Here is a 119,991-nt window from a genome sequence, read left to right as displayed (position 1 = left end):
TCATTGACTCCAGCTCTCTGCTCCTTGCAGGACTACCATAAAATCCAAACTTTCTTGGCTTATCTTTGTAGGGTAAGTGCTCCAGTCCCCTTATGAACTTTGTGGCCTGTTGGAACCCTGGGTTCTGAGAATTTCAGCCTTTCAGTGCTGAGAGGCAGTGATCCTCAGAAACACACTGTATTCGATCCAAAACCCTGGGAAAAGCTTCCTAAATTGTGTGATAACACTGAGGTTATTGCTGTGTAATTAAAAGTTATATCACTGGGTGGCATATGTAGAAACATAGAAAATTAGGTTTAGGGGATATAGGTAATAATACGTTACAATATGGAGAATTTTGGGTGTGGATTTATGTCTTCTTCTTTCTCCTTCTTCACAAATCTAGGGGTTTTGTCATTGGGTCAAAAGTTCCTCACTGCAGAACATGAGAAGTTAGTAATTGGGTTGTAAGTAAAAACATGTTACTTAGCATTTCATAATTGGTTAGACTTTAAAAAGCCTTGAAAATTAAAACTCACAGCCATTTTCCACCTTGCCAACTAAAAGGCACACACTGTGCAGCTGTATTACTGATAAGATATAATAAACAACTAAGTCCAAACAAGAATTCTCAATCTCCTGCATCTCCATTCAAACTCTGAGTAAAAGAACTTGAAATACAAAACCAGAAGAAAACTAATAGTGGCCCTCCTCTGGACTTGCCCCAACAGTTCCATGTTTCATCCAGAGCTGGATGCAGGACTCCAGGTGGGGTCTCAGAAGAACAGAGTAGAGGGGCAGAATCCCCTCCCTCACCCTGCTTGGGATGCAGCCCAGGACATTGTTGGCTTTCTGAACTGCAAGTGCACATTGCCTGCTTATTTTGAGTTTCTCATGAACCATCACCCCCAAGTCCTCTGGAGGGCTGCTCTCAATCAATTCTCTGCTCAACATGTACATAAAAGATTGTTTTCCTTCAGTAGCAGTGAGAAGAAGATGCTGAGACATAAACCCTTCATTGACCAGGAAAGGGTCAAGCTGCTAATTCAGTCATCTCTACAGGCAGAACAGGCTGTAACATGGGAGGAAAGGGTTAGGAGGGGACACTCACTTAGCCCACACACTCAGCCAATGTATGACTTTGCTCAAGAGAAGAAAATGGGGCAGGGCCATGCCCTGTCATTGCTCCTTCCTGAGCAAAATGTAGCTTGATGAAAGACTATTTTTTGTTTGACTTTGTACCATTGACTGGGCCATTTGCATCTGTTGGATTAGAAAGAAAGGGATATGCCTTCCTTAAAGGAGGTAACAGCCAAAGGAAAAGAAAGAGATTTTTTTAAAGTGATTAGGAAGTTTTATCAAGCAATCTTGAACAGAATGTAGTGATAATTGAGTGATGTGTATTGTCAGCACTCAGTTACCTCTGAGTGTGCTATCCCAGCTGCTGATGTGAGTTAGCTCAAGCACAGCTCTTCATGAGTGTTACAAAACTGCATCAAAAGACAGATTTAGCTGTCTAGAGTCTGGCCACTTCGCTGAGGACAAAGACTGAGAATAGTTAAGTACTGTTCGACCTAGATAGCTCTGTGCTTGGCCAGTGCTAGAGGATGTGCTGTGCTTTGGCAGCTGGAAACCATGAGTCGGGCTGTATGGTATCACATGTCTTGATCAGATGGGTTTCTGTGCACTGGCACGTGCTGGCCCTGCAAGACTTGGCAGCAAAACAAAACTGGTGCAGGTCTTTAGAACAGGTGACAGTCCAAGGGGGGTTGTTCAATTGTAGCACAAAAAACACTTAGCACAAACTGAGAGAGCTGGTGGGTTTTCCTTTTTGTCATATTCATTTAAACAGTGGAGAATCATCAGTAAGTGGGGGGCAATTCAACTGTTACTTTATTTAAGTTTGTCTAAAGATGAGAGACCAGGTAAGTGCACAAGGGCACATCAGAGCCTAACAGTCAAATGCAATTCAAAGAATTACAAAGGAGCAACTAACAATATTGTCTGAAAGTGAAGAATTAACAGTGGTGGTAAATAAAAACATATGTCTCCTTGTGGTTTATCTTAGCCATGTACTTTCCAATTAAACACTTCAGAGAGGTTTATCCTGCATGTAAAATGGTTTCAGGACCACATATTATGGTCTCTTTATTGTTACGGTGCCTTCTGCAAGTGGCTGCTGCAAGATTATTTAGACCCTTTACAAATCTGAAGGCTTTGTTTTTTTGGATCCTTTTCTTAGGTTATTTTCCATATATATTTTGTATAAGTATTCACAACTATATCTTTAAAGTTACTTTGCCAGTAACAAGACAGAGCCAGTAAGTAGTTTTATCCTAAATCTCACTGCCAGGTTGGGCTCAAAGAATTACAGTAAATGGGTATACATCAAGCTGGCAGCCAGTCACCCCAAGGCTCAGTTTTAGGGTCAGTGCTCTTTAATGTTTTTATAAATGAACTGTACATAGGAGTTGAATGTGCATTAAGGAAGTTTACTGATGATACTAAATTGGGGAAGCTGTGGACTCCCTCTAGGATAGAGGCCTTACAGAGACATCTGGATAGGCTACAGAGCTGTGCAGTCCCCAGCTGATAGAAATTTAACAGGAGCAAGTGCCAGAAATTAAGTTCAGATTGAACATCAGGAAAAGACTTTTCACTGGGAGGATGGTTGGAACAGGCTCCCCAGGACAGTGGTTACAGCACCAAGTCTGTCAGAGTTCAAGGAGCATCTGGAATATGCTCTTAGTCATATGGTTTAGTTTTAGGTAGTCCTGCAAGGAGCAGAGTTGAGCCTTATGGGTTCCTTCCAACTTGAGATATTCTGTGATTCTATGATTTTAACTTATGGAAACACAAGCCTCTTGTAACAGCAGCAACATAATATTTATATGGAAAGGAAAATACTCAAAAATTGAGTAATTTTTCAAGACCTTTGTGAAGACTTCTGTAATTCACATTCAGTGAATCACTGCAAAAAGTAATGTAGTGTAATTCATAGATGGGTAAAATACCCAGCTGGATTTTTATGAAGTACTGAGGCATTTACTTCTCCACGTTTTCTTTAATAAGTGTATTTTTTAAAATTCAGACCCTAGCCTCAAGGCAGCAAAGCACTGATAGCTAAATATAGATACTTGCAGGATTTTAAACCGGAAAGAAAAAGCTTCAACAGGATGTTCGCTAGGGTGCGCTCGAAGCACATGGCTTTTGCTTTTGGGGACAGGACCGTGGCACTGAGCAGCTGTGTCACTGGCCCTGAACAGCCCCCTCTAGTTAAACCTGCTTTTGTCGGAGGCTTAGAGTAAATGGGCAACATCAGCAATTCTGTAATTCTGCAGCTCATTTATCATGAATATTTTTTTTTCTTCAAATACTAAGAAAATAGTAACTTATTTTCTGTAGAAACAAAGGTGTAAGCACAGAAGGCAACATAAAAGTAAGTGATGTGAGAAATCTGAGCTGATGTGGTTGATGTGCTAGGGCATTAAAATGCTGGAATCAGTCTTAATAGTTTGAAAACCTAAGAGTACAATTGCACCTCATTCTGAGCCAAAATGTTTTCAAATGGCTTCCTAGAAAGGTGTGAGAAAATAGCATGTTTTTCTTGTTGAGAAGTATGAGTGAAATGTGTCAGGATGGTTTCTGGGTGACTATCCTGTGGGCTTTAGACTTTCTGAAAAAGTATTTATGGAGGTACATAAATGTCTTTTGGCAACAGATCTCTAAGTATCTCTTTATTTTTAGGGTACCTGTATTTGTGATCATTAAGGGATAATCTCTCTGGGCACTTCAGTGTATCACAGTTTATAAGTGCAATTGTCATAAACAACCCACCAAACCAATGATTTCAAAACTAAATTCTGGCTTCCAACAGAAATTTGCCTTTTTCTGATTTTCATATCCAAGTATGAAGGATTTTGATGTATTCCTATTCACATATACAAATCCATACGTTTTTTCTAAGTGCATATAGAGAGATGTATCTCACGCCTGCTGGTGCCTATGGATATATAGACCACTCACAGCGAGTGACAGAGTTAGCTAAGAGTGGTCCTCGGGCTGTGTGATTCCTGATCAGTTCAAGAGACTGTTTCAGTGCTTAACACGTGCTCTGGGTGCCTGCCTGCCGTTTCTGCATCCCCTTGTGCTGGCAGTCAGAAATCTTTACTGCCCCATTAGTCCACATACTTCTGGGGGGCTGATCGTTCCCACTGAGAAGAGACAGCAAGGCAGAGCTCTCTGCAGATTTTATACCTCTGTCCTCACAGAGTGGAAATGTGGACCTACTCCCTCCTCTGGAAGATGTTAACTCCTTCACCCAAGGCTTAGAAGAAGCAGACTGGTAGTTGTCACCCCTTTGGAGAGAAGAGAAAATAAATGGTATGTTTAGAAAGACGATGAGAAGGTGCTGGTGTTTGCACAGCTGTTTTTCATGGCTTCTACTTTGGTTTCATTGGTAAGTTTGGGGAAATCCAGAGACGGAGTTCCATTCCCATTTGTGCTGGCAGTGTGAAGATGCTCAGTCCTTTTAGCTTCTGGGGAAATGACAGTCCCAGTGCATTTTGGCCTGTCCAGCCGACCAGGTGTGTGGGCAGCCAGGCAGACAGGACACACAGAACTCTGTCACAGCCTTTCCTCAAGCATTTGTTACCCCATCACATCATGGGGTGTGACAGGACTCATTTGACTTGCGGGCTCCAGTGAAAAATTCATACGAGGTACCATCTAGAAACACAGCAGGCAGTACTGAAGCACTGTGCAGAGGAATGCAAAATACCAGTGCTGGTGTATGGCTGTGTTCACAGTAGATGAATGACATCCAAGCTTTGTCCCAAGGTCAAATCAATATATACCCCTAATAATTTAAAATGTACAAATGTGCAGTGTGAATACCTACATGTGGGAAATAATTCCACTGCCTGTCCTGGTGGGGTTTGAGATTGGCACCTGCATTTTGTCTCCAAAGTTACGGAAGTTCTTTTTGCCTATGCTAACTTCTCAAGGGAAAAAATCTCTTAGGCAAGTTTGAGTATCTTCTGACTGCTTCTTGATCTTCGTTGTATTTACTCTCACAAAATACACTAAGAAGTTAAAAGATACTGCATTGGAAAATGAGATCCACAGTGGGTAGGGCTCAGATTTTTAAGCATATTTAGATTTTTTTTTAAATTTGCACCCAGTCAGTGAAAATGAGCCATGGAAGTAAATACATCATCGTTTTTAATGTGTAGTTACCGTCCCACAGGAAATCTGTGACCGACTAGGTACTTGGGCTAACATGCTTTGCTGGTACAAAGCACAGGTCTCTGCTCCCTGAACTTGTACATAGATCTCAATTCTACTGCTGTTTTGACTGATAAATAGAAGAGCTTTTGTGAAGAGCGATCTATGTAAGGAGGAGAACACATTCTGAATTCTGACTACTTTGGGCTAGGTTTATTTGAGACCTTGGTTTCCCCATATACAAAATTTCAATGCTTTATGCTGTTGCATCTCTATTTCCCATCCACTTGGGTTTTAGAGAGGAACTCACATACATGTTTAACATCTCTAAAACCATACTGGGTTTCCTGAAGGAGTATGGGTGGACCAGAAGTGTCTGAGTGTGTCCTCATAAGAGGACAGGCTTCCCTGATACATAATTTATCCAGAGTTGTCAGTCCATCTTGCTGGCCCTTTCCAGCTTTATTTAGATGGTAAAGTATGCATTGATCATAAAAGAAAAAAAAATTCCCAGTTTATGTCAGATTTTGCTCATTTTATGAATAGAGTTTCTCAAAAATTCCTTAGCCTGGTGGACAAGTTCATTGTCTGAAATGTGAGAAAGCTCATTTCAAATCCCTCCTCCACGTTTAGCAAAGCAAGGTATCACTAGCCCGGGCTCCGTGGCTTCTGTGCCAGCGTGCGAGGTGCTGCGATCTTCCCAAAGTGTCTCGTAAGCAGCTCGGCAGGGCCAGCACGCACTCACACGCGTGTGCACGCACACACGCATGGATAGCTTCACTAATATGAGTTAATGGCTAAGAGGCAGGAAGGGTCTCTGCTTAGAGTTCCACAGAAGCAGTTTATTATCTGCACCGTGAGGGAGTCAAGATGCAAACACAAACAATGCAGGGTCCAGGTTCAAGTACAAGAGAGAGGTGAGCAGCAGGGACTAAAGATCTGAGGGCATGGGGGGTGGTACGAAGGCGGGACAGGGGAATGGGAGCCAGTGGGGAAACTCTGGGGGAGTGGTGAGGGGCAAAGGCCAGTGGGGAACCTGGAATGGAGAACCTTCTAGGGCATGGGACGTAGGAGGTAATAAGGGGGCGGGGCGGCCAACAGCCAACCAGGAATGCAGAACTGGGGTCCATTAACATAGCAACTGTTACAATGCTGTTTAAACCCAGAAAAACAAAGCAAGCTACGTCTCTGTGCATAAACCGGAAAGAATTTAGAAGGTTTAAAATATTCCCAGAAACGAGATTAAAACCAAACGAGGTTAGATGTTGATGCCAAAAAATGGATGTATTTTATTGAATAGTAGAGAAACAAAGAGAAGGAAAGAGAAAAAGAAAGAAAGAAAGAAAGAAAGAAAGAAAGAAAGAAAGAAAGAAAGAAAGAAAGAAAGAAAGAAAGAAAGAAAGAAAGAGAAAAAGAAGTCTGTGGAGGGCTGGGGGGGCAGGGAGAGGTGACAGGGGTTAGGTGGAAGCAGATCACCCCTCCGAGGGTCCCAACGATGTCTCGTTGCTCCCCTCCATCTGGTCTGCTTGTGGTGAGGGTCCCCTGTCGCCACCGTGGCCATGCGACCACACGCCGCCACACTCCACCACACGCTGTGCCATGGTGCCACACGCTGCCGCACTCCACCACATGCTGCCACACGCTGTCACACGCTGCGCCATGGTGCCACACACTGTGCCATGGTGCCACACGCTGCCACACGCCACCAGACGCCACCACACACCAGAGAGTACAGAATCCCGTGGATTAATATACGCTTTGGGCCAGGTGGGAACACCCACATCTCTCTTGCAGGGGCCAGCTTGACACACTGTCCCTTGCAACACTGAGGGTCTGTTGCATCATCTCTGGTATTCTGGTGCAGGGTCTGGGGACCCCTTTGAGGGCAGCCCCTGTGGTGGGCCATGTCACCCCTTCTGCTGTGGATAAGCTTCTCCCCCCGCAGTGAGGACCCCTCAGCTGGGCTCCTCTGCACAGTGCAGGATGGGCGGTCGCTGCGCCTCTGACCAGAGGCGTTTCCAACACACACCCAAAGCCTCTCTCCCCCCACCCTTTGGTGCGGGGGTCTGTGGGGGCCTGGCAGTTGATAGCTCTGGGGCTGTGGTCTCCACCTTGGAGGTGTTAAGCTTGCGCTCCGTGACTGTCCCCAGCCCTGAGTTGTTACTTCATCTTATCTTCATCAGTGAGTGGTGTAAGGCCTCAGTCAGGGCCCCATTCAGGGTTCGGTAGTCCTCTCTGCAGCTTTTGTAATACAGTTTTAAAAGTCCTTCATGAAAATATTTAAGTCATAAACTATAATATTTCAGTCTCTGACAGCACACAAAGCATTCTGGGAGATGCTTCTTTTCTCACCCTAACCTAGACGGAAGTCTCTGCTACTAGGGGCTGTCTTACCTGAGAACTCTCTTTGTTTTTTGTACCACAGGCTAACCAGCTACAGCAAGGGGCTGGGTTTAAAACTCTTCACACTCTGAAGTCATTTGTGAATATATTTCATGTAGTTTCCTACAGGGCAGGGCTTTCTCTGGTTGCTGAGTGACAGTGATCTTTGGGAAGGCAGTTGTTTTATGTGTGACTTCTTGGAGGCTCTGGAGTCATCAGAAGGTAAAAAAAAAAATAGAAAAACCACTCTTAACAAACTCCATCCCAAACTTCTCTTACTGGGAAGGCAGCACTCTGGCCCTGGGAGCTGGTGCTTGTCAGGAAGCCCTTTGTAGCCCCCTGTCTTGATCAGACCTCAGGTTCATCCCTGGCCTCACTGGTCCGGCTTTGGTGGGGCTAGAAATAGTTCAGGTTATGAATCCAGCCATTGAAAATATGATCACAGAAACTAAAGATCACAATAACCTGAGGGCACTGCTAATAATATTCTTGGTAAGTGAAATGTAATTATGGTGGGTGGCACAGCAGATTGCCTCAGTAAGGGCTCGCATGGCAGTTGTGTGCTTTGAGTGTGCTGTTCTGTGCCTGCGAGGTCAGGGGTGTTACTCGAGAGTTTTATGGGATGATATAATGGAGTTTGTATATTGGCAGAACTAACTGGATCAGTAAGTAAAGATATTGCATTGCAAGTTGTGAATTAACAATTGCTGCAAAGAGTTGGCTGAGGTTGCTGTCACTTCAAGTAGGCAAATAAAGGAATTACAGCCTAACATGCCTGTTGCTAAAAGCCGTGTTTGGAAATTTGCCTGGATAGGATGTTTAAAAAAAACCCATACAATCCTTATGTACTTCTAAAAGATTATTTACATTAAAATTTTTATAAGGTGCACTAATACAAATGTCATATCTCAGAACATAATACCTGAAGCAGTGAATTCTCTGCCCTCTAAAAGAAAGACAAAATGCCCATGCTGAAGCTTCTGGGCCCTGCCTTGTGCAGCCTAGAGGCTGCAGGTGCACTGGTGAGTTTAACTGGATAGGAAAAAGAAAGTATTTCCTGTTTGATATGAAATGAACTTGAAATGTACTAAAAATGGCAAGCAGCCCATCCAAAACTGCAGAGGAATTTACAGATGTGTGTGATTTCAAATAAATTAATTTTACTCTGGCCAGCATTCAGTCAAGACTACACAAATACTACAAAATTATCCCTAATCTTGTAACTATGGCAAATGTAAGAGAGACACCAACTGAAGTGTCCTCTGGATGTGTATTTTTGCATCATCCTTAATCTGCTCACCTTCAATAGTTGTAACCCAATTAATAACTTGCTAAAAGGATTCTTCAAATAAAATGTTTTCATGTAGCTGCACAGGAAAAAAAAAATAGATACAAGACTCAGGACTTCTGTTTTTTGAAAAACCAGATCTGTTTGCAGGAAAGACTGGTTTTAAAAAATATTACAATTGTATTGGAAATGTAATTTCTTTGAAATTAGGAGGGAAAGGTATATTGTGGTTGCTGTCAGTCTGGGTTTCTCTGGATCTTCTATTTGGTACATTTTTGGGTTAATTTCTTCTTTTTGTATTTTAAAGACCATTTTGTGGAAGCTGCCTGTGAGGGGTGCTATGTGATCACCCCAGAGGATGGAGCTCCTCAATCTGTGTCCTGCTGCCAGCCAAAAACTGTGTTTAAGCATAAAAACAAACCCCCAAGCAAAGGAAAGCTGTGAAAGCCTCACTTTATAAAGCGAAAATTAAAGGATTGTCAGGATTTTACTCCCCAGGAGCAGCCAGAATGGAAATTCTCAGGCAGTTTGTACTCTGTGAGAGTGGAGTGGCAGGAGGGATTCAGCAGCGTGGGATGTAAAAAGCTGGCTGGCAGGGATGAAGTTTTCGGCATGAGCAACCCGGGGGCAGAGAGCAGAGCGGCGGGGGTGGGCGTGGCGTGATAGTCGGGGGAATCCTGACCTTCCCAGGGTGGGGAGTTTGATACAGTATATCCTAATGCTTGGATGTGGAAGGCTCTTGAGATTTTTCTGCCTCATTTTAGCCGTCAAATGCACCATAGATTATTTTGATTTAAACCAGTTTAACAGTATATTTTATCACTGCACGTTTTATTTTCTTTTAATTCTAGACATAACAGCATATCCTTCCTCTTTCATCTCAGCCTTAAAGCTGAAAATATGCATTACCTAGGTTCAAAAGAATGCTCTTTGGTAATATACTCAGCAGTTTACATCCAAAAAATACCCTTCAAAGTAAAAACTGCACAGCTGATGTCCCTGTCCTGCTGTGTTGACACTGGAGCTGGAAGGCACCTTGGCTCTGTCAGGCACCATGCAGATGCTCACTGCTTCCTGTGGTGTCTGAGGATGGGTTTGGAAGTAGATCAAAGTAGAGATTAAAAGTGCAGCTATAACCAGGTAAGACAACAGAAAACTCCCTATTTAGAAGAAAGAACTTCCATCTTGGATTTCTGACATGACTTCTTTTGGAAGCTGGAGTGAGTGATGTCTGATCCTCTTACAGAGGGGCAGTAGGACAGGAGTAGTTCTGTTGCAGCGAATGTTAGAGACAATGGAAGAAAAAAGTTCACCAGCTGAGATTCAGCAATGGCAGGAGCAGTATTTTCTCTTTCTGTCAAAGTCAATGCTTGAGTCCTGGCTCCTATAGAACCCTGAAGAGAAAGCTTTTTCTTCTCCTTTCTGAACAATGAAATAAAACATGTAATTTCATTTCATTCTGGACAAACTGCTCCTCTGGACACAATGAAACATTTTGTTCTCTGGCTCGAGAGGTTCAGTGTGGTCTCAACACTCATCTGCCATGTGAAGTTTATCCTTCAAACTGGCAGAGAGGATTTGTTCTGGGCTTGTGTGTTAATGCCTTTGGCATCCTGACGATGCTCTGGGGTGAACAGGATCTGGGCTAGGCAGCAAGGGACACTGCTCATGCCAGGTGCTCTGCAGGATGGCTGAGCCTCAGCCTTGCTTGGTGGCTGGAGGAACATCCTCAGAGCTTGACGGAACAGGTCCATCCTCACTTGGGAAGAAATGAAGGCTGTCACTACCTTTCTGCCCTTCAGATAAATGCCCCAATTGCTCAGCTGGTAGCAGGGAAGAGTCTGATGTTCAAAGGATATGTTTACCTTGGGGCTAATTTTCAAAAAATTTGGGGATTAAACCCGAGCCTTTTAGCAAAGAGAAAAATAATCTGTGTTTTTTTCTCTGTTGGTTCCCATTCCAGCACCAGCTTGCTTTTTCTTTCCACGCCTTTGTGTGATTTCATTTGTAGGTCATAAGGGTCTTATCCCCTTGCCTTAGTGTCTGCAGCCTGCCAGGGAGCCGCTGGCAGCAGGGCTGATGCAGCTGTACAATCTGCCCTGGAGGGATGGGACTCTTCCCTGGGAATGCAGTGCAGGCACATGATGATTATTTGCAAGCTTTTGGTTCATGTAATGCAAATGCAGCATGGACAAGAAGTAACATTTACCATCCTTTTGCAAAAGTTTTGAACCTAAGAGCTTGCTGAGTCCTGCTTGGGAGGGTTTGCTCATTGTTTATCAAATACTGTTTTTTTAGGCACTGCTGCACAGTCTGTCACCTCTGAAGCACAGGACTGTGTGCCATGGCACCCAAAGGAAAGCAGCAGGAGGGAGGAAGCTCTGCAGTGCTGGTGGCACCTTTCTGGGGGCACCTGGATGCAATGGAGTTGCCTGTGGCCCCCTGCACCATGGTTCTCAGCAAGGCAGAGGCTCTTGCCTGGGGGCAGGGAGGGATTTCTGCATCCTTCCCCGCAGACAGTGCTATGGCAGGATCCACTGTGCAGAAATTAAATATGGATCTCAATGTCCTTAAAACTACAATATGACCCCCCGCTTTTAGTGCTGTGTAATTCCCACTGAGAAAAGCTCTTCCAGGCTGCTGTTTGCTCTCTTTCACACATGCACATGCTCATTCTTCATCTCTTGCTTTGCAGGCATATATTAACCCTTGCTTTCTGAGTGTCTCCTCCATGAAATGTCTCTGGGTTTGATTATTTTCTCCAGGAATATTGGCTTGCACCTTCTCCAGGTTATCCCTCAGTTACTCTTTTTCTGTGCAGGGTTTGTAAACCTTTCAGGCCCCGTTGTATCCTTTCTCTGTGCTCACTTGTGGCTGTAACACCTCCTGGCTCCATACTGGCTCCAAATGCAGCGTGCTATTTCCGATAAAGACTAATGAGAAGACATCAGCTTGACACCAGCTCGGATGTGTGCCAGGACACGTGCTCCCCACTAGGCTGCTCCTTTGCTGTGTGCCCTGAAGGAATGAAGCAGTGACAAGCTGGCGGGTGCTCGCCTGCCAGCCAAGGGTGTGAGGCTGTGCCTTGTGCTCCTGCTGATGAGCGTGGCACAGCTGGCTCAGCTCCGAGCAGCTGGGTGGGCACTCAGGCTGGGCCATCTGCATACCACTGGTGTGAAAAGCTGGATTAGCCCTGATGGACCCCTGAGGAGTGGGGGTTCTCCAACCCCTCCTGACCCAGCCTGAAACCCTGATGCAATGGGTAGACTGCTCTACTGGAACTGTTGGTATCAGAGAGAGCTTTTAGCCTTTGCTGGTGCTTGGAGATTCCAGACTAGCTGTATGAGAGTGTATTTATTTAGTGGCATGGCATCAGCCTGGCCAGGGACACTAATCATTATCACTCAGTGTTTAAAACTTTAAAGTGGAAGAAGTTGTAGTATGGAGAGGGGATAAACTTGGGATTTAAACCTTCTTCCCTGCTCTTCCCTGGCTAAGGTCACTTTGGTTTGTTCAGCCTACAGAAGAGGAGACCGAGGGGAGACCTCATAGCTTCCTGTAGCTTCTTCACAAGGGGAAGCAGAGGGGCAGGCACTGATCTCTTCTCTCCGGTGACCAGTGACAGGGCCTGAGGGAATGGCCTGAAATTGTGTCAGGGAAGGTTTAGGTTGGATATCAGGAAAAGGTTCTTCCCCCAGAGGGTGGTTGGGCACTGGAACAGGCTGCCCAGGGAAGTGGTCACAGCACCAAGCCTGACAGAGTTCAAGAAGCATTTGGACAGCACTTGCAGGCACATGGTGTCATTCTTGAGCTGTCCTATGTGGGGCCAGGAGGTGGATTTGATGATCCCTATGGGTCTCTTCCAACTCAGTATTTTATGATTCTGTGATCCACATGGGCCCTGGGATCTCTGTTCATGTTTAGCTCTGAAACAAGGACATTTCCTTGTGGCCAAGAGTGCTGGAAAATAATCTTTCTGGGCCTAATGTGAGCACCTATCAAAGACTTAATTTCTGTCATTTTGTAAGACAAGGGGTAAGTATAGTAATTGCTGTCTCAGGGCTGGAGCTCCCTTTAGGCTTGCACAAAAATTGAGTAGGTGATAAGAACCAGGGCTGTGGGCAATTTTACATGGGTGAGTCTGTGCATACATATCCATTGCTTCAGAGATGAAGCACTTTTTACTGGATGCGTAAAATATGATAATTCCCCAAATGGCAGATTAGAGCAGGAAGAACACTTATTTAATGTTTTTCTACCCTTATATTTTCACAAGAGCTGGATAAAAACATTGCAGCCAGGAGCTGTTTTGTGCTTGTTGCTGGTGGACGTGCTAGCCTGCTTTGTGTCTGTACAGGCTTCACAGGTCCCACGGTCTTGGATAAGGGTTGGAGTTGCAGTAGCTTTGGGGCCACAAGGGATGGAGGACAGAAATGGGCTGAACAGGAGGAAGGAAAAAGCCACGGGTGCAGAAGCAGAACACAGCAGGACCCACCAGCAGGTGAAGAACAACCATGGGCTTACTTGCAGACCTTGCTGGGGCTGTGGGTCTGGTGGCAGAGGGGTGCCCTCCGCGCTGCCCCACTGCCGGCACTCACGGCTCTGTGTGTCGGCCACTGGCAGCCACGTCGCCCTTGGGCCAGAGCTGCACTCTCACTGGGCACCCTCCAGGTGCTGAAACAGCCCTGCCAGCCACTCCACTTCCCCCCGTGTGCCTCAGCTCCTGCTGAGCCCAGAGCAAACCCAAGAAAAGCTTGCAAAAGCATGGGGTGGGCTCAGCCAGGGTCAGGCGTGGCAGTGGCAGAGGCTGATCTGAGCTTACATCTCTCTCCCTGTGTTGAAAAGACTTTATAAACATCTGGAAAAAGAAAAACAGAAGGAGAAGAAATAAATTTGACACACTTAAAAAAATGAACTATTTAGAAATAGGTTGCAAAATGTATTCATTTAAAAACATAAGAAATACTTTAATAAATGCAAGGCAGTGTTGTAACCGATTAACTTCTGAAAACCTGAGGTAAAAACTGAGCTATACTTATGAGAGTACGATGGAGATTTAAGTGAGACATGAAAGAGATGTGTTCTGACTAATATATTGGATTTGCTGTAATTTTATTAAGTCTGGGGCATACCTGGCACCGTGCCTTCCTTCACTTTACTGCTGCATCATATGAGCACTTGATGCTGTCAGCAGAAGGAAAGGAGCAGGCACCAAGAGTGGATTTTTAAATTCATATTATCACAATTTGGCCCAAGGTAAAGTGATGGCTTAAAGGAGCTAAAATCAAGGCCAAAGCCCATTTTGTTGTAAAGGTCTGTTCTGCAGTCCTCTTAAAAACATCCTTTTAGAGTCTCCTCAACTCATTTCTGGTTGTGCTCAAGCCATTAGAAAAGCCTGTACTGCCACGCTACCTCCCTATGATGACAGAGGGACTCGGTGAGAAAACAAAGAAAAAACTCTAATCGGCATCAAGCTGTAATGAAACTAAATTTTGCCTTAACTGCGTTCAGTTCTTGTGCCGCTGCTGTCACATGCCAGAGGCTTTTGTTCCTAATTGAAAAGGATAGCTCCCCGGGTGCTGGGGAGGCATGTGGCAGCCTTTTATTGCCGTGTGGATTATGTGCCCGCTATAATTCACACACTGCCTGGAGAAATGCGGCAGATTTTATTGATAGGAGGGACCGTCCCTCATCACGTTTTTTTCTGCCTCTCTTGCATTCTTGGTGCAGCTCATTTCCAATTTTATTAACATCTGGGATATGGTAGGAAGGCTTCAGTACAAAAATTAGCAGAGGCCTCAGGAAAAAAAATCCCCAATGCTTGGATTACAGAGATGCACACAAGTATAATTCAGATATTTCAGAGAAGTATAATTGAGGGAAAAAATTCCCCTGAATTTGTTTGACCACAAAAAAGTTAAAGAAATTTCATTTGTCCTCAAAAAGGTTAATTTAGTCTATCAAACCAAGGAGATTAATGGAAGTGCAAAAATGAATATAGTTTAGAAACTAAGTCAGCTTTAGAAAGCAAGATAAGGCTAATGACAAAATAAATCACTTTATAACCATCTACCAAGAGTGGTTCATGACTAATGAGGTACTGGGTGGGTGTCCCTTCCTGAGTTCTGGCCGTGCCCCAGCAAGGGTGGACCAGCAGCTCTCTTGTCCTACCATCACCCACCGAGACTGCATCCTTGCATCCCGCCAGGGCTGCACTGAGCAGGGGGGATGCAGTGCTGGGCATCATCATGGGCTGCAGGGCTGTGAGACCAGCCTGCACTGCTGCCAGCCTCACCAGCACTGATATCAGCAGGACGCTTCAGTAGAGGGGTTCCAGAGTGCAGTTTCCTCTGCTCATTGCTGAGAAGAGCAGCCTTTTCTGAATGATAAAAGTTTCTCTGCATCTGTGTGAACCTGAAGTAGTTGGTGAAGAAGTTGGAGAAAGTTGGCTGACCTGGGGAGCTCCTCCTCAAGCTGCAGCCATGCTGGCAGCGGCCCTTGCCCACACCCCACCCTACAGCCCAGAGAGGGCTTGGATGCCCACATTTTTCAGTCCTAATTTTGGACTGAGCCCCCCCAGGGGACACGTGGTTCAGCAGCAGTGATGGCTGTGTCTGGGCTGGTGGGTGCCAGCAGGCTGGTGTCTGAGCCAGCACTGCCCAGGGGCCTCAAACACTGGCCTGACCTGACCTGACCTGCACCCTGCCGCTGCCTGAGTTGGCACAGGGAGGGGACAACAGGAAAGGAGCCATGTTATTGATAGATGAGCCCCATCCCAGCACTCCTGGGGCTGGGCCAAAGTGCTGTGGGCTGCTTCATTTCTTCATGGTCATGCTGAACCTCGGGAGTTGCCTGGCAGTGCTGAAGGGGCGGTGGGAGATGCTGGCCCACCAGCTGCTGGAGTATCCAGCCATGTCTAGGGTGGTTTTGCTTCAGGCACCAGCCAGTATTGAGGCAGTGATGTGATGCTCCATATCCTTAGGACAACATCCTGAGCTGCTGGCTCCCCTCCCAGCAGAGTGTCTGACCCCTGGGATGGGGAATGCGGAGGCTGGGAGGTGCCTCGGGGCGTTCACTGGCTCTCTGCTTCATATAAATAACCAGACAACACTAGACCTGATCCTCCCCACCCCAGAGACTCTCCCTGGCTTCTTATGCTCCCCTCTCTCAGCTAATGAGTATTTAGACAAAGCAAAACAGTGCTTTTAACAAACTGTCTTGGGCAAAATCTAGCATTAATTCGGTATGCGTTTACAGAGCAATTTACTGTCCTATGGTCAGGGTAAATGGATGGAGGTACAATATGGCAACTGCTCTTCATATTAAGCCATGGGAAATGCTCAATAATACATTTTACTGCCTTTAAATCTGAATGAGTGCTGCTCTGTTTAATTAAGAGCTCTTCTGTGAGGACTGGAGAATTGAAGGAAGGAGGACTTCATTTCTTGCTTCACTTTCCTTGTCAAGTACCTGTTTCAGAGTCCTCTGACATTATTAGAAAGTTTGGGCATTGGATGATATCTTAAATGGATCCTAATATGGGAGGTCACCAGAGGAAATTCAGAAGCTGCCAGAATGGCCATGCCCTTCAGACAAGGGAGTCACTCACAGCTCAGACCTTGGGATGGTTTTCCTCAAGTTCCTGGTGTTGCTTTATAGCTGACGTCTGAAACTCTTTCAGTGCACCCTGTGCTCTAGTTGCAAACACAGGGAGCCCTGGACCAGCTTAAATTACACCAATCAAGATGGTCTGCAGCTCAGCAAGAACTCCTGGCCTTTTTCTGGCACTAAAGGAGCAATGGTGGTGTGCATACGTAGATGTGTATGTAAATGCACATACACATGTGTGTGGTTTATGTGTTATATATATGTATTTACCACAGTAGTGGAGGCAGAGCCTGTCATATGCTCACAGAATGTTCACAAAATAAGCTGAGTTGGAAGGGACTCATAAGGATCATCGAGTCCAACTCCAGGCCCTGCACAGGACACCCCAAGAGCCACACCCTGGGTTCAACTTGTGGAGCAATGACCACTGTCTGTCCCTCATCTTGGCTGCTCCCAAGAGCTGCAGGTTGTCAGCCACGTCTCCAAAGCCTTTGGAAAATGACCTGCTGTGTTTTCTAACAGCAGTAAGTTAAACAAGTGTTCTAAAATCGGTTGAATTTGCGAAACTCCCCACAGTCCTTCTTCTCCCGTGGTTCGGTGAGTCCCTTTCAAGGGATGCCCTGGCTGGTCCCTAAAGGTCTCTGTCACAGTGACAGTGGGTGAAACTAAAATCCTGGCTATCCCCTCCTGAATGGGGCTACAGTCACTACTCATTGATTTCCCTTTCTACAAATCCAGCTTATTGTGGCCTTTCCTGTTGTATCCACTTACACTCAAATGTCCTTTTATTCACAGATTTGTGTGTGTTATTTGGCTGGTCTACACCAAGTGGTCTACAGGCCCAGCAATTTATACACACACAGCTTGTGTCACTTTCACAGATCTATTGCTTTTTTCCTGTCTTGCAGAATTTCATGCTCATTTTTCTGTATGAGACATATTTAAATTGGAAAATAAAAGTGACACATTAATCCTTTCCTTCCTTTGCCTCCCCGATGAGCAAAACTCTTGGAGTAAACTCAAGCCTGTTTCTTAATTTATGGAGAAATGCAGAAGTCTAAATCAAGCTCCGAGAAGATTAGATTACAAACTTGGAGTGGAAAAACTTGAGGGAGACCAATTCTGCAAGCTGCTGAGGGCTTCGAGTTATTGAACCCCCCGAGCTGCTATGGACAGCTCTTCCCTCCCAGGACAAGACAAAAGAAAACTCTTTCCCTGTGGAAAATGCCACATGGTGCAGACTCCAGCACGGGCCCTGCTGTGGATGCCAGCCCGGCACGCTGCCCGTGTGGTGCAGTGCCCGGGTAGTGCGGAGCGTTGTGCAGGAGCGCTGTGCTGGGCAGGTCTGAAAGTTTTGACTTTTGCAGTGACTTTTTTTCACAACCAACTGGCACAAAAGCTGCTGCACATCCAGCGTGGGGCATCCAGCATGAGAGGTAACCCCAGCACACGGTGGTGTCTCAGGAAGCAGCTGGTTGTGGCTTCATTTTACTTTTTCAGCTGGGTCCTGTAACCGTTCCTGAGAGATTGGAGATACCTGAGCAGTGCTGGCGTGTATAAACCTGGTAATCTAACAAGAGAAATAGGCCACGAGTTCAGCAAATGCTTTTCTGCCTCTTCGAGGCACAGCAGTGTGTTTCATCAGAGGAGAACAAGCTGGGAGCAATAGACATAACAGGATTAAAACGATGGCTGCTCTGTCATTTTCCATGCTAACCTGGGTGCCTGAGAATTGCTGAAATATGGTTGAAATGCCGCCGCACTGCATCTTATTTAAAAAAGTGATTTGTTAAAAGAAAATCCACACCAAATAACTGAATCTGCTCCATTAAAATAGTATGTAAACATTGGCCCCACGGTTTAACCATCACACATTTTGATAGCCTTTAGCAACTGAAAGGCAATTCTCTCCCCCCTCTGCATTATTATATAACCTCATCAGAAGATAAACAGCCTCCCTACCCCCAAACATTTTGTAATTTGCATTTAGATTGTTTGGTGCCAATGTTCAGGATAAGATACTTCCTAGCTCTGTCAAACAAAACCTGATTGTCATTTAGCAGAGTGGCAGTCAATTTATGTTTCCATTAACGCAGATCCCAGACAATTATCTGGGGAGGGGAGAGGTAGAAACCTTAACAAATTGCCCTCCTGCCTTCAAGGCTGATTTTCCAGTGGGCAGCTGTAGGGCAAATTCGACATACCCATGAGGGAGAGAAAGGGAATGCCTTTCTGCTATTTCTGGGGAGAGAAGTGTGGGGGCAGCTCCCAGACTTCTGGGCTGTGCAGCATCACACGAGAGCCAAGTGCCTCGTGGAGGCAGCAGTGATGTGGGGCAGGGTCACCGCCCCCTGGCCAGGGATGTGTCAGATTTTGACTCCCAGCCTGATTCAGTGGCAGAGACAGGGATCTCAGTGGGTTTCCTTGGGCGTGTGTCCACTCAGCAGCTGGAGATGCACTGTCAGGCACTGCCCTGTCTCCAGTCCCCTGGGCTGTGCCCGTGCCATCTGTGGGGACCCTGGCCCTTAAGCACTCATTGTGGTCCTCCTTGGCCAGGTGGGATGGCAGAGGACATGCCCTGCTGGCAATGGGATTTCCCTCCACACCTGCCACGCACACCCCACAGCTGCGCTCCTGGGGCTGGCCAGGGGGTTGCACACACTGACAGGACTGACAGGAGCTCTACCAAGCCCTTGTGCAGAGGCAGAACACAAATGTAATATGCTTTCCTTCTCTGACAGTAAGTTGAAGACACTTCTCCCTTCCCTCCTGTCTTAATGACTGCATTTTTCCTGTGCCCCCTTACTTAGCTGTGCTCCCCATCACTCCTGTGCTCCCCATGAGGACTCCATGCATGACAGCAACCTCTCCACCAAGGGCACCCCCCTGTCACTCACCCCTGTCGTTTTCTGGAGAACAGCACTGATGGCATTGACCAACCCAAGGTTTCCCTAGGCAAGGCATTTCCCCCAAGGACTCTTGCCCTTAACTAAAAAGCCAGTGCTCTCCTCTCCAGTGCCCTCTCTGAGAGGGGTGGGCAGTAGCACCAGTGCAGCCCTGCTCCCCAGCAGTGCTCCTTGCTCATGGGCTTTTCTGCACGCACGTGTGTGTGTCACACAGGAGGTCACAAAGCTCATAATCCTGTGTGCAAGACCGTTCCTGTTGCCTTTGCAAAAACACTGTGTTGCATCTTGGCTGGTGCAGAAGAGCCATTTGTGTTGGAAACAGCTTTGAGTGACTCCCTGGCCAAGTCAGCAGGATGCTGGCTGCTTTTTCCTGGGGCTGCTGGGGTCTCCTTAGGGAGCAAAGAAGAGACCCAAGTAGAGGTGGGCTGACCTGCAGCTGAGCTGTACTGTAAACGTGGGGGACTCACACAGGCTGTCTGGCACGTGCTGCAAAGGAACCGCCCTGGTACAAGCTCTTTGGTGTCCTGGCTTGTGGCCCCTTTGCGGCACCTTGGGGCAGGTGGTACTGCTTGGTGACTGAGAAAAATCGAGTGGTTTTCTGAAGGGAGGGGAGACATCCATGCCCCAGTGATTGGAAATACATCTGTGGCCACGTGGAAAGTTATTTTTGCTACACGAAAGGCTGGGGCGCGAAGACACGGCCTTCTCCAGACTGTATCACCTCTTGGCTTCCCTTCCAGTACAGCTCATTTATTTGGTTTGGCATCAACTAACCAAGCCATGTAGCTGCCAGGTTCACCATGTATAAGGAGCTGCTGATGTCAGGAAGAGCTTTTGGCTGCAGGAAAGCCCTGCAGATGTTGTCCAGGTGGTTCTGCTCTCCACGAGCATTTAGGAACAATTTTACGATGATTATTTTTCTTTCAAAACATGGCCTAAATTCCTATCAGGCACTGGAGCAGAAGCATGGGGCAACATGCGGTACGAAGGCTGGGTGAGGTGTGTGGTATGTGCTGGCAGCAGGGGACTGAGAAATGCCAGAGGAACAGGACCTGGCAAAGTGTGGAGGCGACTGGCACTCCAGACCAGCTTGGAAGTAGCTGGCAGGCTCCTCTGTGCAGCGTTTGGCACCACACTTCTTGCCAGGCAGGGCAGCCAGCAAGGCCTAGCCAAGGGAGAGTTGTTGCCTGCCCACATTTAAATTCTAGTTGTTCCCATGTTTCAGAATTTTGAGTCAGGATCCAGCTGTGGCAAAGAGAGACTCATGTCACCTGCCATGCAGATGACCTGGTGCGTTAGCTGTGCCTCGCTCCTCCCTGCCCTATGTGCTCCCAACTGTGCAAAGAATCACCACCCATGGGAGCCTCTCCCAGAGGTGCCTCCCAGCCAAATCAAGGCAAACACAACCAGACTCACTCATGGACTCACGTTCCTTCTCCAGATGCTCTGCACTGTGCTGCTGAATGGGAATCTCAGGCCTTGTCCAAAAATGAGCTCACACCCCTCACCTGAGTTAAGGGGCATTCAGTTGCCCAGGGTACAACCTGCTCCTTCCTGTCTCCCAGTTCCTTGGCTGTGCATTGCCTGGAGGACACATGGACCCTGCTGGCACCACACCCAAGCCTACCCAGGGCAGGAGGAAAGGGTTCTTCCTCTGCCTACAAACCTGCTCAACCCTGTGACCTCAGAGCACCCCTGAAGCCCATTAACACTATTAGAGGCTGCTCTTTTCCTTGCAAATTTTCTGCTTCCACATCCCCTCCTAGCCTCTCTGCCACAGCCTTACCCTTGCCACCTTGCTCCCTCTTCCTGGCCTGTCCCCACTCCCTTTCTCTGGACCTATGCACCTCTTCTCCACAGGTAAGTTGTTAACTTCTCAAGATTTTGAAGAAATCCCAGATGTGCCAAAAGAAGAATCAAAGATTCTGACTCCTGTTCAGACATCTCTTACCCCTAACAGGTTTTTATTTATGTGGGAATAACTAACTACAGGGTTTGCAGAGGAGTCTTCCCTATTTTCTTTGCAAACCTCAGAGCCACTTATGCTGCTTGTTCACCTCGTTGTCTAATAGAGAGAGAAACCTCAGTCATGTTGCCTTAATACTTATTTTATTTAAAGAATCAGAAACACAGTCATTGTAGTTCATTTGTACTCATATCTGCCAACATTTCCTAAACCACGTTAACATTAATGTATAACAAAAACATTTTCTGAGCTGTGCAAAGTTCAAAGGAATTGTTCAATTACTTGAACCCATTTCTAGAAGAACAAACCTGGCATTTTACAAACTGAGGCCACCAGAAGGAATCTTTTCCCCGCCCTGTTGCAGGAGATGGAGATGCCCTCTCCTCCCCCTTTTCCTGGCATGACAGGTAAAAACTAGACCACAGTATGAGTCGAACCTCTCTCAGTCCAGGACTTTCTGACTGGCACTGGGTCATGTTTTTGTATCACTGGGCTGTATCAAGTTCACCTTAATACTTGTGCTCCTGGCATGGAAGTGATTTGTCCAAGAAGATTACTCAGTAACCCAAACTGTGATGATAAGCAATAAAGAGGGCCCAGAAACAGCTGCTATCAAAATAGAACACCTCCCCACCCCCTCCCCCCCATATTTTTCCTAGCAGAAGGTATGACTGGAAGGGTTGTTGACCATTTAAAAAACCATCATCCTCCTTGCAAAATATATTTTAAAGCACTGATTTAATGATATGACATCTGGACATTTTCCTTGATACTCTCACACACCAACTTTTGTCCTCTTAGAGTTAAGCATAAAAAGGTGGAAATCTGGAACCATTTTAGATCTGGCTAAATAGAATAGGCAGCATGCAAGCTGTCATCCTGTTTCGTTTTTCTGACTGTAGTAAATACACCATGGAACAGAATTTTAAGAGCGTTTTAACCACTGTAAGTTGTCAGAAAAAATCTCATCTCTGACAGATCTAACCCAGAAGTTTAATTGGAATCAATAACACACATTTTGGCATTGCTGACTGCCTAACTGTGCAGTTTACTGTTTGAGGTGCAGTGACACCAGTTCTGACCTGGACCAAATAAGTAGAACAGATATGGCTCTAATCTCAAGCAAGTCTTTCCAGAAGACGTTTTTTCGGTCTCTTATTGGTTATAAAAAGGCAATTTCCTCTCAACAGTAACTAAATTTTTAGTGACTGACTCATTACAATCTGGAATATCAACAAATGCGGCAACATCAAGTATAAAAAGAAACACCCTGAAAGTGATGCCTCCTGGTTTGAAAGTGCTATACTTGGCCATGAACTGTGTTTCTGGAATTGGTTTGTTAACATGTGACAGCAAGAAGAACTTATTTTACAAAGTCACAGAGCTGAACTTAAATAGGAATGCTCACTTACATGGGTTTTGAGATGTACTAGTACACACGGCTTGAATGAAAACAAAACTTACACCTTCGCATATGAAATACTGGTAACGCAGTGCTGATGTTCACCCACCGGGCCTCTTCGTTTTAATAAGATCATCTCCAGGTTACAGTGCCTCCGACACGCTTTCAAACACCCACCACATGTGGGCTTTGGCAAACAGCCAGCTGCTGTCAGAGGCAAGGTATGGATACAGCTATGAAAAGCCTTTCAACACGATTCACTCCTCAAGAGCCGACATCTTTTTAAATACTCTCAACAATTGCATTAGGACTTTTTTTTCTCATTCTTTTTCATACAAATAACTGGCTAAACTCACATTTATTGCACCTTTAAGTCCCTGGTAGATGGAAGCTTATATTGCCTGATACAGTTTGTATTGTAGCTTGACGATGTTAAGAAATCCAACAGTCTCCAGAACTGTACATTTCTACAGTAAGAAATCACATTTCCATAACACTAATTACTGCTGTCGCAGACCAGCTCTCATCTCCGTCATGCAATGACAGAGGAAAACTCCATGGTCCCTGTGTGTGATAGAACCTGCAGTGTTCTTCTTATTGCCATGAAAAAGTCAATTAAAATGACTCCTCTGGGAATTACTTCCAATTCTGGAGTCATTATCACTCTCCAGACAGAACGCTGTGCTTCAGCATGGATCTTCAGCCACTCTAAATGTGCAGGAGAGAGCAAGCATGTGTGTGTTGCACAGGCAGCTCCCTCAGGTGTATTTATCGGTGACCATGCAGCTTTTTCTCTTTTCCTCTATGAAGCAAGAACAAGCAGTCTGATCTCAATCTTCAGGTACGTTTCTAATTTTGTATGTTGAATGCAAATCTTGTTGCAGCCTCTCTGTTTAACCAAATCTTTAACGATTAAAAATAGCACCAGATGTATGAAAAAGAGGAAATGTCTGATCTAGTAGGAATATATATAAAGTAGAGCAATTCTTACAGTAAAAAGGTACGTTGTACAAAAAAGCAATGGAAAGTGATACCGAAGGACAAAAAATCCATGCTGCATATAATACGGGCAGAAGACAGGCAAAAGGGATTCTGCTCAAATAACCACAGTTTAATGGTGGAGCCGTACTTCCTCCAGGACCTCCCTGGCAGCAGTGCCAGGACACGGGGTGGTGTGGGACTCTGAGTACTAACACACTCACTGACAAACCTGCGCAGCATATCTTTGAGGTATATAGAAAGCATGACATTAACATTTTGGACTCCTCATTCTTACTTGCACAATGATGCACTGGTCTTTAGCTGAGGTTTTCTCCACCCTCCCCTCTTCTTCCCTTGGTAAAAACAAAATCCCAGTTTAAGAGCTTCCTAGCACACCTCCTTGAACTCTCAAATCCATCTTGCATAGGCCAGTAATAAGAACACTGCAGCTCTGACAAATAAGTTACAGCAATATAACAGCTTTCCTCTTAATTTTTTTTAAAGATATCTTCTCTATAATTTACACAAAAGGTTAACAGCCAGAGTTTCGGTTACTACAGTCCAGATGGGCATCCTTTCAGTCTGTGATTCCAGGTGGAAGGCACTACTTCAACATACCACTGTATGCACTGCACACGGTCTCGGGAGCACAGCGGGGCACTATGTCTCCAGAGCTGCAGACTGAAGGGCCTGGGGGAAGTCTTTGGAAATAAAAATGGCAGTGGTTATCAGTCCAGTTTCTCTTTGCTGTCTCTTCTTGTGCTATGTGGTTTCCCCTGAAAGCTCCTCAGTTGAGAGAGCGGCGATTCGTCCTCAGAAGCTCTCGACAAAGCTCCCTGGGAAGAGGCCCGTCCTGCCGTTCCTCTGCAATGTCCCTTTGTACCAGCCGTCCTCCCGCTTCTTGTGCACAAACACAATGTCACCTTCCTTCAGTTCGATCTCCGCCTCGCTCTGCGGGGGGTATGGGACCACAACGCGGTACCTTTGGAGAAAGAAGTGCAAAGACTTGGTTAGTCTGCACTCGATGGGAGCTGCGGGGCACCAGTACCAGAGATCTTGGGGAAAAAAACTTTTGGAAATATCAGTAAGTTACATTTTCACACACAGTTGTATGCAATGCAGCTACATTTTCTACTACAACTGAGTAAGGTGGAAATTTCTGGACAGCTTGGCTGGAGAATTGACCAGGACGTACTCTGGAGCCAGTCCATGAAAGCAGGAGTGTGTTGTCAAATGGATGGACCACTCATGGTGTCCCTGCTCCCAGCTGTGTGCTGAGCCTGTGCCAGGACTTGGCTGCTTTATCCTATCCTACATCTCTGCTGCAACATGTCTTATTCAGCTCTGCATCTGCTCCATCTGAACATCATAGCATCATACAATGATAGAGCAGTTTGGGCTGGAAGGGACTTTAATGGTAATCTAGTTCAACCCCTCTGCCAGGGACAGGGACATTTTCAACTCAAGCATGTTGCTCAGAGCCTGTGTGTCAACGGCATAAGTCAGCTGGGTGTCATATGCAAACTTCTTGAGGGTGCCACCTACCCATCTATCTCATTGATGAAGATATTGAACAGTACTGGTCCCAGTGTGGACACCTGAGGGACACCACTTGTCACTGATGTCCACTGAGACATTGAGCCATTGACCACTACCCTCTGGATGCAACCATTCAACCAATTCCTTATTGTCCAAATAGTCCACCCACGAAATCCATCCTTCTCCAATTTAGAGAGAGATGTTGTGAGGGACCATGTCAAAGACCTTACAGAAGTCCAGATATATGATACGCTCTCTTCCCTTGTCCACTCATGATGAAAAATGGGGTTTGCAGTGCTCCCACTGCCTGTGACACCAGCAGATGTTAGCTAAAGCAGTTCACATTTTTCTTCGTATAATGTTTCCTGAGAATGTACTTTGGGTCCCTCAAACCTGGAAGGGAAGCTAAAATGGAAAGATATCAAGTGACTTTCAAAGCACTCTCCAAACCAGTGGGGAGCCCCAGTCCTGAACCATTCACAGGGCTCTCTGGGAACTTAGTTTTCAAGTGTCACTTCATTTCAATGAAGTAATGATGTGTATGAGCCTGATACAGCTATTCTGCACTCAGAGCTTATCAGCAGGCATCCTTCTGAGAGAGCACAGACTGGGCCATTTTATATCAACGCACTTGTGTGCAGAGCAGGGAATATATTTCTACTGCACGATTGTTTTTTACCTTCAGCACTTTTGCACTCATCTGGCATTTGGTTAACAGTCAATAACTGTCTTGCTAATTGCAAAGTAATGAATATAGTAAGATAGTTAGAAGTTGCCAATTGATTACCTAAAGCCCATCTCCTGAGAATTAATATATCCACAACTGCTGCCTGGCCACCAATGCCTGAGTCCTGTCTGTAACAAGGTGAGTATTTATTTAACATAATATCCTGCCCCTGGGGACTTTGGCATACCCTGGAGGCTGTGGACCACTCCCTGAGGCCATCCCCAGTGAGACAGTACCAAAGCAAGGGGCTCTCCAGTAGCAGTCACCCATTTTCCTTGCAGACTTTGCTCAGGTGCCTAGTGACTGCAGTTCTGAAACTCGGCACTCCACTTTGACCTGACACTGGAAATATCAGCTTTGATGCTATGTCTGGACATCTCTACAGCCAAACAACCCATTACTTGGAAAAGCATTAAACTCCCTTTGGAGCAGGGGCTCTGTTCTAACACCTGACTATGGCCTTTTTATCTTGACACAGCAACACGGTCGTGGAAAATATATATGTTCAAGTGCCATCAAAAATTTGCAGATCCTCTCTGTACCTTGGTTAATAAATCTAGTTGTCACTTCCCTCCTCTGTGGAAAAGCAAATAACAGGGGTTGAAACGTGTGCTGCTGGCTGGCTGCAGGAAAATGGTCTATCAAGCTATCATCTGTGGAACTGCTACACTTATATTATGAAGCTTTGCCAATTACACTCATTATGCAAATGAATGCACACATTATTTCAAACACTCTGCTGCAGTGTTGATTAATTAAATTATCAGAGTGGAACAATTTCAGCTAGGATGATGCCAAGTTTCAGATCTCACTACTCTTATGCACAATCACAGCACATCGGAGCTCTGCATCAGGAACTCGAGAGGCCTTGAGAAAGAAAAAAGGTTGGACCTCAGTATGAGTTGAGTGCTGTGGAGGTACTCACAGACCATTTTGGCAGGTCAGGAAACAGAAACTCAGAAAAAGGTGGTGTCTTGAGCAGGGTCACTCTAAAGACCCAGCTGGGACTGGCAGCACCTCGTGTCATACCAAAAGCACAGAGCCTTCCTTTTAAAGCCAAACTGCGTCCTCAGAGTGATGAGCTGCTAGTCCCTAAATGGTTCACATGAGGAGGCAGGTGACCACACTCAACAGGAATGCATCCACCATCATAAAAGGGGTTCTACACAGCATCTTCTTAGCAATTTAGAAAAATAAATCTCAGTCACTGCATTACAAAATGAGGCACTTTTTCCCATTCAGGAAACCCTAAATGCTACGGTTTAAATTTAATTAACTACAGTACCTCACAAGATAGCACCGATGAGGTTTTTGATAGAACAACAAAATAACAGCTCCGAAAGACCTTGCAAATCAGTTAAGAGCTCCTCTGTGAGAGATGGAAAAAGATGCGATGCCTTTCCCCACGAGAGGTTTGAAGCAGGGCCTGGGAGAGGCAGCCCGGTGGGGGCTGCAGGGGCAGCAAGCGGGCAGTGTGCTGGCACAGGGAGCTGTGCCGCCCCTCCGCACCTCCAGGTGGCACCTCAGCCTCGCTTATCCTCCGGAACGGAATTGCAAGGACAGCTATTAGCCATATTTTTTTGGCAGAAAAGGTCTCTTCTCCCAGACATCCTCCCTCACTCCGAAAAAGGCAGTCCGGGATACTTCTATTTATAGCTCCCATTTTTATTTCCCTTTCTGTCCCCTTTTCAAGAATATGCTATAAAATTGTAGGTTTTCTTATACCAAACTGTCGCTTGGCATTTTAGATGGATCTCAGTCTTCTCAATTTTGTCTGTGCCACATTACACCTCTAAATTACCAAAATGCTAATTAGCTGGGCAACAATTATGATGACAAATGTGGCAACCACCTCTGACTACTATTAATAATATTTGGTATTTTCTGTTGTAAGTGGTGTAAATCTGCCTTATATAGTTACAATTCTGCCAAATGTTAATCATTTTGGCCCAAATTCTCCACAGTAGTTGGCTGTATCAGGCCAAGGGTCCAACATACAGCCCAGTAGCCTCATCACTTCCAAGAATAACATGAGGGGTTTTGCAGCATGAGCAGGACCCATATGAGCACTTCCACAAACTGCTCTCAGGTCCCATACTTGGGAGCAAAGACTTATCCTGTGGTCTCACTGGTCTGTCAGGGATAGTGTTCCTTCAGAAAATCACCCACTCTCAGCCAGGTTAAATGCATTCAAACCACCCCAAAATGGCACATGTTTAGGCTTGTATGAGCACTGAAAGTAAAATCTCTGCTGATTCATGCTCCAAGCTGTCCTAGCTGTGTGGGACCTCAGAGGTTGCATTTCTCTTCCTTTCTTAGCACTGGGCCCCTCTTTTGTTTTTCTCTTACGGGACAGACTTGATGTTGGACATGCTCAGGGCTGGCTGCCATGGCATCCTTGGATTGAGCACTTCATCCCTGGAGGCCACTGTCCAGGATGCGCAGTGGCCTGGGAAGGGTCTCTGGTGCCCAAGAGATAATACATGAAGAGAGGCTGCAAGTAGTATCAGCAAGGACAGGGGATGGGTTTTGCCCAGACAGGGAAACCCCAAGGAGCTGGAGAGTGGGGTAGAGAAAGGGACGAGGTGGAGGAAGAGGGAGGTGGATGGGAGAAAAACTAGGAGCAGAAGAAGAAATGCGACTGTGTGACTGTGATGAAAACTGGAAGCCCTGATAGAAAGTGTGGGTATGGCTGCTGAGGGGGGAAGCTCTGCTGAGCTGAGTCTGGGAGAGCAAAAAGCCTTGGTGGGAGGGAGCCTGGGGCAGGGACATGGCATCCCAAGAAATAGGAGACTGCATCAGTAGGGGCTGGCACTGGGGCTGAGGGTGGGATGGGCACCCTGGCAGCAATTACCTCACTGAGCTGGGAATAGGTCCATCCTCTGCTGCCAGCGAAGACCTTGCAATCCCACTGTCCCCTGTCTTCATAGCACTTGTTTTCACAGTCAAAAGAAACACCTCTCCCACCCAGCCCTTCATTTGCTACTCCTACTGAAATCTGGAAGGTGCAAATAAGACTCCTAACCTCAAACAAATGTCACATGATTTGAGTTCTGGTTTTGTTTCTTTTAAAGAAGCAAAATGATTAAAAATATCATGTGTGTAGATACATAAAGACATCTACAACCTTGAAATAACCCGAGTGTTTCACACTCATGCATCTGAGATGAAGAAACAGGCAAATAAAACTGCCCATGACTTTACTTCTGCTGCCTTGCAATATAATCTTCCATTATATGACTGCATACTATTTTTCCCATAGGATGCCTGCTTCATTTAGTGCACAAGATGCTACTCTGGATGTGAGTCAAGGTTCTGACATGGGACCCACCCCACCTTTTGCAGAGGTTGGAATATCTCTAGCAAGTGACCATGATGAAATTCACTGAGTAGTGCAGATGTGGAGAAAGTGGCTTCTCTTACTCCTCCAGCTGCAAAGCCTCGTGCCACACTTTCCACAGAGAAAGAGACTCATCTCATGCCCACTGGCTGCGTAGGAGTCTTGTCTGGTCTAAATGACTCATACAGGCCCTCTGTCAGTGTGCAGGCAGGCACTGAACAGTATTGATCAGAACTGATCAGTAATTAAGGGCTGAACTCAGGCCTGGACACTGTAAAAAAAACCCCAAACCACTCATTGAGTAAATATGTGTATCCAGGACACTGATGGAACTAGAGCAACTTAAGAAAATGTGCAGTAAGGCAAATTAGGTCTTCAGGGCTAACCTCCAATGTGATCCCATTTACAGTGCTTGAATTTGGATGCTTACTGCAAGTTCTGTTTCTCAAAGTATTGTGCACTATAGATGCGTGAATCCAGTCCTGTGACTCCAACAGGTCTCTTACGCGTTAGGGGTACACAAATAGTTTTGGAGGGAATGGATAATCAGTGCCAATGGAGCATCTAGCCCAGCTGGCCATTGCTCTTGTTTACCAGTGGAGCTGTGTTTTTTCATCCTTTCACTGGTAAATTGCAGAACCTGCAAAGTACCTCTGCACACTACAAGCCAAAATCTGCTTCTCCATAGTAGGGTGTCTGAATCAGCAGCCTTTGAAGAACAAGTCTCAGTTGGGTCTTTTACCTTTCTGCTGGAAATATCTCAGGATTCAATTTCTGAGATGGTTGATTCTAGTTTCCCAGTCCTAAGGCAGGCATCCCTACTCAGAGAAGCATTTAACCATGTGCATGCATGTCACTGTTCAGTCAGAAATTACTCCTTGGGTCATTTCTCTAGTATCACTTTCCAGGAATGAAAAGAACCCTTCTTCTGCTTTCTTTTTTGGCAAAGAAGACATACGAGCACAGCAAATTGAAGTCAATGGGTGTTAAGCACATGCTTGAATGCTTCCTTGAATTGGGATCTCAATCTCTAATGTGGCAGTGATTTGTAGAAAGATACATGGAAACATGGAAGGATCTATTTTAAGGGTCAAACTTACTGTTCCTATCTTATTCTGCAGCACTGTTGTGGCTATGACTTGGTTGAAGGCTGCACAAAAACCATAGAAACACAGTACAGATATGCCAGTCGTGACAGTAAGTCTGGCCACAGCTGCTTTATCACAATGTAACATGGCAGAGTTAGTGCCAGTTACTATAAAAGAGTCAACAACGCGTGACATGTTTTACTCAGGTTTGCCTCTGGGAACAGTGCCAGGCAGCGAGGGGAACATGACTCACGCACACACACATGCACACTCAACTCTCCTGTTTTGCTTAACGTACAGTCACATTTTCTTGAAGGGGGTGGCAAGGAAAGTATTTTGTTTTGGTGCTGCCAGGCACACAGCACACCCCTCCTGTGAGCTGACACCGTCAGTGGGATGTGGGCAAGGCTCTGGCACAGTGCCTGCCTCACCACAGTGTGTCCCTGTACTGGTCCCGTTTCTCGCACCAGCAGAAACTGGATGGAGCAGTAGGTGGAAAAGAGTGTGTGGGGCACACACAGCCTGACAGGGTATTCACTTGGCAGTCAATCACTGCCACATGAAGTGACAAGGACACCACCTGGGAAATTTCTCTGCCCTGCTGCTTGGACTGCTGGATGCTTTATGGCAGAGAGCAGCTGAAGGAATGTGGTTTTATAAACTGATAGTGGGAACTACACCCAGAAGGCAGAGATGGGCTCTGACTATCCCAGCAAACCAGACAAATATGAAGGCTAAATGACAGGAGAGCTAGGAGTAATTTCCTTCCTAATCCAGTCATCTATAGCCAGGCTTTGGAATATCAAGAAGAATAAAATTGTTTTCCTCTCTATGTACAAAAAAAAAAAAAAAAGAAGACAGACTATAATCATTAATAGCACCTCCAAGAGGGTGAAGCTTGCTTGCTTCACCTTTCTGCCTACTGGCTGCAACACCCAGAAAGGTCTGCACTCTCAGGCAGCAGAATAGGCAATTCATCCCTTAAACAGTGAGTGAGCTGCAAGCAATCAGAGCCCTTTAATGCACCTCTTGGTGCACTGGGTTTGATCAGTAACCTGGATGTGGCGAGTGCTGGAGCTGCAAGCCAACCTCTATAGGAAAAGTAGCGGTGCTCTGCTGCCTGCATGAGCCTCATTTTGAATGCCGTAAATATTAAGGAATGTGCTACTTCTTCCAACCTTTCAGTGCTCTGTTTCTATGTGCACAGATGGGCGTTGGGAGACAGAAAGCCAAGTACAGCTAAGTGTACTGAAATGCTTTGCAGCTTTTTAAAATTTCATCCAGCATCTGAATCTGTTTATCTAACCTTTTTTTCCCTCTCCTCCCTTTTCTTTCTCAGAGAATTGCTCCTACTGTGCGGATGAAATGCATCAAAATGCAAACAAGCAAAATATGGAGCTGAGTGACGTTGAACGCAAGTTGCTCCATTGCCAGATGTGAAAAGAACAAGTGGTTTGAAAACCATAATTTGTTTTAAAAAAAATATAATTTGGTACTTCTGAGAAATTTGATGATTTAATGAGCACAGATGGATGTGGGATGAATTTCTAGCAGACAAGTGTTTAATGTATCTGCTCAGATTATTCCAGGACTAAGCATTATCCTTCCTAGTGCATGAAGGTAATTAATATTTCCCATTATGGACATGAAAAAACCCATATGATCAGTTAAGGAATGCAGATACACCAATGATATGGAAGTTAATTCATAAATCAATTAAAGAATCTTGCCTGCTGTGTATAATTATGGTTACTTCAATTATAGCTTATTTTCAGATATAAGACTCAGGAATCAAAATACGTAAAATCAGAGTAAGTTCCTTATCACCATATACTGCAGCTGGAAGTATTTACTCAGTTTTAGCACTCTAAATCTATTTGCTCCTGAATCCAGCACAGCTAAGAGAATGCAGGTAACCTTTGTCTCTCTGGTTCTATTCTGCCACTTAAAATAGTTGTCAGTTAAATGTTTCCCTACCTGGACCACCCTCAGGTGGACTGAGAAATTTGTAGGGTATGGGACTAGCCCTGGCATATTAAATAATGTGTCTAGAGTTCTCTATAGTAAAGCTTTGAGAGCAGTGTATTAACACCCAGCTCTGGAGACATCAGAGGCTGTACTTCCCGGCTTCTTTTCACGGTTACATTTAACTAAAGGTGCAGCAGCCCACTGATGTAGTTACACTGGTGCTAAATCTGGTTTATATTGATTTAACTTTTCTTATAGCATTAATCTGAACTGATGTAGACCAAATTAAGTGTGCCTAAATAGGGATTGGTTTTTCACTCCTTTTACTAAATTGCTTTTTCATGGATTTTAAGGGCAAGAGACTACTGCGGTAGTCTGCTCTCACTGCCTTCATTACGATGCTGAAGGACTTGCCTGTATTTATTTCTGCTTCAAGTCTAACAGCTGCACCTGAACAAAAGCATCTCTTTTGGAAAAAAGGCCAAATCTAGTGTAAAAATATTCCCATGTCTGTCCTGACTGCAGTCTCCTACAGACTGTTACCATGCCATTCCTACACTCTTTACCAGGTCTGCCAGAGCTCACTGTGTCTCTCATTGCAAGTATATAGTTTAAAATCTTCCATTTTTCTTATGATGGTTCTCTGAGTCCACTTTGCATCAGATTATCCTCTTCTGAAATATACTGTTACTCTGCATTCACATCACCAGAATTAGTGATTGAATTAGTTCTGCAGCAACAGACCTGCCCTACCCATCACCCACATCCCACTTCACTCCTCATTCTGCAACAGGAAAGGTTTTATGTTGACAGTGCAGGTTCAGGACCCCACTCTTGTTGGGCTACACTACATACATTAATAACCATTTTCTAGTGATTTCTGATGTAGAATTAGATTTGATGCCAGTGAATTAATTTTCAATCCACTTAGTATCTGCTGGGTTGGTTGTGTAGTTTGCTCAGCAAGAGGTTTTATGGTAACAAACCAGAAGCCTTAGGAAAGTTTAAATGTATTATGGTGTCGCTGTCAGCTTCTCAACCAAATTCCAGCCTTCATTCAGGAAAACACTGTATAAGTTATGGATTGTCCTGTAATCTCCCTTATTATGCATCATCTACTTCATGATCCCAACTGGATTCAGGGTCAGGTGGCTTGCCCAGTCCATTTCCTTCAGTCTCTTTCATACACTCAGACAAAACTAGTTTCTTTCCAAACTCTGTGATTTTAATGTTATTTCAAAATTGCTTTAAATACCAACTCAAGAGTGTTCCCTGAACGGCTCTTTGAAAATTCTTCAATGCTTTTGTGAAAAACATGTTTTCCTCAATCACCTTTTGAATGTAAAGTATTTCAACAGCACTGTAGCTGTGTATTATCTATTCCCTTCCCAGTTCTCAAACGGCAGTCTTGTAGAAAACATTTATCTGAGCCCAGTGTGACTCTGCACGTGGATTTGAATTGTCTCTTTTCTGCACCCCCCTACCTCTTTTCTGGTCAGTTACCTCTCTCTCCACCTGCTTTTGTGTTTTGGTGTTCCTATTCTTTTCTTTTCAGGTTTGCAAAGTCAGTTACTCCAAGGTACCAAGGTGCAGAGCAGGCTGCTGAAATGAACTCCAGAATCACCAGCACATCCCTCTCTAGAAATGAGCTAAATTTTTGGTAACAGGTCACTGAAGATGGCCATATCTGTAAGTATTCTAAACAAGAAGAATTTTAAACAGTCTTTGGTATTGCAGAACAGGACATGTCCAGATGAGACATACTATATCAAGTCCTTAAGCGAAAATACAGGAATCCCATTTAGAATGTGGCATTTGCCAACAGCATTTACACCATTTGGGCTGAGAAAGCACTGCTGTCCTCCACATTTAGACCAGGGCTCTACAGTGTCATGGACAGGTGCTCTTAAACACTTCTTTAAACCTGCATGGTGTATCAACTGATTTTCAATGGGACAGGGCATGTAAGCCCTGTCTTCCTAAAAGACAGCTGAGCCACCTACAGTCAATCCATAGAACCTCAAAACTGCAACAACCCTTGAGCAAGTTAAACTTTCATCCCTCCTCCAAATGCTCCCTGTGCATGCAGACAACCTCAGGAGAAAAACAGCTTACCTTTCCCGGGGCAAAGGCTTGGGCTCTGGCCGAATAGCTGCCATGGAAGAGAGGGGTGGCCTGGCAGGTGAAGGGATGGAAAAATTCAAATCCAAGGAGCCTGTTTTCCTGTGCAGAGGCTCCAGCCCCATGGCTCCTTGCATTTCACTCTCGATAGGGCATGAGCCAGCTCTGCCGTGACTGGAGAGGGAGGACAGCTCAGGCCCCACTGCCCCTTGCAGAACTCCTTCAATGGCTGTCTGGGGGTCATGTGTGGGGGACACAGATGGTGGGGAGCGTGACTTCTTTTTTGTTGATGCTCCTGCTAGAAGTTTCAACAGCCCGCTCTTCTTCTCCTTCTGCAAAGGAACCAAACAAAACATGGGCAGTGAGGAGACATACCAACTCCCTTTGCTTTTGTTTTGGAAAACCTCAGTGTCGAGAGGCAGGAAACCTCTCAATACGGCCATAGAAATGGATCCAGGTAGAACTTGAGCTTTCTGTAATAAAGATCCTATGAAAATCCCTCCCCATCAAAAAAGGCTTCAACTCAGTAGAGGAAGGACCAAACATACTGCAAAGATTACCCCCATTTTCAAATCTATCCAGGCAGTGATCATGTGCCTTTTGAAAGAAGGAGTGCAGCTACAGCGGTACAGCAAAGCTACAAACTTCCCATGCAGAGAAAATAGCAAGGAGAGCACTGCCTCTCTCTTCAAGGAGAATCCTGTTCCTCAATAGAGATATATCCCACAAGTGAAAAATCAGGACCCATGGCTAAAAACCTCTGCTGGGAAGCACAATGGGCTGAGGAGAGATTTCAGATCCCAGCCCACTGCAAGAGAAGCATTCATTACTGCCTTTTACTACCTGATGCAGATTTACAGTAGGGAGAATGGAGGCACAAGAGTCGGGTTTAACGCCTCTTTCCAGAATGTGCTCCCCTTTACATCCTGCATCACACAGCAATAACTATTCGTGTCTCCCTCCTAGAAGTGGGTCACTTCCCCTCATGTGTTAAGGTAAAGGTATCACCTTGATGTTTGAAGATAGACCACAAAATTCACAATTGGCAATTGCAGTGGCAGTGCATGGGAGGTTTCAAAGTTCTACAACGGTTTCTGACACAGAGAAATGAAAAGATGATAACAGCACCCTTTCAATTAATGGGGGAAAAAAAAGTTTAGCCTGCATTACTGAGGAAACACATCTGACCTTTTGGATTTTATAACAGTGTACGAAATCCTGCTGCACATTTACCTCAAGCACACACAAATACCCAATACTGTCTTTGATCTTGAAAGTTTTTTGGCTAGAGGTTTGTATGTAGAAGCTGGCTATCCTCTGGTACATGCTCTACAATGCTAGGTTAGAGTTGCAACCAGCAATGCTGTGCAGTAAATTTTCCATTTTTAAAAATGATACAAGAAGTTCTGAAAAGGCCTATTAGATTTCTTACTCTTTTGTCAGAAGCACAAGCCATTACTCAAACTATCTTCAGAGACTCAAAGCTGTGAGGTTTAGCTGGATTTGATAATTTGCTCAATAATAGGATCCCAGGGGATAAAATCAAACCCAGAAATGGCAAGACTTATGGAAAAGAAACTATCTCTCTATATTTAAGCAGGAACACTCATTGGAAATATAAGCCAGTAATTTATTTATTCTCTGTAGACAAAATGTCCCATGCAAGGTTTAAAATCATGCTCTTTTATGTTCTGACTGCTGAAGTAATTTCTCAAAGCAGCTTTAAAGAATAGAAAGGATACAATAAAATAAATATAAGCTTTTAAAAGATGCTTGGATTTACTACAGTAAATGTACTAGGAGTATCTGGTATCTCTGCTTCCAAAGTTCTTGTCTGCACTCTTTAACTGCCATGGACCGGTAAGAAAACAGAAATACCTTAGATGTCAAGACACAGAAGAGATAAAAGGAAGCACAGTTGTCACAGATCCAAAGTCCACTGATTTTTGAAGAGCAGAGTCTGAAATGTGCATCCAGATCCTGGTCTCCTGCATACCACTGGTTATGTCTTAAAAGAGTGTTTTGCACTTACAGGATGAAAGGATCCATCCTGTGAAGATGTTCACCCAGGCAGAATCCATGGTAGCTAAGGGAGCCTGGCCATATGGCACCAGCAGGTTAAAAAAAATTAAATAAATTCCCCTGGAAACAACAGGAAAGCAGACCAAATGCCCCTGATAAGTATCTTCTTTCCCTGATGGGAAGGGACTGTATGGAAATTGTGCATTCTGCAATTCACCTGAAACACCAGAAAAAATGCTTCAGTTTTTCTCTTGTTGTCTAATTAAGAAATATTGTTGTTGTCATCATTATATAAAATTTTTGCAAAACTCTTCTTTCCCTGTGGCACACTGAAACAACAGCTCTAATGATCCCAGCATCCTGTGTCAATATGTATTTGAAGGTGTCCAAAGGTCAGTGACAGAATACAATAGCCATTGTGGGGCTCTGGAGAAACGGCTATTGTGCAGCAGTGAGCACTTTGAGCCTCTTTAATTGGCAGCCTTGCAAATGCAAAGTAACCATGTGAACTAAAGCCCTGTATAACGAACAATTAATATTCCTATGTGGTAGCAGCTTTTCTAATTTTTGCTTCTAATTTAAATACCTTGGCAAGCTTTCATTAGAAAAGCCTTGTGGAACTTACACCATTTAAGGCACAGAAGCAAAAATATTTGGAATAAAGGAGGTGCATACACTCACACCCGCCTACACATTAAAAAGCAGATGAGTCTGACAGCCATTCAATTTTGTTTACAAGAACGGCTTCCACTCTTCAGGGTTAGCCCTGGCATAAATTTCTACTCTTAAGCTACTATCACTTAGATAACAGGAAGCTATAATGAACTTGCTGATCTACCCTTTGTTCTACTTTAATAAAAGGAAAAATAAAGAATTGATTTTTAGCCCCCACTGAGCAATTTACTAGACTTCTGAAACTAAGATCTGTGGTCTTGGAAGAGAGAAGATGACTTAATTCAATTGCTAAGCCTAGTCAAAACCTGAGCAGTACCATCCTTCCAGTCACGGCCTTGGGCAAGATTTAAGAGGTGACCTGATACCAACCACTTTGTGTGCGTGCAGATTAGACAATATGTCCAGCTCTTTCTCCCTTTGAGTCTGGCTCTCAGCCTTCTGCTATCGCATGGCCAGATCCTCTGCTGATGCGATCGGAGCATTTCAAGCAAAAGAAGGACTGTCAGGAAGTGATAATTTACTGTGATGTCTCTCATGAGAAACAGATCGGGTTTGAACCTTCTGTGATCAGCAGTTCAACCTAAACCACTTCATGTCTCCTCCCTCTATCTGTAAAATGGGACTAAGTTGAAACTCCTCCTTGTGCTGTGGGAATTTGTTAATGATTCCAGTGTTACAAAACTCTATATTTCCTTGGGAGCAACCAGCTCTTTTTCGGGGCTTTAATATTAAAAAAAAAAGGGAATGGGGTGTTAGTATGCAGTCCCAGTAGTGATTTATTGCAAATGTCCAAGTATTATGAGTTCATTTAATATTTAGTGTAATAGCAGCCATCCTTCACAAGAAATTAATATTTATATGTCTATTCAAGACAGTCCTTCAGCAGTTTCACTGTAAATCAATCAAGCATTAATGGGCATAAATGCTGTAGAGAAATCTACACTGATTGGTTACAGACTCCATTGCTTTTGAAAAGAGATAATAAGTTTACAGGGGACATATCTGATGACTTTCAGAAATTAAGTTTTTGAATTAAAAGAAAGATAGTTCACATTTTTTCCATTCACAGATGGTTGTTTTATTGTTTTCTAGGAAATCTGTAATCTACTGAAACAGCTGTGTAATTATTGAGTTTTCTTTGTCTAGTAGCTACATTTCCAACTGACTGCAAACTGTGTTTGACATCCCTACCTCCTGAATCTGCCAAGGTCAGACCTTCACATCTGTGTTGATGGATGGATTCACAGTGTGGACAGCACTTCTCCCATCTCCTGGTTACTGCCCACATGTTTAACTGAATTTAAATCATCACCTTTGTGTTGCCCAGGTTTTATTCTAGGACATTCAGTGTCAAAACTTCCAAACCATTAATTTCAAAAGGATTCAAAGAAAAGCAAAAGAACAAGATTAGCCCTTACAAATAAATTCCAGGCTGCTTCTAGTTAAGAAAAAAAAATGGACTGGGAATGCAGACAGTATAGACAACTCAGAATTTTTTCTCTGGCAAAGCTTACAGTGGAGGCTCTGTTCCTATGGTGTAGCATGAAGGAATCTCAAAGGAAATCAGTCTCTAGCAGCACAAGGATGGGATGGGCAGCACTTCTGTGACCCTGAAGCATACCCTTAGGGAAGCCAGCACTTGGACAGGTGTAAGTTCCTCTTGTTATGCCACTGCGAGAATGTTTGGAAAAGTGAATACCGTCTGAGCTTAAGAACTCACGAAGGATTAGATCAAAATTAAAGTCTGAGATATGTAAATGTTGAAATATTTTGCTTCACAGTAATTGGGGATGATTTTTCCCCTCATTAATAACTCACTTGAAGATAATAACTAGCTCTTCTTTCAGCTTCAGAGATGAGATGAGCACAGAATGCAGCTACTTCATTGATGACTGAGTGATAATGGAGTCCCCAGTCTGCAAAGCAATAATCATGCCATAATCTAAATACCAATTTCATGTACTGGCTATATTAATATAGATATATTTTTTTTAAACCACCCAAATGCACAGAACATTCTGGTTTAGTTTTCTTCCTCTGCAGCTCCTAATACTTAATTTTCTACCTCTCCAGGTTCATTAAACAAATGAGGAAACCTTACTGCAGCTGATAGAAAAGCTGTCTCCAGTCACTGAAATGAGGTAATTTCTCATGCAACACCAGTTACATCAATAGATAAGAGAGCCAGAGAGAGAAGAAGAGGTTTCATTTAAAAATGAAGAAAAAAGAAACAAAACTGCTTAAATGCCGCCCTGAGCCCTACGAGGGCTCAAATGCCCTCACAAATCAGGAACTCGTCTATCAGTCAGTACCCCCAAACCACCACTTTTTATTGCTTGTTTTACTTGGTCAGTGCTTGTTTGAGTAAATTTAAGTTAATGGCTGGAAAACAGTGCATTTTTATTCTGATTCCATTGTGGCTACTGGTGATTGATGCTTGCATTGTAACAGTAGGTCGTATTTTGGGTTATGTCTCAGGAAAAAAGCTATCTGGGTTTTTTAAATCTGTAAAATTATTTGACTTCAGATTTTGATAATCTTTCAAAAAGCCCTGCCAACCCCCCCCAACCCAATATTGTCTCAAAGGAAAGCTTAAGGTCTGAAATGTCTTTGGATATGTATTTATCATTTGCAACTTGCCACTATTTCTCATGAGGAATCGATGACATGCTGAACAAGACAACAGCAATTACTTACTACACAATTTCTTCTGATTTTAGGGAAAGACTAGTTTAGTATCATATACTGTATGGAAATACTTGCCAAAGATTTAGTTTTCAATGGAGACAACTGTTCCTGGCCACAAGTCTATTATTATAATCTCAGTATACATGTTACATGCCAAGAAATAAAAAGGATTTTAGGATGACAGTATCTTTAGCTTTTAAATTCCAGTGACAGTAACATGCATACAGATGTGCACAAAAATATTAGACTTATTTATTATTAATTTGAAGATAGATACTATTAAAAACAGGGGAAAATAAGTAAAATGTCTTGCTAGACCTGACTGGGAATTTTAAAAGTTTTGAGAACAAAACTGAGAATAAGAAATTAGCGTTCAGGTCCCAATACAGCAAAGCACATAGGCACTTCATCATGTGCTCTTGTTGAACTAAGGCAGATGCAAGGCTCTAGAGACTACAAAAAGAGATAAAGAGGGAATCCAAAAATATATTTCAATATTCAATTTAGATGGAATATTAGATCTTTCAAACACTGGAGCAAAGTTAAAGGCTAGCTCAAAGGGAAAAAAAAAAGCAACTGGAGAGGAAGCAGAGAGTCTCAGCTATCATCAAGCTTCCCAGAGGCTGCCAAATTCAGAAAAGGTAGAAGGTAAAAGGGACTCTAACACGGTTAATGGTGAATGAGGGACAGATGACTTGCTACACTGACACTGTAGCAGTTTTAGTGCTACTTTTTCATGGGAACAGCTGAAACACAGCACAGTGGAAATGAGAACTACTGCTGTGATGAAGTAACTCAAAATTGTGTACAGATAAACTGAAATGCAAGAACACCACCAGAGAAGTGATGAAATCATGGTTCTCATGAAGACTGTGTGACATTTCCACTTATTTCTAAGCACCCACCCTCTCTAGAACTAAGATCAGATGGATGTGTTTTAGTCCTAATTTTAGTTCACCTCTTCCTTCTAAGTGTGAGCAACCTCTTTGGTACTCAAAAGGAAGCAGCAGGCCTGGTATCCTTGTACATTTCACATTCAGCTTCTTTCTTTGCTCAGCACTTCACTGCATTTTGATTATCCTACAACAGGTAAGGGAAGTTCGGCTCAAAGCACTGAGATCTCCCCTCTGCTCCCCTCTCCTGCCCACCACACTCCCTACATAGAGAGGCATCAAGTATACTTTGGGGATGCTCGGAAAGCAGAAAACTGACAGGAAATACTGACCTACAGAATCCCTTCCTGCAGAGAAGGTACTTGGGAAATGGATCAGTTATCTCCCACAGTACAAGAATTAGGGGGAACCTAAATGAGATTATCAGGCAAATGGTTGAAACTAAAAAATAGGAAGCACTTTTTCACACAACACATAATTAAATGGGGACTTCATGCACATAGTATTGTGGAAGCCAAAAGTATGAAGAGGTTCAAAGGGGATTAGACAAATTAATGGAGAACAGACCTAGCAAGGGCTATTAAAATAGTGGTATGAATCCAAACCTTCAGTGCTTCAGTAAATCCCAACAGGTAAATGAAACAGTACTTAGAGCATAGACAGGGTAACTCCACCTCACTATAAAGAGATCGTAAAAACAGTAACATTCTCAGAATTATTGCTACGGTAAAAAATTTAGGTATTTTGGCAAAAGCTTAGGAAACAGGACTAAACCGGGAATGAGCCCTCCCCTGTGCCCTCTCAGCTTTGGGAAATCAGCTGTTCAGAGACTTCCTCAGCTGCAAGGGTCTGAGAGAGGGCAAAAGGCAGCCATCAGGATGCAGTGTCAGCCAAGGAAGAGACACAAAGGGTTGGGAACTGCAATCCCAGAGCACTTTCACAGCCCTGCAACTGCTGTTTGGATTCCTCAACTCCATCTCTGCTGTGCAAACCACAGACTGAGGGCTGCTGCACTCACATTGAACCAAGGAGCCTCACAAGTACCGGTGGCAGGGCTGACAAGGCCCTGTTCTTTCTTGGATACCAGTTTGCTTCCTAACCTGATGTTGCACTGCCTTTGTACATGCCAAGGGCTTCCTTGCAGCAACCACGGGGGTCTCCTACATTATGATACACCTTGTCTTGAAGACCTAACCTAATCTGAAGCCTAGAAATGTTACACCTTTGTTTTAATACAAATCAAGGTGCCTAAATGATTTAGGCAACTATGGAAGACTAACTGTACTTTCTAGAGAATTTATACAAAACATCTGGACAGACCATGAGCGTTCTTGTGAAATTCTAGGTTCATTTATTCAAACTAGAGGATAATCTATCACAGCTTGACCGACAGCACAGGATTCTGAAATGAGAAAAAGATGTACAAATAAATTAACTGCTAGACAAACTGCTTAAGATTAATGTTTCTAAACAAGATGATTTAGACTGACTGGTTAGCTTGCTGTTCCTTGTCTCTCATAAGGAAGTGAAAACGATTTATTGTCCTGGGAAGCACTGGGAGCAACACTCTCATTTTGCAGAAAGCCAGAGCAAGCTCACTCACTGAACACCTGAGTGAAACAGAATCAATGGCAGAAGTCACAATGTGCTTCGACATACTTCAGTCTTATACGTAGTTGGCTCTGGCTCTACCCATTCACAAGGGATAGATTTTGTTTCAGAAGCAAACAGTTAAAGTTGCTTGGCCTTGCTTTGTAATCTTGTTAAATGACAGGCAAATGACACTTGTACTTTTATGGAAAGCAGAAACATGAGGGTAAATGGTTTGGATTAGTGGCCATCTTGTGCCTTATCCCTGATGTATCTATCTATTCCTGCTTGGCTGATCTTGTTCCAGCAGCTGTGCCACCTCAGGCTGTAATTTCAGCACTTCCAACAAACTACATCGTATTGTGCGGGTCTGCACTCAGAGGGAAGATTGCTTGTGGAAAAATTAGGTATCACATGAGGCATATTCTTCTCTCAAAATCAATTCCCCATTGGAAGAGAAAAAAGGTCTGTCTGTGGACAGTGCAAAATTGCCAGAATTTGTGTGTACTAGACACTGGAAGACATTACAGTGAAATAATTCCTTCCAAGGATTAAACAGTTCCTAAAAGATGCATTTAGCTGGAGACTGAGGAGTCAGTTGAGACTGGCAGAATACATCATACCTGCATGGACTGCAGCCTAGAGGCGATCAAAGCAGAAGCTCCTCTTGCTTGTATTTCTGAAAATTATATGGGTTTTGCACTGCTGCTGGGTCAGCCTGGACTGAGTGAGGGACAGGAATGAGAGAGGCCCTGATGGTCCTCAGATGGTCTGACATTTTAGAAGCAGGTCCCTCACACAATCAAAGCCACAAGCATGAAGATATTGCTCTCTCTGAAGGCTGACCTCCAGTTTTGGCAGCTATCACAGCATCAAATCTGAGTGAGCATCCCCCAAATATTTCTGATTTATTTCATGCATTAAAAACATCAGGCCTTGTCCCTACTCCCTCTTACCATCATGACAGTGTATCTCAAACAAAGCAAGTGATACTACTAACATGCTCAAGCTGATGGCTTCTTTTCTAGGCTTAAGAGAAGCTCAGCCTCTCAGCACACAGGGGTGTGCGGGGAGTCACAGCTGCTATTTTTCCACGGGCATCACAGGCCCCGCTAGGATGTCTCTTGCATAGGGACAGAACTGTTGTCCTGCACATTGATGTGTAATCACTGAATATAATCACAAATAATTACTGAAGTGCGTAAGCTTTGCAGGCAAAGCAGCTGAGGTTTCTGCAACCTTCCCTGTCAGCTGTGTGACAGGCATTTTCACTCCTACTATGTTTCCAAGCAGCCCCGTGAATTACTCCTAGGACACACTAAGATGACTGAAATAGTTTTCTCTCATGAAGATCAATTGATCAAGTATACTCTCTAAAAAAATGAAGAAAGAATCCCAGAATAATTTTAAATTATTGCCAAGAAAGTGGCTTTCAGTGTCACAGGAATGACCAGGCATGTAAATGACAATTTCTTTGATAAAGTCACCAAGGAACTGTCACTTTCCAAATGCCACAACACTTGGGTTGTAATTACTAGTGAGCTTTGCAAGCAAAAAGCTTGCTTTCTCAAGTCTTGGCAGCACACGTCATAAGAGCATCCTCTCTTCAGCAAAAACTAATATTTCATCTTTTTTCCTAGTTTTATCTTTTTGCTGCTTAAAAAAATACCCCCTCCCACATTTGCTAAAAATACCTATCTTGGTTTGAATGACAGGTGTCTGCTAAGGAAGGCAGAAGCCTGCCTTGGAATGGCAGATGCAACCCCCTTCCCTCCGAATTATTATAATTTTGAAATCAAGGGGCTTTTAGGCAAAGATGTGGGAAATAGGAATAACAGTTCTTTACTATTATATATCTATATGTGTATAACCAGTCAAACAAACAACAGTAACTATTGGCAGTAACAGCAATCACAAACCCAGTCCCGGCCTTCTCGACTGTCGGGCCCTTTCCCCTCGGGTGCAGTTCCGCCCGCAGCCGGCAGGGGCGCTGGCGGCTCCCGGTGAGCAGGGCAGGTGCGATGGTTCCCCCGCGGCTGCAGGGGGCGCTCCGGAGCGAGCTCGGGGAGCGCGCGGCACCGGTGCCCTGGGATCCCAGGAAGGGATGGAACAAAGGCTTCACAACCCCCTGGGCAGCCGATCCCGGTGTCCGGCCGGACCCTCGGGAACAGCAGGCTGGAACGGCAGAGACGAGCACAAATCCCGGGTGGCAGACGCGATGTATCCAAGCGGGGAACCCCCCCGGAGGTCTGGGCAGGCTGGGAGAGCACGGCTACAACGCAGCAAAGGCTTGAAGCAACAGCGGGGGCAGGGTGGCCACAGCCCGGCTCCTAGCGGGGCAGGGAAGGCGGGCTTTGCGATCCCGGGGCTTCTCTAGCAGAAGGAAAAGCAGCTGAAGAAAGCAGCATCCCTCTCTGTCCAAAGGCTGAGACCTACTGCCCACACACCCAGGTGAAACAAAAAAAGTAGCCAGCTCTTTTGTTTTTCTGAAGTATCTGGCCGTTTGTTCCCATAGCAACACGTATGGGGGAAATTCCTTTAACATGGGGAAAAAAAAAAAAAAAAAGAGAGCTCCTAAAACCCCAACATTATCCTATACTAAAGACGGGTCTTTAGGAATATAAAATTCCTCTTTGTTAAATTAAAGTGCAGAGCAAGAAGGATCAGCAATGAAAAACAGAGCTAACCAAAAAGAACGACTAGGGCATAAGCAGGGAAGGGGAGTCAATAGGACTGTGGGGTTTCGTTCGTTTTGTACTAACCCTGGTTTTACTTTGCTATCCTGTCCCTCCATTCTACCTTCCCTTCATTTGTCTGTTTAGTCCTCTTCTTTTTCCCTGACACATGACCTGCAGGTATGACCATATAATGAAATGCAACTGAGTTACACCGATTTAACTAATTACCGCTTGTCATGTGTGCCACCTAAGCCAATGTTCTCCATTGCCTCATCCTATCCCAACTGTGAGACAAAACACGTTAGCTCAACTGTCAGGCTTAAAGTGATTTGGGTAACCCAAGACGTCTGAGGATATTCTTTATGCCAGAGCTGACAGTAGGGTAATATCAGTGATGCAGCCACTGAGAAGCATCTCATATAGGCTACACACAGAGTCACATCTGTAACCTCAAGTGCTCTCCGAACACAAATTTGTTGCATGTCTGGATTGTGCTATGCAATAAGGCAGTGACATCTGGTTGGTGTTTTCATTTGCAACTACTGCAGAAATAATTACCAATGACAGCACATATACAGCATATTCCTCTTCACTCTGCTAGCTAGTTGACTGATGAAGAAGAGGCCAGTGTGACCTGAAATAAATGGTGAATCCTGACAATCATTGGAAAGAAATGGTCAATTTTAACACGTAAGTTAAAAATGCTTCTGTGGAGATGTTGGGCAAATACATCTCACATCTGAAAATGATGGAAACTATATAAAGATAAAATCACTACTGCACTGGAGCAGAAATGACAGCTTTGTCATTCCATCTCTGAGCCTGCCTACCACAGTTGAAGATGAAAAACCCTTTACACAAGTCAGATAACGGTGCAAGACTGCAGGGGTTGATTGACAGACTGGCAGACTTTCTTATTTTTCATTTTAGCAAAACAGAATAGGCAAACATTAACTTAGAATTGTCCCATCCTGAATTTGATCCTGGTTGATTGGAATGTCTCTGACTATAAAGATAACAGAATTAATAGCCCATTAGTTAAGCAATCACAACTTCTCTTCAAGGTCCTCTACTATGATTACTTTGCTGTATCTGACAATCTTCCCAGAGCAGAGTAGGCAACACGATGATTATCTTGCACAGGTTTGTTTCTTTCAACTTCTTCCTGCTAGAACAGCAACATGTGTGTTTGAGGAGCCCCTTCCAGTCGCCTTCTTTTTAACTCAGCAGTATTCATGCAAGAATTCCAGCTATAGATAACCAGATGCTACCAGTTGCTTTGCAATGTCTTCCAGTTAATGATTTTCTGTCAAACCAAGAGGACATTTCAAGTATGTGCCATCAGGGCTTGTCTCAGTCCCAGTGCTAGTCAATCTTTCCATTAATTACTTGCTGAGTGAGCTACTGAGTGTACTTCTAAAACCAGCAGTGGGTACTGAGCTGATTGAGTCCACAAGCAGTGTTCTGGTTTTACCTGGGATAGAGTTAATTTTCTTCATAGTAGCTTGTATGGTGCTGTATTTTGGATCTGTGACCACACAAGGGTAATAACACACCCTGTTTTAGTTAGCAAGCAGCCCTTGCACACTGTTAAGGCCTTTTCTGCCTCTTGCCCACCCGACCAATAAAGGGGCTGGGGGTGCACAAGGAGCTGGAAAGGGACACAGTGGGGACAGCTGACCCTTAGTGACCAAAGGGATATACCAGACCATATGGTGTCATGCTCAGCAACTGAAAGCCTGGGGAAGAATTAGGAAGTGGGGCACATTCACAGTGATAGTGTGACGGAGCCTGGCTGTCTGAAAGACGGCTGAAGATCTGCCTGTTGATGGGAAATGGTGAGTGAATTCCTTGTTTTGCTTTGCTTGTGTACACAGTTTTTGCTGTAACCATTGAAGTGTCTTTATCTCATTCCATGAATTTTCTCACTTTCATGGATTCTTTCTCCCTTCCCACTGTGGCAGGGAGCGAGTGAGTGGCTGTGTGAGTCTAAGCTGCCTGCCAGGGTTAATCCACAACAGTAGGATTAACCGGGTAGAATTCAGAAGAATTTTCCTAAAATGGAGAAATTATCCCAAATCACCATAATGAAATCTGCAAAGATAAGCATGATATGCAACTTTTAGGAATGAGAAATCAAATGCACAGATGCAAAATGAGGAGTGACTGGCCAGCCAGCAGCTCTCCAAAGGGACATAGAAGTTACACTGGATCACAAACTGGGAGTGAGTCAAGGTGCTGCGGTGAAAAAGAAAAACTTCATCTGTGAACTTACATATAAGTCATAGAAAGTGCTTATTCCATCCTAATTGGCACTAACAAGATCTCAGCACTACTCCACTCTGGGACACTGCTTTTAAGACTCCGTCAAGCTGAAGACTGCCCAGAGGAGAGCTGCAAGTGTAATCAGAGGCCTCGAAAACATTACTGTGAAGAAAGGCTGGGAACTGGGCTCAGTGAGGTTGAAAGAAGAGAATTCTCAAGGACTAAACACATTATTAGTTCTCTAACATGTGAAAGGCTGTCAAGAGAAAGCTGATCAGCAGTTCCATCTGGAGCAAGATATGAAGAAGCAAGACTGAGTTATAACCATAAAAGATTCGTGAGGGATAACGGAATTTTCTGGCCCGAGGAATATGAAAGGACAGGAATGGATCATTCAGGGAAGTTGCAGAATGGTCTTAGTGGAACAATTTCAAGAAAAGTCAGACATCTGTGGTGGGTAGTTGGCATCCACCTGACTTTCTCATGGCTAATGAATGGAAATCCACCCCAGGCTTCAGGGCCACCATCCTTACTACCTCCCCTGTGCCACTGTCTCTGCTGGCCAGTTGTATCTCTCAGCCAGGTTCACTCTAAGTCTGCCAGCCAGGAGTATCTGGCTTAGATATAAAACCTGTCCAGAAAAAATTTTAAAAGTTGGAAAATCAGTTTCCTCTTTTATGTCCTGATCAAAGCCTAGCTTATGCATTTCCCTTGCCACAGCAGGCACCATTGCGTGGATAGGATCTGCCTGCCTGACCTCCTCCCTCTTCTGTCTCAAAACTAAAGATATGAAAAATAACATGATGTTGTACAGGAGGGAATAGAGATCTCTGAGGTCATAAAAAAAGCCAGCTAGTTCCATTTTAAAATATACTAGTTCTGGACTGATCATGAATTGGGACAAAAAACTATAGCACAGGAAATCTACTTTACTGCAAAATAAGTTGGCCATGGACTCATATTAAATTACTTCTTCTCTCCCTGAGGCATCTGGTGATGAAGCCCAACGACAGTCTGCTTCTAGTGTGCTGAATACAGTGAGCGAGGACTAAAGTATAGTATTACAGATTCTGCTGTCTTAACTTACAGTAGCATGTCAGTGAATATGAACCAAACAAAATATATGCAAAAAAAGGGAAAGCAACAGGTTGAGTTCTGCCTTTATAATAAATTGCTTTTTAGAAGGTTGACTGCTTGACAGACTGCATTAATTGATTACAGGCAGCCTGCAGTTGTAGTGTCAGAGAAGTGACTTTTGCATGGTGTACTTTTTGAATTCCTGAGACTGATCTTTTCTCCAGAGGCCAAAATAACAACATTTTTTTTCAGTCCTTCAGAGACGAGTACTGACTCCATGTCTTCACTAGGTCCAAAGGGAATTACTAGATGCTTGAGACATTCAGTCGAAAAAAATAACAACCCAGACTGACTCTAAAGTGGCTTTACCATTTGGCAAAGGAAAGGCCGAGGGCTTGTGAATCTTTATGCTGCTTCTGCAATAAGAATAATAAACAAAAGTGTACAAAATATGATAAATATCCCTTTGCTGTAACTTGGTTATGCCCTCAAGTTACATAACAAAAATAGAAACATGCCACAGGTATTTGTTGATTGTTGTAACATGCTATTCCTACAGTATTGATGTTTGTCAGAAACTGCAATTTCATTTAGTTTACGTAATTCTTCTAGCAGAGCTTGCTGAAAGATTTCTGCACTGATTGTAGATATTTTAAACCACCTAGGAAAAATACCAGTACCCATGTGATGAGAAAAAGAAACACGTGCACTGAAAAGTTGATTAGAGACAATTTTCACAGGAAAGTTCAGGCTTTGTCTCCATAAAAAAACTGCATTGGCACTTGAAATTCTTGTATCTCAGTGAGTAATCTCTGTTGCATCTTCGTGGTTTAAGACTTACTGCCTTGTGAATTCACAGTTGGAAAACCACTGAAGAAAACAAACGAGTCCTGAATGTGTGGGATGCCAAGATGCCACCAACTCTGACACACTGCAAGTTGTTTCACTATTTTCAAGGCATCCAGCTTCCTACTCTCTTTTTCTGCTGGAATGGTTTCATCCTGCATGCCTTCCTTCCTGGGAGTGGTGGGGTAGCATCAGCTCATGCCAGCTCTGTGTGTTACTGCTTCAGGCAGAAAGGAAAACTACAGGGACAGGAACGAACAGAATTCACACTCTGGGTTTTTTAACCCATGCATGGGAATTGGGAACTTAATGTCATGAGGGAATGAGAGATCAAAACATGTTCTTCAGGAACAGGGCAGGGAGAGGGCAGAAGCCATGAGGGGATGCTCAGCTGCAGAGATGTGTGGTCTGGGGTGGGATTGGCCCCTATGATCCTGCAACAGGCGGAATGTGTCAATGTCTCTCACTGATAGCACAAGAGCGCTTACATTTCACCCGACTAATCCAAGGACGTACTTGCCATCCCCACCCACAGCCTGGCCCCATCCAGCCATCTGGTCCTGCATGATTTCTTCTGCAGGCAGGGGAATGCCATGGGAACGCCAGTGCTGGGATGCTCACACGCAGACACACACTCGCACACACATACGCCTCCAGCCTTCTGCTTCCAGTGCTCCCTTGCATGCTCTTTCTTTTGTCAGTTCTACTTTCCTCCTCAAGCCTACTAAGGATTTAGCAAAAGCTCATGGGACCTCTGTGCTATAAAATTAGGTCTCTACAGGTGCCAGGAGAATGCCGTGCCTTGGCATCCAAACAGCTTCATCTCCAGTTAGTAGATAAACTGAGTTTCCTCTTGAAGTTAAAGCACTCTCCATCTTCTCTTCCCCTGGATCCGCTTCCCCTTAAGGCCGCAGAGTGCAGCACAGAACCACTCAAAAGAGTGTTAGAGAAATCCACTGTGGACACTTGAGAAATCCTGTGACAGCACTGTGAGGCAGATAAGCAGAAGCGGGGGGAGAGGAGAGAAAAAAGGAATAGCTTTCGGAGACTGCTTGGCAGCAAAGTCAGCGCTTGAAATATCTGTGGGGAGTTTGAAAGCATTTCCTAACATCAAAAATGTGAAGAAGAAAAAGAAATTTTGATCAATGACTTATTGCCCTTGATCTAAGCAAAAAAATCCTAGCCAGTCAGAAATAACAGAAATCTGTTTTATTGTAAAGCTTAAGTTTTCTATGTTTTGACAGCTGGGGCTCATGCTTTTGGCTGGGTTATTTGCCAGCCTTAAAATATTCATCACTGAGTTGCCAGGTTTTTGTCCTTTCAAAATTAGCTCTAATGATGAAGGAGAAGGTGCTGGAGAGATTTTAAGCAGGAGTTTTCTGCCCTAAAACCGAACTTTGTGGCCTGAATTCACATGACCAGAAAAAGAGCTTTCCACTCCCTGGCCAAGTTTCTGGTGAATCACTTGCTGGTCACTGAGCCAAGATTCACTTTCTGGAGCATGGGAAGTAGTGGCTCATTTGTGATGAAGACAGCCCCCTCGCCTTTGTTGAGAGGAAATGGATTAACAGTATGTATTCTGTGCACAAATCTTGAGAGAACTGAGCTAAAATATTCCAGACTAAAGCATCCTTACCAAGAAACAAACTGGAACACATTACATGGAAAAGTCAAAGCTGATTCTGAAAATGATCAGTGAAATGCTGGTGTTGGTGGCTCCAGGATCAACTCAGATGTCTTACAGAGTACTCAGGAAAATAAGTGTCACAGAACTTATTATTTTTGATGCAAACCTTCAGATTACTGTTCCAGTGTTGCTTCCTCTTAATGCATCCTACACTTATTCTAAGAATTCAAGTCAGGCTCTTCTGGTCTTGTGCAATTTTTTTATTGTTATGTCTTGCACTGTTGTCATTTAATCACTTGGTTGTTATCATTCCATTTCATACCTGTGCAACTTAGTGGGCTTTCTTAGGTGAACATAAGGGAAATATTTTTCCCCAAATTGAAAAATGTTAAATAATTTCATATCTGCTAGGAAGACTAAATTCCTCTTCCAGAAACTCAGGGTCTGTCCTATTGACTTTTTATCTGAAAAGCCTGCTTGCATCAACTCTGTCCTTAGCTTCCTCTACTCATCCCAGGTGACCACCATTTTTGTCACATCATTTTATATCTACAAAGTCCTTGCAAGTGCTCAACACTTCACTTTTGAGACTGATCTTTCATTTTCTGGATAAGGAATTAAAATGTCTTTGGGGATATGAAGTGATAACAAATCCTTTTCACTCAGGGACAAGTTAATATGAGAAGTTGCAATGCAGAGACTAACAGTAAGTAAAAACTGAAATTGCATAACTGTGTAGGATCTGGTTCTTCAGGCAGTTTCAGGTCTACCAAGTGATAGCTTAATCGGACAGCTGTAATACAAACTAAGGTCAAAGAGCATCTCGGAGTTCATGAAGCCAAATTTCTAAAGGGCCTTAGATCTAGTCTTCAACTCTACATAAAGCCAGGGTGGGCGACTAAGTGTGCAGGCAGGAGGCCTGCACTGAGGGATGCTGCCAGGTAGGACTGAGCTGCAATTTAGGAGAAAGTAGAGGAAGGCACTGACAGGAAGAGGGAGTGGTGGAGAGGGAAGTCTCTCTGGTTATGTCTATTCTGGCACAAAGGACAAGGTCAGGATTTAGCAACCAACCTATGTCTGCATCCAGTAACCTTTGTGGTTTGGCTTATATCAATTTCCTGCTCTGCTCTGCACTGGTGCAGCCTCACCTCAAGTCCTGTGGGCAGTTTTGAGCCCACAATATAAGAAACATAGAAAGCTATTAGAGAGCATCCAAAGAAGGGCTATGAAGATGGTGAAGAGCCTTGAGGGGAAGTCATGTGAGGAGCTTCTGAGGTAACTTATCTCATCCTGGAGAAGAGAGGAGACCTCACGCGAGTCTACAACTTCCTCATGAGGGGCAGTGCTCTCATGATCTCTTCTTTCTGATGACCAGGGACAGGACCCGAGGGAACGGCCTGAAGCTGTGCCAGGGAAGGTTTAGGTTGGATATCAGGAGAAGGTTCTTCACCTAGATTGTGGCTGGGCATTTTAACAGGCTGCCCAGGGAAGTGGTCACAGCACCAAGCCTGACAGAGTTCAAGAAGCATTTGGACAATGCTCCCAAGCAAATGGTGTACTTCTTGGAGCTGTCCTGTGCAGGACCAGGAGCCGAACCTGATGATCCTTGTGGGCCCCTTCCAACTCAGGATATTCTATGATTCTATGAACTAGCACTCTCCCAGGACAGCGCAGGAGCATGGTTTGGGCCACACCACTTATCAGGACTGTTCTTGATGAGCAGTCTGGATGTAGCCACCCTATTTTGGGCAGAGAAAAAAGCTTAGAAGCACGGATGCAAGTCATGAAGGGACATTTGCAGGGCCAGAAAACAGGCCTTGGCTTGTTCCGTTTTGCCATATAATTCTCACACCGGCCTCATGCCAAACATACTGTATCATTTGAGGAATGCATTTATTTTGAGCAGTACTGATACTTGAGAAAGTGAGTGACACTGGTGAAAACAGACAGATGTTTACTCATTCAGTCTTCACATGCAAAACTGTTGGTGTGTGTTCAAAGTAATTTTCTGAAGATGTATCTCATCTTAACATCAGGAAACAGCAGCCTAGTGTATGTTCCATTTGTTGTGACTTGTTAATCTAGATCCTCTATATATTCCAGGTTCCTAAATTTAAAGCTGCAAACAGACTTGTTCTCTCAGCACACTTATAAGAAATGTTTAATTTTACATTGCCAATTTTCAAATATTTCAATATACTCTAGCTAGGTAAAACAGTAAGGAATTACTGTAACTCAGTGATGAATTAATGACTTACTTGATAGTGCAAGCTCTTATTTGCCTCTCTGTCAGCTCTTGGGCCAGACATTTTGGAAGGGTTTAATCAAAAGCCTCATCAAAAGCCAAATGAGTGGATTTTAAAGAAAGTTTAATTACAGTGGTCAAGCCACCCAGCATGATTTGCTTGATTTGATTAACATAATGAGGAGCTCATTTAATGAGAAATGCATTAATTCATTCAAACAAGTGGTTTTATCAGTGGTATTAAGCACCAACCCAGATTATGTACAGCAGAAACTATTATAGCAAAAATTGAGCAAGGTCAAAGCAGTAGTCATACTATAATTATAAGCTCTCAGCTGTAATCTACCAGTTGAACTTGAGTAGTATTCACCCTGCCCAAAAAAGCTGCATCCCTATTTTAAACAGCCCCCAAACCATGCAGTTTTGCTCCAATTCCACAGCTGAGATCTCCATCTCCTTCTTTCAGATATTCAGAAGGTTTGGGGACTGGGACTGAATTTTCTGAGTTTCAGATGGCTACACATGCAGATATTAGTAACAAATGACAAAGAGCTCAAAGGAACCCTGCTATGACTACATGCCCTTAAAGGAAACGGATGTTGTCCATTTGCTCTTTGTTTTATCTCTCTCCTGACCGTGTGATGTCTTAGGGATGCTCCCATTCCTAACCTGGCATAGAGTGACTCTGGGGAAAAATTAGTATTTTACTGCTGGGGAAAGAAACTTCTTTCTTGCAAAAAGAAGAAAAATTTGCCTCAAGTGGGAAGTTTTTGAGAAAAAGAAGGAAGAGTCTCCTTCACACTTTCTTCAACTGCCTTCTTCAGATACATTTCACATCCTGTATTTCAACTTCCTCATTTCAGGACCCCTTCCTGTGGGCTTTGCACAGCACCCTTCACCTGCATGCCCCACTGGCACCCCTTCTCTGGTGCTCCCTGCTCTATCTCCCAGCAGCTGCCAATGCTCTTCTCTCTCCTCCGCTGCCCTGACCACCGTTACCTCTTCAACTTCTGCCGTGCTCCCTTACCTGTACTCAGGCCACTTGTTATTCCTGCAGCGTCGGCGCTACCCCTGCGGGAGCCTCCTTTCCTGCTGCTTCCTACTGTGCCCGTACAGCACTGAAATTTCTTTGATTTTCAAGTGCTCTACTTCTCAGCCTGCTTGGCTGCCAGAGTACTTTCCAAGTACTGTTGCACAGTGGACTTAGGCACTATCTATGGCACAGTTTTTCATTAGCTACCATCAGCAGCTGGTAAAGGAGACAGTACTCAACACTGTTCCCTAAACAGGCAGGAGGCTGGTCACGGAGCTGAGATGTGGAGCACAAGCCCAGTTGCAGACGGGATCCTCCGGGCATAGATGCATACCACCAAGCGAAGACTGGCATGGAGGTGGAATTTTACCTCCTGATTAAGTCAGCAGGAATATGATAGGAAGACACTATTATTAGGGTACCTAAATGAATGTAAGTACCAAGGTTCACATGCAGCTTTCGAAGTTTGGATCAAGATCTTCAAGAAATAAGCTGAAGCAGAGAACTAAAGATGTCAAAAAAAAGACCTAAGGATTTATTTGCTATATTAATAGAAAATGAGCAAGAAAATAATTCATGCTGATCTGAAACCATACTCCTTGGGATTATTTCTGCCAGGAAATGTGGATTATTTCCACAAGGAAATGAGTAAAAGTCGGAATTGGAGTCCTTTGATTTTAGAGAAATCTTGGGATCTGCCTATATGTGACTGCTGCACACCAACAGGAACCCGTGATATTGGCATACAAACATTCGCACAGAGGAAAGCATTAACAGTGATGGCTGCACCAAGCACTCAGCAAGGCTATTTCCACAGTGAAATTGATTCCATCTTGGAACAAGCAACACAAACAACCTACATGGACTCACTGCAGAAGCTGCCTCTTGGTGTCATATTTAGTATCCCTAAGTGGAATCTATGTGGGTAATCATAAAACATAAATTCTTAGAAGATCATATCTTAAAACACTTTTCCTCACTATCTCCCAGCCCAGCCTTCAAGCAGACAATCAACATTGCTAAAGTTATAATCTGAAGAAAATTCCCCAAGGACCAATATATCTCACTATACTAGAGTGATAAATGCAAAAATTGCAATTTATCTCCACAGCCCTCAAAAGAATCATGAAAACCAATGGATCCTCATCATGTCCATCCCTGAATGCAAACTACTTCTTCTTATGTACTGTGTGCCCTCTGTACCAAAGTGAACTCACACTGACAATTCCTGCATGAAAGAAAACCATGGTTAATAACATGAAAATGTCTCCTAAACCAGTTAATTCTCTGATCATTCAGCCTTTATCCTCAAGCATATCCTACAAAAGACACTGGAAAGACTAAGCCAGGATTAAAGTTAACAATTTCATGGGACACCAAAAATTGTTGATTCTAACAACAGTGCGAATTTTATGGCACATTACAATTTACATCACATATGACTTGCTAATCTCAGTTTCTCAGGAGATAATTACCTTCCATCCTGTGTTCAGTAGAGCTGAAGATCTTATTACCTCTCCTCTTACTAACTTCCCCTCTGTTCCTTTCATCTCAAAATACCTGACTGATTAATATAATGAAACTGAACTCAGAAAAATTGTTTCTGATCTTTGCTTACCTGGCAGCTTGCTAGCTATGTCCCTCCTTCTGTTTTTTGCTCCTTGATCTTGTCTGATTTTTTCCTAATATGTGTACTGATAACAGATACTGCCTTTCTCCATAGATACTCCCTCTGATTGTTATGACACTTTCCAATTTACCAAAAAACTGCCCAACCAGCCTTCACTTTGAAAATATCAAGCACTGTTACAGGTATGGTCCCAGTTCCAACTCACAGATGCCTTTCTGAATAGTTATATGGTTTTCAGTCTGACATTATCCAAGCTCTCAGTTGCTGCAAAGAAATATTTGGGCTTAGCAAAGAGTAAGAACACAACTTATCTGGCCAAACATCAGTCACTATTTCTAAAAGGAAAGGAAACACTGCTACTTCAGATCTTTCTAAAAGAAAGTGAACTATAACATGGACAAGATTCAGGAATATGTTTTTCAGCTGGGGCAGTTATGTATTACCCAGTCAAGTCATAAATGAAAATTTTTATTGTCACTTCTCTCTGGTACTTCCCAGATAGTGAACTGGTCTTTGGTAATGCCCATTGCAATGATGTTGTATATCATTTGCTTCTCCCCTTCATCCATGGAGTTCAAAAAACTTAATTTTATTTCTTTGCATCCAAATTCAGTAACTTTAAGCTGTAACAGCTTGGCAAAGGTTAACCAGTATCTTAGGACTGTACTTGATATAATTTTGCCTATGGACTTTCAGTATGCAGTATCACATGAATTAAAACACATGGACCTGTCACTTAATGTGTTTTAGGAAGTATTAAATAAGCTAGTACACAAAGCTCTGAAGTAATGTGCAGATCTACCACCTCCTGCCAAATGCTATTCTCTTCCTTGGACTTGCAGAAGTAGCAGGTGTTGCTCTGCTTCCACCACATGCAGTCCTTGATGCACACCTAGGAGTTGTTCTTTGTAGGCAGGCACCTAAATGTCACATCCAGGGCAGAATTTCTACACCCTTCTTCTTTCACCAAAATGCACTAAGAGAAAATCCAAGCCAGGATTAAGGAAAGGATTTTAAAACTTGTATTCCTCATTTTATGGAACTAGGGGTTATCTGTGACCCTGATGACACATGAGACCTGCCACCTCAGTATTACCATGTACAAAGAAGCTGCTTACTCTGTATGTGTCTGTCATCATGGAAAAACTCAGGGAACATATGGAAAGGATTTTTTTCAGGTTCAAAGGAAAAGCAGGCCCCCACATGTCTTCCTCCTACTCAGATACAAACCAGGATCTTGCTCTGCTAGCCAGTACAGAGATAATCTTCAGCATTGATATATGGGAACTGCTGACACAATGTAAACATTTGGTAAAAGCAAAATATTTGGCAAGAACCTAAAAGGCTGGGAGCTTAAAGCAGCTCTCCACACCGGCTTTTCTTAGCAAGGTGTGCCAGGGAACATGTACCCAGCTATCAGTCCCACTGCTGGCTCTTAAGAGATTTGCCCTGCAGTGCCACATCCCAATGAGCACTATCCAACTCCCTTCTCTTTTGGCTGTGCCACTGCAATGAAAGTTTCTTGAAGAAGTGGAGATGTTTCTGGAAGTGCAAAACAGCTCCTACCACTCACAAGCCGATGTTTTACTGTGCCTGAGGCACCTGCTGTGCGGCTGGTGCCACCATCAGCCTCTTCGATGTAGGGAGGCGGATGGATTCTGACTTGGCTATCCTGTTCTGACGGCCAAGAGCCCGCTACAACATCTCACTGCACCACTGCAAATTTGCAGGTCTCAGCGCTGATCATTGGAAGAAACATACAAATTCAGCCCATTCAACCTTATTTCCCATCCGCGAGCAGGTAACGTTGAGAGCAATGTTGAGGATGGTGGGGGGGGAAAGGATGAAGTGTGGAAATAGCGTGAGATGAGGACGCCCAAGCTGTCTGGCGATGGAAACCAGTTTCCGCAGGGCGCCTCCTCAACAGCCCCGTGGGAGGGAGATGTGTCAGGAGCACGGCGCACAGCAGAGGCACGGCGGCCCTTACCTTCTCATTCTTCCTCTCCTCGGGTTTGCCGGCAGGCCCGGGCGTGGCGGGGCCCAGGGGCCCGCCGCTCACGTCCCCGTTGAGGTGCGCGGCGCTGACGTTGGGCGGGGTGATGGCGGCGGCGGCGGAGGTGAGCGGCATGAGGGGCCGGGCCCCCGGGGCGGGCGGCTGGTGGCCGTGCTGCGGGGACACGGCGGGGTGAGGCCGAATGGCTGCGGCGGGCAGGCGGGAGGGCGAGCTGGGCGTCCGCAGAGGCGAGACCGTGGCCGTGGGTCGCTCCGGGGCCGGCACTGCCGGGTGCGCTGCGGGAGGGGGACAGAGCACGGTTAAATTCCCCTCGCACTGCCCTGATAGGCCCTTCAATGGCCACAGCTCAGCTGGTCAGTAACACCAAGCTTGTGGGTTCGATCCCCTTAGGGACCATTCCTTTGAAGACTTGGCGTCGATGATCCTTGTGGGTCCCTTCCAACTCAGAAAATTCTGTGATTCTGTCTGTGAAGGTGCCAAGGGCCTGATGGAGACAAAAGCTCTGAGCCTTAGCCCAGGATATCTCACGCTGCAAGTGTTTTTGGCTAATGCCCCTCCTGGCTGCAAAAGGCCTGTCCGAAGTCACCAAAATTGGTTTGTTCCCCCCAGTGATGCCACTGGGAAATGGCATTCACTATCCCTGCCCATGCCTGGAAATAAATACCTATCCTGATGTCTTTTTAAAATACATTATCTCATTCCAACTGAGCTGTTTTCCACACCCTCCCCAGGCTCCCCTCCTAACGTGATAGGTTTTGGACCAATGCAACATGGGACCTAAGGGGTTAGCCCAGATGATCCATGCTGACCCTGCAGACAGCAATTACAAAGGGAGGTCTCTTGTTTCAGCTCTAACAAAATGATCAACATCACATCACTGTGCTGCAGAGGATAAATTAAGCAGAAATCCACCGGAGGATTTCTGAGCTCAGCCTCCTCTCTGCCAGCAAAGTCCCTAAGGGACTATGCAGTGCCTTTTAGTCTAGCTGCTCCTGCTAAGCAAACCCTGCCTGCAAGCAGTGGGAACCAGGAATTAGAGCTTGTCCATTTAACTGTGACTGTGACACACTGATGAGGTCAGCCCTCCAGGGATTCCGGAGCCTGTTGCATGCTTCAGGTTGCAAAAAAATGTGATAAAGTTCTGGGTCCATTTCCACAATGATGTTGTCTGTGACTTTGTTACCTAAATACAGCTCCACTTCAAGTATGTACAGCCCAGAAGCCGAGTCCATACTCAGACATTCCCTCACATAAATGATTCAATAATAGAACTGGCTGGAAAGTGCCCATTTCATAAATGATTTCAAGGTTTCATAATCTTGTTTAGTTCTGTCTCAGTGCAAAATTTGAACCTCTGAACATTTTTCTGAGCACATCATGCTCACTCACCCCACAATAGCCTCTATTTTGGTCAGGTTACTCATCCGGGATGTGAAAACATAGAATGTGATCATTGCACTGTTCTCTTATGCGAAGAACAGCTCTGGAAAGCCATCAATTCCCTGAGCCAGTACAGCTTCATGGTTGGTCTGGTTGAACTATATCCATTCCTGACAAAAAATTTGAATCCAGCAAATCAGCTTTTCTTTGACCAAGATGCATTTTACTGGAAAATTTCTGATCCACTTTGATCTGTGATTTTCTTACAAATTTGTCTGAAGGACAAACTTTTATGTAGCTGGAGTTCACTCAATCTATAACTACACAAAAGTTCTAGAACAACTTAAAGCACTAGTTTTTATTCCTATGGTTATCAGTGGCAGCCATTAAGCGGGATTAGATTGATAAAGTGCCATTAATCATACTCACGACACCACCTGAGCACTCATGCCAGGAGGGAATTTAATCTTCCAGTCTTATGCCCTATGATCTGACATGATACTGAACGTGATGGGCCAGTCATCATCAGATTAGCATCTCCAAAGTTGATATGATTCTCCCTCACAGTAGCTCCTTGACTCTAGAACATCTTTTTTTACTTGCTTGTATATAGCAAATTAGCTAAACTATCCTTAGCCAGTCTGTAACTTGATACAACTTAACGATGTTGTATGAGGAAGGCCCTAAAAGTTATTATTACTGACACCTTCAAGACTATTTTTACTATTAGTTATCATCTTCCCCTCCTAGGACTACCGAAAACATGCAGTGAAAGTGCAGTTCATTTCCAGAAAGCCAGGCAGGGTACCACTGGTTATCTTGAAGTGATTCCCTCCTCATTTTCCCATTTGGAACCTGAGTGATGAGCAACTGTTGCTATCAGAAATCTAATTTTTTTGGGACGGTTAAGCTTGCAGGATCTAGGTTTTGAACTACTGTTTGTAGGGAGCAATGGCTTTCCTAAATTTAGAGGAAAAGCATACTAATAGAATTGCACTGCATGTACCTGGATGCAGAACCCTGGTTTGATAATCATATTAGGTACATCAACTCTTTCTTGTAGGACTTGGTGTTTCCATACACAAGGGAACATGAGAAACAGTAAAAGAAATGGCCTGAGAAAAATCCGCTCTGAGTGGAGCTCTCACATTCTGTTCTGTAGTTTCATCTGCTTGCTGTTACAATGTATGCCTTTGCTCTGGGATCGCTGGATCTGGACTGTGCTGCATCAAACATGCTATTAATTAGCAATGCTCACTGAAGGCTATTTTTGTTCTACACCACTCATATTTCATTTTGGATGTATTCCTACATTAGTGGCCTTGTAGAAAATTGATTTGTTACTCATGTATATTGCAAGCCAACAGAAATGTGATTTGAATACTGTGCCAGCTTGCCTCTCTTGGAAAGCTTTTCCAAAAGTCAGTGCATTGACCTGTCCTGCAGGGGCTCTGGTCCACAGGACACTGGTGAGGACAGCCATTACGGAGACAATTACTGATAATCATGAAAACTTCCTTTATTTATCCTGGCAAAGGTTTATTTAATTAAAACAACAATCTCATTGATCTTCTGGAAAGGTTGGAAAACTCTCTGCTTAGGAGGCTTTGGAACAGCTCTGTGGTCCCTGGATCACTCTGCCTGCCAACACTTTGGCACTTTAGAGATGTCAGAGTGACCTAGAGGAGCAATCTTAAATCAGGGAAGCTGCTGGAGGTGTAGCACAGTAGCGCTGTGGAAAGAAGGCATGGGGCATGCCAGGCCTGTGGGGCAAAGCAATCTGTCACCTTGGTTTCACGGGAGTCACCTGCCTGTTGACATGGGCACAGGAGGCACCAGGAGCCCCTGAACACTTCCTGAGCACTTCACCCAAAAGGGGCCATTTTTGCCTTTGCACTGTGGGAGCAGGTGACCTTTTGGAAGGGTGTGACTTGAGGGTAAAGCAGCACTTTCTGAAGCAGACAAAAAGAGGATAAATCGATTATTCCCCAGTATGACATGTAAAGCCCTGCACTGTTTGTTGAGCAGAGGAGTCACCACTGTTTGACACTGAGATTCACAGGTATGTGATTATGTTTTCTTCCCTCTGGTCTGCACTGTGTAGGAGGTGAGATTAGATGGTCATAATGGAGCCTTCTGGCTTCAAAAGGTATGAATTCATGACTTACTCTGCAGGGTATTTCTCATTTGTGTTTGCTCTGTTTTGTATCTAAGACCACAGTTTTCAGCAGTCACAGTTCTTACTGATCTGCCTTTGTAAATACAATGGCTCACATCCCTATAAAATATCAGAAACAAAATGTTTTAAATTTTGCTATAAAGTTCCACCACAGGATTTACTTCTACTTTATGCAACATCAGAAGCTGTTTAACATCAGGGAAAGGGGAATAAATTGTACTCTAGAAAATTGTGCGGTACATCAGAAAGGGAACCTAGAAAGAACAGAGGCCCCCTGGTGCAAGAAGCTCTTATTCTCACTTCAAAAAGGTGGCAGCATTTTTCAGATCTTTTGCTTTATCACTAACACGGGGTCCCGTTCTGCCTTATAAATACCTTTCATCCCTGTAGCCCAATGAAATGCTTCTTAATTTCAAGGCATGTATTACTTGCTCTGCAATAAGGGCAGTATTTTTTTATCAGCAAGCCAACCGGACTCAGAACTGTTCATCTCCTCAGTATACAGAGTGCTTGCTTTCACTCAGATAAATTGTATAAATATTTGTAAACACTACAATCTATTTCAGCTGTAGCAACAGAACGATCTGATAAACACAACGTGGTTCCCAGAGATCAATAGAAACCCATAAATATTACAAGCAAAGAAAACACACTCTATCAGCAGTGGACAAACTCCACATTGACTGGGCTGTGACTAAAGCGAGTCAAAGCTGTGGGGACAAGCACATTGTAGAGGATGCCACATCAATCCTGCCAGTGCAGGGCAGGAGGCACGGGGTGAGCACTTACCCATCTGCATGGCGCTGCGGGGCTGGCTGGCTGGCTGCTGAGCCGAGTACCTCAGGCAGTTGTTCAGCTGCGGAGAGGCCGCCTGCAGCTGCGGATGCGTCTGGGGAGCAGTGATGGGAACAACTGGTCTGACAGCCGTGGTGGCATTGCTGTGACCAGCCACAATGGGGTGGATGGCTCCTGGGGCTACTTTTGTTGTTGGAGCTCCTCCAGCTCCACTGTTCCTGGGCTGCCCAGCTCCCACTGGCACCCTGCATGGAGACAAGTGCACAGTGTAAGCATGCTGCAGAGACCCCAATACCCAACCACCGTGCTGATAAGTACCCCCAGTTACCAAGGGGGTTTAACATGATACCCTATCAGCTGTTAAAGTAAACTGAAGTATTGATAGAGATTTATCTTTATAGGATCCATTTATAAGCATGCTGGGGGATATTTTCACCTCTTTATCCTACAGGAAGAAGTGCAGAGTAAAAACAGAAAAGATAACTTTTCTCATCATGTCTTGTATTATGCTACATTTCTGTCTGAATAGTTTCTAGTAAAATCACAAATCTTAATTCAGAGGAAATGAGTATGTCCCAAATGTCATTTTGTGTGCCAAAGGCTATTTCACATGGGGTGATAATTAAAAGAGACTCAGAGATCTTTTCTTTGGACCAAACTTGCATACAGCCCAACAGGGAGAAACAAAGATGAGTAACACCAAATCTGTGTGTGGCTGTTGAAGGGGACGGGGAAGCAGCAGACTTGACTGGGCTTGGCTTGGCTGAACATTCACCCTGTTCATGTAACCAGCCCTAGCTTAGATTTGCTAAGGGAATGCAACAGGGACAGGAATGCAGCTGACCCGAATGCAAAGGAAATCCAAACAGTCATTGACGCCTCTCCCACTTCTCACTTCAACTGCCTGCATAATTTGTATTTCACCTGAGTGGCCAAGTAGACCTCAGAGGGAACGGACAAGGCTTCTTCTCCTATGAATTGAGTTCAGACTACAGCATGTCTTGATCCTCTTACCACTGAGCTAAAAACTCTGACCAGGACAAAAGGACACTGAGGAGGACAGAAGGACATCAATGCACAAACTCTGCTGCTGCTCAGCAGCTCTTTCTCTGAGTTTCTTACTCAAGTTCCTGAATAATTTCCTTCCCCAGCTGTAGATGCCATGAAACAGATGGATCATTTTGTGCTGTTCTCTTCTCCTGGGCTGCTTCTGGGGCCAAGGTCCTCTTCCAGGGAAAGGACAGCACAGGGAATAGGAGGCAGAACAAAGTAAGGTGAAGGAAATTGAAATGAGACAGTGCAAGGGTTTAGAAAGAGAGGAGAGAATAACACAAAAAGTGTAAGAGTCAACTATGGGGTATGGAACTGGGAGAACCTCTGGGTCCCCAAGATTGTGTAGGAACACAGAGAGGAGAAGAGCAGAAAGGAGCATGTTGAACAATCTGGTCTGATTCAGAGGACATGGGTGACAGAAGAAATAACCCTAAGAAAAGAGTGAAAAACCAAAAGAGTGAAATTCGGATGGAAAAAGACCAAAGCACAGGCTGGAGGATATGGTCCAGAAGTGCAAAAGATAGCTATCCCTTCTGCCCAATCCACTCCTTGCTGAAGTCACAGGAGGAAAGACAACACTGTGGTGTCATTCACTTATCTCATGGTGGAAGGTTTGCCTGGATTACATTTTGCTAAATAAATCTGATTTTTTCTTCTATTTTTTTTTTTGATAAGCCTCCAGGTTGGAAAAAGCTGGGAATCCCACCAGATGGAAATCTTGACTGTCTGTCATCTGCTGTGAAGAGCTGGCAGGGTGGCAGGAAGGTTCAGCTGGAGCTGGCTTGGCCATCTGCACTAGATTGAGTTTGCCAGAAAAGCACATCTAATGGTTCACTGAGAGCTGTGTTCAGACAAACATGCACACCAACATGTACAGAAACTATCTGTGACTCCAACAGAGGTAGATAGATGTTGGATGTGGGAAATTTTCTCTGCTGTCCTGTGTCTGTCTGTCCATCTAAAGAGTTCTGTTCTGTTCTTTTTCCGTAATACTCCACTCACACACATGTTTTGGCAGCTTATAAATCTAGTTCAGTGTTACTAAATTCACAACTTCTTTTCCTTGGGTTTTGTAGGGAGTGGCAGAAAAACATGTATGAATCCAATCCTCTGCTTTGCTGTCAAAGGGGAACAAAGTATGTTGAAAGTAGTGCAAATAGGAGATTTTGTTGCTATCAGATTTTTCTTGCTGTTCTCACTGAGGGTGATTTATACAGAAACTTAATTAGCCCACAGGATCATAAATATAATCATAAAGCTGCTTTCAGGTTTTGTGGAAAGCACTTTTGCCCTTTAGCACTTCTCTGTCTTGTTCTAGCTGTGACATGCTGCATTTAATAAAGTCTTGCTGATTCAGATAACCAACCCTTCAGCACAAACTTCCTTACTAATTAAGAGCTGAAGAGGCAAGGAGTGAAGGCAGCCAAGGGGCTCTATAAAATAAGGTAAATACATTTAGGTTGATGAACAGTTAAGAACCAGTGAATTAATGTTTGGGGTTTTCTTACTGAAATGCAATATTAGGACTTTCAGCAGTCTTAGTTACTGCCTTCTGATCTGTTCTTAACTTTTGGTGTTACTCAGAACACATGCTACACACTTGACATAAACTGTAGATGCAACAAAGCTGGATCAATTTTTCAAGATCAACAGTGTCTGAGCTGTGAGGTGCTCTTCTCTGTAGAGGAGTCAAAGATGGTGGAGACAGTGTTCATGTGGGAGGAGAGACTGAGAGCACAGGAGAAGGAATGAGTTCAGTTTGCAAATCCACAATTGCTCTAAAGGAGATAGGGGCATACAAATCCCAGCATTCACCTGCAAGGAACATGTGGGGCAAACAGTCTGTGACACAGAAATGGACTTTCTTCTCAGCTTCTCAGCTTTGATTTGGTGTTGTCCAATACTGAACTCTGACAAATGGCATTCCTCCCCCAAAAATGCCATTCTTTCCTTTTCTCATCTTCTGCAACCGAGGCAGGGGTAGGTAAAATCAGACAATTTACTTAACTCTCCTACCACGTTGGAATTTTAACTGTTCAACCATTAGTCCAGAACCAAACCATTCCAGATCTTTGCTTTAAGAAGAACAAAATCAACATGAGGAGCTACTGAAAAGCAAGACACAAGCATTCCTTATTTTGTTACACGTCCAGTGGTTTTATAACAACAAAATCATTAGCAAACAGATTCTTTACAATAGTAAAACCTGGGCCTATCAGAGGTTATAAATGCCATCATCTAATACAGCTAGTGCAATCTCCTGAGGACATGGATAACTCCAATGCTACAACCTGCAAGTCTCATTACTGAAGTCTGCAGTGCCACCAGAGAATTTCTGGAAGGGGAATGTGATAGCAGAGCTGCATTGCTTTCAGCATCATCCAGAATCCCTCTCAGCCCCAGTACAGGCTGGTGGTCCTCACCTTGAAACAGGTGTCACGTAGTTGCCTGGGAAGACACCAGACATGCCACTCCTCAGAGACGTGCCCTTGAACCAGCCGTCCTGGCACTTCTCAATGACCCGGTACATCTCCCCTTTGCGGAGCTCCAGCTCGTCGTTCTTCTGAGGCTTGTAGGCATACAGGGCTAGGTAGCTGTGGGGAGAGGTCACACAGGGAAAAAGCACAGAGATGGTATCAACCACCACCTGTCCTGCTCCAGCTACAGCCCCACAGAGCAGAAAGTGAGCAGAAGCACTGTTCAGAAGTCGTAGTTAAAAAGGGACATCATTATAGGCTGCTTCACAAACAAGGAAGGGCAGAGACTGAATTCTAAGACAATAAAGATAACTAATCAGAGTAAAAGGTAATTTAGAAGTTGATGAGACATACTTCTCACTCAGGGCACAACCAAAGCCAAACAGTGCCACAAAGCAACACCAAAGTTAAGGACTTAGCAACAGTTTCAGAAAAACATGACAATTACAGAGACAGCCAGAGTAACAAGGGCTCGAGTAAGAGGACTTTGCAAATCCTGACATCTGGAAGAAGTATATATTCATATACTTCAGGGTGGGATCCACCTCTGTTGTGGAGTTTAAGGGGAAATTTTTCTTACAGGTAGGCTGCTTTTCTTGCAGCTTTCTCAATGCTATTTATGCTGGCCAAGTTTAGAAACAACACACAACACACAACAAACTATTTTGATCTGGTACAGTAATTCTTACACTATATTGGTAAAACAAAAGTGAGAAAGGGCCACATTCTGCAAGGGGTTTTTTACTTAAGTAAGTCAAGTGGTAGAATTTGGTTTTGGATGTTTTGCATTCAAGTATAGTAATAAATCTTTAATATAGGGTCCAATATGTAGAACTTTTTATTTATTTAATTACAGCTTTTATTTATTCCCTTTGTTTAGAATCTATTTATCTCTCTTTTGTTCTTCTGTTACTATTTCAGGGATGTGTCTAGTGTTGTGAAATGACTACAGCTTAAAATCCCTACAGATACTCTCTCTGTTTAGAGAGATTCTTGTTGAAAATTAAGAATGATTGCTTGCACTTTGGGAAATAATGGAAAGTCAGGATAGAATAGCAAGAATGCACACACAGAACGACACTTTCTTTGTAAAATACCAGATTTTTTTGGTACTGTCACTTTTCTACAGATGCAAAAAGGGATTTCTGGTAATTTTTGATCAAGGTTGTGCCTTGAGTTTTTATTTATTTGTGATTTACAGGCAGTGAAGATAGATTAAGAGAAATGGGAAAACAGAGAAAGTGCATTTACACTACAAAGTGCAGCAGAATGCTCTTAGGCTTAGGGGTGGGTGAGAGGAGGCTTGCTGCCCACCTTATAGCAATGAACCAGAGGAAAAAATGAAAACTATAACAGCTCTGATTGTATATTTTTAGCCAATAAAAATGATACATGACTTTTTACTTCTGCTCTCCAGGAAATATAATTGAGGAATAAATCCTGTTATTTTTCTTGATTCAGCTGCGTTATTGCACCGTAGATTTCCTAATTTTTGTTCTGAAGGTAGTAAATAAACAGCAGTAATGAGCAGAATATGAAATATTTGGTAACAGCTCCTTGGGGAATCTTAGGCTGATGTGCCTGGCTCTATTTACCATATGCATGGGGTACAAAGACCTAATCAGAAAGTGTATTTCATTAGTCAACAGATGGGAGAAACCACCCTGCACATCCTTTTTTTAGCCTATATAATCAGGTAGTCTTGAGCAGGTCTGTAGCTGTTCACCTGATGGAAAACATGAGGCTACATATGATCTGAAGAACATTAAAATGCATCACCCTGACAAGAAATAAGGTTGCATGCTTCAATGCTAATCCTTCAGCACTGTGCTCTGCAAGGACGTAACAGAAAGTGCCAGACTGCACTCACTCGAGGGAGCAGAAAGTGTGGCTTTGACTGTCCCTTTTGAAATTGCTGCTTACACAGGGCTCAGATTCAGAAGCTATGGGTAAAGCAGAGGATCAGGAACAGAGCATTTTAGATAGACTTAGGCTTTTCCTCCGAGGGGCTACATGTAATAATGTAATTTACAGGTGGAGATGCTGGAAGAAGGTGCAAGGAAAATTACCCTAAGTGGATCACAGGCTCTTGTGCCTTGCAGCTATCTCCAGCTCTCCTATTAGTTTCTTTCTGTTCTCTCCTACTAGCTTCACCCAGCAAATTCCCCCACATCAGCCACCTCTAAGTCTGAATATCCAATATCCCAATGAGCCTAAACATCCTCTAGATAGAGTATCAAAATCCTTGCAGAGACTAAAAGAAGGTGTACAACAGCCCAGCATGGACACCATACCAAAACAGACCAATCTCTGTATGGCTAAAGTGATGAAAGCTTGTGTGCAACAACCATATGGGGTGACCCTGGGACAACACAAGTGATCAGCACTTTCTTTGTGGACTGGTGGTCCCACCACCCGTGTGGGGTAGTGAGGATATCCATCCCTGGGGGTCTCCTCTTTAGCTGCAGAGGCACAGGGTTCTCCAAACCCAGCTACAGGCTCAGCCTGGGTCTGCGGCCCACCCTGTGGCCAGGCATAAGCTCCATTCCTGGCGGAGAGGGGGCTGTGGGAGAGCTGGGGGGATGCCTTCTCTCATCCATGGCTGGAAACAATTTGATTGCAGGCAGCTTCCCTCCCCAGAAACTGTTTCTGGGTTTTTCCTCTGCCAGGAAGTCAGGTCTAGTGGTCCCATTTGCTGAGGATGATTTTGCCTTGAGCCAAAATCTTTGGATTTGGACACATTTCACTGTTCTCTAGATTTTAAGTGTGAAACTTCACCAGATAACTCTGTACAGCCTAGAAGAAAGTGTTAAAACAACAATCTGAAATCTTGCAAAACGTAGTATGTGGGCTATGTGAAACAGTGAGGCTAAGGGTTAGGGTGTGGGACCTAGAAGAACCCAAAATGTTTATTAGAAGTTCCCTAAAAAACAGTCTTAAGTGTGGAGGTGGCTTATGTTCTTGGCCTTGGGTAGCTGCCTGTGACTCTGCTCTTAACATAGAAGCCCCAGGGCTCTGTCTAGAGTTACACCTCCCCACTACTGCTACAGCTTTCAAATAATGCATCCTCTTTGACTGGAACTTGGCTCGCAAATGCAAAATGACAGACCAGATTACAAGGCTGCTTCACAAGGGAGATAACAGGACAAGCACGGGAGAGAGAAGGGGAGGCTTGCTGAGGCATGGAGTCAGGGACATTGCCAGAGAGCTGGAAAATGTCCTGATTCAACAACTAGGTACATCAAATATTTCCAGTTACTACTTCCTAGTCAGGGCAAAGCTTGAAATAAATATGTGCCCCACTATGTGCCACACAGGCTGCACAGGGTGACCACAGGGTAATGATGAGACCTCTCCATGGGGCATTCAGGGATGTGTGGCATCCCTCAGGTATAAAGATCTCAAATAAGTAGCCAAAAAGAAATTTGTTTGGTTCTATTCCGACACCCGTATTGTTCTTAAAGAGGAACTTCTCTATTATTTTTAGGATTTTGTGAATTCAGACCTTATTTTAGCCACATCATAAAACCCAAAAATATGGATGTGCATATGTGTGTGTGTGTATAGTTGTCCTGCTTTTAAAAGGTCTATGTGTTGAGAGGAAAGGGTTCAGTAGTTTAACTAGACAAGTATCAGATAAACCAACCAGGCTAGAAGAGGCTTGCTATAATGAAGTCCACTCTTTTTGTTCTGTAAACCTTCTGTTATTCTATGGACTATTCAATAAGACCATATGCCAAAGATGTGAAGTTCATTCATTGCCTTTGTTCATTTGTTGTTGATGGCACAAAAATGCAACTGGGTCATTTTTTCTGGTTAATGATGAATATATCAGGTGTTTGATTCTGTGGGACTACACCTTTGTAAGAGCTTTAAATGAAGGAAGATTTTCTCTAGCTCAGAGGTATTCAGTTCGCTTCACAGTGATCCATACAGCTGTAATAAATAAAGTCTAAAAGGGCTCACACAGAAAGGGGGAAGTCTTGCCCTCCTCTATTAATTTTTGAATTTCAGCAGGGGCTGCCTCATGTTTGAAATTTCAGTCTCTCTCTTCTCAGAATGCACGTGAGCTGAGATTTGGGCATTCAGGTTTCAAGTACACACACGCACGCACGCACACACAATTGGAAACAAAGAGTACACAGTGACTGAGAGGAGCTGCTTACATATTGAGGGGGAGCTGGACCTTCGGTGGTGTTCCCTGATCTCCAATTATTGCACTTGTCCTGGGACCAGCCACTGTGGCTGTTCCAATCAAAGAGGAATCCTGAAAATACACAAAGAAGAACACACAAGGATTTAAGATGAAGCCCTTCATTTCCTAAATTTCTATGGGGTGAAGGCACAGAGGAAAAAACCACATGTTTTATAAATTCCTAGATTTTCTAACTTCATGATACTGCATTAAAAAAAACGTATTCTAACCTTACACATTCCAAAAATACATTTCTGACACAAAGGATTAGCAGAATTTCCATGTACCTGTCAAAAGAAATTTTAGTTGTATGTTGTATGGAGATCTTAAAAGTTTTACAATGTAAAACTACTTAACTGCTTTGTAAAGTCAGCTCAGCATGTGCATCTCTGCAATAGTACCTTCTCTGATAAAAGTAACCTTTTTCCCTCAAAAACTTGTTTTTAAATTGGTACTCTTTTGGTTAATGGCTGTGGATCTCTGGAGGAGAAGATACTATTCAATTTCCAAAATGCAGTCTCATTTCTATATATTCTTTTTATCATCGGGAATATTCTTCTCCTTCAAAAAAAGGTGACTACCCAACCCAAAACTTTCTCTGGATGGAGAAAGTAGTTCACTCCACTTTTACCTCAGAAAATAAATCTCCACTCTCATATAGACAGCTGGACAGGTCTTCTCCAGCTATTAATGTGAAAGGCAATTCTAAATGTAATCATTCATTTCTCAAAGCCTAATGCTCAGCCAATTTATGTAGGGCAATCTCTTTTTGAGTTGTTTCACCAAAGTCCTCATTCATCTATGTCAAAAATGAATCCTGACTAGAAGTGTCTCCTGAACTAATGCCAAGGCCTGTAGCAACAGATCTTCACTGCAGACAGGGCAGAGCTGGGCTGATGGGACTTGCAGTGGCTTACTTGAGCAAAAAGCTTCTTTAGTAAGTCTAACCATATGCTGTATGCACGTCCATATGCAGAATGGCTCCACAAAGTAGGAACCAATACGCAGAAATTGCAGGTTCAGGCAGAGTGTGTTACACACAGCAAAGATTCTGAGCAGTTCACAGGCCTCCACTACAGCTTTCCTGTTTCAAAATTCTATCTAACAAACAGTAAATACTGATTTTTGGAACACAAACATAGGGACAATTTTTGAACTTAAAAATGACACTGAATTAAACCACGACATGGAGTTAAACCAAGACACACATTGCTACTTAATTACTGGATTTCAAGGTTGCCTCATTCCAAAGAAGCCACATAATTACTAGTGTTCTGTCTTGACAGCGCATTGCTGAGCTATATTGCTTTACTGTGTATGAACACAGTATGATTAGGAAATCGTGCAGCAAAACATGGAGACACTGCACTGTGATTCCATAGCTTTTGGCAAAAAGCAGCAAGATGTCTCATCTCTCACCAACATCTACACTCAATCATGAAGTTGTATTGACAAGTACATCTCCTTTTTCTCATTATTTCCTCTAACTTTCTGGCTGCTTGCTCAAACAAAGAAGGATCCAGGCAGCTCTTGGTCCTATGTGTAAAAAGCATTCTTTCCAGCTCTGTGACTAAGGCTTTATTAATACTGCCTGTCACGTCAGTGAGCTAGTATCAACTTACAGAAAAACACACCAACCCACTAAAAAATTTAGTGATAGCTGGAGAATGATCCCTCATTTGTTGTGTTGAGCTGGTTAATGGGGTTAGGGATTGCAGAAGATGTTGGGCTGAGACACCTGGCAGCTGCCTCATCCAAGAGGTAAGTGAGAAATCAACCGGTTCAAACTTCTTCATGTTGTGCTACCACTGTATGCCTGCTCTGGACTAGAGAAGCTGTCTCTAAGAAAACAGAAAATGCATCAGTCCCCACCCTTCCTTGCTAGGAAAGAAAATTTTGATTTTACCTCATGAAAAAACCAGACCTGAATGAACAGCCTCAGGATGCAACTATAAAGGCAGAGAAGATCACAGCAGGAAAGGATAGGATAGGACAGAATGGAATACAGTAGAATAGAATATTTATGTTGGAAGTGACCTGCAACAAGTATCTAGTCTAACTGCCTGACCACTTCAAGGCTGACCAATTAAGGGCATTGTCCAAATGCCTCTTAAACACTGACAGGCATCAACCACTTTTCTAAGAACCCTGTTCCAGAGTTTGACCACCCTCTCAGTAAAGAAATGCTTCCTAATGTCCAGTCTGAATGTCCTGTGGGGCAGCTTGGAACCATTCCCATGCATCCTCTCAGTGGACACCAGTGAGAAGAGCTCTGCACCTCCCTCTCTGCTTCCTCTCCTCAGGAAGCTGCGGAGAGCAGTAAGGGAACCCCTCAACCTCCTTCTCTCCAAACTAGCCAAACACAGTCAGATGACCACCTTCACCAAGTGTCAGTCCAATATTTTCTTTACACCTCATCTGAAAAAAAGCCCTTTTTGTTATTTGAAACAGCACTGCCCAGTTTCAACTCTAACTGAGCTTTGGTCTTTCATGTCTTCTCCCCGTGCAAATGAACCACAGCTCTGTACTCAGGTTTCCGAGAAACCTGACCTGGCTTCCAGGGGTCATACAGTTTCTGTTTCCTCCCGACCTACACAAGGAGTTCCCTGTTCAGCCAAGCTGGTCTTCTGCTCTGCTTGCTTGACTTACAACAGGGTGAAGTTGGCTGCTCCTGTGCTTCTGAAAGGTGAATCTTAAAGACTGACCAGCACATGTGGACTCTGAAGTCCTTAAAAGCAGATTCCCAGGGCACTCTGCTAAATAACTCCCCAAACAGCATAAAGTTTGCTCTCAGAAGTCCAGGGTAGCAACTCTGCCATCCTTTTTTGTCTTTACAGTGCAGATCTTAAACTCAGCCATTTCATGAATGCTGTAGCCAAGACAGCCACCTACTGTCACATCCCTCATGAGTCCTTCTCTATTCACAAATAGCAAGTCCAGGAGGGCATCTTTCCTAGTTGGCTCACTACGTATGAATGACAAGCAGTTTTTTCCTGTAAACCTCAAGAATTTCCAAGACTTTTCACAGAAGTATGATATTTCCAGTTGACATCTGGGAAGTTGAAGTCTCCCATAAGGACAAGGGCTACTGATCCAGAGAGTTCTCCTAATTGCTTATAGAATGATTCACTGGTGCTTACATCCCAGCTGGGCAGTCAGTAGTAAAACACCCTCTACAATATCTGCTTTGTTTTCCTTTCCTCTAATCTTCACCCAGAAGCTCTTCACCACATTGTCACTAACTCTAAGGGCTGTGCAATCAAACATCTCCCTTACTTATAGTGCCACACCTCCCCCTCACCTGCCCTGCCTGCTTCTGAAGCCTGTAGCCCCTGGTGCCAGCACTCCAAGTCACGGGACTCATTCCACTGCTAGCAATGATACCGAGCTCTGGGAGCTGACCAATGCTTCATCTTTTTGTAAGACACATGCTAACCTTTCCTTAGCTCCTATGATCCTCCCTCTGCACACTGCAGCAAAGTCAGTCTGCAGAGATGCAGCTACCCCAGCCTGGAGTGACCACTGCAGGCACCCTGGGCTAAGCCTGGCTGACTCTGCAGAGAGATGAGTTCAAGCCCAGACAGCAGAGCAGCTGTCAAAGCATCATCTATTTACCTGTTTGCACTGACAATGGGGCCTTCTGTGTCTTCTATATTACTGAAGCATGATCTCAAGTGCTTTCTATCATGCTTGTACTAACATACAGTCCAAGGGATTAAGAAATCATGTAACTGCCATTCACTGTTGCTGGATGACAACTTTGCTTTCTTCCCTTGAATAATCCCAAAGATACCTCCATAGTTCTGGATATATCTATCTACCTGACATTCAGTTGCTTGCTTACATCTGGTGCCAGCCTGGCACCTACAAACCATTCATTTTTGCCACTTTGCACAGCCTAGTATCCTATACATCCAAACTCTAAATCAGTGCCTGCTTCTTGATTGTGCTCTGGTTTTTCTTTAGCTGTTCTCCCCGCAGGCTTTGACATGACTGTGTACTTTCCAGTCTGTCTATGACCCTGCTTTTCATAATCAAGTTTTACTCCACAGGACCTGCTGGCCTTCCACACATTGAATTCAGCTTCTCCGTTCACATCTTGACGTTTACTGTCACACAGGTATTCTGCTCTGCAGCTTCATGTGTCTCTGTGCTCCTTGCTAGATTCTCTTGGTGGCTGCTTGATTGCTACTATGCATCTGAATGTTCACCAGTTTTGCATTTAAGCTACAGTCCATGACACAGTTGGTGAAGGCTTTCTAAGCTGACTCTTTCAAGGTCCTGTTGTTTCTTGTATGTATCACTAATTAGCTCATATTATAAAATACAATATTGCTAGATTATTTTGCAAGATAGTATTTGCAATAAGATTTTGAAGAGACTGTTTTTTGCAAAAGAATAATCTATTTCTTTATTCTTTTGATTATCTGTGTTGGAAGTTTACCTTTCCTACTCTTCATTCACACAATTTTATGTGCATCTCTCCAGTTACCAGTAATACCAATAATCCTCCTGGAGAACACAGCAGGCCTTTCTCTATCACAGCTGGTAGCAGGACTTAGTTTGTTTTGCTTCTTTATTTAGCCCTAGAGCCAGGTTGTACTTTTGCTACTGTGATCTAAGAAACAAGGTACTAAACATGTCCTCCTTTCCTCTTCATCTGCTCAGGGGAATGGGAATCCAAGACAATGCTCTGATTTTCTTGTTCTCTGCTTTGATACCTTTTAGGAAGTCTGTGTGCCACATCCTTGCTTTCTGATGGCATGTCCCCACATAATCCATCTTCCTGTGGCACCAGACACACAAATAGAGCCATGCACAGACATTACACAGGGAGGGCTCAAACACTGCAGCATTTGTGTCTTAATCCTTCCATCTCTGCTACTCAGCATTGCTAAAGCCCTATGGGTAGGAGATGTCTCTGACAGCCAGGATTTTAAGAGGCACATAGGCACGTACTGATAAAAACAAGCACCTTGCAGAGTTTTCTCAGGGAGGCATTAAGTACTTCACTGCCTGATTCCCATAGATTTTATTGCAATTTAAGTAACAGGAGTCACTTCTGAAAATACCATTTGGTGCTCCTCTCTATCCTTATGAGCCTCTAATACCTTTAAACATTTGGCCTTTGAATTTCCAGACGTGATCTGCTGGGTGATCACATGTAGCACACCTCCTGATTAGGAGGCCGTTTACTCTAATGGTGGCATGCAGTTTTCTGAACTAGACACTGCCAACTCTGATCCCATTTAGGCCACTGAACAGCCAAATCCAACTTCTTCATGCTCCTACTTCAATCTGTCATCCTCCAAGCACCACTTACCACTGTTTCAGCTCAACAGCAGCAGCTCTTCTCTTCCTCTGGGCACTACAGACCCAGATGCCAGCCAGCAGGGAAAAGCGGTTGCACAAAGGCATGCTGAAAGCCACCTCCGGATCCTTCTGCACTAATTTCTGCTTCTTTGTGACCATTGGTAACACAGCAGCACCACCTGTACTGTGCAAGGCTAAATCTTGAGTAAAACTTCCAGACTACACACACAGGCACGATGGTGCTGCATGACAGGTATTTCACTCCCAGCTCACGTGTGCCCTCTGTTTTTACCACCAGCTACTCTGGTGTAGTAGGTGATTATGTACCTGTGAACTGGAGAGTAATATGAAGGGACTTTTTGCTTTTTTCCCCCTGTAAATGCAACAGGTTCCTTGTGACCAGTGAAACACAACTCCCCCCCACAGCTCATCTGGGCTGAAACATCTTAAATTCATTCCCTTTCTCTTTTCCCATCCACACCTTTATGAAAGCATAAGAATTACTAGTTCGGGTTTCCAGCATAAATTATGGTTTTTTTCCCTTGCAGATTTACTTCAGATTTTCACCAGTACTTTAAGGCCACATTTGTGGTTTAATTTGAAAAGACATGGTGCCTGTAGGGGTTAGTGAAGTGCCTTGCAAAAGCAAGGGACTCAGTCTTTGAGTGGAATAGAAGTCAAGAAGACAGTGATAAAACTAGGAACAGAGTACAATGAAATTGCAGGTTGCAGTAGCCTTCACTGAGAAATAATTGTTGCTATCAGACGAATGTTCTTATCATCTAGAAAATCACCAACCAGAATTCTCAGTTTTGACTTCAAAGAAAATCCAACCCTCTCTCACCACAGGGCACTTATCACATTCATTAATTCTCAGGAAAAATTCTTTTAATGTCTCAAATGCATATTTACAGCTTACTTTAAATTTCTCTTTAATATTACTTTAAAATAAGAGAAAAACACCCATTCAACTTGCATAAGTTGACATACCGTCCTCTGGAAATATCATGAAAACAGGGTAATGGTCTTTAAGACTCCTGTGACTTGTTTCTCTAATTTGCTGACTCCATAAAACAATGACTGTGGCAATCACTCTGGACCTTAATGTTCCTAGAGATAATGTATTAGCACTTAATGCATGGCAGTGCCACCAAGTATTGATGAAAAGTGTTACATGCAAGATCAAGCAGCCTCATCAAATGCTAATTATCGCAGTGGGGGCTGAAATGGACTTCTCAATTCTAGAGGAAGAATTTTTTTTTTCCTTAACAGTGTGTGTGAAAAACAAACAAATGTGCAGGATAACAGCTGCAGCTGCATAAATAGCTGCATAAATACCCAGTTCCTTCCTGCAAAAACTGGAGCTAAATTTATATGATTTACTGAGGGGTTCTTACAACCTGTAAGTATCTGCTGCTGTGGATGAAGGTGAGGCAGAATATTATGCAGGCTTGTTCTGGCACCAGGTTGGCCCTGATTATTTTTGGTTTGTAATAGACCAAAAACTCTAGACCATGTCTTCTCTCAGTAGCTCATAGAGCTATGCAGAGAGCTGGAGAAGTCAACTAAATTAATTTCCCAAGCTTCCATTTCCACTATCCTGCAGGCTAACGATGTCTGAAAGTTAGAAGAAAAAAACCCCGTAACTTCTTGTCATTTTCTTCCGAAGATTCATCTGACATTACCATCCATAAAAGCACTGATTATTCTGGCTCGCAGCTTCTCAGTTCCCCCAAATGAGGACTAATTAGGCATCGTGTGGATGAGCATCATGAGAATTATATTTTATTCATCCTTGTTTCTCTCAGACTAACCCCTTCAGCACTGAGCACCAGGGTATAGCCCTCCACCACAAGATTTTAAATAGGTTTATAGTAAATAGTTTCTTGCAATTCTGGGATCAAAGAACATGAAAAATCAAATGCAGAGACACAGGAAAGCTTCAAGTGAAAGCCTGACCTCCAAATGATGTTCACTTAATCCCACACTCTTAATTGTCCTTTTGATAACTGTACAACAAACTCATCAGGATCCTGTGCAATGCCTCCTGTAGGAAGTCCCCCTCCAGGGAGAAAATAGCGATAAACAAATAAACAAAACCTCCAAGCAAAAAAAAAGAGGAAAATACACACTTTAGTAATTTCTGCTCAAATGTCATACATGTACACATAGCATGTACCGGATGAAGAGGATTTATGGTATGGGGTAAATACCAAGACAGTGTCTCACTTGCTCTTGAGACTTCCAAACCAGTAGTTGACTGGCAGGTACCATAAAGCCTCAAGATTAGCTGTGTGCAAAAATTATTTCAGTAGCAAAATATTACCCTGAGCAGCATGTGGAAAAAAACAGATTGTTTTTCTTTTACAGGCAATGGGATTTTATGCACACTTGACTAACCCTTCTAAAGCACAAATTTCTTTTCCTAGTTCCTGTAAAAAATTAGGTTTTTTGTGGTTCTTGAAAAATCTTTAAAAATGTATTTGTGATAAGGCATATTAAAGGAAAAAGAGAAGACACTGTCTCTAACCTGGTAGTTCCCTAATGACAATTTTGCTTTGACCTGGATTCCTGGTAGCTTATGTAATCAATCCATAGACTGAGTCAGCTCATGAGTCTCATTTGCAACAGTTTTGACAAATGTAATATATCCCAATATGCAACAGAGTATATTCCGAGATCTATTGGTAGCAAAAAAAAAAAAAGCTGCTTACATTCCTGCCTAAAACTTTCTGTTTAAAAGAAGTTAACTCCTTCCCACCTACAATGCCACCCAACAAGATAAAAGTTATTTAGAACAGGCAATGTCTGGAAGCAATTATAAATAACTATGAGTAGAATTGAAAATGTACAAAGACAATTAATTAGTTTATGTTAGACCTCAGCAAAGGCTCTTATGCATTTTTCATGACATATTTTGATCTAAATGACAGAAAGACAGGTTGGACCAATATTTCTTCTCTTTTGCCACTTTGACTGGTGCAGCCTCCTGAAGTAGCTGCCCTTGGTTTCACCTGTCTCACTCTCATGTCCAGTCAGTTGTCATTCACAGCCAGCAACACAGCAGGTTGGACAGAATTTGGACTCCTAGCCAAAGCTGAAAAATACCTGACTTTGACTTATTTTCTCAGAGCTTGTTTTGCACTTGAAAATTCAAGGTTCATTTTTAGTCTCTGGATTTTAGGTATAATCTGTATGCCTCTCATGGTCAGCACATTTAGGTTATCAGTCAAGGCTCAACCAGAGTTCTGCTATTACATTTTCTCAGCTAAAATTCAGCATTTCTAAATAACTGATAAGGCCACACTTCCAAATGATTTATATAGCAAGACACTTCAAGGAACATTTTTCATTTCAAATACTGTCACTCTTTGGGATTGGAAGCGTGCAAGACATTGTTCTCAGCTTTTCCTGAACATGTGTCCTCTGGTTAGGAGCTTGTACTAATACTTGCAGATACAAATTGACTTCTTGTGCATGGTGATGAGTTGTTCAAAACACACAGAAGTTCCTTCTGTGGGGAGGATCCTTTCCTCCTCACTCAGCTGTTACCCTGGTGTGCACAAAGCCATGCTTCATTATTCATGAGATGCTTTTTCTGTCAAAATCCAGGGGATTTGGAGCAGTACTGACCCATGACCTTTTCAACTAGCAGGGACGAATAATTCATAAGGGGTGAAAATGGAAGCAAGACAAGCCATCTGAGGCCTAGACATGATTACTTTCCAGGGGGACCTTCCCCACTCCCCAAGGAGTCTCAGTTACTGCTCCTCTGCACCCGTAACCTAATTCAGCTTCAGCTCCATTGCAGGCCTGCAGCACTACTTACATCTTCAATAAAAATCTATTTTGCCAGTATGATAGGACATTCTGCATGATGGACAGGCACTATTACCTTTCAGATGGAGATCTTACATTTAATGAGTGATGCTCAGCATGCAGCAAAAAGCATACAAGCAAATTTAGTTGCAGGCAAAATTAAGATTCCAGCATTGCCTCTTTTAAATGAAATGCTTTATATCCTGGCTGTTGTGGAATTCCAGTCACTATTTTATCCAGCTGAGGTGACTTGAAGTTGATTATTCTACCTTTCAAGCATCCCTAAGTTTGCAGTCAGTTAAGATGTTTTTTAAAACCATTATTCATTTCAAAATACATCTTGGCTTTTGGAAAACAGCTGAGGTGGTTCTGCTTAAAGAACAATGAACACATTATGGAAGGCCTGCAGTCTTAGATTATTAAATTAATGATATGCAGAACTGCTTTCAAGACATGTGATTTCATAGTCTGGTCTGCATGTCAGTGCACAATATGTAGAAATCTGTGCCCTCCTGGAGGCTTATAATAATCTAACGACTTATAAAAACATAAAACATGTCATCTCAGTGTGGAAGTCTGGTTTCAATTCACAAGAATTGACAAAAACCACAAGAATAAAGTACTATGCATGAAATAACTTCTAAGGGGTGAAATATATGCTACATTTACTGAAACATGTAAAATTTGCACCTAAATTTTAAGTTCCTGCAGTAACTTAGGCAGAAAGCCCTAGATATCTCTGTTTCTTCTCCTGTCAGCAGACAGGAAGCAGGTGCTCCAGATGTAGGTGCCTCAGGTCTACAAGGAAAACGGATGCTTGTTTTGAGGAGACTCTTTTGCTGGGCACCAGCCGGTTGCCTTGAGGTAGGGGACTGGATGCCATTCAAGAACTCCCATAATTGAATTCTGCTTGTTCAACGGACAGGCTATAAGAAAACTCTGTTGAACTTTTTCAAAATCCCCCTGCAAGCTAAATACCAATCCTGATATGTTCCAGAGAAACTCATACCTACTAAACTGAACAAAATTCCTTTATTTCTTTTTATGAAGAGATCTATTAAATAAACAATGAAAAAGTGCCTGGAAATGTAAAGGATGTGATATAATGACACAATAAACCAAACTGACATTCTTAAAAAAAAGGCATTAATTTGCTAGATACTGAAACTGTAAATTTGTTGTTTCCCCTATAAGGAATAAGCTTTGGCTGAATTTGGTGTTGCAAACCAGCAAGGGCCTGAGATGGTTACAGAGAGAACCACTCGAGGGATGTGACAATGACATGCAGGACAGAGAGGTTCCTCTTCAAGCGAGGAAAGGAAAGGTGAGACATCTTCCTGTACCAGAGCTCACTGGTAAGTTTGGCAGCTACATGCACAGCCTTCCTACCAACCTGCCCATGCTCTCAGCAATACCCCTGAGCACTTCTGAAGCAGAAGTAGGATCAGTTTGCAGATTTGTCAAGATGTCAAACCCTGAGCAAGACATACAGGGCATTTACCTTAGAAATGCCAAATGCATTTTAGAGCAAAAAATCTGAAGACAAGATTCTCACTGCCCTGAATGTCTTGATGTAAGAACTCATGGGGCCAGTTGTTTATGCTACTCTGGCTGGCGTTCAGCCATGTGAATAAAAGAAAAGTGCTGAACTGATGTTCTGTCTAAGGCTGAAGCATCATTAATTGCTTCAGAGCCATGTCATGTCTTAGCAGATGGCAGAGAAGAGACTGAATTTCTGACATTTTTAATTAAAATGTAACCTCTATTATTATGGGATTAATAGTAATATAAATATAGCTGCACTTTACATTTGGTAAGAGACAAATTCTGTATTTTTTGTAGACCTAGCTAAGAAGGCTTAAAAGATGGTGAATTCATGTTGGTAGCTCTTGTGATTTTATTGCTACTCTTACAAGCATTTTTCTGAAGGCTGCTCTTACAGTCAAGAGAACATAGTGAAAACTTCAGCCCCATTTTTTTCCCCTATAGATCCACATTCATTGCAAAGTTTTCAAAGCAAAATGTTTAAATCCCTCAAATTAGAAAGCAAAGTTCCCAAAAGCAGAGATATGTATTCATACATGTAAATGCCACTCTTGAGGTGACAAGGTGCGATGATACTTTTTGACAAAGGGAAGCCTCTTTTTGCTAAGGTTGATCTGAGCCACCAAGACTCTTCTTCCCCTGTCTGGATTTTGGGAAAGACAGTTTTGACCAGCAGTGATAGAGGCATGTGCTCAGCTGCCTTGTCTGCAAACTGGCTCTATGCCCTGAGGCAGAACCACTCCCCAAACCTCTTCCCACCGTGGGCTTCATTACAACCCAGCCTTAGATGAGCTTTTGACCATGGCACCAATTACATGTCTTCCCATCTGCTGCAAAGGACCCAACCAACCTTCCTGTGGGCTGGATTTTGATAATCATAACTTGTCACCGGGAACACCAGGCCCTTCTTGTCCTCTACCACTTGTGTGCAAATGACAAAATTGTTTGAGTAATCAGTGAGGTTTTGCATACCAGTTGTTCTGTTAAAACAGGGGAGAATAATCACAGCACTTTTTGTTTCATGGTCTAACTTTTGTGGTTTACTAGCTCAGAATGAGTTTTCACATGACTCTAACAAAAAAGGGTGTGTGTTGTGTTTCTCTTGACTAGTACAGGAAAAGAAAACCCACTGTCTATCACATCTCTGTAAAGTCCAAATGAGTCACTCTCAGTGCCAAAAACCCGGGTGTCATTTACTTGACAAGTTTGGGACCCTCCCTCATGTGTAGTGCTTGTGCTGCTTCACAGATGTCCCAGTACATCTTGACACCCATGCTGCTTTGTGTGGGGGCCACATCCTCACCTCCACTCTTCTGCTGGGGGCTGAAAGGGGGAAGAGCTTACACCACAGAAACCCTTCCTGGAAAAGGCATGTGGAACACTCAAGGAATCAGTGCTATTACAGTTGGACTGAACTGCCTCTCTGGCCCCTATATGTGGATGGGCAGTGGAGGGAGCTGAGCAGCTGAGGCAGGAGCAGGGGGTACTGCTCCACTGTGGCAGCGTCCCCTCAGTATAGTTTTGGCTGCCCTGCAGCACACATAGCATGCATGCAGCCACCCTGCCTCCCCCAGTGTCCTCGCAAACCTGTGCTGCAGGGGCCTGGGGCTCATGATACGGGTCACTAACGCAGTTCTTGTGCTCGAGGCACGAGCTCTGGTGAGCCCTCGGTCAGAGAGAGTCCAACTGCGTTACTTCTGTGCGTCGCTGAAGCGACTTCGGCATCAGGAAGGGAGCTGCTGGCTGGGCTGGCTCGCTGGCTTCTTTGCAGAGGGAACATGGCAGGAGCCGATGGGATCGGCTCACGTTAGCTCGGAGACAAAGGAAGAGAGAGGCTGCTCTGGTCTGACTCCTAACAGGTTTATTGTTAGAAGTTTCGCAACCCGAACAAGCTGCGGGGCTGGCTTTTTTCAGCAGGGAAATGATGCATGGGAAGACCCTGCCTTGCTTAGGTTATCTTGGCACTAACAAGCAGCACAGAATATGAGTAACTGGTCTACAAAACACCTGTGGGTGCTAATCTGCACACACAGTGTGTAGATGACTGGGCAAGAAAGCTTAGGTAGAAGAGTTTCGGGACTGTGACTATTCTCCCTTCTCTTCTACACCTTCTAACTGCAAATTGCCAGTTGGATTTCCTTATCCATAGAAACAGCGGGCAATTGCAAAGGGTTTCAGTGCTCCTCTGGTGAGTTTTGCTCCTGTTTGTGCCAGGCCCTCAGAAGCAGCCACTTAGAAGCTCTTTTTGGGACCTGTGGGGATGTCTGGGAGGATGCTCTTCTGCATCCTCCTTTGAGAGGGGCAAAGATGGAGAGGGGTGCACCCTCAGCATGTGTGATGGTTTAAAAACTCCTTGGGTTTTTCTGAACAGCAGCTACCTGTTGGGTACAACACTTGTCAAAGTATAGCACATTTGCCCATCCTCCAGTGATCTGTACAGAAATAATTATTCCAAAAATCTTTTTTTATCCCCAGTCTGTGAATTTCATACTGACATTGCTACCCTGCAGAGTACCTTGCAGAGTAACAGATATGTTCAGGGTAATGGGATCACTCAAAATTACTCCTTTCTACAACAGAAACTGGTGTTACTTCTAACAAATTGTAGGATTACTTTTTGTTTTCTAAAATGTTGCAGTATTGTGAATCCAATTTGGCCTTATCCTCCGGCTTCTCTCGCCTGCCCACTGATGAATGCAAGGATGGGAATGGCAGATGCCAAGTACTGTGACATCAGGATGACAGCACTGTGCGACCACTTCACGCGAGGGTGAGCCATTTTGGAAGAGGTGACACAAGGGAGTGCCACCTGCTAAGGATGCCCAAACCCCACCTCCACCCCACCTTACCTGGGCTGGGGCGCTGGAGGAGAGGTGGGTCAGGTCCCCAATCCTGGCAGCTGCCCGTGGGTCGCTGGAGCTGATGAGGACGGGGGCACTGATCTCCATGGAGTGCCGGTTGCTGGCGGCCTGGGAGGACTTGTGTGTCATGCTGAGGGCGGTGAAGGAGTGGCGCTTCTTGGCGTTCTTCTTGCCTTCCACCTGCCGCTGGGCCGCTCCGGCCACCCCCGCGCCGGCCAGCGTGGAGCACGGTGCCAGACCCACCGCCGCTGCTGCTGCCACTGCCACCGTCTCCGTCGCCAGCGGCATGTCACAGCCAGAGGCGGCAGCCGAGCACGTCTTGTCCATCTCCATGAGCTGCTTGGCGGATTCATTCAGCTGCGTGGGGAGGAAAACGGAAAGATAAAAAAAGGAGTTGTAGAGAGTGATAAGGTTCCCTCCACTGCAGAAAAGGAGGCTCAGTGAGGACCTTATCTCTGTCTACAACCACCTGAAAGGATGTTGTAGCACAGTGAGGGTTGGCCTTTTGTCCCAGGTAACAATTGACAGGACAAGAGGGAATGGCCTCATGTTGTGCCAGGGGAGATTTAGATAGGATATTAGGAAAAATTTCTTCACTGAAGGGGTTGTCAAGCACCGGCCCAGGCTGCCCAGGAATGTGGTGGAATCACTGTCCCTGGAAGTATTTCAAAGATTTAAAAGACATGGCACTTCAAGGCCATGATTTAGTGGTGGGCTTGGCAGTGCTGAATTAACAGTTGGACTGGATGGCCTTAGAGGTCTTTTCCAACCTAAATGATTCTATGATTCTATGAATTTATTTGATTTATGAGGTCAGGTGAATTATTTCCATCCACTTGTTAATGCTAGGAAGATCAAAAGAGGCAGAGTAAGCATCCAGAAGAGTTAGGCTAGAACCAGGCACCATAAATTGGTCCACATCAAGCTACAACATTTAAAAACATCATTCCCCAAAATAGCTTGTCCCAGGCTGCTGAGTCAGAGCCTGGGGAAGGAGGTAGGAGCCTCTTCATCAATGTTTTGCTATTTGCTATTGCCTGTGCTTGATGTTTGCCACACATGGTTTTGATCCAAGGGTACAGCTTCCAAATCTTTCCAGTTTCATCTCCCTTCCTCTCACCTAACACAGGTTATCCAAATGCAGATGTAAACTGAAGGCATTTTCCCCAGCTGTTTCACCTAAACTTTGGAAGAGCTTGATGGCCACTGGAAGACTTGCTCAGGTCCAGCTTGAAAAAGTGGTACCATCACTTCTCTTGAAAGTTTTAACACTTGACCTACAGCCCATGAACACCACACTAGGAGGCTCAGGCCAGCTTTCAGCCTGCTGTTCCTCATCCAATCCACACTCACAGATAACCTCGTGTCTACGCAGGCCAGAGGCATGCTGGGTGGCACAACCCTGTCACTGAAGTCTCTTACCTCCCAGCCTTCATAACTCATCCAGGAAAGCTACACCGTACACAGCTGGAGAGATTTTAGGTGCACAGGGATGCTACAGTCACTAATGATACATGAAGTGCACTCTGAATTCAGCAGTGCTTTCTGCACAGCACTCATTGCCAATACATCTTCCCTCGAGGGGTGTTAACAGCTGATGGAAAGTGCCACATTTTGCCAACAGACCTTTATATTAAACTAGGATGTACTGCAATATGTTTGCATTTAATGAATAAAAACAACATATGAAAAAGGGAGCCACAGCTAATGTACACGTGCTTTTGCATTCACTGCTGTTCTGAGACCCACATAAACCAGAGGTGTATGTAATACTATTCTGGACCAAAACTAGGCCATTTTTTTTCTATAACCAACAGAATTTCTTTTATGAATTATGGCAGTATCCAAGAAACAGTTGAGGACAAGGTCTTCCAAGGCTTTAAAAAAAATTTTTAAAAAATTGCTGCTCTAAGCCAAGCCAATTTAGAAACCTAACACAAGTGAAAATAAAAGGGAAAAAGAGAGGGAAGGGAAAGATAACAACAGAAACACGCAGTTAAACAAATGTGTAATTGCATAGTTTTTATAACTCCCAACCACTGTGGCCATGCTGTAAATAAAAGAATGGATATTGCTAGCCTTAAGCCAGTCCTCCTGAGTTTGAAAGCACTTCTGACTCCACAAGGACTCATTCTGTGTAACAGGCAAAAAGCACACTAACACCTAGAAAGTAAACATCAACTTGCAGGATCCTTCTTTCTGTGACAGCTTCCACCAAGTCAACCAAGAGCTTCCAATTAATGATGCTCCACTACTTTTAGAGCTGCTGGGAGTCCTGCAACCATTCAATTAGCAAGTCATTTTCCCAGCTGCACTCTCCAACTTGAGACCACGCTTACAGTCAGTGTAGTGCACTGCACCTGCCAATTTTTGCCGATAACGGCTGATCCTATTTCAGATTCTTCAGAAATGTCCATTATTTCCCACTTCATCATGCTCTAAATTGGTACAACCTAATATTTGCCAGCAGGCTCCAAGTTTCAAGGAAACCAGATGGCTCCCCTCCCTTAAGTAGGTGTTACAGCTCCGCTTACCCCATTGATGGAGATAGTCTAGCTGAATTACTTGAAATATTAAGGAGAAAAGGATAAAGCTATCAAATATGTATTACTCTTCTACAGCAGAGGGTGAGGAAATTTTTGCTAAACAACAGCAAAAAGAAAAAGAATATATTTTTACTCTTCAAGACAGAAAAAAAGAGAGTTAAAAAAAGAAATTTAGAACTTCTGATTTTACAACATGCTACGTGTGGACAATAAAGTGCTCCAGCTCTTGATATCAAGCTCTGAATCTCTTGTAAGAATTAGATTATAAATCTCACTGTCTGGAATCCAGTTTAACACTGAAGCTGTTCTTTTTAAAACAACAGAATCCCTTACTTTTTTGTTCAAAGCAGCACCTAGTTAAAATGTCAATAAGAGAGCAAGCATCTAAACATGAAGAGATAAAAAATAGCCCTGTATTGATATAAACAAAAGTTAATCTCAATATCAGTAGAAGATTAAAGACAGAAAAACACTCCTCCCCAAACAGTCAAGCTAATGAACTTTTGAGAATGTCAGAGGCTTCCTGAAATGCTGGGAAAAAAATATTTTGGTCTGCCAAGATAAAAAATGCTTTATAGCCTTACAACTTTATTTTTGTAGTGAACTGTTTTTAAACAGCTTTGCCCACAGATGCTGGAAAGTACTTCCCAAATAGGCTATGAATACCAGAGAAAAGTCTGCTTACTACTTCGTAAAAGCAAACAGTTCTGCCTCTTCACAAAAAAACTTTGAGAAACCCTTTTTTAAACATAAACACGATTGCAAATTTCTTATTTTAAACTCTGAATATGTAAACAAGCATTGCTTTCTGGTGTCTATCATTTGATCTTCAGGGAGATTTGCTTCCAGATGAGAAACTTAATGGAAAGTTCTGACCCACAGATGGTGTCAGGAATTTGACATTTCTGGATGTCTGTAGCTCTTATGACAATCTCTAATACCGGAACTCAACTTTCTTGCTCAGTTTTGATCCCTTTTCTAGAAAGAACCTATATTGAAATTCTGGTCCTGCTAAGCCCGAAGTGACTTGAGACTTACGCCTTTGAGACTGCAGCAAGACTGATTTTACCTGAAATCCATTCTTTGTAATGGGGATGTCCTAGAAAACTTGACATAGGATTTAGAGGGATAAGACTTGGATTTGAATGCCAAACCAGTCAAACATTTCCAGCAGCTCTGCAGTCCTGTCTAGAAATGCAAAATCTTGCAACAGCAAGCCTTATATTATCTGAGGGACCTTATAATGCAAGAGATGTGATGAGACAGGCTTGTGTTCACAGGGTCTCAGTGACTATGGGCTGTGAGTCCTGCATGCTGAGATAAGGATGCACCAGTCTCAGTTCATGGAACTACTGTGCCTATTTCTCAGGAAGACCTTCCCCAGCTGTGAGGAATTGTACTGGAGACAGCTCCAGTTCATCTGGTTTTGGGAGTGAAGAAAGGTGCGAGTGGAATACCTGTGTGCACAGAGCCTTGTTCACCTCCAAACAACATTTTCCTACAATGGGAGCAGTAATCATGTTCTGTTCATTAAAAATTTGGTGGCCTGGATCAGGAAGCCATACTCCCCGCCCTGCCATAATGCAAGCTGTCCTGACTTTAGCATCCAGGCAGAGAGCCCATGCAATATGAACTAAGGGGGAGGTTTTTTCTTTCTTCTGGCTTTTAGATATGACTATTTTAGATACTCTACTCGAGACTTTACCACATAGGTGACAAATATTAAGCTACGTCACTCAGGACGTCTCCACTGCCGAAATTATTTTTTATTAATCTCTAGATAAATCTCACTTTTTCTGCAGAATGTAATATGGTGACTTTCTCTCAGTCTCTGTTGCACGTGCTTGGACGCACACATATACATGCACACTTATAATTTCTAATACACATGGGTTTAAAAGGGACCACCTGTAAAGGGTTTCAACATATTTCTCTTTTAAGGATGAGTGGGTACAGGAGAGAAACTGTTGTCTGCACTGGCTATCCCCACGTGGGAGCAAATATGTTCTTTATATTCCAATGTGACTTAATGAACTACAGTTTCAATGAACAACATTATGCACCTACTTACATACCCCAGATGGGATGAAGAGTAAAGAAAATCTACTTCTTGTCCAATGTGGGTGATAACTAACTCTATGTTTAGTCCAAATATAAAATTATTACTTTGGAATTTATTGTTGTTATTATTATGGAACAAGAGAGAAACATGGGAAATTTAGGTCAGATTTAAATAATTAATCTTTACGATATCTCCCTTGGCAAATACGACAGTGCATTTACTAATCCATGTTAGTAGCAAAATTATTCTATCCCAGTTTAAACTTCCAAGGGACACTGTGATACACCATGGTCACAACAGCAGCTCCTGGGTTGTGGTGTTTCACTGATAGTGGTGTCTTCTGTAAGATGGAGGACAATTGTGCTATTGAATACTCTTTCTAGTAATTTAGATCTGGGAAAGGGATTAACTTCTGACTGACATCTGCTTTACCAAAGAGAGGACCCTACTATGTGGCTTACAAATATACTTCAGCATGTTCTTGATACTGTGCAGACCAAAGTGTTACTAATGTGTAACTAGAATGTCATTCTTTTCTAAATAAGAAAGGATTGCTTAAATCTCAGTTTTACACACGGGATTCAGTATTTTGATAAACTGAAGCCAATCTGGACCAGAAAGTACACTTTATTAAGAATTTAATTTGCTACAAAATCTCTTTTTTTCTATCTTTATGGAAACTATTAGCTAAAGAATGGTGCTGTTCAAATACAGGTGTAAGATCAGAAGATATAGAGAAGAAATACAGGGATAAGATGTGAACCAGTTTTGAAAGCAAAAAGTTACAAATTCCTACAAACCTCTGCATACCTAACACAAAAGAAAAAATTGGAAAGAAAAAATATTATGCTCAAGTTTTTAGAAAGGAACCACTGAGCAGAACAGAAATTAAAATTATTAATAAAACATCTTCACAATGTCCCCCTGAAAGATTGAAAATACTTGCACCTAGGGACTGCTGATTTTTATACTTTACAGTTCATAAATATTGAGAGGATCATGCACATCCCTATTTTATGCCTTGCGGAGACTTTGGCAACTTGCAGTTCCATATCTGATTTTGTGATTAAAATAATCAGTCTGAATTTATTACTGCGTTTTCACTTCAGAGTAGGTACTTTCAGGAAATACTAAGTTCATATGCCCTCATTAGAATAGTTTGCTATTATTATAATTTATGTTCTGAAGCACAGTGAGGTTATTAAGTAACTAAGGGCATACCTATACAAGATTTTTCTGTCTCTGCTGGGTTCCTGAGAGGACTCCATCTGTAAAAGCATTTTCAGACCCAAAAAGTAGTCTTTCAGAAAGATAAAACAGCTTTTCCTTACTATTATCCCTCCTGGCAAATGCAGCATACAATCTTTCTTCTGCAGTAGCCAAGTAACAAAACAGCCTTTGACTCAAATGGACACTAGGAGGAAGTACATAGTACTTTACCTAATGCTTTACATGTTCTTCGGAAGGTTAGTACAGAGGACACACAGCCATTCCAAGAGCTTACTAATGGGATATTACCAGACAAATTTGTGACAAAGACTCTTTGACCAAGTCATACTGAATGCATCTATAATTTTAATCTTTTATATGTTTTGTTAATTCAGATTTAAAAGTGTTTAGAGAAAGCCTCCAAAGTTCTCCATGGACAGTTTAAATTAATTTGGCAAAACCTACAAAATCCGACCTCAATTATTCATTTAGGCCCCATCTTATGAAGAGTAATTAGCAAGGCACATTTTAAGAGAAAATATTATAGCTAAACCAAAGCATTATTTAATGGTTTTGTGTTAATCTTTAACAATCTACTATTGCCTTTTCTAATTTATTGCCAGGGAGGAACAAGCAAATGTGGAACAGATTTTCTGCAAGTGGTTTATCCATCATGGAAGATAGATTTCTGAAACCCACACTGTGATTGAGAGCAGAGTTATTCCATGCACCCAGAAAATATAAGAAGCACAGTACATGTTTTTGCTTGAACAGATTCAAATGAAATGATAGCTGCAGAAATACTTTCCTAGAACACATCTCAAACTTCAAGTGTGCTATTCCTCCAGTCATAGGTTGAGGCATACATCTCATTCTCTTTTCCAAAAGCCTGCTAAATATGTCAGCATGTTCTCAAGGAACGAAGTCCCTAAAACCCTACAGCAGACAGCCTTCCTAACCAGGGTCATACACATACACAACAATGTATAGTCCGGACAAAGCAAGAAAATAATTTTTGTCTACAACAAGGGTCTTTGAAAGGCAGCAGTACTTAGCAATCTATTTGCCTATCCTACAAGATCTTTCTCATTTAGCAGCAATGTCACTTCTAACGCACTGAGGGGTAGAAGGAATGCAGCATATTAGAACAGCGTGTGCTTGGACGAGCGTGTCATCATGATCTTGCAGAATGAAAATAAATGATGTGTGCAGCAGAAGTAAACACTAAGCCCTGGGTGGTGAACTGGGAATTTTTTTTCTTTCTCCTTTTTTCCAAATAGTTTTAAGAAGGAAAATGGTCTGCAGTGGTGGAGACCAAGTTTGCTGTATCCCAGAGACATGTGCAGTGTGCTGCAAAGTCTGTTCAGGAGCTAAGCACAGCAAGAAACCTTATGAAAACTAATGTCGAAAGAACTGAGAATAAAGAAAATAAAACTAAATGCAATATCATTAAAAATAGATGAACTCACCAAAAGAAGTATGCTTTCTAGATCCCCCTCCACTTCCTGAAACAATGCTAGCTATTTAGCCTTCAGCTCCAAGTATGAGGACTCTCTTGCTCTGATCTGTCATCTCTGAATCTCTGATACGCTGTGTGCCTTCGATATGCCTAAGGATTTCCTTTTTCTTTCTATCTGTCCCCTATGGACACCCTTTTCCATAATGAGACGCTCATGACTGCACCAAAGCTCCTTTGAAAGCAAGAAATGTAACCAAATACAGCTTCACTCAACATCAGAAAGAGTGGGAGAACACAGCCTATTTTTACTTATAAATTATTCAGAAAGCTAAATAAAAAGTGCAGTCATGAATTCATGGGCTTGATCCTAATTCCTTTGAAGTCAGTGGCAAAACTCCAGCTGCCTTCAACGGTGGAAGGACTGGTGCCCATCTGGCACCAATTTCAGTACCAGAAGAGTCCCTGTTGAAGCTTGTGTGGATTTTACTGACAAACTATTTTTTCATCAAAAAATGAAACTCATTGGAACTTAAGTACTTCCCAGGAACTTGCTTGTTTTGACAAGATGTCCATCAGGAAATTGTTTCTCAGATGATGTTTCTCAGCTAAGACAAGAAATTACCAAAGCCACAGTGCTTTAGGAGTTCAACAGGGTACTTGGACTCCTGGCTGAAAGTCCCTGTGTGGGGGAACAGCCATGGGAGACCTGAAGCAACACTGACACTTTCCAAAGAGAAAGCCACCAGCTTTCTGGGTATACTGAGTATCCTTCACTCTTATTCTTGTAAACTGGAAAACCTTAGGGACTCCTGCCCTGAGGCCAGGCACCATGAGGGAAGAGGTTGGTGCTGCAGAAGTGTGAGCAGCCTTATGCTGGGCAGCAACCTCGGCAGGGGACCTGGATGAATCAGGAGGCTTTCAGAAGCAGTTCAGATGATGTCCTCATGCCTCACTGCAACCTGGCAGCTGTATGAGCCCTGTATCATTACAGCCAGTTACTGCAAGGAAGGGAAGCCCTCTGAAGCACCTTTGTGCTGAATCTAGAAACCCCTTCACTTGTGAAAACTTTCAGTGTGCCAGCTGTACCAACAAACTTCAGCAGAGACTAGGAAAGATAGTTGAGATCGTGGAGCAGAGCTGTGTGGATCACAAGTAAACTCTAAGAGTATCTTTAAAAAGAGGCAAGTTTTGTGTTTTCAGAGTTTTCAGGCAACTTTCTACCTCCTTCCTTCCTTAATGTTTAACAAGGCTTCTGGTGCTATTGCGTACTCAAGTGATCAACAATCCCCATAAAATTATGAATTAACTGAAAATTGACAAGTAAATACCATGAACTAGGGGCACACGATGTCTTCAGAGTTAATGCATACATCAAGCCTGGGAATCTTAAAGCAAATGGCTTCCAAATTATGGTGTGAGACCCCAAGTAATTATAAATGGGATTGTGAACCAGGAACATCATGCTCATGTTGGTGCAGAGACCCTTCTCTTCCTGATAGCTGCACCGTGCACACATGCTACCAGACATGACATTGAGCCCTTTTGCTCATTCTCTCAGATTTGTTCCTGGAAATACAGTTCTTGAAAAAGCTGGTTTTGGAATGATCAGGATTGTGTGAAAGAAGCAACTATACCATGTCTTTTTTTAAGGAAAACACTTGCTCCCAGATTAACGGGACAAAAGATGAGGATGAAAGAAAAAAACAAACATATATTTGTTGAAGTCCTTTATAAATTCGATAAAAAAGTGTTCTCGCGGGTAATGAGAAAAATACCTACACCATCACCTCACATCATCAATGTTACCTGCAGAAAGCATGAAGTTGGATAAATCTTTGAAGCTCTTGGAAGCTCTTGGAATTGCAGCACAAGGAGCACATGGGAAAACCAAAGCAATTTTTCGAGTACTGCAAGGCTTTGACTACCCTGAGCAAGCAAGGAGTCTTTGTTGCAGTGATTTACAACTTTGTGTAGAATAAGAAATCTTGTGCAATCGGGGAAAATTAAGTTTTATCAGCTGCAACTGAAGATTACCTGTGGGGAATCATATACAAATAAATGCACTGTACTCTGTCTCTGATAAAGCAGAAATGAAGAATGAAAGCAAATGCCAAGAATACGTTTTGGTTCAATTGCTTGTAAAAGGAACCAAGGTATACACAATTCAAGCAGACATTAGCACTAAAGGGTTGTGATAAACAGCCTTTGCCCTGTGTGTACTATATTTATAGACTTTTTTTACTACATAGAGTTCTGGCTTCTGCTTCCCAGATACAAGACAGAAAAGGACTGCTGGATGTCGTACAGGGCATTTGCAATAGTGTGATGTCCCATGGGTCTGTATAGTTAGATTCTGAGTGCATGGAGCTCCTGCTACAGCTGGCTATAAAGCAGGGTTGCTGGTTGGGTGGAGAGTTCCTGCACCAGCTCCAGGGTCACACTGTGTGTTTCACTGGAAGCAGCCTACACCAATGGATGTCAGCTATCTGTCACAAAACTGCTGTGTCTTTGGAGAGATGCATCCAGCCTTTGGGTTTACTATTTGCCAGCTGGGGTGAAAATACGAGTCAGGACATATTGTGCTGCTGTTTCACCAAACCGTTGGATGACTCCCTAGAGGGGGAGTTCTGAGATGTTTCTCTGAAATGGGAGATGAACTATGTGTGTTTGGAATGGGCAGCAGCAAGAGGATACATGAATCATCTGTGTGACAGGGAGACTGGTCTTCTTATCTATGCACATAGATGAAAAAAAAGGAATTGTGCTGAGAGAGACATGACTTGACAGCCTGAGTTTGTGTCTCATAGTTGCCCTATCCCGTGGTTATTACAGTGCAAACTCTGCTTGGAATTGCCTGCAATTTAAAGCACCTTCTTCCCACATAGATGTGCTGATGCCTGCTACAGCAGCATGGCTCTTTTTCCTCAGTGGGAGCATTAATTTGCATCCTTTTTTACTCTATGCAGTGACCAGCTATTTTAAAATTATTTTTACACAACCTTCTATTACCTTGGAGACCTCTATACTTCTGTCATACTGCTAAAAGGAGGACAATGGATTGGGATGGCATTACAGGGCAGGCTCTGTGGCATGTGACATATTGCACACTTCACAACAGGCACATCTCAGTTTTTTTGGAAGCCTGAACAGTAAGTGAAAGCTAGTCTGTAAAATATGAAAATATGTTTTCTGTGCTATATAATGATGCAATTGGGTTCACAACCCCCTCCCCCCCCACCTTGTGGAAGAAAAATCTGTCAAGAGTGAACTGTGATGAATTCCCTAAACTCTGCAAATTCTTGACTGAAAATGGCAGCATTCAGCTTCACACTCATGGCATGACTCACTGCCCCTCACCTCAAAGAACCATTTATAGACCTCTTTGGAGAACCCAAGATGTTAAAATATGATTGGGGACAAGGCTGAGGTCTGAGTTAGAGGTCTCTTCATTGACTTTCCAACAGCTGCAGTCAAAAGTACATTGAACTCTCTGGCTATCAAACTAGAAAATGTTATTTGTTCAACTTTTTGAGTTTAATTTCTGGATTAGGGTAAAGGGCGCGTACCCAGTGCAGTGGAATCATGCAGTGAAGCAGCTAGTGCCGTTGTCTCTTGTACACTCATCTAGAGCTGGATCAATGTTCTGGTTTCTGTCCAAGCCTGCTCTGCCACAGGTGTCACTGCTAGATAAGAAGTGTGCCATTTCTTCAGCACATATGAGCCTGGAGCAGATCTTTTAGGATGCTCAGGCACATGTGTCACATTACTGCAATAAAGTACAATGATTGCCAGCATTAGTCACTTTTATGACATCCATATGCAAATGCTGTTTATGTTAGTATGCTACAAGTGGAAGGAATTTGGAAAACCACTGCTCTAGGCCATGCTGTTTGAGCTCTGAGATAGCAAAATGAATGGGCTAGCAAAAAATCTGCACAGTAGGAAATCTTTCTGAAAGTGCAGAACACTGGAGGTTTTTTTCCTATTTGCGGATTTACTCAAGCTCAAATATTTTCCTAACACATTCCTTTCTGAAAACAGACTGCCCTGCATTGCACCTACATTCCATAGGCAAAGAGACAACTTGTCCCAAGGAAACGGAAGTTTTACAAACTGTGACCATGTCATGTGATGCAGTCACACAGAGACATTTGTTCATACTTTTATTATTTTTGCCATTAAATGCTGAAAAGCTCCCCCTACACATCAGAATTCCATTGTGAGAAGCATCATGTAAACATAGAGTAACAAGACAGCTCTTGGCCCAAAGAAAGTACAATTTAGGACGAGGACAAGAGACAATGTATAGTTATAGACAAAATATACAATGCAACACTCTTATCCGCAAGATGGACAGAGGATTTTGCACAACATACATCTTATCTAGCCATCCCAGCCAAGAACAATTTTAGAGAAGAATCTGGAGGAGCAATGCTGATGCAGATGTTTGAAGTATCCATCACAACAGTGAAGAACAGAGCACTATGGAAGAAAATTGGGATTTAAAAAACTGACAAAGTGATTGCCATAGCTGGCATTCAGTAGTAAATAAAAGACAGGAGGCAGAAAGAGCAATGAGTAAGCAAAGGCTTGAAAGTAAGGGTGAGTTGTATGGGCTCTAGAGGACAGAAAAATGCTCCAGAGAGAAAGAAAGAAGTAGCAGCAGATGACCACATCAGACTGTCATGAATGAGGCACATCTGCATTTGCTAAGGATGCAAAAAGGATATAGCCATAATCAGGGTATGACCTGGTAAGAGTTTGATCTTTGTGAATGCTCAGCAATCAGATTGGACAAAGACTGGTAGAACTGCCAGCCACATGGATGAATGGAACCATGCATGAGGATGTGATTCCCAATGGCAGTGTCTTTATTACTTGCCATGAAAGTACATTGATCCCTCTTTTACCAGTGACCAAACAGAAAGTAACACACCTGTGTACAGTGTGCACTGAAAATTCAGGTATGTGCTTAGTGACAATTGCTCCATGCAGAGGCAGACCTATGTGTCCCTGTGGTGTGGAGCTGCCTTTGCTTTGACCTTAAACTCAGCCCTCAGAAGTGCTTTTGTGCCTTCAAGGACCCCCATATGACAAAACCTTGTGGTTGAGACAGAGCATGACCCTAAGCAGTAACCAGTGTGGGTTAAACCATGACAGCCCCCCAGGTGCTGTAGGGCAGAGAAGTTCAGTGCCAGTACCAAGAGCTCCCAGATCTTGTCTGGCCCGGGCGATTGCCAACAATTCAGTATCAATCATCTCTCTAGCTCTTCTTCCACTCCCATAGTTCATATATTGAGGGATAGTAAAACCATGCGTCCACCAAATCAATATAACCACACACATCTCTTCCCTGAGCAATGCACCTATGGAAGCAAAAGGCTTTGGCTGGGAACAGGCAAGTCTAAGCACTAGACTGGAGCAAGGAGGGAAGATGCTGGGGACATTATTTCTCAAAGGTAAGACTCGTAGTCCTTCCTCCTGGGCTAGGAAAAGAAAAGAAAAAGGATACAAGAGGAAGTAATGACTGTAAATTCTTCACTATGTTGTTGAGGCTGAAGCAGATCAGAGAAAAGGGATCAAGGAGATGACCATCAGAGAGTGCTCTCCCTCCTTCTGCATGGTTACTTTCTTCTTGAGAAACAGAGCTGCCTCTTCCCTCAGTGCCATCCCTCTAGCCATGTGGTAAGAGGAGAATATCTCCAGCATGAGTCTATCACTGTCTGAATGCTCTGGCACCTCTCCTGCTTTGTCCCAAGGTTTCCAGAAAAATTCTGTTACAGAAAAATTCTATTATAGAAAGCTCTCTCATGAAATTTCCTGTCAATTTGATTCAATTGTGTCTAAACAGATCGGAAGACTTCAAAGTCAGATTTAGAGCAGGACACTCCCTCCAGCCTCACTTAAGCAAAAACTAATATTATTAACCTGGTTTATGGAGTATCTAGTATGCTTTGTCATAAAATTATAACTTAATAAAATAATTAGGTAAGTAGAGGGACAGCCAGGAGGTAGAAGAGGTTGCTTGCACAAAGTCCCACATTCCTCATCTCACCATTTTGGCGTGATGGCTTAGAGCACAGTGCAATGGCAGCAATCACTGCAGGGTAACTGTGGGTGGGGGTTGCTGCCCCTCACAGATGTGTTTTTCTGCAGTGTGAGATGCCACATGGCCTCTTTTTCCATTTTCCCTCTTTCTGCCCTGCATCAGCATGGATATTCATGTGACTAAGCAGCAAATGCCATGATGAAACAGGTATGACTGGAAATTAAAACAATGACTCCAACTTAAATGAATAGCTTTCAACAGGGTGACTTCCCTGATTCATCTCAGCACGCAGAGATATCTGGTAGTCCTGGAACATGGAGGGCAGAAGGAAAGAATTGTCACACATGAGGTAAAAGCAGGACAACCCCTTTGGCAGCAACCCTTGCTTTTGTCAGATTAAAATAATGCCAGTATTACACTCAAAAATGGTGCAGCAGGAGATAAAATAAACAGTGGCTGGTCTGCTTTGCAAAGAAATAAAGTAAGCAAAACCAATGCAATTTCTTCTACAGGATAGACTAAACACAAAAGGATCAGCCTTCAGGAGTCCTGTGTGTTCTAGAGAAAATCTGGAAAAGATAGAGATTCCCAAATTAATTCCAACTATCTTCCCCTGTTTCTGATTTTTGTTTTTAATTTGCAAATTCTTCCTCTAGTCTTTTGAATTTAGTTCTTTCAATGTTCAGCTCTAACACCTAACAAAATGTCAGAGGATTTCAGACTCAAACATCTGGTTTTGGCACCGTTAATGACATTTTTAGGCTAAAAATCAACTTCATCTGTTATTTTTATTATTTGAAGCATGCATTCAGCATACACACACACTCCCAGATCTCTTTGTGCCTAGAATAAAAATAGTTTGACCATTCCAGCATCTGTGACAATAAGAAGTAGAGAAAGAGGTAAAAACGATTTATCACTACATTCTACCAGGAACCTGTTATTCTTGAAACTACTCTTCTTTAAAAGTTCAAAAGGTCAATCTCAGACACATTTATGACTATTTACCATGGTAGAACAATCATAAAATCACTGAATGGTTTGGGTTGGAAAGGACCTTAAAGATCATCTAGTTCCAGCCCCCCTGCCACAGGAGAGGTGCTCCGGCCCTCTGATCAATTTTGTGGCCCTTCTCTGGACTTGTTCCAACAGGTTCACATCTTCCTTATGCTGGGGTCCCTGGAGGGGGGGTCTTGTGAGAGCAGAGGGGGAGGATCACCTTCCTCGCTCCACTGGCCACGCTGCTTTTGATGCAGCCCAGGGTGCGGCTGGATTTCTGGGCTGTGATTGTGCACTGCTGAGTCATGTTGAGCTTCTCACCCACCAGCACTTCCAAGGCTTTTTTTCTCAGGGCTGCTCTCAATCCATTCTCCATGCACCCTGCACCTGTGCTTGGGATTGCCCTGACCCAGGTGCAGGATCTTGCACTTGGCCTTGTTGAACTTCCTGTCCAGGTCCCTCTGGATGGCATTCCTTCCCTCCAGCGTGTTGACCACACTACACAACTTGGTGTCACCGGCAAACTTGCTGAGGGTGCACTCGATCCCACTGTCCATGTCACCAACAAAGGTGTTAAACAGCAGCTGTCCCAATACTGACCTCTAAGGAACACCACTCATCACTGCTCTCCACTTGGACATCAAGATGTTGACTGCCACTCTTTGAATGTGACCGCCCAGACCATTCCTTATCCACTGAGTGGTTTATCTGTCAAATCCATGTCTTTCCATAGTACTTATGCAACATGCTATCCTCTGAAAACAGAGATCAGAGAGGGCTCTAACAAGCACTCCCTGGCAATTCCTTTTTGGTGTCACTCTCATCAGCTGTCCCTCCTGTCCCTCTGATGGAGGGCATCTTACCCACCACTGGCACAGCGAAAGATAACATGTGCTTCCACCTCTTCCAGGTCCTTTCACAGTCTGGGCTTTTAATATTGGACTGACTTTTCTTCATTGCTCCCAGCATCAGTGCTGTGGCAGACACATGGAAACATTCTGCTCTTTGCTCATGGGGCTGTGGCCACCAGCAAAGGGGCAGAGAAGGCAGCCAGTTTGCCAGGGGCATCTTCCAAAACCCTCCTACTGACTCTTCATGTCTATATTTGGATTGAAGATCTCCACTCAGAGTTTTAAGGCACCAGGAAAGCTTCCCAAGAAGGAAGCTAATTAAGATGTGCAACATGCACTAACAAGGACACTAGGAAACAAAATGAAGAATGCCTGTGTGAGAAATAATGAAATCCGGATCCAGAGGTGAAGGGAAGGGCTTCCACAGGGAAGGGGCAGCAGATGCAAAACACAGTAGGCCAGACCCCAGTCAATTTGCACCAGGAAGGATGACAAACAGGATTTTGCAGGGGAAGTTCTGGAAGTTCTTCAGTGGATTGTGGCTAGAGACCAAAGTCTTGTTATCAGATCAAGAGGAGAACACAGTCCATCTTGCTTAGATACCGAGGTACCTAATTTTTGGCATCTAGGAAGTAGCACTTCAGAAATGCCCTGTACAGATATAGAATTGATATACATAACTTTGAAAGACTCAGGAAATGGGCTTATTTGCAAAGGTTGTGTGCTTAAGTTGGTTGTGCTGGAAACCTTTTTTTTGCTATAAATTGCTCCAGAGTTATTTTTACAAAATACGGTCTAGGAACTTCAGATGTTACTCATAATTAGGAGGGGTGGGCGGGAAAGATATTTTTGGATATGACAGCCGGCAAATTTCTGGTTTAACAGGCTCTGAAACAATAAGAGGTGATAACAACTCAGATCTGGTTTTGATGAATAGAAATACTGGTCATAACATATAAATCTGAATAATTTTATGAGTTCATTCAAGTGAAAGTAGGCAAGAGTAAAATCAAGAGAAGACCTGTAACTAAAACTGTCAGTTCTCAAAAGGCAAATTTTCACAACCTACAGCTATGTCTAAATTTACATGCTGGCTCTCACCACAGCTCACACAGATCTCATAATTGTCTGGGCTGGAGGATGACTCAAATATGATAGTACTCCTGTATGTAGTCTGTATGCAGGCTTCCCTTCTGTGGCACCCACCTGAGATGAACTTCAGTGTAAACGTGGTGTTCCCTGATGAAGAAAACAGAAAGCAGCCCTGCTTTGACTTGTCCAGACACAGCCTAAAGGGAGTGAGTGACTCGAAAAGGTCTACAGAGCTGAGTTGCTCAGCTAGTCCAGGGGAAACCTGACATTTATGTCAAAAGGTAACAGTGCAGCTCAGTTTTGTATCCTGAAGATGGAGGAAAGTGTAAGAGAATCTGTATGAATGATCACTTTATGAAGGGTGCTAGAAATCAACAAAGAACTTAAAAGAAATCAGTCAAATTAAAAAAACCAAATTTTCTGCCCAAAGTCATGCTAATTTACATGTTACATAGGAAATTAAATCAAAGAGCATAAGGTTCTTTATTTATAGAAGCAAAAGGGAACATAAGAAATCAAGCTGTTATGCAGAAAAGATGGGCCACAGATTAAAAATAATGTGTATATATAAATAATATATACCTAATAGACAAATAGGTATTTATATATTGTAATATGTTGTATATTTAATTTTCTTCTCACCTTTGACAGCTAATACTCTTAGTTTTCCTGACTAACATCATATTTATTTGAACTTCCATGGATTATTTTACTTTGTATGCATGTAAGAGTACTTTAAATCAATGAGTTTTATTCATGGATTGATATGAAAGTAGGAGGTGGGTAGGTTCTTACTGAGGTCCCTCTTGCAGCCCACAACACAAATTCTGCATGTTTTTGTTTGAATATGAAACATGAGAACTGTATTTTGGACTCCATTCACATAGAAATCTGATACTGAGAAGTATCTTGGAATATTCTACAATATTCTATGCAGGATAAAAACAAGTGGGACCAACTTTTTAGAAGCTATGAAGGTGCAGGAATGAAATTCTTAAAACAATATATCTACAAAACTTGAAAATGCATATCAATAAAGCTTTTCAACAGAAATTGGCTGAACATCTCTTAGAGCTTACATTATTGTCAGCTTACAAGGTTCTTATTCCATTTTATCTGACGTACAAAAGGAGAGAGAACAGAAAAAAATCAATTGTGATGTTAATGGGTATAATTCTTAACTCATTAGTGTTACACCTACTACTACTGGGATGAATTTGCTCCTCTGGGGTTTAGTAAGTCAGCTTTTCTAAAATCATCTACATTAGTTTCCATCTACCCACCTTTCAAAAACTTCCATTTTTATTCGCATTAAATGACACTAGCAAGGCTAAAATGAACCATTTTGACAGTCCTTAAAAAAAGAGATTGCATGTTCTTTTTGAAGAGGACACCGAACAAACATTATTATTTAATGAATGTCTAATGCTTCAGGTGTTTTAGATGGCTCTCATAAAAGATACTGAAAGATTCAGAGCATGCTGCCACCAAGACCACACAAACATAAATGATGGGTCAAACATCAAGGTTGAATTCATTATGAGAGTCCCATACAGACCCATCTGTCCTGCAGCTGAAGGGAGAAACCAAACAGATGAGGGAGAGAGAAAACATAGACAAGAAGTGGACAGGGCAACAATTATTTGTTGAAAATGGTTAAAATAGCTATTAGAGCTAGAACCACACACACTCACACATCTGAGTTTTCAAGAATATTACTGTGATGACTGCCACTGAGGACACCAGCACAGTGGGAAATGGCTGATGGGAATCTGCATATAGAGAAATAAAGGACAGAATCTGCCATCCAGACTGGAACTGTAAACCATCTGCATTCATCTGCAAGCTAACTAAAGGCGACCCTCAGCAAAGTACATAGTTATACAGCTAAGGGCCTCCTTCTGCTGGGAAGATGGGTCTCTGTGACACTACTCAGCAACCACAGCTGGGATCCTGGTAAATGTGCGTGGGTTCCCCTGTACGGGTTAAGCTGTTTTAGGATGACTGTGAGATCCTGTGGTACAGCACAAGACTTAAATGTGATGGTCTGCTCTGCAAAGATAATTTTGGAACAAAAAATCATTGTTTTCTTTAAGAAATGCATTTGGCTTCGGATTTTGATTTATTTTCAATTCTGGTTGAACTCTTTTTAAACAGTGACTTGCAAGAATTATTTTCCCTGGGGAGTCTTCTGGACCTATGCCGCAGGGCACTGAAACCATCGGCTCTGCCCATTCTCCTCCTCCCTCTTTTTCCTAGACCTTCTTTCTACTTTTTTCTTTCTTTTTTGGCTTTGAAGAACAGGAGAAGATCCTCATTACCCTGCTTCACTGCTCTGTAAAAAGAATTTTAAAGCTCCTAATATTACTTAATCACAGCTTTCAGTGCTCCTGCTGCCATAAAACATTATAACAATGGGTTGGCACTTCATCAGTTGTAATTTGCTGATATTACAGTCACAGTAGCACCCAACATAATTGCCTTGCTCTACCACTGACTCATAAGGCTTCTTGATCTTGGTCAATACTTCTTTGCTCTGGGGGCTGCATGCAGAAATTTTGCTCTAACAGCTCTGATTTTTGAATTTCCAGTTCCTGCCCATCTGAGCAGGATGCATCCCTCTAAATATTCAGCACACCATTGCCCTCAAATTTCACTCCCAGACACTTAAATCTATTAGGACACACTTTATTCTTCATTATTCTCAATTTTACACATTGCAGCAGAACACAACTTTCAAACAGAGGTAATAACAGAAGTTATTAAGAATGAAGGGTTAGCTTGAAGATAGTAAAATAAGAGAAATTTTGTCAGGGCTTGGAATTCCTTGCTGGTCCAAAACTCCTCCTAGCAATGATATGACTTCAAACCATACAGATTATTAACAAGATGTTTATTTCAGGTCAGAAGGCACCTTGAGGATCAATTTGATTATGTTGTGGGTTTTTTTCTGTAGACAAATTAGAACACAAATTATTAGCCCAAATGACTTCTACTGAAGATGAAGGACAGCAACAAGGTAAGAAGAAACAATAGTCCAAACTCTTCCTGACAGAACATATTGTTTGTGACTCATGCTGTAAAAGTGATCATTGTGAGCTGTGAATATTTGTTCCTTATCCAACTGTAGCTTTTCTGAGGTTGGGATAGGGATGACACTACAGAGGCAGGAAAAAGCCTCTCTGCAAAAATGCAAGCACCCTTGCAAAACACTTGTAAGGAATAAAGAGTAAGATCCATGCCATGTTACACTCATATGGCTGTACAGACAACCAAACATAATGCTAAGATAGAGACTTTCTAAAACACTGCAGGGACAGTGTTTTAGGCATATTTTGATGTCTGCTGGTTTTTTGTGCCTCTGCCACCACAGTCTGGCTCTAAAAGCTGTCTTCCTGGGCTTCCTTTACAGCAGTAGTGATCCTGGTGAAGAATTTGCTAACCACCCCTCCTATCACCCATTGCAAAACCTTTTTAAGCACCTGCAAAAGCCTTTAGTGCAAGCACCTGTGTGAAGGGTATGGCAGCACATTGCCAGGACAGTGTTACCAAAGGGGGCCGCAACAAGGATTATATCCACTGTTTGTAGCCCAGGCATGCTAAACCCTGAGATCCTCAAAGTGACCGGCTTGTTTTCTAATGCCCTGGCTTGCATAGCAAGGGTAAGAGCTCTTGTCTGGGCCGTGGGAGCAACTGGGGACATCAGAGCCTGCCAAGCTGGAATAGACTCTGTCCAGAGTGCAAGGCTTAGGATGCCATGTGAAATCCCACACACTTCAGCCAATCAACTGACACAAGTGGAAGGCTACTGTGAGAATTAAACTTTGCTTATTCCACACATTTTGCCAAGATTTTGAAAACCACTTAATGGACTTGGACAGATTTGAGGAGTGTTTTTAGATTCAAGTACTACTTCTTTAATGGATTTATTTTATAAACATCAGCACTGAGATTTTCAAAACTTCTTTGGGACTTGACCTGCTGATTCCTTTCAATTTTTAATGCAAAGTAACATCTGAAGCTGGCAACAGCAACGTAACTGTGGAACTCGAATACTTGCATAAGCTCATCTCATATTCAGAACAAGGCCTTCATCCATCATGTGGATGAAATAGGTGGCCGATATTGTAGTCTGGAGGATCACTTCCCTTTGGCTTTACAAACCACTGCACAAATGTTATGTCCATGGCACCCAAGTACCTCATATGAATAGGCCTTTCAAATCTCCAGATTTCAAATTTATACAGATAAAACATATGTGTGTGTGTATACACACGAATATACACATAAGTGTATATAATTGCACTTATTTTACCTACTCTGTGTGTGTCTGGTACGAATGTATATGCACACAGACATTCCTACTACTTGTGTTCTTGTCCCCTGGTGCTGGCTACCTGGCTGTTTGCACCTCTTTAGAATCTGCAAGCATCGCTGTTCTGATTCCACACAGTGCTACCTCCTGCTCCTCCATGGCCACCCAGCATGTCCTAGTGCTTGGAGAACTTCAGCAAGACATTGCTCATGTTCCCTACAGCTGTTCTTCTAAGGTTGTGAGCCCTTCACCCTTCTAGAGCAGTAATTATGGAGAACAGATACCTAGGAGTGGGAGAAGGATCAGGATACTGCACAGTGCATAGGCAGTGCCAGCCTCCACACGAAACTAGAGCTGGGGAAAGATGGTGAGGCGCAATGGTGGCTGGCTGTGCAGAGGTCCCTAGTTCACTCCTTCTGCAGCAAAATTCAGGACAGTAACACTGCACTTTCCTGGGACAAGAAAAAGAAGGGGAAAAGGATGAAATCTGGGAGAAACCCAGCTTTCTCATTTAATCACAATAAACTGAAAATGTCTCACACACTCAGAACAGAAGAAAACTAGTCATTAACTTATGCAAGGCAGCTGGTTTCCCAGTAATGGCTCCTACACATTCTTGTTTTAATATTGTTGTTCTTGTCAACTGTGGGAATGCAATGTATATTAATGACAGTTTATTCCAAATTGGTCATTGTTGGAGTTAATAATTAGGTAGTCAGGCACTAATTATGTCTGTTTTGTCTCCAATCACTGACTAAGAAATCTGGAGCAGTAATTTCGGAGGCAGGCACCAGAGCCACACACAGTAGAGCAGGCTCTGCTGTGGGCACAAGAGATGCTTCACTACAGAGCAACACCAGACAACATCTGGGAGCAGAGTCAGGGTGATACTGCTCCGAGTACTGAGTGCAGAGTGGCAGCACCTCAGAAAAATACACATGCATGTGGTGCTCATCTGCTCTTTGCACCCCTGGTTCACCCATGAAGGAGGAAGGCTCCTCGAAGGCACTGCCTGGCACCTGGACAACAGAGCTGCACCAGCAGGGCCACCACGGGCCACCACTGCTGGCTGCAGCCCTGGTCCCAAGCAGCATCTGGCTGCAAGGGTACCACCAGCAGGAGGACGGGCAGCAGTGGGAAAAGGTGGCACCACAGGTCTGCTCAGAGGAAGTGAAGTCTCAGCATTTACTCTGAAATAAGACTCCTGTGGAAATTACAACAGAAAATGCTTGCGACAAAGATGGGTCTGGCACACATGGAATGAGAGCTCTTGGGCACATGCGTGGAGGTGTCTGAGCCCCTGCTGGGGCAGGGAACACCCACAGCACCCTCTGAAGGTCTGTGCATTCTGACCACAGCTGAAGCTGCACTGCTGCACTCCACCAGCCCAGAACTCACATCTCTCCTCAGATACGTGCAAGGTATCCCAACTGCAATCATGCCCCGCTATGTTCCCTATGCATTGTGGAAATTACACCAAAGGGGAAGCCTTTAGAAGTAGCTCATGGAACATACTTTGCTGATCACTTTAAATTGAATTGGGTGTACTCCCACAGTGCCTTAGCAGACAGCAACCAAAAAATTCCCTTTTTAGTAATTCTGTTTTAATTTATCCTTCTCATATAAGAATACTTGAGGTTATCCTGCCCTCTGAGGCACAAAACCCCACAAGATGTCAAGACCAGCATCTACCACCATGTGTTCTAAACTTACCTCAACATAGAGGATAGGGAAAATGCCAATCTTGTCACCCAGCATTCCTTCTGCCCAGTTGTCATCCACCCTCCTGATGACTGTCAAAATTTCATCCTAAAATCAGAGATACACGAAATACATAATCAGATATTTTCAGTAGAAAGATGCCAGTTTTTAGTTACCCACATGATAGCTGACAGAGTGAGTACACAGAGGAGGTCATAAGCCAGGTAAAAGCGTTTCCTGAATCCTGGGCTAGCAGCATCCCTGGCCCAGCATCTTATCCCAGGCATCCTATTCAAAGTGCACTGAAGCACCCTGCAGACTGATGCAGCTCATGCTGGCTGTCAGCAGCTCCAAGGGTCTGGCCACAGCAGGTGGGAATAACTAATAACTAATAATAGGTAACTCCTGGCTTCATTAAGGGGAGAGAAGAATGTCTGACCCAAGAGGTCACCTATAAATCACAGGTGAAAACTCCTTAGCATGAAGTTGCCCCTGTGCATCCAAGAGTCAATTTGTGATGCTTGTCTGCTCCAGAAGACAATTCAAAGGGAAGCACCAGTACAGCAAAGGTAGTCCTGGAAACACTTCCAGCAAGGAGCATAAGGAATAGTACAAGGTGCTCAGCAACAAGCCTACATTGCTGACACACTGAATGTCAGCTTTTCTTTACAAAAAAATATTATAAGGTAAAATTGCAAAGCAGATAAAAAGCCAAAGATAACATAGTAAAAACCAAATTGCATCCACCTGTTGGATCAGCTTCAGTTCAGATACTAGTTCATTTCCTAAAACCAATGGCATTTCAATATTATATTTAATCTAGAGGACCTTACAAAAATTTCAGCAGATGATGAACTTCTTTGTGATTATAAAACAAGAGATAAAGCAAAGTACAAACCAAATTCATACTGCTCAAATTTTCTCTTGGTATAGTTCCAACCTAGAACGTACAAGTCATTAGGAAAACTCAAGTGTCTAGAACAAAATCCTGAATTTTCCCAGTTTGAACTACTCAGTTTGTCAAAGGATTTCTGCCACCATCCCTGTCTTCTGGGGTCATCATACTAAACTCAGGCTTGAACTAGCATTGCTTTCTAGAGCAGCTGTGGAAAGCAGCCCTCTCAATGGGGCTCTGCCTGGATGCTCAAATCTCCTATGAGAAAAGGAAGGAGTGGGCTGAGAGAAGCTGGGAAGTCAGCTTTGTTCCCTCACGGCATCCAATCTTCCTCTGCTCCTGTGCAGAAATTTACAAAAAAGAAAAAATCTCTTCCTCCAGAAAGCTGAGACAGGGTTCCCTGCCAATCTCACTTTATTTACACTAGTCACTCTGTGAAAATAAGAGCTACAAATGGTCTACCATACTCCAGGTAACAAGATACTGATGTCCAATGGCCAGGCAAGGGCAACTGTTTTTTTGCAGATACTTCTCACATAGAAAAAACCCCACAAATTCCTGATCCAGGATGTTCAGACCATGGATTTGCATTGATAGAAAAATGACCAGAACAGAGATGTGATGTGATGTACTTTGTAGTTTTTGAACATGTGCATTTCGAACACATGCACTCTGAAATAGTTTAAATGTTTCCTTTGAATTATTCATCTGAATGATCCATTAGGGGAAAGCTCATAGAAACGGCTACAAACTGAGTCCTTCAGCTATTTATTACAGCTGGAAGGATGCAAAAAGAATTTGTGCATTTAATTTCCTGAAGAAACAGACAGTGTTCCCTTCCAAAGCCCTGTCTGCACAGACCATTTTTGATCTGTTTAAAGAACTGACAGTAATGCATCTCTGCAAAGCTTCCACATGCTCTTACAAAAGACCAATTAGCATAAATTTAGAATCTAGGTAAAGGGTGTAAACGAGGAAAAAAAATGACTACCTCACTTCAGGGACCTGCTATGAGTGTTCTTATTTTTATATTTGCTCAGTTCTTTCCTTAAAAGAGTTTTTTAAAAACACAAAATGTGATGGGTCTACACTACATGCACATATATAACCTTACATGTGTGTAAGTGCATACATATGGGTATGAATAGAATCATAGATTTTTCAGGTTACAAAGGACCTCTAAGATCATTGAGTCCAACCATTAACCCAGCACTGTATATAAATGTGTATATATATATGTATGTATTTGCATACACACATAAGAAATTAAGAGAAAAAATTTTAAACTGTAAAACCCCAGAAGCTTTCGACCAGATTTTGTTAGAGGCACTGTGCAATCCCATCCCTGGAGCAGGCTGTACAGACACCTGGCAGGAAAGGTTTATCCTGTGTTTACTTTGCTCAAGGATGGGGTGGGGAATGGCTGACCTTTGAAGATCCCTTTCAACTTCACCTTGTATGGATGCATGAAATTTGGAAGCACTTCCATGCACTGAACTTAGTTCGGCTCAGCCACGTCTGGTTGCTGAATATGGTCATATACGAGAAAAGCATCCTGAGATATGCTGACATTCAAAATGAGTATCTTTGTGGGAGAGCAAAGTGCAAATTCCTGAGAATTCCATTACATAATTAGTTTTAAGAAGGGTGTTGAAAATCTCCAGAATTACAGCAAATCCCAAAAAATCTTTTGAAATTTTTTATTATTAGAAAGTTTCTTTGAATTCGCAGCCAACGACATCATTCTATACAGTGAGCTGGTGAAAGCTTCAACATGAACTGTTTTAGAACCTTATATTAGCTGGATAGCTATTATATTTATATTAGCTACTTATAAATTCCTAGAAAGGTTCCCAAAAGGATCATGAATAGCAAAACGCCACAGATCTCTTGGCATACCACTTCAGCTGTCTGAACTTCACTATTTCACATTGACTAAATTGATTTCCAGGCAGCATAAAGGAATCCAAGCCTCAAATCTCATTTCAAAAGCCAATGGTATCCACTGTAGTTTGGACAAAGATATGTCATGCTCCTTTTATGCCTGTTGCTAGAGCCTTTAATTATTTGCTCTCTCCTTCTTTCTCGAGTTTCTCTCTATTCATCAGGGCTGGATCAGCCTTGTGACAGGCATGTGGGACCTGCAGTTCCAGTTTATAATCATTATCAGAGAAGAAGTCAAAGATAGATCACTTAAAAAGCAATCTGATTGACAGAAAAATGAATCCTCTTCCTGAGAAAGCAGCACAAAATTGTGTCCAATAACAGTCATGATTCACAGCCTGATTTTTATTCTAGTCATTAATGGCCATTAACGATGCAATACAGAGCAGCTGTGCCTGCTATTCTGCAGAGATAACTACTCCATCTAGAGCACTGGGGAGATCTCAGCAATGGCAGGATGGCACCACGTGGTGCTTGGTGAGTCCAGCAACGGCACTTGCCAGCTGACACGAGAATCCCTGTCACCAGCTATTGCCAGGATGGTCCCTCTGTGAACAGCAAATGCTGCTGGAACTGAGTGCTCAGGGGCTGCTCCAGAGCTAGTTACAAGTATTGGATGTTGTTGCAGTGGGGATCCTGCAACACGCATATACCGAACCAGGAGTCCCGTGGAAAGGAAATATATATGGACAGACAGATTCTTGCTAGATGTTTCAGAGATGTTTATTTCTCCAGCCGCATGGCCGGGGCTCTGCCCAGGAACTGTTCCAGTCACGGGACCAAGGGTCCTTCTGCCCGCGCAGGGAACACAAACCAACCAATGGGAACGAGGCTGAGCAGGGGCAGGGAAACCCCGTGTCTGTGCCCTCAGGGCCCCTCTCCCAGGGCTACATGGCAGGGGAGGGACCCCAACAGGATGTGCTGGTTCTAAGATTGGAATGGCTCTTGTTAGACACCACTGTGGGCTAGGAACAAAAGTGTTGGAAAATGAAGGAAACACTTGATGTTACTAAAAATGTGATCAGCAATGAAGCATGATGAACAGTTGATGCTACCTGGACAGGTTTGAGACTCATCTACCAGCGTCACTCAGCCTTCTGATGGCCATGGGAAGATGCATGCAAAGGGTGGTCGAACACCAAAACAAACTCGTGGGCTGAAACTGGACTCAGTGTAAGGCTGGGGTAACTACACGGACAACTACACAACTACTTCAGATTTGCACTGCTATACCTGAGAGCAGAATCCTCTTGCACATGGTTTGTACCAGCGTTCATAGCCCAGAGGAGGACAGATTATTTTTTAAAGCAGCGACAGCAGGATCCCAGGTCCATAGTGTGGTACCACATTAGGAGAGATTAGAAAGCTAAGCCAATAAATATATCCCAAGGGCATGCAATTAGGCTCTGTAGGCCACAGCATGATTGCAACCACACTAGGGAACATCATGAGTAAAACTTCTGAAGCTACTGGAGTTAAACTGGTGCAAAGTTGACACAAGGCTGGAACCAGTTGTTACAGAGAAAAAATAACTGCCTGGTTTGGCTAATCACTGCTGAATGCTGAGGGAAAACATAAAATCTGGGTTGTTCTATCATCTTACAGACAATGCAGAGGAGAGAACAGAGGTGAGACCCTATGCCTGTAAGTATGGTTTATTTGGGAGGAGGACTTGAGGGAGCACAAATGGTGTACAAGAATGACAGATGGGAGCTTTGGTTGTTGCACTGGATACTCAAGACAGATTTTTCTCTGCCCCTCCTGATTTTATTCTTACACATACAAAATTATTACATTTGATCTATCTTTGGCCTTTTATTTGGAGAGTGTTGTATCTACAGGAGATGAAAATGGGTAAATGGCAGAAGTACCCTGCAGCACTGCTCATGAAGATCTGTGTAAAGTAGACTTCATTTCCTTGCAACACACCTCTGGAACAACGGAAAATTTTAATTTTAAAAAACATAGCAAAACAAATTAGTAAGAGGAAACACCAAATATCCTTCCTTTGTTTTCTTTTACTGTACCAATAGATATTCTGAGTGCATAGTAACAAGGGGGATGGGAAAAAGCAAAGCCCAGCAAAAGAGCAACAAAACTTAATGATACAGAAGATCCCTGTGTTTGAGTTTCCTTCTTATAGCTTCTCTTTAGAGGAAAACTCTTCTTTATTATATGTTTATAAGTAAAATCCAATCACAAGTGTCTGATAGCCTTAAATGAGTTGCAGGACACAAATAGGTTATATTAGTTTGAATAAAAAGTATGCCAAGGTAACCCCTCTGCCAGAGGAAGGAACAAATAGCATAAATGAGACTGAGACCTGGTCCAGCATCTTCAGATGCAAACTGAGACATTCAAGTGATGCATATTGCTCAAAGTGACAAATCACATCTACAGCACTGCAGTGCTCAGGGCTCTGTGCAGAGGAACTGACTGCATCAGCAGATAATCTATAATCTGGGCTAAACATGAACCTTCATCAGCACAGGTGACAGCTAAAATTAGCATTGAGAAAACTGATGAAAACATGATGGTAAAGTCCCAAGATGAAAAATAGATTATTCACTGTCGGGGAGAACAATAGGCAGGACATAAAAATTGTTACAAGGTGACAGCGTGTGTAGTGGAAGGAGCTAAAGTAGAAAACAGCAGCAGAAGAGAAACCAACCCCCCTTGGGGAAAACACAGTCATCAGGGATAAAAGGATGCCGACAGTAACACAAGGGGTGAAAACAAGGAAAATTGAGAGATTAAGAGTAGAGCTATACGACAGAAAGAAATGCACCATGTGAGAATGACACTGGACAGCCGAGAAAATGAGAACTATCACTATACAAAGGCAGTTATTGTAAAGGAGGTTTTCTAATCTATGGCACCAAATATATCAAATACAAAAGTGTCTAGGAAAGGACCCGCTCTAACAAAAAAGACCACAACTGCCTGCCATACCTATTAAATTTCTTAAGACTGAGCGAGCAAGGAATATTTTAAGTGGACAAAGAAGATTGCATCTCAGAGAAGACACCAGTGTACCTCTGGGCAGGCAGCGATAAAAACAAGGCACCAGAAAATATATATTTACTGATAAGGTCTCAGAGGTAACTTCTGGCTAACTTTCTGTTAGTGCATGGCTGTTACTTCTCACTAAGCAGCCCACTTTCTCGCAGAGATTCACAGCTCCAGGGAGGCTGGCTAGTTGCAGGGTTTGCAGTGTTTGCAATCAAACACTTCACTTGCTATGGAACAAAAGTGCTTACAAATCCTTTGTTAAATAAATATGAGAAAGTATACAGTCTGGGAAATTGCATTCTGCTGAGAAACACTGCATGAGTGAAAAAGATGTTACATTCGGTGAGAAAATTATATGCTGCAAATAATTCATTCAGCTATAATAAGTAGCTTCAAAAGAGGAGGTCAGTAAAATACTGGTGAAGGATATTTTTATCATCTATTTCATATTCATTTTCAGCATAACTGTTATTACTTTATGTGATACTATAACAGCCGCAGACAGCTGAAATAAAACAGAAAATGGTAATTAACAGGTTCTCCATGGCATTCGCTGCCATAAATTAACAATAGGGGATATACTTTATTTTACTGTGGGTTTCTTGATATCCATGAAACCCATCTAAGGTCAACACAAATTGCTAGGGAAGGGAGGGGGAGGCAAAAAGCAGGTGGGGAGGTGGGGGTGAAAGGGAAAACATGACATTTTAAATCCAAAGGAAATTACTCAGTTTTCAGAAATATCTCAGTTTTCTCTCATTCCAATGGGAATTTATTAAACATTTTGGTTTAAAAAAAAACAAAGACTGTTTTTTAAATGTCTGCTTTTTACTGTCTTTATGTTCTTAAAATAGGAAATACTGTGATGTATTATGATGATAGTGTATTTCAACTGCTAATTGGTGTATGGTATGATGCAATATACATTGTGAAGCTGAATGTAATTTTAGAACACTGGAACATCTGATTCAATAAGGAACATTAAAAGACACATTTCCAATAGGTTTTTTTTCTGAAATTTGAGTCATTCTTGGGGAACATTTCAATGCAGACGAAATGCATGCTTTTTAGAAAAATGTTCTCAGAAAGCGTGCAGCCAGTTCTACTTGTTGAGCTTCACCAGCTTTATACCAGCCTTGCTACTCATGGCTCAAGCTATCTCACAGAGTAGGGTAGGCCAGGCAGGCCAGGAAGACCAGGAAGGTGTCCCACCAGTCCCAGCACCCCTGTGCTCCTGACTCAGCTGCCAGCACCACATGTGCCCCATCACTCCCTACAGATGCAGCTTTCTGAACATTTTTTAAAAACCCATTCCCCTACCTTGGTGAAGGTCAGGCAATCCTTGTCTTGATCTTTATCCTTTATTTCAAAGTCATAAAGTGCTTTGCCCTGAGGTGGAGCTTGTGGGAGGGGCTTGATACACTGGATGTAGCTGGCAGGGAAGAAGCCGTGGTTGCCATTGAGCTCCCCATGGTACCAATTCTCGTCCACCTTGCGCCGCAGAATGATGATGTCCCCCTTGTTAAACTTGAGGTCACCAGGCTCTTTTCCCTCATATGTGTAGAGGGCTTTGCCGTAGGGAAGCTGAGAAACACTCTGGGGAAACAAAATAAACATCTTTAAGCAAACTCCAGCCAGCATGAATATCTTCCTTAGAGTAATTTTTTAGCTAGAAGCAAACTGATCAGCCATGATCATTTACCAAATTACCCCAATGACTGCAGCTGACTGCCACATAATGCTGTCCACTGGATCTCAGGAAAACTAGGATGTATGTGATGGTAAGCCTGAGAAGGCAGGTGTGTTACATCAGAGCAGGCACTGTCCATCTCATGTAGCTCAGCTGAAACCTGCAGTACCTCTTACACCACCATGCGGCATCACTTAATTTGCAAAATATCCTACATAAGCAGAACTACATGTTTAAACAAGTAAACTTGGACATGTCTAAAGGTGAAATATTAGATATTTTGACCTTCAGGGTTGCTTTGGTTTCTGGAGCTCAGAAGAGAGAAAAAACAATACAAGCTTGATGATTCACAGGGTTATAAAAGCTGGCAAATTGATAATTTTTCATTGCATTTGTTTGAGCAACTCGAAACACTTTTGAGTTTGAAGCTTTTTGTTTAGCTTTTGATCCTGTAACCAAATACTCTTATTTCTGTCAAAATCCCCAAGTCTTATGCTACTCACTACAGGCTACTGTAAACAGTGACAATATTCTTTGTTGATTATGAATTAATGTCCTTGTGGAAAAGTAGAATAGGCAGTTCTTTTAGAACTAAAAAGAGCTCTGAGGCTTTCACTCATTAAAAGAATTAAACAAGCTTACTAAAAAATCATGGCCCATGAGAAAAAAAAAGCCTAAAAAGTTCATAGTTTGGTATGATAGAAAAGAGAAACCTATTTGATGGAAGCCACTTGAGTGTGAAGAATTCTTCCCAGAGTTCATTTTGTCCCAGTGAAAGATAGATTAGCTCACCCAGGCTGCAACTGCATCGACGTTTTGGTGGAAGTACTGGTTTATGCAGTCCTTGCCCTCCCTGTCTACTTCCTCCTCTTCTTGCTGAATCCCACAGAGCAGAGGCTAAATAACTGTGTTGGACACAGCTTCCTGCTGCTTTGGTCTTATAACAGCTCTTTAACCCATACTAGAGTAGAAAAGGTGTATTGCTGCATTATCCTATTCCATTTTTCATTTTATTTAATTCAAACTAAGAGTCAGCTTGCAAAGATGTAGCAGCATGTAACACGGGTATGTTAGAGGGGTCCTGTAAAGTCAACCTTCCATAAGAGCCTTTTTTTTTTTTTCCAGAGCTGTATTTACAAAAATGACACGGTTTTCTTTGCATACACATGCCTTTAAGTAGTCTGTTCCCTGCTGTGCATCATGCTTGTCAGTGGGGTGTCCTATAGGGACAATGAAAAAGTAAAGTTATATTTAATAAAACACCCTGGTATTCCCCCAGGTGTTTCTTATGCCTGTACTTCTGGATGACATTCCTGTGCCTAAAATAACACTCAGATGCTTTCCCTGGGAGAAGGTGGAGTGGCCTGACAGCAACACTGCATTTCCAGAAAATGAGATGCTGGGATGACTTTTCACGGTATTTGTTAAAGCCAAGGGTGGAGGCGTTTTTCAATCCCCACGGGTGCAGTAAATGGACTGCTCTGGCGGGGTGGGTTTTATGCTCCTACACCTGCATCTTTCAGCAGGAGGAGGAGAAGCACAGCCTGCTGCCGGCACCTCCGCCCGCTTCTGGGCGCCAGATGGTCACTGAGGCAGGCAGACACCACACTTATCAAAGAGTAACTTTCTTGAACGCACCTTCACAAGCTGGCACTAACCTACTCATTTTTATTTATTAGGAAACGCTTTAGTAGCTGTGCAGGTCTTGGAAAAAAGATCTGTGCGACAGATCTTTCTGCCTACAGGCCACAGTGAAGGAGACAGGCAAACAGGCACAGCTCTTCAGAGCACTGTCCATGCTGTCTGGAGGGGCATTTAATTTCATTCAGACATGTCCTCAGTTCTAACTTTTCTCGTTAGCAATTTGCAGTTCCTCTTTTTCCTCTGTATTCTTCTGCATTTTGCTGTATCTGAATAGAGCTACCCACTTAAAGACCAGGTATTTTGGAAGCACCTTCAAACATAACTAAAATAGCATAAAATCAACAGCCAGCTAACAAAGCATCAAACAGTTTCTGCCAAATCAGTGGCAGCATCCTACTGATATTTTTCTCTCTGCCAGGATGGTTACTTTCCCTGAAAGCAAAGCTTTGCCCCCCCTACCCAGCATTTTAAAGATTAAGCATACAATACCATCAAACTCCTTAGGTAAGGCATAGATTGCATTACTGATTTGAAACTAGAAGAAAAACTCCACATTAAGCTGAAAGACTACAGAGCCTTGTAGTAATTTAGAAATAAAAGGTTCATTACTCTAATTCATGCTGGGAGAAGACAATTTATCAAAGTAAGTGTAAGACTTCTGCCAGGTGCACAGTGCTGATCCAGATACACGCCTGGCAAACACACTCTGTATCACTTATCCTAGATGGGACCTTCCTATTCCCAAGATCTTTGAAGCAATTCAAGGTCAGATCAATTTCTTTACTTTTTAGCCACTTTCTCTTCCCAAGCCTCATTTTACTGTGTAAAAAGGCAACAGCCCTCAGTGCTACAGAAAAAGAAAGTGGATTTTACTCCACTGCACACTTCACCAATGAAATTCTTATGCAATACATGCTGGGCTTTTATTGGTAATTAATCGATCTGGCTAGAAGATGATTCAGGTCTCTCTTTTTACCTTCACCTGATGCAAATGAAGACTTTTAAGAAAAACAAACAAACTGCCAGATATAAATTTGAAATCTGGCATTGTTTTATTTGGAGACCTTAATGTGGGAATTTGCAGTTTAGGTGCTTGTGTTCTTCTCCTCTTTCATGGGCTTATCTGTGGACCATGTCACCTAGGAACTGTCCTACACAGAGAAGATCTGGGCAACTGACAGTGGGAAGGACTTCCAAAACAAATTGCTCCAATTGTCAGCTACCGCTTTTCTAATTCTGAATCACAGCTTTTCAACTAAAAACTCTGTAGAGGCACTTCTTAAGGTGAACACATTATTTAGTGGAAAAGATACCCTTCTACTGAAAAATTGCTGTGATTGAGACACTTCCCAGCCTTTCTGTAAGGTTCTATGTACCCATTTTGATGTGAGCATCCCAGGTAAGCCTTGCATTAACTGTGGCCCAGGTACCAGTGTCCTCTAATCCTTTTCAAATAAAGCTACTTGTCCTGTTCTAAAGCTTTAAGTGCCTGCTCAAATTGAACAAAGAGAGAAATCTAATAACACAATTACAAAAAAAACACCAAAAAACAAACCAAAACCCCACAAAAAACCGAAATACCACCAACCAACCAAAAATCCCCGAACACCCAAAATAAACTCTTGAAGCTTCTTTGATTATATATTCTGGCCAAAAGATCTAGCTTTCAGTGGACTTTTCAGGGTCAGATTATATTAATGGTCCCTAAGAAGCATATTTTTCTAAGTTTCCCTTTATTATTCCTACTTTTGGTTAATTCATAAGTGAGAAGCAAATCAGATTCAGAAAGTTCCTCTGAACTACACCTGAAAGGAGGGAGCATTAAGCATCTTTCAGAAACAGAATAAAAACAATCTCTGCTGCTGTTTGCTAGTTGTAATGTCGCTCCTCGTGAACGGTTATGTGATTCTTAAAAACCTTCCTCTGATCCTGATTACCTTCCTCATTGCCAAATCTTTGTGCAGGCAATTCTGGCTTACCCACCCCCCTCTTCTTCACTCAACTTTCCCTATGCAAAGGAAAAGTGGTCAGTCAGAACTGACATCCAACTGACGTGCAAACTCCCCAAGCCCTGCTGGTGAGCATGTCCTTCCCATTCTATGTTCAAAATCTTGGCTCATGCCCTGTCCTATTTCCCCTCAGGTCTTTGTTCCATGCAGCAGCATTTCAGTCAGAAATCATCCCCTTCAGAATGCCCAGGTGGTCTTTCCTATAAAACCTTCTAATCTAAAACAGGATATAAAGTATCATCTAAGAGATCAGACAAAAGCAAAGCAGACAGGCAAGGTTTAGGGGAGACAAAGCACATAGATTCTCCAGCAACTGCAGGAGGGCTCACACCTTCCTCTTGCTCCCTGCTTCAGCAGAGCAAAACCTCCTTACCCTTCCTCTGCCCACTCCATGCATGAGCACTGCCACACAACAGCTGGTGGACAACACTGAGACACTGCACTACACCCCCACCATGCACTTCATCCCCCTGCTCCACTGCCAAAGTCCCTGCTCATGCATGGGGCCCCATCTTGGCATCTTCTGCCTCACTATGTCCACGGAGGGGAACTCCCTTTCCAAGCCTGGCCCCAGCAGCATCATGCTGCTCCTCTTCTCATGGCACCCAGCTCCACCATGGCCACTCCTGCATCCAGGGACCAGTGTGGTGGCAACCTGGCTGTCCTGTGGGGAGCTCGGCAGAGACCACCACCCCACTGCCTTCCTCCAAGCCAGCTCTTGACCTGTGCTTCACTGTGAGGAACCCCTGCCATCATCCCCTCCCCAGCTGCCATGAAATCTGATCGGGCATAATGCAGGCGGCTGCAAAACTAAACAGCCTCGACAACTGACTGCCTCAAGTAGTTGATTTGCCCTGCTGGTTTATTGTGAAGCTAACTGGCATTTGGCTATGATGTGTATTAAATTTCAAAATGCTGTGTGGGTGTGTATAGAAATAAAAAATGAAAGAAAGGAAGAAAGGAAGGGATGAAGTCACAGTCAACGGCAGCAGCCAGTTTCTTTTTCCTGCCACTAAATCCATGCTGGCACGATGCTGAATACTGCCAAAGGTTTCTTTTCTATTTCAGCAATCAATACTGACGTAAAAGCCTGAAGCGTTAATATGCTGAAAATCCCCCTTGCAGAAGACTCAATGATATGTTGGCAACTCAATCATTCTGCATTTGTGTTTCAGCAATGTCAAATGGCAGCAGTTAAGCAGAAACCTGCTGGCAAATTGACAAACAACAGCCATGAAGCAATTAACTGGCAAAGCTGGAGCATTCTTCATTATGTATCCTGAAGAACAAAAGGAATGGGAAAAAACCCAAACATGCTTGCTTCCAATAAATTCTCCCAGTAGAAAGCTTAGTAGAATGTGAGCTGCACAGATAGAGTAGGTCTTCAGTTTTCAAAAGTTACAGAAAATAAACACTTTCCCAATGTTCTCAAAAGCAAGGCAGGCTCCCACGCCTGCCAAATTCTGTGTGCAGGACTCGATGGAGGAGGTCACTACTTAAAAAAACACATCTAATGCTTGCCCAAAATACCATGCAAGTGCCTATAAAACAAGAAATCAAAAATAAAATAAACTTGGTCAAGGCTACTAAACCCAGACAGAAATGCTATGATCCAACCCTTCTATCAAACCAAGTTTGTGTTTAGATCCCTGAAACCCAAGAAACCTCTTGAGCCTCCAGCTACATCTGCTCTCTACAACAGCAAAGCAGAAGATTGTTTTTCTGCAGTGTGAAAACCATGTTAATGCTGAAGGGTAATTTCTCTTGCCCAAGGCCTTGCCTTGTGCAGCTCAAGCTGTGCAAAGAATGGAAACCTCAACCTCTTTGCTTCAAGGGCTTCCCTTGCACATGGGGATCCCCCACAAGAGGCAGGTGTGATGCTGCCAGCCCCATGGGGCAGCAGCATCACCTGACCACTGTTTCAGGAGGATGAAAGAATCCAACAATTGAAGAAAGCAAAAGGTGGAAGAGTATTTAACTCCTCCTTCCCTCTGCTCCATGGATCTTGATCACAGTCAGAGCTAAAGCAGGAATGGATAAAGCCAAACAACCTTAGAACACGCTGCTGGAACAGCCTGATAAGAACACTGCTAGGGACAATATTTTTTTTTAAACCTGTACATAAGTCACTTTAGCAAAACACACTGGCACGCTGCTTGTTGCAGTCCTTCAAAATTCTTCAACATCTATCTCCATATCCCCCATCCTCCAAATATATTTCTGAAGAATCTGTTCCTCTGCATGAATGTTTATACATTTATCTCTTTCATCAAGAACTATCAAGTGTAAAGATCCAAAGTAAATTAAAAGTGGATAAAGAAGAAAAGACACAGAAAGGAAAAAGTAATGAAAAGTAATTGAAAGCATGCACATCTCAGTGGTAAAATACAGTTAAACACAAGCTATTACTATAGAGCATAAATAATAATTAAAACACATACTGCTAATTTTTTGCTTCATTACTTTGAAGCATCACACATTACTCTGAATCTCCCAGTCTACACAAGCGAAGATTCAGTGGCAATGGTTTGGACTGAATTTACATTTTCCAACTGGTAGGAAACTCCCCATGAGCAGGCTGCGTAGCACTTCAGCATATGGTTTCCTGACACCCGTAAGAGCTCTGCAGAAATCCCAGCAGCTGTGCTGGAGAGGACAGGGGTTGCGTGATGGAGCATCCATCAGCAGGACTGCTGAGGAGGAGACGGGCTACTCCCTATTACTGCCCTATTACTGGGATCTTGGCATCCAAAACACCCATTCAAATCAGCTGAGAGCAATTTAAATCATGAGCATGAAACGCCCGCTTGGATCCCTTTAGGACAGAAAAGTGGAAGGCAGTCTGGCACAGCAAGCAGCTCCATTGTGGTGGCAGTGACAGCCGTGTCTGCCGGACTTGGCAGGGGCAGCAGGGGCTGTGCACTGCCCGCTTGCTCCTCGCCATCCTGCCCGCTGCACTTGCTCTCAGTTTAACATTTTTCCAGAGCAAGGCCTTTCACTTAAATTAAAACACGTCACTTAGCCCTGGGAGGCAGGAGAGAGCACTTGTGCGTGCAACGAGCTGAAGAAACAAGGGATTGAGGCAAACTTCAG

The 119,991-nt window shown here is 43.2% G+C and overlaps 1 protein-coding gene across 1 annotated transcript; it reads right to left on the bottom strand.

Annotated features, from left to right (window-relative positions):
• Nucleotides 1-21,476: 21,476 nt before the first annotated feature.
• Nucleotides 21,477-113,187, bottom strand: LOC121673280 (E3 ubiquitin-protein ligase SH3RF3-like). Its single transcript, XM_042046467.1, has 9 exons — nucleotides 112,876-113,187; nucleotides 105,717-105,812; nucleotides 83,410-83,778; nucleotides 69,855-69,955; nucleotides 65,635-65,805; nucleotides 62,153-62,403; nucleotides 57,778-58,079; nucleotides 34,516-34,853; nucleotides 21,477-24,720 (listed from the first exon to the last, which is right to left on the bottom strand). Exons 1-9 carry the CDS (start codon nucleotides 113,170-113,172, stop codon nucleotides 24,552-24,554), a joined length of 2,094 nt encoding a protein of 697 aa, XP_041902401.1. The 5' UTR covers nucleotides 113,173-113,187; the 3' UTR covers nucleotides 21,477-24,551.
• Between the last annotated feature and the right edge of the window lie 6,804 nt (nucleotides 113,188-119,991).

This window comes from Corvus kubaryi, unplaced genomic scaffold, assembly GCF_017639235.1.
Source record: "Corvus kubaryi isolate FWS band 111438036 unplaced genomic scaffold, C.kubaryi_AGA036_p1.0 65310, whole genome shotgun sequence".
NCBI lineage: Eukaryota > Metazoa > Chordata > Aves > Passeriformes > Corvidae > Corvus > Corvus kubaryi.
Note: the sequence above shows the minus strand (reverse complement) of the source record. Positions and strands in the feature narration are given on the sequence as shown.

What these genes read in the sequence shown, in the direction of transcription:
- LOC121673280 (XM_042046467.1), bottom strand. Translation starts at nt 113,172, where the DNA reads ATGTTTATTTTGTTTCCCCAGAGTGTTTCTCAGCTTCCCTACGGCAAA. An exon ending in TACGTGACACCTGTTTCAAG is followed by an intron (nt 62,404 to 65,634) that starts GTGAGGACCACC and finishes GTCTCCATGCAG; the next exon opens with GGTGCCAGTGGGAGCTGGGC. An exon ending in AAGCCTTTGCCCCGGGAAAG is followed by an intron (nt 24,721 to 34,515) that starts GTAAGCTGTTTT and finishes CTTTCTCCAAAG; the next exon opens with GTACCGCGTTGTGGTCCCAT.